The sequence below is a fragment of the Martes martes genome, assembly GCF_963455335.1.
Source record: "Martes martes genome assembly, chromosome: 16".
In the NCBI taxonomy this organism is placed as follows: domain Eukaryota; kingdom Metazoa; phylum Chordata; class Mammalia; order Carnivora; family Mustelidae; genus Martes; species Martes martes.
In genome coordinates, this window is record NC_137904.1 from 58,685,441 (window position 1) to 58,822,284 (window position 136,844).

A 136,844-nucleotide genomic window follows, 5' to 3' on the forward strand; every position below is an offset into this window, starting at 1 on the left:
GCATGGAAGAGCATGGGGACCATCCCCACGTGAACTGGGTCTGCATTCTGCGAGGGAAATAGTGATGAAGCAAAGACCCAGTTACAGGGAAATGTTAGTGCCTTTCCTTGGGCTGGAATCAGAAGTATCTGCTTTACTCCTCTTTGGCTCTAGGGCCTCTGTGAGACTCAAAAACACCTGGGAGACTTTTGTTTGGTGAAACTCTCATGAGTCTGAAGAAAAGAGGGATGTCAAAGTAGGGTTACAGACATTCTGGGCTATTTGAGAGTGGGAAGAGGTAAGTGCTTGACTTGGGTCCCAATGTTAGCTTGGAGGATGAAGAGTTCCCCGGCCTTCCTGCACCTGGAGCCTCAGGTGTCTCCGGTCTCTCACGGTGTCCCCACGGGCATAGGTTTATCTCTAGGACCCTGGGAGAGGTCCCCGTGCTGTGTACCCACAGCTCGTGAGCATGTATATAAGTCAACTTTTGGATATGCCAGTGGTCATAAGGCATAATTAATTGGCCTAGAAAAATAATTCCTGAATCACAAAGTTAATTCCCTTGTGGTTGGTTAGAATAAGACACATGTAGAAATAGTAGGATGAACATTTAAGTCAGGGCAGCCCTGTGATTGTATTGATAATTCAATTTAGACAATATGTTAAAGACGACAGTTGACGCTGCTAACGGGAGGCCAGGAGAGAGCCAAAGGGCAGGCTTCTCTCCTTGCACTGCAAGATGGACCCTCCCACCCCAACCTCCTGCCCATTTCTGCCCATCTTCTTGGTGCTGGCACCATGTCTCCTCGTTTCCCATCCCCTCAGCCACCTTTCCTTAGACCTTGCTGGCATGGATCCCAGGGAGTCCTTGAAAGAGCTGCTTTTCTCACTCCTGGGCAATAAGAGGAAGTATCGCCAGTTGTCACCATTCCAAGGTCCATGTCAGCTGGCCGTGGTCAGGAGGGGGCACTGGGTCTATCGACCTCTTCCAGGGAGTACGAATTCCAGAAGAGCCATGGGGCACTGCTTCTCAGTAAAGCTGAAGTGCTGGGCTAGAGTCCGAGGTGTCCTGTCTTTCTGCCTGGTTCTGTACCTTCCCCTGGGCACAGGTGGTGAGGGTCCTGACTTATTCTAGTCTGAACCACCCTTTGGGCTCCAGACCGCTCCTTGCATCTCGAGCTCTGGGCTGTAAATGTCTCGATCCACCTCTAGTTGAGCCCAGGGAGACACAGCTCAGGCTGATGGGCTGGATGGGGCTTGGGGAGGGAAGCAGGCTGGAGGAGGAAAGGTCATCAGGATGCAGTGGGTCTAGTTCTAACCCCTGGGGTGGCCAGGATCAGAGTATTTGAATCATCCCAGGGGACTCGGCAGCTGAGAAGCAATCCTGTTAGAGAATTATTTTTAAATCTTTGCAGAGGGAAGCCCAGAAGTTCTGCAAAGGGCCACTATCGCCATCTTTTGGTGGCGTGAAGAGCTGCCCCAAGTGTGCTCTGGGTGTTACCTTCAGGGTCATCCTGGAGGTTGGGAACTAGAAATGCCTTTTGTGCAAAATATAAGAGACTCTTGAGCAGAGGAAACAAACTGAGGTTTGCTGAAGGGAGTGGGTTGTGGGGATGGGGTAACTGGGTGATGGACATTACGGAGGGCACGTGATGTAATGAGCCCTGGGTGTGATGTAAGACTGACGACGACTCACTAACTCCTACCTCTGAAACTAGGAATACAATATATGTTAATTAATTGAATTTCAGTTAAAAAACTAAAAAAAAGAAATGTCTTTTGTAGTCGAGTATCAAGGCCTGTCATGATCCCTCCAGATCCCTCCAGACAGAGGGCCAGAGCTCATGGAAATTCTGGAGCCCCATGGAAGAAGGATATTTGGGTTTCAGTCAGATAGGTGAGAACTCAGGTATAGGGAAAATGGCCTTCTATTTATATAAATTTTTTTTTGATTTCCAACATCAGCATTTTGTCATTTTGGGCATCCATATCCAGGACATATTTGGTTATGCTTATACCTAAGCATCTCATTTTCTTTGGAGTAAGTGTAAATGGAATGCATTTTTAATCAGGTTTCCATATGTTCACTTGTTCGTATATGGACATGAGATTGACTGATGTGTGTTCATCTTATATCGCATGACCTGATGAACTCACCTCTTAGTTCTATGAGGTGTGGTAGATTGCTTGAGATTTTCTACATAGACAATTATGTCATCTGCAAACAGGGTCAGCTTTGTTCTTCTTCTGCATTCTCTATGCCCTCATTTCTTTACCTGACTTACGGCAATGGCCAGAATTTCCATGACTAAGATGACTACAGGGTGAGAGGGGGCATCTCGGCCTTGCTCAGGATCTTACAGGGAAAACTCAGTTTTTGATCACTAACTATAATGTTATCTGTATTTTCCGTTTAGGTGATCTTCATCAAGTCGAGGAAATTCCTTCTTATTCTTTCTTAAAACTAAGAAATTCCTTCTTAAAAATACTCTCATTTTCATGAGTTTCTTTTTGATCATGAGTGGGTATCGGAGTTTGTCCTATGCTTTCCCAGTGTCATTTGATATGATCCTATGTTTTTTCCTCCTTACTTTGGTATGGTGGACTACAGTGATTCACTTTTCGAAGCTGAACCAGCCTTCTCTACCTGGAACAAACCTCACTCCGTCAGGGTGCATAATTCTTTGCTGGGTTCCATCTGCTTGCCTTGCCTATCCATCTACCTGACCCCCAGATTCCTGCCCACTGGCCTCTCAGGACCCTCCCCTGGCCTGAGCTTTGCCTTTGTTCAGACCTTCTGCCGTCCCTCCCTCAACTGCCTGAGGCTCTCGCACAACAGGAGACAAATCGTGAGAGAATATGGACTCTGGGAAACAAACTGAGGGTTTTCGAGGGAATGTGGGTGGGGGAATGGAGTCGCCGGGTGATGGGTATTACCGAGGGCACGTGTTGTGATGAGCACTGGGTGCTCCATGCAACTAATGAACCACTGAGCACTACATCGAAAACTAATGATGTCCTCTACAGTGGTTAACTGAACATAATAATAATAACAATAATAATAATAAAAGAGTCGATTCCTGTCCTCTGTCACCCCATTCGTTGAACTCTCATCCATTCTTCTTCATGACACTTCTACTTATAAACCAATGTTCTTTATTTAGTTTTCAAAACCACCCCTTAGAATAGAAAGGCCTTGTTTTGTTGACTGCTTTCTTCCCAGCACCTAGAAACAAGCCTGGTGCTACACAGCTCTTGGTGAATATTTGGTGAGTGGTCGTAGAAAGGAAGGAATGTTGCGTTGAGAGCCTGCACTGGGGGTTCTCAGGAGGACAAGGTCGTTGCCAAGCAGGCCTTCCCTCAGCTCGGGCTCTCTGGTCACCTGGGCTGTGCTCGGTGCTCTCTGCTAGCAAGTTAGGAGTCCTAGGGCGTCCCTCCCCCATTCTCCCCAGCAAAAACCCACACACATCGACCCGTGGGTGTGATGGATCTCATTGCTTCATTCAAGTATTGAATGACTTGTTTGTTACCAGTTTTTGGCAATAAGGGGAGAGGAGACAGGTCTGGGGCCAGAAGTTCTTCCTCTCCTAGTCTGAGTGGTGGTGTCTCTGGGCAGGATATCGATGGGCAAGGAGGGCTGCAGGTTGTCTTCATCAGGCTGACACTGGTGCCCACAAATTGCCCACTGAGGCCTGTTGACCCAGAGCACGGCACTGAGCATCATCAGAAACAGGGGCACCTTCAGCAGAATGAGGAGCAGGAAGTGGACGCTGCCGAGCAGGGACCTGTGGGAGGGACACGGTGACTGGCAGGAGTTTCCTCCTGGACAGGAGCCCACGCTCTGCCCCCACCTGCCTTCATGCTCAGGTCCTGTGGCCTCAGAAATCAATCTCAGCCTCAAAGCTGGATGGCCCAGCACCGAGGGCCCCAGTCTCCTGTCCTCCAGTCAAGACTTGACCTTGAGCATCAGGACACAGCAGACACATGAGGATGTGGTGGTGAGGAATGGAGAGAAAGGGAGAAGAGGGGACCCAGGAGGCTCTGGCTCCCAGAAACAGCTCTCTGAACCCACAACCCTCAACACTCACTTGCTCCTGCGGGGGCAGATTTTGAGGGTGAAGTGCTCCCTTATGAAAGCTCTCCTCTCTCAACCTAGTCTGGACTCAGCTTCAGTATGATCGCTGGAGAAGCTCTTCTACTGAAACTGCTCAACAACATCCATCAGCGTCCAGGAGTGACCACCCCAAGCTCAGCTCATGGCCAGTCCCTCCCCTGGGGGCCCCAGTAACTGTCCCCACGCCAGCTCCTCACAAGTGCTGTGTCCCCTCCCCACACGGGGCCTTTCTAGAAGCTCTCCACCTCGCCATCTGTTCTCAGGTTGAGCTGTCCACTGTGTGAATTTCCCAACTTTTGTCAGAGCAGGACTGTATCTCGGTGGCCCAGGGCTGTATCCGTAGAAAGGCACCCAGCACATGGTAGGACTTCCACAGTTAGGTGTGGAATTGGTAAATAAGTGTGGGACTGAGGCCACGACAGTCACACACACATAGCTCTGTTCTCCATGTTCCCCAGAAATCACCCAGGTGTCAAAGGTCTCCAGCTGCTAATCCCTTACCCAGGATGTTGGCTGGAACTGGCGGACTCCTGTGGGGGTGTGGTGCTCCATGTGAGGGTGGGCAGGGTCACGTAAAATTCTGGAAAGTTGGTGAGCCACGAAAAGCTGAGGGTTGCAGTGCTGGCTGGGGGGGAAGCACATGTCAGTCCTGCTGTCCTCCCCCGGGCTCTCCCACTCTCTGTCAGCTGTGTGGCTCCGACTCACATAGTCCTGGTCACTCAGGCCGTCTGGACAGGTGTTTGGGCTCCACATCCTCCCATAGCCACACCCAGGCCTGCCTGGAACTCCGGCCTCCCCGGCCCCCTCTGCAGGTGCACCCTGGCCAGGTGGGCGATTTCAGAGGCAGAGCATCCTCCCAGCAGGGCATGGGACAGTGTGTGGAGGGAGCTCAGGGCTCTGGGCTCAGCCACCCCAAACCTGGTTTCCCCTGGCAGAGGATGGGCTGAGCTTTCCTCTGTAGAGATTGATCCAGAGCTGGGGCTGGGGGCCGGGTCCTCAGGCAGGGCTGATGTCTGGACTGAGGATCATGAAACAGGGCGCTCCGCAGAGTCCCCACTGAATGATGGATCCTGGCACTCAGTGCACTCAGCCCCCCAACTCTCAGCCAGAACTCTGAACCTGGGTGGCCTCGGGATGGAAGGATAGACGGAAAGAAAGATCTAGTGAGACAGACACACACCCAGGGCACGACACAGAAAGTTCCCTGTCCTGAGACCAACTGGACAATGGTCTTTCTCTTCCAGGCGGTGGTGTCCGAGGACACTCGGCTCCTCACTGTTAAATAGGAACCCACGAGGGGCCTGGGAGGGAAATGCCCCGTGTGAGAGAGACGACCTGCAGGAAGGAGGTCAGAGTACCCAGGGCCAACATCGGAATAAGAACACAAGACAAAAACCTGAACACTCAGAAGGATGAACTCCATGTGGTTCTCAGGAAACAAAAACAGGGTTCTAGTAAAGAATTCTTTGCAGCACATGGAAGTATATTTGGGGCTATAGGACCTAAGAACTCCTTTTTCTCATTTTTTCCCCTCCTTTGTCTGAGGGGAGCTTTCAGCGGTTTCTCTGGGTTCCCTCCTATGGGGACAAGATGATGGAAGGAATGGGGAGGGTCAAGCTGGAGGGGCAGGATGTTCCCCAAATGCTCACAGAAGCCCCACATTAGGGTCTGGGGCTCCCTCTTGGGCCCCTGTTGAGGCTGGTGCAGACCCCCAGGATCACAGCTGTGAGGCTGGTGCTCAGGAACCATCCAGGACACAGTGATGTCCTGTTAGAGCCCTGGGGTCCTGGGCAGCCAGTAAGAGAGAGGAGCCTGTGCCCTACGGTCGTTCCCCATTGGGAAGACAGAGAGAGGTCCAGGAAGAGGCTCAGGACACCTTCAGCGTGGTCAGGACCTTTGGCAGGACAGGGAGGCAGACAGTCGTCCCCAGACTAGGGCCATTCGCGCTGCCCACCCTGGGAGAGCTTTAGGTGTGAGAGTGTGTCTGGGCGGGGCACACTGAGGTCAGCCAGACCCGTGCATGTGCTTATGTGAGTGTACAGACAACACAACGCCTGCACACAGATCTAGACACACATGGACATATACGCAGACACAACACACATACGCACATCCATGGACACACACAGGCACACCCCTGGTGTCCTGCGTCACCCACTGCATCCTCCCCCCGCTCTTCTATCCCACGTCCCCCCGCTTTCCCGCTGGGGCCGGGGTAATGAGCCCATGTCTCAGGCAGCCCTGGTGCTGGTGTGGGGGGAGGGATGTGCATAGCTCACCTGGATCCACAGACACCAAAACTGGGAAGGTGCGGTCACGAAAATATCCTTGGAGGAGTGATGTATCAATCCCACACTGGTATGTTCCAGCATCATCCTCTTTAAGGTTCTCCAAGGTCACTGTGAAGGTGAGGTGTGCAGGATGGTCCCTGATGGACACACGGCCCTTCCTCACTTCTCTGTCTGCCCCTTTGGTCTTTACCATCTTCCTCACACATGGGTTCTTGCACCAGTATTTGGGAATCTCTTTGAATTCCTCCTCGTACTGACACTGCACTCTCACGGATCCCCCCACGGTGCCCGTCACAGAGGTGGGGCCATGCAGAGACCAACAACCTGGAAAACACAGCCGAGGGTGACCCCTTACCAGAGGGGCCTGGGACAAGGGGATCTGAGTTCAAGTTGACTGTTGAGTCCCTGAAGGGCCCTTGGGGTCTGGAGGAGGCCTTGGCAGGAGAGAGGCCTTTCCTGAGACCAGAGGGAACGGCTGTAGCTCCCTACTTACAGCGTGGCACATGGAGAGTGTGTCCTTGATGTGTGTGTGTGCGTGCGTGCGTGTGTGTGTGTGTGATACATGGAGACATCATTTCTGACTGTGACACTACAGTAGTGCTGGTCACTGGCCTCCCCTCTTGTCAGGGCCGCTCTTTCTGGCACAGTGGACATGACTCACCCGCTTATGCACTGAATCCTCCTGGTCACTGCTAGAGGAAGTGCTGGTCCATCTGAGAATCGTCTCTGCTCTCTGTCCTCCCTCCCACATCCTCCTCCTCCCCTGGGCTGCCTCACACCCCTCTCCCCCTGTCTCCCTCCCTCCCACCCAGGACAGACTTCCCTGCCCAGGCTCAGCCCCGCTCACCTGGGACCTGCAGAAGGAGCAGTGCTGCAGCCAGCCACGGCCTCCCGTCCCCTGGGGTCATGTCTGCAGCACAGACGCCACCCACAGCAATGCCAGGGTCCTGGCGGGGGGCAATTTCAAGCCTCCTCACAGAGGGTCCTCTCTGCAGGGCCCACTTCTGCTTTCTGAGACCTCTTTGCTTCCTCGTCCTGCCTGTGTTTGGTCTCACAATCTTCTTCCACACTGACTCAAGCTGGTTGGGGTGCAGGAAGCTACGGGACAGCAGCAGAAAGGGCTGAGGCAGAGTCCTGGACCTGGTGCACCGGATCTGCTCAATCCCAATGACAAGACAGCTCCTGGTCCAGGACTGGACTGGGATGGCCGTCCCCTTCCGCAGCCAATATCTGCTCCTCTCACTGTCCACACTCTCCCCACACAATGGAGCACCACTATGAGCATTTCCTCAGGGGAATGTCCCCACCCCCATGACATGTCACTTCCTATTGGTCAGGAGAGATCATGTCCGGGGTGGGGCCCCTAACAGCCCATCCTCTCAGCCATCAGCGGTGACCACAGTGATGTTAGGAACCCCCAGCCTACAGCTCCGAGCACCCACAGTCCCCATGGGACCCCTGCTCTCCTTGGCCACATGAGTTGGAACTATGACCTCTGATGCCTTCAAAGGTTCCATTTGGGTGCTGGGTTTCTAACCAGGGTACAAATCCCCAGACTTTCTTCCCTCCTGTGTGTTTCTCTGTTCTGAAAAATGGACATGGAATGGCCATCACCAACCCCGTGCACACCTCACTTTGCAAAGTCCACTCTACTGTGGCTCTCAGGGCAGAGGACTGACAATGGACAAGGGGGTCCAGAGACTGAAGGAGCTGATGGGACGTTGGGGCCGTGTGAAGCTGAGCCTGGGCTTCTCTCCATCCAGTGGCAAGAGGAGCCATTGTGTAAGAAGAGGGTGGTCTGCCAAAGCATTGGCTGCCGGTGTCCCTTTTGGGTTCACGTGGTGACCAGGGACCTCTACAAGGTGCAGAGTTGGGGCATAGTCCTTGCTAGGAGGTGGGGAGGTGGGTCTGTCCTAACTCAGAGTGGCTAATTCTCATGATGTGATGGATTTGGAGTGAGTTTATGCTGGAAATGGTAGGGAGGCAGGTCATGGTGCAGGACCCAACATCTTGCATGGGTTATGCCAACTCCTCAAACTTGTCATGCTCAATCAAGTCTATCGATTTCCCCCTAAACACTCTCTGCCCAGATCTGCTCCTCCTCCACACTATCTTACCCACTCAAAGGCCACAATATTCCCAGAGTTATTGCAATCAGATCCATTACCAAGGATTCCTCTCTCTGCCACTCCCCATTAATATTTCTTCTAGCATCTCCGTCTGCTCATATCCTCTCTTCCTCCTGGCATTACAGCAATCCTCTCTCCTCTCAGTACAATGGTGACATTCCTCTGGTTTGACTGCTCAAGTGCCTTTCCCTCAGACCATGATGCTGGCAGGCAGAGAGTGGCCAGCAACCAGCAAGAGGGAGAAGCACCATCTTCAGACCCAGGAGAGGGTCTGCAGAATGAGAGGGTTTGTCAGGCAGCTGGTGGCCATTGGAACACATATTGAGAAACGTGACAGGGACTCAGGGTTTCTTCAGTCTTCTCAGCCCACCACCTTCGCTTCCATCTCTCCTTCACTTCCCGGTGCATCTTCCTTTTCTCAAAACTTGAGTTTCTGCAGCTCGTGGCTGAGCGGAGAAGTTGGAAGACCCACCAGGTGCACAGAGCAATTACAACAGAGATTTGACTTCCGGTTTGAGTCCGCGGTGTGATGGTTCACATTATGGGTTCACTGTCCACGGGCTGCTCAGATGGAAGATGATCTTGGGTGTGTCTGGGAGCATGTTTCTGGAGGAGATGAGCATTTGAATCCGTGGACTCAGTGAGGTAGGTGCCCTCTCTGGGGTGGGTGGGCCTCATCCCATCCAGTCTGTTGAGGGTCTGAGTAGAAGTGGATGACCAGCAGAGGAGGGAGGAATTCCCCCCCTTGCTGCTGATGGCTGCAGCTGGGACGCCATCTTTTCCCACCCTCTGTACTCCGGGCTCTCAGGCCCTTGAACTCAGAATGGATTTCACCACCAGCTCTCTTGGGTACTCCTCATTTCCCATCACTGTGGGAGCCTATTCCGTTAATGAACTCTTCATAGGCATGCTTCTCCTACTGGTTCCATTTGTCCAGGGAAGCCTCATTGACACACGTGTGTATCTGACCCCGTGGCGACGGACTTCGTCAACCCCAAGCCTGCACACGAGGACCTCATTCAGGAAGATCCCTGTGAGGACTCAATACGAAGAGCCAAAACCTCATCACTTCCTCTCACCTGCAGCGTGGCCTCCCAGGACATCTCCTAGAGTTGTCGGAATGCAGGTGTTTCAAGGCGCTGCTACAGAGAAACACAGAGAAAACACCCAGGATGTCAGCATGCTGAGCATGGAAGAGCATGGGGACCATCCCCACGTGAACTGGGTCTGCATTCTGCGGGGGAAATAGTGATGAAGCAAAGACCCAGTTGGAGGCAAATGTTAGTGCCTTTCCTTGGGCTGGAATCAGAAGTATCTGCTTTACTCCTCTTTGGCTCTAGGGCCTCTGTGAGGCTCAGAGACGCCTGGGAGACTTTGGTTTTGTGAAACTCTCATGAGTCTGAAGAAAAGAGGGATGTCAAAGTAGGGTTACAGACATTCTGGGCTATTTGAGAGTGGGAAGAGGTAAGTGCTTGACTTGGGCCCCAATGTCAGCTTGGAGGATGAAGAGTTCCCCGGCCTGCCTGCACCTGGAGCCTCAGGTGTCCCTGCTCTCTGACAGTGTCCCCATGGGCACCATCTTATCTAGGACACTGGGAGAGACCCCTGCGCTGTGTGCCCACAGCTCATTGGCGTGCTCAGGAATCAACTTTTGGATAAGCAAGTGGTCGTAGGGCATAATTGGTTGGTCTAGGAAAATGATTGCTGAATCACAAAGTTAATTCACTTGTGGTTGGTTAGAATAAGACACACGTAGAAGTAGTAGGATGAACATTTAAGTCAGGGCAGCCCTGTGATTGTATTGATAATTCAATTTAGACAATATGTTAAAGACGACAGTTGACGCTGCTAACGGGAGGCCAGGAGAGAGCCAAAGGGCAGGCTTCTCTCCTTGCACTGCAAGATGGACCCTCCCACCCCAACCTCCTGCCCATTTCTGCCCATCTTCTTGGTCCTGGCACCATGTCTCCTCGTTTCCCATCCCCTCAGCCACCTTTCCTTAGACCTTGCTGGCACGGATCCCAGGGAGTCCTTGAAAGAGCTGCTTCCCTCACTCCTGGGCAATAAGAGGAAGTATCGCCAGTTGTCACCATACCAAGGTCCATGTCAGCTGGCCGTGGTCAGGAGGGGGCACTGGGTCTATCGACCTCTTCCAGGGAGTACGAATTCCAGAAGAGCCATGGGGCACTGCTTCTCAGTAAAGCTGAAGTGCTGGGCTAGAGTCCGAGGTGTCCTGTCTTTCTGCCTGGTTCTGTACCTTCCCCTGGGCACAGGTGGTGAGGGTCCTGACTTATTCTTAGCTGAACCACCCTTTGGGCTCCAGACCGCTGCTTGCATCTCGAGCTCTGGGCTGTAAATGTCTCGGTCCACCTCTAGTTGAGTCCAGGGAGACACAGCTCAGGCTGGTGAGCAGGATGGGGCTTGGGGAGGGAAGCAGGCTGGAGGAGGAAAGGTCATCAGGATGCAGTGGGTCTAGTTCTAACCCCTGGGGTGGCCAGGATCAGAGTATTTGAATCATCCCAGGGGACTCGGCAGCTGAGAAGCAATCCTGTTAGAGAATTATTTTTAAATCTTTGCAGAAGGGAAGCCCAGAAGTTCTGCAAAGGGCCACTATCGCCATCTTTTGGTGGCGTGAAGAGCTGCCCCAAGTGTGCTCTGGGTGTTACCTTCAGGGTCATCCTGGAGGTTGGGAACTAGAAATGCCTTTTGTGCAAAATATAAGAGACTCTTGAGCATAGGAAACAAACTGAGGTTTGCTGAAGGGAGTGGGTTGTGGGGATGGGGTAACTGGGTGATGGACATTACGGAGGGCACGTGATGTAATGAGCCCTGGGTGTGATGTAAGACTGACGACGACTCACTAACTCCTACCTCTGAATCTAAAATACAGTATATGTTAATTAACTGAATTCAAGTTCAAAAACTAAAAAAAAGAAATGTCTTTTGTAGTCGAGTATCAAGGCCTGTCATGATCCCTCCAGATCCCTCCAGACAGAGGGCCAGAGCTCATGGAAATTCTGGAGCCCCATGGAAGAAGGATATTTGGGTTTCAGTCAGATAGGTGAGAGCTCAGGTATAGGGAAAATGGCCTTCTATTTATATAAATTTTCTTTGATTTCCAACATCAGCATTTTGTCATTTGGGGCATCCATATCCAGGACATATTTGGTTATGCTTATACCTAAGCATCTCATTTTCTTTGGAGTAAGTGTAAATGGAATGCATTTTTAATCAGGTTTCCATATGTTCACTTGTTCGTATATGGACATGTGATTAACTGATGTGTGTTCATCTTGTATCGCATGACCTGATGAACTCACCTCTTAGTTCTATGAGGTGTGGTAGATTGCTTGAGATTTTCTACATAGACAATTATGTCATCTGCAAACAGGGTCAGCTTTGTTCTTCTTCTGCATTCTCTATGCCCTCATTTCTTTACCTGACTTACGGCAATGGCCAGAATTTCCATGACTAAGATGACTACATGGTGAGAGGGGGCATCTCGGCCTTGCTCAGGATCGTACAGGTGTTGGGTCCATTATCAAAGGAACGAGACTGAGACAGAGTGAAAGTTATGTAAAGCTGTATTCTATGCCAAGTATTAGAAGTCAGACTGACCGGCCAGGGCCGTCTCCAAAGAGAGCAACCCCTCCCAATCTTACAGGCTACCTTTTATTGGGTAAAACTGCAACCCATATCTTGGTATCTCAGCCCACCGGGTTTGTGTGTCTCTTGCTGATTGGCGAGTTTCTTCGGCCTGCTGACGTGTTATTCAAGATTACCCCATACCAGGAACCGTTACAAACAGTACTTTCTGGGAAGGCTTAGTCAGTTAACATCTTCATTGTGAATAATAAGATCATTGTCCTTCCCAAGACGGAGTCGTTTTGGTTTGGGCAAGACCTTCTCACTGTTACAAACAGTACTTCGTAGTGATTAGATGTCTCCATCTGGCCTGACTCGTCCTTGTATTCTGGGCTCTGTTACCAGGAACTAGCCGACTACATTTTACTGGTTTCTTGGACTTGCTTCTAAGTAACTTTCTCTGGGGAGGGGGGGGGGTCAATTTAAGTTTTACTGCACAAACAACAAAATGACTCTTAACCGAGATGGAGTCCCTCTGGCTAAAAAGGTCCTTAAACAGGGACAACTTCGTTTTTGATCGCTAACTACAATGTTAGCTGTATTTTTCATTTCGATGATCTTCATCAACTCGAGGAAATTCTTTCTTATTCCTTCTTAAAACTAAGAAATTCCTTCTTAAAAATACTCTTTTTTTTATGAGTTTCTCTTCGATCATGAGTGGGTATTAGAGTTTGTGATATGCTTCTCCAGTGTCTTTTGATATGATCCTATGATTTTTCTCCTCCTTACTTTGGTATGGTGGATTAAAATGAATCATTTTTCGAAGCTGAACCAGCCCTCTCTACCTGGAACAAACCTCACTCCTTCAGGGTGCATAATTCTTTGCTGGGTTCCATCTGCTTGCCTTGCCTATCCATCTACCTGACCCCCAGATTCCTGCCCACTGGCCTCTCAGGACCCTCCCCTGGCCTGAGCTTTGCCTTTGTTCAGACCTTCTACCTCCCCTCCCTCAACTGCCCGAGGCTCTCACCCAACAGGAGACAAATATGAGAGAATATGGACTCTGGGAAACAAACCGAGGGTTTTCGAGGGAATTGGGTGGGGGAATGGAGTAGCTGGATGGTGGGTATTACCGAGGGCACGCGTTGTGATGAGCACTGGGTGCTCCATGCAACTAATGAACCACTGAGCACTACATCGAAAACTAATGATGTCCTCTACAGTGGTTAACTGAACATAATAACAATAATAATAATAATCAAAGAGTCCACTCCTGTCCTCTGTCACCCCATTCGTTGAACTCTCATCCATTCTTCTTCATGACACTTCTACTTATAAACCAATGTTCTTTATTTAGTTTTCAAAACCACCCCTTAGAATAGAAAGGCCTTGTTTTGTTGACTGCTTTCTTCCCAGCACCTAGAAACAAGCCTGGTGCTACACAGGCTCTTGGTGAATATTTGGTGAGTGGTTGTAGAAAGGAAGGAATGTTGCGTTGAGAGCCTGCACTGGGGGTTCTCAGGAGGACAAGGTCATTGCCAAGCAGGCCTTCCCTCACCTCGGGCTCTCTGGTCACCTGGGCTGTGCTCGGTGCTCTCTGCTAGCAAGCTAGGAGTCCTAGGGCGTCCCTCCCCCATTCTCCCCAGCAAAAACCCACACACATCGACCCGTGGGTGTGATGGATCTCATTGCTTCATTCAAGTATTGAATGACTTGTTTGTTACCAGTTTTTGGCAATAAGGGGAGAGGAGACAGGTCTGGGGCCAGAAGTTCTTCCTCTCCTAGTCCGAGTGGTGGTGTCTCTGGGCAGGATATCGATGGGCAAGGAGGGCTGCAGGTTGTCTTCATCAGGCTGACGCTGGTGCCCACAAATTGCCCACTGAGGCCTGTTGACCCAGAGCACGGCACTGAGCATCATCAGAAACAGGGGCACCTTCAGCAGAATGAGGAGCAGGAAGTGGACGCTGCCGAGCAGGGACCTGTGGGAGGGACACGGTGACTGGCAGGAGTTTCCTCCTGGACAGGAGCCCACGCTCTGCCCCCACCTGCCTTCGTGCTCAGGTCCTGTGGCCTCAGAAATCAATCTCAGCCTCAAAGCTGGATGGCCCTGCACCGAGGGCCCCAGTCTCCTGTCCTCCAGTCAAGACTTGACCCTGAGCATCAGGACACAGCAGACACATGAGGATTTGGTGGTGAGGAATGGAGAGAACGGGAGAGAGGGGACCCAGGAGGCTCTGGCTCCCAGAAACAGCTCTCTGAACCCACAACCCTCAACACTCACTTGCTCCTGCGGGGGCAGATTTTGAGGGTGAAGTGCTCCCTTATGAAAGCTCTCCTCTCTCAACCTAGTCTGGACTCAGCTTCAATATGATCGCTTTAGAAGCTCTTCTGCTGAAACTGCTCAACAACATCCATCAGCGTCCAGGAGTGACCACCCCAAGCTCAGCTCATGGCCAGTCCCACCCCTGGGGGCCCCAGTAACTGTCCCCACGCCAGCTCCTCACAAGTGCTGTGTCCCCTCCCCACACGGGGCCTTTCTAGAAGCTCTCCACCTCGCCAGCCCCTCGCCTGGCTCTCAGCCTGTGGTTAGGCTGATGTCCTCTCCAAGGTCACACTGGGACCCTCTTGCACACCCGCTTGGCACCCCGGCTCATATCCTCTTTGCCCACTTGAACTCCAGGTGGCTGTGGACAGTCTTGGACCGGCCAGTGGGTCCCCCACTCCGGTTCCCTCACCTCTTTGCCTGAGGACTCTCTTTAGCTATAGGAGAGCTCGGCTCGCTGAGCAGAAGAGGCCAGAAATGGCACAGAATCCATGTCCCCAGGAGGGACCCTCTGCCTGCCATACTCTTTCTCCAGATGAGGGGCCTTCCCTCATCACTCTGTGAGAATATAGGAAGCCCCTCTGCCCGCAGTACTCTCGAGGTCAGGGGACTCCCCTCCCTTTCTGTGAGCAACAGGAAGCCCCAGCATCGTCCCCCCCGTGAGGACAGATGGATGTTGATCACTGCCTCAGCTTCCTCAGGGCTCGTGGCACAGCTCTGGGGTGCGTCCTACGCAGCACCTCCGAGGATACCCAGTGACGGAGCCCAGTTGCCCTGTGATAGCTCCTCCATCAAAGCACGCGTCGTTGGCTTTACCCACCTCCTTGTTCCCTCCCTGTGCTTCCTGGGATCATCATTCCGTAAACCAATTGCACCTAAGTCCTTGTCTCCCCATCTGATTTGAGGACATCCAAACCCAAACAGGCTCTTTGTCACTTGTTTTCAGTGAATCTGGATTCCTTTCGTCATGCCACCGTCTCCCTGTGCACCCCATCTTCCTATCCATTAATGGCCGTTGGTGTTACTGGCTCTAATGGGCTGATGCCACCTCCCCCCAGATCCCCTCTGAGGCCTGTTCCTTCAGAGGACGGCACTGAGCATGCTCAGGACCAGGGGCATCTCCAGGAAGACCAGGAAGGAGAGGAAAGTGGATGCTGCTCAGTAGGGACCTGTGGGGGACACGGTGACAGGCAGTGAGCCCCATCATCAGGGAAATGCCCTGGTACTCTCCACTTTCCTTCTGTCCTGTGCCCTTATCCTGAGGCCACAATAGTCCACACAGAGATCAGGCCAGGTGGGTCCATGGCTGGGACCTCCCCATCATCAGACCACTTCTGCGACCCTCAGGCTAACATTGCCCTTGAGACAGGATGTGGACATGGAGAGGGCCTGGCTATGGAGTGACTAGAAGGAGACCCCAGGTAGTAGGCAGGACCTTAGATAGAACACAGAAAAGAGTTCTGTCTAATACCTCCCCACGGGCAGTGACCCTGTCTATGGACTAGAAATCAGTGCTGGGTTGCTTGTCGAATGTCTGCCCTCCCATAACCAGTAGTTCCCATGAGGGACTGGAAGCGTTTGCTTTAGTCCCAGGGTCCATCTGGCACCTGTGTGGTCCCTCCAAACCTTAGCCTTGGGATTCAGTGGTTAATGATGGAGGGAATGAATGACCCCACTCACCTCTCCTCTCCCTCTGAGGCCTGGTCTTCAACAGGAAGACTCTTGGTCGGGAGCCTGGTGGGGTGGGGGAAGCAGGAGAGAGAGCACAGGGGCCCCCAGAGCACCCGATCTGGGCTTGGTCCTGAACGGCCCCTTTGCAAGCACATTTGCACTTGTCTTCCCTGTCCCCGGAGCCCGATTTCTACAGATACCTCAGTGCCAGCTCCCCCAATCCTACAGGTCTCTGGGGAAATGTCCTCTCAGGGTCAATAACTCCCTGATCATTGTGTATTGAAGAGCAGTCCCACCCCCATCGCTCTCCCGCACGTGCTCTCCCTGACCCATCTGGTCTCAGGTTGGGTTGTCCAATGTGTGAATTTCCCAGCTTTTGTCAGAGCAGGACTGTGTCTCGGTGGCTCAGGGCTGTATCCGTAGAAGAAGGCTTGGCACATGGTAGGACTTCCACAGTTAGGTGTGGAATTGGGAAATAAAGCAGGATGGAGGCCGAGACAGTCACACCCACACACCTCAGCCCTCCGTGTTCCCAGAAATCACCCAGGTGTCAAAGGTCTCCAGCTGCTCGCCCCTTACCCAGGACGCTGGCTGGAAGTGGAGGACTCCTTCCGCGTCACAGTGTCCCATGTGGGGGCTGGCAGGGTCCTGTGACAACCTGGAGCGCTGGGGGGCCTCACAGAGCTGGGGGTTGCAGTGCTGGCTGGGGGAGAAGCACATGTCAGTCCTGCAGTCCTCCCCTGGGCTCTCCCACTCTCTGTCAGCTGTGTGGCTCCGACTCACATAGTCCTGGTCACTCAGGCCGTCTGGACAGGTGTTTGGGCTCCACATCCTCCCACAGCCACACCCAGGCCTGCCTGGAACTCCGGCCTCCCCGGCCCCCTCTGCAGGTGCACCCTGGCCAGGTGGGCGATTTCAGAGGCAGAGCATCCTCCCAGCAGGGCATGGGACAGTGTGTGGAAGGAGCTCAGGGCTCTGGGCTCAGCCACCCTGCCCCTGGTTTCCCCTGGCAGAGGATGGGCTGAGCTTTCCTCTGTAGAGATTGATCCAGAGCTGGGGGTGGGGACCGGGTCCTCAGGCAGGACTGACGTCTGGAGTGAGGATCATGAAACAGGGCGCTCCGCAGAGTCCCCACTGAATGATGGATCCTGGCACTCAGTGCACTCAGCCCCCCAACTCTCAGCCAGAACTCTGAACCTGGGTGGCCTCGGGACGGAAGGATAGACAGAAAGAAAGATCTAGTGACACAGACACACACCCAGGGCACCACACAGAAAGTTCCCTGTCCTGAGACCAACTGGACAATGGTCTTTCTCTTCCAGGTGGTGGTGTCCGAGGACACTCGGCTCCTCACTGTTAAATAGGAACCCACGAGGGGCCTGGGAGGGAAATGCCCCGTGTGAGAGAGACGACCTGCAGGAAGGAGGTCAGAGCAGCCAGGGCCAACATCAGAATAAGAACACAAGACAAAAACCTGAACACTCAGAAGGATGAACTCCATGTGGTTCTCAGGAAACAAAAACAGGGTTCTAGTAAAGAATTCTTTGCAGCACATGGAAGTATATTTGGGGCCATAGGACCTGAGAACTCCTTTTTCTCATTTTTTTCCCCTCTTTTGTCTGAGGGGAGCTTTCAGCGGTTTCTCGGGGTCCCTCCTTTGGAAATGACGGAAGGAATGGGGAGGGTCAAGCCAGAGGGGCAGGGTGTTCCCCAAATGCTCACAGAAGCACCACATCAGGGTCTGGGGCTCCCTCTTGGGCCCCTGTTGAGGCTGGTGCAGACCCCCAGGATCATGGCTGTGAGGCTGGTGCTCAGGAACCATCCAGGACACAGTGTTGTCCTGTTAGAGCTCCGGGGTCCTGGGCAGCCAGTAAGAGAGAGGAGCCTGTGCCCTACGGTTGTTCCCCATTGGGAAGACAGAGAGAGGTCCAGGAAGAGGCTCAGGACACCTTCAGCGTGGTCAGGACCCTTGGCAGGACAGGGAGGCAGACAGTCGTCCCCAGACTAGGGTCATTCGCACTGCCCACCCTGGGAGACCTTTAGGTGTGAGAGTGTGTCGGGGGGGCACACTGAGGTCACCCAGAAGTGTGCATGTGCTTGTGTGAGTGTACAGACAACACAACGCCTGCACACAGACCTAGACACACATTAATATACACAGAGACACAATACGCATACACACACACATGGACACACACAGGCACATCCTTGGTGTCCTGTGTCACCCACTGCATCCTCCCCCCGCTTTCTACCCCACGTCCTCCCACATGTCTCAGGCAGCCCTGGTGATGGTGTCGGGGGAGGGGTGTGCACAGCTCACCTGGGGTCACAGACAGCACAACTTGGAAGGTGCGGTCGAACAAATATCCTGGGAGCCCTGAGAAATCGATCCCACACCGGTATGTCCCGGCATCATCCTCTGTGAGGCTCTCCAAGGTCACTGTGAAGATGAGGTTTGCAGGATGGTCCCTGATGGACACACGGCCCTTCCTCACTTCTCTGTCTGCCTCTCTGGTCTTTACAGTACTCCACACACATGGGCTCTTGCACCAGTACTTGGTATTCTCTCTGAATTCCTCCTCGTACTGACACTGCACTCTCACGGATCCCCCCACGGTGCCCGTCACGGAGGGGGGGCCACGCAGAGACCAACAACCTGGAAAACACAGCCGAGGGTAACCCTTCACCAGATGGGCTTGGTCAAGGGGATCTGAGGTCAAGTTGACTGTTGAGTCCCTGAAGGGCCCTCGGGGTCTGGAGGAGGCCTTGGCAGGAGAGAGGCCTTTCCTGAGACCAGAGGGAACGGCTGTAGCTCCCTACTTATGGCGTGGCACATGGAGAGTGTGTCCTTGATGTGTGTGTGTGTGTGTGTGTGTGTGTGTGTGATACATGGAGACATCATTTCTGACTGTGACACTACAGTAGTGCTGGTCACTGGCCTCCCCTCTTGTCAGGGCCGCTCTTTCTGGCACAGTGGACACGACTCACCCGCTTATGCACTGAATCCTCCTGGTCACTGCTAGAGGAAGTGCTGGTCCATCTGAGAATCGTCTCTGCTCTCTGTCCTCCCTCCCACATCCTCCTCCTCCCCTGGGCTGCCTCACACCCCTCTCCCCCTGTCTCCCTCCCTCCCACCCAGGACAGACTTCCCTGCCCAGGCTCAGCCCCGCTCACCTGGGACCTGCAGAAGGAGCAGTGCTGCAGCCAGCCACGGCCTCCCGTCCCCTGGGGTCATGTCTGCAGCACAGACGTCACCCACAGCAATGCCAGGCTCCTGAGGGGGGCAATTTCAAGTCTCTCACGGAGGGTCCTCTCTGCAGGGCCCACTTCTGCTTTCTGGGTCCTCTTTGCTTCCTCGTCCTGCCTGTGTTTGTTCTCAAAATCTTCTTCCACACTGACTCAAGCTGGTTGGGGTTCAGGAAGCTGGGGACAGAAGCAGAAAGGGCTGAGGCAGAGTCCTGGACCTGGTGCACCGGATCCACTCAATCCCGATGACAAGACAGCTCCTGGTCCAGGACTGGACTGGGATTGCCGTCCCCTTCCGCAGCCAACATCTGCTCCTCTCACTGGCCACACTCACCCCACACAATGGAGCAACGCTATGAGCATTTCCTCAGGGGAACATCCCCACCCCAATGACACGTCATTTTCTCGTGGTCAGGATGGACCATGTCCGGGGTGGAACCCCCAGCAGCCCATCCTCTCAGGCATCGGTGGTGAGCACAGTGGTGTTAGGACCGCCCAGCCTGCAGCTCCTAGCACCCACAGTCCCCATGGGACCCCTGCTCTCCTTGGCCACACGAGTTGGAACTATGACCTCTGATGCTTTCAAAGGTTCCATTTGGGTGCTGGGTTTCTAACCAGGGTACAAATCCACAGACTTTCTTCCCTCCTGTGTGTTTCCCTGTTCTGAAAAATGGACATGGAACAGCCATCACCAACCCCGTGCGCACCTCACTGTGACTCTTTCTTCTTTGCAAAGTCCACTCTACTGTGACTCTCAGGGCAGAGGACTGACAATGGACAAGGGGGTCCAGAGACTGAAGGAGCTGATGGGACGTTGGGGCCATGTGAAGCTGAGCCTGGGCTTCTCCTCTCCATCCAGTGGCACAAAGGGCCGTTGTGTAACAAGAGGGTGGTCTGCCAAAGCACTGGCTGTCGGTGTCCCTTTTGGGTTCACATGGTGACCAGGGGCCTCTACAAGGTGCAGAGTTGGGGCATAGTCCTTGCCAGGAGGTGGGGAGGTGGGTCTGTCCTAACTCAGAGTGGCTAATTCTCATGACGTGATGGATTTGGAGTGAGTTTATGCTGGAAATGGTAGGGAGGCAGGTCATGGTGCAGGACCCAACATCTTGCATGGGTTATGCCAACTCCTCAAACTTGTCATGCTCAATCAAGTCTATCAATTTCCCCCTAAACACTCTCTGCCCAGATCTGCTCCACCTCCACACTATCTTACCCAATCGAAGGCCACAATATTCCCAGAGTTATTGCAATCTAATCCATTATCAAGGATTCCTCTCTCTGCCCCTCCCCATTAATATTTCTTCTAGCATCTCCATCTGCTCATATCCTCTCTTCCTCCTGGCATTACAGCAATCCTCTCTCCTCTCAGTACAATGGTGACATTCCTCTGGTTTGACTGCTCAAGTGCCTTTCCCTCAGACCATGATGCTGGCGGGCAGAGAGTGGCCAGCAACCAGCAAGAGGGAGAAGCACCATCTTCAGACCCAGGAGAGGGCCTGCAGAATGAGAGGGTTTGTCAGGCGGCTGGTGGCCATTGGAACACATATTGAGAAACGTGACAGGGACTCAGGGTTTCTTCAGTCTTCTCAGCCCACCACCTTCGCTTCCATCTCTCCTTCACTTCCCGGTGCATCTTCCTTTTCTCAAAACTTGAGTTTCTGCAGCTCGTGGCTGAGCGGAGAAGTTGGAAGACCCACCAGGTGCACAGAGCAATTACAACAGAGATTTGACTTCCGGTTTGAGTCCGCGGTGTGATGGTTCACATTATGGGTTCACTGTCCACGGGCTGCTCAGATGGAAGATGATCTTGGGTGTGTCTGGGAGCACGTTTCTGGAGGAGATGAGCATTTGAATCCGTGGACTCAGTGAGGTAGGTGCCCTCTCTGGGGTGGGTGGGCCTCATCCCATCCAGTCTGTTGAGGGTCTGAGTAGAAGTGGATGACCAGCAGAGGAGGGAGGAATTCCCCCCTTGCTGCTGATGGCTGCAGCTGGGACGCCATCTTTTCCCACTCTCTGTACTCCGGGCTCTCAGGCCCTTGAACTCAGAATGGATTTCACCACCAGCTCTCTTGGGTACTCCTCAGTTCCCATCACCGTGGGAGCCTATTCCGTTAATGAACTCTTCATAGGCATGCTTCTCCTACTGGTTCCGTCTGTCCAGGGAAGCCTCACTGACACACGTGTATATCTGACCCTGTGGCGACGGACTTCGTCAACCCCAAGCCTGCACACGAGGACCTCATTCAGGAAGATCCCTGTGAGAGGACTCAATATGAAGAGCCAAAACCTCATCACTTCCTCTCACCTGCAGTGTGACCTGCCAGGACATCTCCTAGAGCTGACGGAATGCAGGTGTTTCAAGGCGCTGCTACAGAGAAACACAGAGAAAACACCCAGGATGTCAGCGTGCTGAGCATGGAAGAGCATGGGGACCATCCCCACGTGAACTGGGTCTGCATTCTGCGAGGGAAATAGTGATGAAGCAAAGACCCAGTTACAGGGAAATGTTAGTGCCTTTCCTTGGGCTGGAATCAGAAGTATCTGCTTTACTCCTCTTTGGCTCTAGGGCCTCTGTGAGACTCAAAAACACCTGGGAGACTTTTGTTTGGTGAAACTCTCATGAGTCTGAAGAAAAGAGGGATGTCAAAGTAGGGTTACAGACATTCTGGGCTATTTGAGAGTGGGAAGAGGTAAGTGCTTGACTTGGGTCCCAATGTTAGCTTGGAGGATGAAGAGTTCCCCGGCCTTCCTGCACCTGGAGCCTCAGGTGTCTCCGGTCTCTCACGGTGTCCCCACGGGCATAGGTTTATCTCTAGGACCCTGGGAGAGGTCCCCGTGCTGTGTACCCACAGCTCGTGAGCATGTATATAAGTCAACTTTTGGATATGCCAGTGGTCATAAGGCATAATTAATTGGCCTAGAAAAATGATTCCTGAATCACAAAGTTAATTCCCTTGTGGTTGGTTAGAATAAGACACATGTAGAAATAGTAGGATGAACATTTAAGTCAGGGCAGCCCTGTGATTGTATTGATAATTCAATTTAGACAATATGTTAAAGACGACAATTGACGCTGTTAACGGGAGGCCAGGCCAGAGCCAAAGGGCAGGCTTCTCTCCTTGTGCTGCAAGATGGACCCTCCCACCCCAACCTCCTGCCCATTTCTGCCCATCTTCTTGGTGCTGGCACCATGTCTCCTCGTTTCCCATCCCCTCAGCCACCTTTCCTTAGACCTTGCTGGCATGGATCCCAGGGAGTCCTTGAAAGAGCTGCTTTTCTCACTCCTGGGCAATAAGAGGAAGTATCGCCAGTTGTCACCATTCCAAGGTCCATGTCAGCTGGCCGTGGTCAGGAGGGGGCACTGGGTCTATCGACCTCTTCCAGGGAGTACGAATTCCAGAAGAGCCATGGGGCACTGCTTCTCAGTAAAGCTGAAGTGCTGGGCTAGAGTCCGTGGTGTCCTGTCTTTCTGCCTGGTTCTATACCTTCCCCTGGGCACAGGTGGTGAGGGTCCTGACTTATTCTAGTCTGAACCACCCTTTGGGCTCCAGACCGCTCCTTGCATCTCGAGCTCTGGGCTGTAAATGTCTCGATCCACCTCTAGTTGAGCCCAGGGAGACACAGCTCAGGCTGGTGAGCAGGATGGGGCTTGGGGAGGGAAGCAGGCTGTAGGACTGAGCTGGAGGAGGAAAGGTTATCAGGATGCAGTGGGTCTAGTTCTAACCCCTGGGGTGGCCAGGATCAGAGTATTTGAATCATCCCAGGGGACTCGGCAGCTGAGAAGCAATCCTGTTAGAGAATTATTTTTAAATCTTTGCAGAAGGGAAGCCCAGAAGTTCTGCAAAGGGCCACTATCGCCATCTTTTGGTGGCGTGAAGAGCTGCCCCAAGTGTGCTCTGGGTGTTACCTTCAGGGTCATCCTGGAGGTTGGGAACTAGAAATGCCTTTTGTGCAAAATATAAGAGACTCTTGAGCATAGGAAACAAACTGAGGTTTGCTGAAGGGAGTGGGTTGGGGGGATGGGGTAACTGGGTGATGGACATTACGGAGGGCACGTGATGTAATGAGCCCTGGGTGTGATGTAAGACTGACGACGACTCACTAACTCCTACCTCTGAAACTAGGAATACAATATATGTTAATTAATTGAATTTCAGTTAAAAAACTAAAAAAAAGAAATGTCTTTTGTAGTCGAGTATCAAGGCCTGTCATGATCCCTCCAGATCCCTCCAGACAGAGGGCCAGAGCTCATGGAAATTCTGGAGCCCCATGGAAGAAGGATATTTGGGTTTCTGTCAGATAGGTGAGAGCTCAGGTATAGGGAAAATGGCCTTCTATTTATATAAATTTTCTTTGATTTCCAACATCAGCATTTTGTCATTTTGGGCATCCATATCCAGGACATATTTGGTTATGCTTATACCTAAGCATCTCATTTTCTTTGGAGTAAGTGTAAATGGAATGCATTTTTAATCAGGTTTCCGTATGTTCACTTGTTCGTATATGGACATGAGATTGACTGATGTGTGTTCATCTTATATCGCATGACCTGATGAACTCACCTCTTAGTTCTATGAGGTGTGGTAGATTGCTTGAGATTGTCTACATAGACAAGTATGTCATCTGCAAACAGGGTCAGCTTTGTTCTTCTTCTGCATTCTCTATGCCCTCATTTCTTTACCTGACTTAACGGCAATGGCCAGAATTTCCATGACTAAGATGACTACAGGGTGAGAGGGGGCATCTCAGCCTTGCTCAGGATCGTACAGGGAAAACTCAGTTTTTGATCACTAACTATAATGTTAGCTGTATTTTCCGTTTAGGTGATCTTCATCAAGTCGAGGAAATTCCTTCTTATTCTTTCTTAAAACTAAGAAATTCCTTCTTAAAAATACTCTCATTTTCATGAGTTTCTTTTTGATCATGAGTGGGTATCGGAGTTTGTCCTATGCTTTCCCAGTGTCATTTGATATGATCCTATGATTTTTTCCTCCGTACTTTGGTATGGTGGACTACAGTGATTCACTTTTCGAAGCTGAACCAGCCTTCTCTACCTGGAACAAACCTCACTCCGTCAGGGTGCATAATTCTTTGCTGGGTTCCATCTGCTTGCCTTGCCTATCCATCTACCTGACCCCCAAATTCCTGCCCACTGGCCTCTCAGGACCCTCCCCTGGCCTGAGCTTTGCCTTTGTTCAGACCTTCTGCCGTCCCTCCCTCAACTGCCTGAGGCTCTCACCCAACAGGAGACGAATCGTGAGAGAATATGGACTCTGGGAAACAAACTGAGGGTTTTCGAGGGAATGTGGGTGGGGGAATGGAGTCGCCGGGTGATGGGTATTACCGAGGGCACGTGTTGTGATGAGCACTGGGTGCTCCATGCAACTAATGAACCACTGAGCACTACATCGAAAACTAATGATGTCCTCTACAGTGGTTAACTGAACATAATAATAATAACAATAATAATAATAAAAGAGTCTATTCCTGTCCTCTGTCACCCCATTCGTTGAACTCTCATCCATTCCTCTTCATGACACTTCTACTTATAAACCAATGTTCTTTATTTAGTTTTCAAAACCACCCCTTAGAATAGAAAGGCCTTGTTTTGTTGACTGCTTTCTTCCCAGCACCTAGAAACAAGCCTGGTGCTACACAGCTCTTGGTGAATATTTGGTGAGTGGTCGTAGAAAGGAAGGAATGTTGCGTTGAGAGCCTGCACTGGGGGTTCTCAGGAGGACAAGGTCATTGCCAAGCAGGCCTTCCCTCAGCTCGGGCTCTCTGGTCACCTGGGCTGTGCTCGGTGCTCTCTGCTAGCAAGTTAGGAGTCCTAGGGCGTCCCTCCCCCATTCTCCCCAGCAAAAACCCACACACAGCGACCTGTGGGTGTGATGGATCTCATTGCTTCATTCAAGTATTGAATGACTTGTTTGTTACCAGTTTTTGGCAATAAGGGAAGAGGAGACAGGTCTGGGGCCAGAAGTTCTTCCTCTCCTAGTCTGAGTGGTGGTGTTTCTGGGCAGGATATCGATGGGCAAGGAGGGCTGCAGGTTGTCTTCATCAGGCTGACGCTGGTGCCCACAAATTGCCCACTGAGGCCTGTTGACCCAGAGCACGGCACTGAGCATCATCAGAAACAGGGGCACCTTCAGCAGAATGAGGAGCAGGAAGTGGACGCTGCCGAGCAGGGACCTGTGGGAGGGACATGGTGACTGGCAGGAGTTTCCTCCTGGACAGGAGCCCACGCTCTGCCCCCACCTGCCTTCGTGCTCAGGTCCTGTGGCCTCAGAAATCAATCTCAGCCTCAAAGCTGGATGGCCCTGCACCGAGGGCCCCAGTCTCCTGTCCTCCAGTCAAGACTTGACCCTGAGCATCAGGACACAGCAGACACATGAGGATGTGGTGGTGAGGAATGGAGAGAACGGGAGAGAGGGGACCCAGGAGGCTCTGGCTCCCAGAAACAGCTCTCTGAACCCACAACCCTCAACACTCACTTGCTCCTGCGGGGGCAGATTTTGAGGGTGAAGTGCTCCCTTATGAAAGCTCTCCTCTCTCAACCTAGTCTGGACTCAGCTTCAGTATGATCGCTGGAGAAGCTCTTCTGCTGAAACTGCTCAACAACATCCATCAGCGTCCAGGAGTGACCACCCCAAGCTCAGCTCATGGCCAGTCCCTCCCCTGGGGGCCCCAGTAACTGTCCCCACGCCAGCTCCTCACAAGTGCTGTGTCCCCTCCCCACACGGGGCCTTTCTAGAAGCTCTCGACCTCGCCATCTGTTCTCAGGTTGAGTTGTCCACTGTGTGAATTTCCCAACTTTTGTCAGAGCAGGACTGTATCTCGGTGGCCCAGGGCTGTATCCGTAGAAAGGCACCCAGCACATGGTAGGACTTCCACAGTTAGGTGTGGAATTGGTAAATAAGTGTGGGACCGAGGCCACGACAGTCACACACACATAGCTCTGTTCTCCATGTTCCCCAGAAATCACCCAGGTGTCAAAGGTCTCCAGCTGCTAGTCCCTTACCCAGGATGTTGGCTGGAACTGGCGGACTCCTGTGGGGGTGTGGTGCTCCATGTGAGGGCGGGCAGGGTCACGTAAAATTCTGGAAAGTTGGTGAGCCACGAAAAGCTGAGGGTTGCAGTGCTGGCTTGGGGGGAAGCACATGTCAGTCCTGCTGTCCTCCCCTGGGCTCTCCCACTCTCTGTCAGCTGTGTGGCTCCGACTCACATAGTCCTGGTCACTCAGGCCGTCTGGACAGGTGTTTGGGCTCCACATCCTCCCACAGCCACACCCAGGCCTGCCTGGAACTCCGGCCTCCCCGGCCCCCTCTGCAGGTGCACCCTGGCCAGGTGGGCGATTTCAGAGGCAGAGCATCCTCCCAGCAGGGCATGGGACAGTGTGTGGAGGGAGCTCAGGGCTCTGGGCTCAGCCACCCCAAACCTGGTTTCTCCTGGCAGAGGATGGGCTGAGCTTTCCTCTGTAGAGATTGATCCAGAGCTGGGGGTGGGGGCCGTGTCCTCAGGCAGGGCTGATGTCTGGAGTGAGGATCATGAAACAGGGCACTCAGCAGAGTCCCCACTGAATGATGGATCCTGGCACTCAGTGCACTCAGCCCCCCAACTCTCAGCCAGAACTCTGAACCTGGGTGGCCTCGGGATGGAAGGATAGACGGAAAGAAAGATCTAGTGAGACAGACACACACCCAGGGCACCACACAGAAAGTTCCCTGTCCTGAGACCAACTGGAATATGGTCTTTCTCTTCCAGGCGGTGGTGTCCGAGGACACTCGGCTCCTCACTGTTAAATAGGAACCCACGAGGGGCCTGGGAGGGAAATGCCCCGTGTGAGAGAGACGACCTGCAGGAAGGAGGTCAGAGCAGCCAGGGCCAACATCAGAATAAGAACAGAAGACAAAAACCTGAACACTCAGAAGGATGAACTCCATGTGGTTCTCAGGAAACAAAAACAGGGTTCTAGTAAAGAATTCTTTGCAGCACATGGAAGTATATTTGGGGCTATAGGACCTAAGAACTCCTTTTTCTCATTTTTTCCCCTCCTTTGTCTGAGGGGAGCTTTCAGCGGTTTCTCTGGGTTCCCTCCTATGGGGACAAGATGATGGAAGGAATGGGGAGGGTCAAGCTGGAGGGGCAGGATATTCCCCAAATGCTCACAGAAGCCCCACATTAGGGTCTGGGGCTCCCTCTTGGGCCCCTGTTGAGGCTGGTGCAGACCCCCAGGATCACAGCTGTGAGGCTGGTGCTCAGGAACCATCCAGGACACAGTGATGTCCTGTTAGAGCCCTGGGGTCCTGGGCAGCCAGTAAGAGAGAGGAGCCTGTGCCCTACGGTCGTTCCCCATTGGGAAGACAGAGAGAGGTCCAGGAAGAGGCTCAGGACACCTTCAGCGTGGTCAGGACCTTTGGCAGGACAGGGAGGCAGACAGTCGTCCCCAGACTAGGGCCATTCGCACTGCCCACCCTGGGAGAGCTTTAGGTGTGAGAGTGTGTCTGGGCGGGGCACACTGAGGTCAGCCAGACCCGTGCATGTGCTTATGTGAGTGTACAGACAACACAACGCCTGCACACAGATCTAGACACACATGGACATATACACAGACACAACACACATACGCACATCCATGGACACACACAGGCACACCCCTGGTGTCCTGCGTCACCCACTGCATCCTCCCCCCGCTCTTCTATCCGACGTCCCCCCGCTTTCCCGCTGGGGCCGGGGTAATGAGCCCATGTTTCAGGCAGCCCTGGTGCTGGTGTGGGGGGAGGGATGTGCATAGCTCACCTGGATCCACAGACACCAAAACTGGGAAGGTGCGGTCACGAAAATATCCTTGGAGGAGTGATGTATCAATCCCACACTGGTATGTTCCAGCATCATCCTCTTTAAGGTTCTCCAAGGTCACTGTGAAGGTGAGGTGTGCAGGATGGTCCCTGATGGACACACGGCCCTTCCTCACTTCTCTGTCTGCCCCTTTGGTCTTTACCATCTTCCTCACACATGGGTTCTTGCACCAGTATTTGGGAATCTCTTTGAATTCCTCCTCGTACTGACACTGCACTCTCACGGATCCCCCCAAGGTGCCCGTCACAGAGGTGGGGCCACGCAGAGACCAACAACCTGGAAAACACAGCCGAGGGTGACCCCTTACCAGAGGAGCCTGGGACAAGGGGATCTGAGTTCAAGTTGACTGTTGAGTCCCTGAAGGGCCCTTGGGGTCTGGAGGAGGCCTTGGCAGGAGAGAGGCCTTTCCTGAGACCAGAGGGAACGGCTGTAGCTCCCTACTTACAGCGTGGCACATGGAGAGTGTGTCCTTGATGTGTGTGTGTGCGTGCGTGCGTGTGTGTGTGTGTGATACATGGAGACATCATTTCTGACTGTGACACTACAGTAGTGCTGGTCACTGGCCTCCCCTCTTGTCAGGGCTGCTCTTTCTGGCACAGTGGACACGACTCACCCGCTTATGCACTGAATCCTCCTGGTCACTGCTGAGGCAGTGCTGGTCCATCTGAGAATCGTCTCTGCTCCCCATCCTCCCTCCCACATCCTCCTCATCCCCTGGGATGCCTCACACCCCTCTCCCCCTGTCTTCCTCAGGACAGACTTCCCTGCCCAGGCTCAGCCCCGCTCACCTGGGACCTGCAGAAGGAGCAGTGCTGCAGCCAGCCACGGCCTCCCGTCCCCTGGGGTCATGTCTGCAGCACAGACGTCACCCACAGTAATGCCAGGCTCCTGAGGGGGGCAATTTCAAGTCTCTCACAGAGGGTCCTCTCTGCAGGGCCCACTTCTGCTTTCTGAGACCTCTTTGCTTCCTCGTCCTGCCTGTGTTTGGTCTCACAATCTTCTTCCACACCAACTCAAGCTGGTTGGGGTGCAGGAAGCTACGGGACAGCAGCAGAAAGGGCTGAGGCAGAGTCCTGGACCTGGTGCACCGGATCTGCTCAATCCCAATGACAAGACAGCTCCTGGTCCAGGACTGGACTGGGATGGCCGTCCCCTTCTGCAGCCAATATCTGCTCCTCTCACTGTCCACACTCTCCCCACACAATGGAGCACCACTATGAGCATTTCCTCAGGGGAATGTCCCCACCCCCATGACATGTCACTTCCTTTTGGTCAGGAGAGATCATGTCTGGGGTGGGGCCCCTAACAGCCCATCCTCTCAGCCATCAGCGGTGACCACAGTGATGTTAGGAACCCCCAGCCTGCAGCTCCAAGCACCCACAGTCCCCATGGGACCCCTGCTCTCCTTGGCCACACAAGTTGGAACTGTGCCCTCTGATGCCTTCAAAGGTTCCATTTGGGTGCTGGGTTTCTAACCAGCGTACAAATCCCCAGACTTTCTTCCCTCCTGTGTGTTTCCCTGTTCTGAAAAATGGACATGGAACGGCCATCACCAACCCCGTGCACACCTCACTTTGCAAAGTCCACTCTACTGTGGCTCTCAGGGCAGAGGACTGACAATGGACAAGGGGGTCCAGAGACTGAAGGAGCTGATGGGACGTTGGGGCCATGTGAAGCTGAGCCTGGGCTTCTCCTCTCCATCCAGTGGCAAGAGGAGCCATTGTGTAAGAAGAGGGTGGTCTGCCAAAGCACTGGCTGTCGGTGTCCCTTTTGGGTTCACATGGTGACCAGGGGCGTCTACAAGGTGCAGAGTTGGGGCATAGTCCTTGCCAGGAGGTGGGGAGGTGGGTCTGTCCTAACTCAGAGTGGCTAATTCTCATGACGTGATGGATTTGGAGTGAGTTTATGCTGGAAATGGTAGGGAGGCAGGTCATGATGCAGGACCCAACATCTTGCCTGGGTTATGCCAACTCCTCAAACTTGTCATGCTCAATCAAGTCTATCAATTTCCCCTTAAACACTCTCTGCCCAGACCTGCTCCTCCTCCACACTATCCCACTCAAAGGCCACAATATTCTCAGAGTTATTGCGATCAGATCCATTACCAAGGATTCCTCTCTCTGCCACTCCCCATTAATATTTCTTCTAGCATCTCCGTCTGCTCATATCCTCTCTTCCTCCTGGCATTACAGCAATCCTCTCTCCTCTCAGTACAATGGTGACATTCCTCTGGTTTGACTGCTCAAGTGCCTTTCCCTCAGACCATGATGCTGGCAGGCAGAGAGTGGCCAGCAACCAGCAAGAGGGAGAAGCACCATCTTCAGACCCAGGAGAGGGCCTGCAGAATGAGAGGGTTTGTCAGGCAGCTGGTGGCCATTGGAACACATATTGAGAAACGTGACAGGGACTCAGGGTTTCTTCAGTCTTCTCAGCCCACCACCTTCGCTTCCATCTCTCCTGCACTTCCCGGTGCATCTTCCTTTTCTCAAAACTTGAGTTTCTGCAGCTCGTGGCTGAGCGGAGGAGTTGGAAGACCCACCAGGTGCACAGAGCAATTACAACAGAAATTTGACTTCCGGTTTGAGTCCGCGGTGTGATGGTTCACATTATGGGTTCACTGTCCACGGGCTGCTCAGATGGAAGATGATCTTGGGTGTGTCTGGGAGCACGTTTCTGGAAGAGATGAGCATTTGAATCCGTGGACTCAGTGAGGTAGGTGCCCTCTCTGGGGTGGGTGGGCCTCATCCCATCCAGTCTGTTGAGGGTCTGAGTAGAAGTGGATGACCAGCAGAGGAGGGAGGAATTCCCCCCTTGCCGCTGATGGCTGCAGCTGGGACGCCATCTTTTCCCACCCTCTGTACTCCGGGCTCTCAGGCCCTTGAACTCAGAATGGATTTCACCACCAGCTCTCTTGGGTACTCCTCAGTTCCCATCACCGTGGGAGCCTATTCCGTTAATGCACTCTTCATAGGCATGCTTCTCCTACTGGTTCCGTTTGTCCAGGGAAGCCTCATTGACACACGTGTATATCTGACCCTGTGGCGACAGACTTCGTCAACCCCAAGCCTGCACACGAGGACCTCATTCAGGAAGATCCCTGTGAGGACTCAACACAAAGAGCCAAAACCTCATCACTTCCTCTCACCTGCAGCGTGGCCTCCCAGGACATCTCCTAGAGTTGTCGGAATGCAGGTGTTTCAAGGCGCTGCTACAGAGAAACACAGAGAAAACACCCAGGATGTCAGCGTGCTGAGCATGGAAGAGCATGGGGACCATCCCCACGTGAACTGGGTCTGTGTTCTGCGAGGGAAATAGTGATGAAGCAAAGACCCAGTTACAGGGAAATGTTAGTTCCTTTCCTTGGGCTGGAATCAGAAGTATCTGCTTTACTCCTCTTTGGCTCTAGGGCCTCTGTGAGGCTCAGAGACGCCTGGGAGACTTTTGTTTGGTGAAGCTCTCAGCATCTGAAGAAAAGAGGGATGTCAAAGTAGGGTTACAGACATTCTGGGCTATTTGAGAGTGGGAAGAGGTAAGTGCTTGGCTTGGGTCCCGATGTCAGCTTGGAGGATGAAGAGTTCCCCGGCCTGCCTGCACCTGGAGCCTCAGGTGTCCCTACTCTCTGACGGTGTCCCCACAGGCATAGGTTTATCTCTAGGACCCTGGGAGAGGTCCCTATGCTGTGTACCCACAGCTCATGAGCGTGTATATAAGTCAACTTTTGGATATGCCAGTGGTCATAAGGCATAATTAATTGGCCTAGAAAAATGATTCCTGAATCACAAAGTTAATTCCCTTGTGGTTGGTTAGAATAAGACACATGTAGAAATAGTAGGATGAACATTTAAGTCAGGGCAGCCCTGTGATTGTATTGATAATTCAATTTAGACAATATGTTAAAGACGACAATTGACGCTGTTAACGGGAGGCCAGGCCAGAGCCAAAGGGCAGGCTTCTCTCCTTGCACTGCAAGATGGACCCTCCCACCCCAACCTCCTGCCCATTTCTGCCCATCTTCTTGGTGCTGGCACCATGTCTCCTCGTTTCCCATCCCCTCAGCCACCCTTCCTTAGACCTTGCTGGCATGGATCCCAGGGAGTCCTTGAAAGAGCTGCTTTTCTCACTCCTGGGCAATAAGAGGAAGTATCGCCAGTTGTCACCATTCCAAGGTCCATGTCAGCTGGCCGTGGTCAGGAGGGGGCACTGGGTCTATCGACCTCTTCCAGGGAGTACGAATTCCAGGAGAGCCATGGGGCACTGCTTCTCAGTAAAGCTGAAGTGCTGGGCTAGAGTCTGTGGTGTCCTGTCTTTCTGCCTGGTTCTATACCTTCCCCTGGGCACAGGTGGTGAGGGTCCTGACTTATTCTAGTCTGAACCACCCTTTGGGCTCCAGACCGCTGCTTGCATCTCGAGCTCTGGGCTGTAAATGTCTCGATCCACCTCTAGTTGAGCCCAGGGAGACACAGCTCAGGCTGGTGAGAAGGATGGGGCTTAGGGAGGGAAGCAGGCTGTAGGGCTGAGCTGGAGGAGGAAAGGTCATCAGGATGCAGTGGGTCTAGTTCTAACCCCTGGGGTGGCCAGGATCAGAGTATTTGAATCATCCCAGGGGACTCGGCAGCTGAGAAGCAATCCTGTTAGAGAATTATTTTTAAATCTTTGCAGAGGGAAGCCCAGAAGTTCTGCAAAGGGCCACTATCGCCATCTTTTGGTGGCGTGAAGAGCTGCCCCAAGTGTGCTCTGGGTGTTACCTTCAGGGTCATCCTGGAGGTTGGGAACTAGAAATGCCTTTTGTGCAAAATATAAGAGACTCTTGAGCATAGGAAACAAACTGAGGTTTGCTGAAGGGAGTGGGTTGGGGGGATGGGGTAACTGGGTGATGGACATTACGGAGGGCACGTGATGTAATGAGCCCTGGGTGTGAGGTAAGACTGACGACGACTCACTAACTCCTACCTCTGAAACTAGGAATACAATATATGTTAATTAATTGAATTTCAGTTAAAAAACTAAAAAAAAGAAATGTCTTTTGTAGTCGAGTATCAAGGCCTGTCATGATCCCTCCAGATCCCTCCAGACAGAGGGCCAGAGCTCATGGAAATTCTGGAGCCCCATGGAAGAAGGATATTTGGGTTTCAGTCAGATAGGTGAGAGCTCAGGTATAGGGAAAATGGCCTTCTATTTATATAAATTTTTTTTTATTTCCAACATCAGCATTTTGTCATTTTGGGCATCCATATCCAGGACATATTTGGTTATGCTTATACCTAAGCATCTCATTTTCTTTGGAGTAAGTGTAAATGGAATGCATTTTTAATCAGGTTTCCATATGTTCACTTGTTCGTATATGGACATGAGATTGACTGATGTGTGTTCATCTTATATCGCATGACCTGATGAACTCACCTCTTAGTTCTATGAGGTGTGGTGGATTGCTTGAGATTTTCTACATAGACAATTATGTCATCTGCAAACAGGGTCAGCTTTGTTCTTCTTCTCCATTCTCTATGCCCTCATTTCTTTACCTGACTTACGGCAATGGCCAGAATTTCCATGACTAAGATGACTACAGGGTGAGAGGGGGCATCTCGGCCTTGCTCAGGATCTTACAGGGAAAACTCAGTTTTTGATCACTAACTATAATGTTATCTGTATTTTCCGTTTAGGTGATCTTCATCAAGTCGAGGAAATTCCTTCTTATTCTTTCTTAAAACTAAGAAATTCCTTCTTAAAAATACTCTCATTTTCATGAGTTTCTTTTTGATCATGAGTGGGTATCGGAGTTTGTCCTGTGCTTTCCCAGTGTCATTTGATATGATCCTATGATTTTTTCCTCCTTACTTTGGTATGGTGGACTACAGTGATTCACTTTTCGAAGCTGAACCAGCCTTCTCTACCTGGAACAAACCTCACTCCGTCAGGGTGCATAATTCTTTGCTGGGTTCCATCTGCTTGCCTTGCCTATCCATCTACCTGACCCCCAGATTCCTGCCCACTGGCCTCTCAGGACCCTCCCCTGGCCTGAGCTTTGCCTTTGTTCAGACCTTCTACCTCCCCTCCCTCAACTGCCTGAGGCTCTCACCCAACAGGAGACAAATATGAGAGAATATGGACTCTGGGAAACAAACCGAGGGTTTTCGAGGGAATTGGGTGGGGAATGGAGTAGCTGGATGGTGGGTATTACCGAGGGCACGCGTTGTGATGAGCACTGGGTGCTCCATGCAACTAATGAACCACTGAGCACTACATCGAAAACTAATGATGTCCTCTACAGTGGTTAACTGAACATAATAATAATAACAATAATAATAATAAAAGAGTCTATTCCTGTACTCTGTCACCCCATTCGTTGAACTCTCATCCATTCTTCTTCATGACACTTCTACTTATAAACCAATGTTCTTTATTTAGTTTTCAAAACCACCCCTTAGAATAGAAAGGCCTTGTTTTGTTGACTGCTTTCTTCCCAGCACCTAGAAACAAGCCTGGTGCTACACAGCTCTTGGTGAATATTTGGTGAGTGGTCGTAGAAAGGAAGGAATGTTGCGTTGAGAGCCTGCACTGGGGGTTCTCAGGAGGACAAGGTCATTGCCAAGCAGGCCTTCCCTCAGCTCGGGCTCTCTGGTCACCTGGGCTGTGCTCGGTGCTCTCTGCTAGCAAGTTAGGAGTCCTAGGGCGTCCCTCCCCCATTCTCCCCAGCAAAAACCCACACACATCGACCCGTGGGTGTGATGGATCTCATTGCTTCATTCAAGTATTGAATGACTTGTTTGTTACCAGTTTTTGGCAATAAGGGGAGAGGAGACAGGTCTGGGGCCAGAAGTTCTTCCTCTCTTAGTCTGAGTGGTGGTGTCTCTGGGCAGGATATCGATGGGCAAGGAGGGCTGCAGGTTGTCTTCATCAGGCTGACGCTGGTGCCCACAAATTGCCCACTGAGGCCTGTTGACCCAGAGCACGGCACTGAGCATCATCAGAAACAGGGGCACCTTCAGCAGAATGAGGAGCAGGAAGTGGACGCTGCCGAGCAGGGACCTGTGGGAGGGACACGGTGACTGGCAGGAGTTTCCTCCTGGACAGGAGCCCACGCTCTGCCCGCACCTGCCTTCATGCTCAGGTCCTGTGGCCTCAGAAATCAATCTCAGCCTCAAAGCTGGATGGCCCAGCACCGAGGGCCCCAGTCTCCTGTCCTCCAGTCAAGACTTGACCTTGAGCATCAGGACACAGCAGACACTTGAGGATGTGGTGGTGAGGAATGGAGAGAACGGGAGAAGAGGGGACCCAGGAGGCTCTGGCTCCCAGAAGCAGCTCTCTGAACCCACAACCCTCAACACTCACTTGCTCCTGCGGGGGCAGATTTTGAGGGTGAAGTGCTCCCTTATGAAAGCTCTGCTCTCTCAACCTAGTCTGGACTCAGCTTCAGTATGATCGCTGGAGAAGCTCTTCTACTGAAACTGCTCAACAACATCCATCAGCGTCCAGGAGTGACCACCCCAAGCTCAGCTCATGGCCAGTCCCTCCCCTGGGGGCCCCAGTAACTGTCCCCACGCCAGCTCCTCACAAGTGCTGTGTCCCCTCCCCACACGGGGCCTTTCTAGAAGCTCTCCACCTCGCCATCTGTTCTCAGGTTGAGCTGTCCACTGTGTGAATTTCCCAACTTTTGTCAGAGCAGGACTGTATCTCGGTGGCCCAGGGCTGTATCCGTAGAAAGGCACCCAGCACATGGTAGGACTTCCACAGTTAGGTGTGGAATTGGTAAATAAGTGTGGGACCGAGGCCACGACAGTCACACACACATAGCTCTGTTCTCCATGTTCCCCAGAAATCACCCAGGTGTCAAAGGTCTCCAGCTGCTAGTCCCTTACCCAGGATGTTGGCTGGAACTGGCGGACTCCTGTGGGGGTGTGGTGCTCCATGTGAGGGCGGGCAGGGTCACATAAAATTCTGGAAAGTTGGTGAGCCACGAAAAGCTGAGGGTTGCAGCGCTGGCTTGGGGGGAAGCACATGTCAGTCCTGCTGTCCTCCCCCGGGCTCTCCCACTCTCTGTCAGCTGTGTGGCTCCGACTCACATAGTCCTGGTCACTCAGGCCGTCTGGACAGGTGTTTGGGCTCCACATCCTCCCACAGCCACACCCAGGCCTGCCTGGAACTCCGGCCTCCCCGGCCCCCTCTGCAGGTGCACCCTGGCCAGGTGGGCGATTTCAGAGGCAGAGCATCCTCCCAGCAGGGCATGGGACAGTGTGTGGAGGGAGCTCAGGGCTCTGGGCTCAGCCACCCCAAACCTGGTTTCCCCTGGCAGAGGATGGGCTGAGCTTTCCTCTGTAGAGATTGATCCAGAGCTGGGGCTGGGGGCCGGGTCCTCAGGCAGGGCTGATGTCTGGAGTGAGGATCATGAAACAGGGCACTCAGCAGAGTCCCCACTGAATGATGGATCCTGGCACTCAGTGCACTCAGCCCCCCAACTCTCAGCCAGAACTCTGAACCTGGGTGGCCTCGGGACGGAAGGATAGACGGAAAGAAAGATCTAGTGACACAGACACACACCCAGGGCACCACACAGAAAGTTCCCTGTCCTGAGACCAACTGGACAATGGTCTTTCTCTTCCAGGCGGTGGTGTCCGAGGACACTCGGCTCCTCACTGTTAAATAGGAACCCACGAGGGGCCTGGGAGGGAAATGCCCCGTGTGAGAGAGACGACCTGCAGGAAGGAGGTCAGAGCAGCCAGGGCCAACATCGGAATAAGAACACAAGACAAAAACCTGAACACTCAGAAGGATGAACTCCATGTGGTTCTCAGGAAACAAAAACAGGGTTCTAGTAAAGAATTCTTTGCAGCACATGGAAGTATATTTGGGGCTATAGGACCTAAGAACTCCTTTTTCTCATTTTTTCCCCTCCTTTGTCTGAGGGGAGCTTTCAGTGGTTTCTCTGGGTTCCCTCCTATGGGGACAAGATGATGGAAGGAATGGGGAGGGTCAAGCTGGAGGGGCAGGATGTTCCCCAAATGCTCACAGAAGCCCCACATTAGGGTCTGGGGCTCCCTCTTGGGCCCCTGTTGAGGCTGGTGCAGACCCCCAGGATCACAGCTGTGAGGCTGGTGCTCAGGAACCATCCAGGACACAGTGATGTCCTGTTAGAGCCCTGGGGTCCTGGGCAGCCAGTAAGAGAGAGGAGCCTGTGCCCTATGGTCGTTCCCCATTGGGAAGACAGAGAGAGGTCCAGGAAGAGGCTCAGGACACCTTCAGCGTGGTCAGGACCTTTGGCAGGACAGGGAGGCAGACAGTCGTCCTCAGACTAGGGCCATTCGCGCTGCCCACCCTGGGAGAGCTTTAGGTGTGAGAGTGTGTCTGGGCGGGGCACACTGAGGTCAGCCAGACCCGTGCATGTGCTTATGTGAGTGTACAGACAACACAACGCCTGCACACAGATCTAGACACACATGGACATATACACAGACACAACACACATACGCACATCCATGGACACACACAGGCACACCCTTGGTGTCCTGCGTCACCCACTGCATCCTCCCCCCGCTCTTCTATCCCACGGCCCCCCCCGCTTTCCCGCTGGGGCCGGGGTAATGAGCCCATGTTTCAGGCAGCCCTGGTGCTGGTGTGGGGGGAGGGATGTGCACAGCTCACCTGGATCCACAGACAGCAAAACTGGGAAGGTGCGGTCACGAAAATATCCTTGGAGGACTGATGTATCAATCCCACACTGGTATGTTCCAGCATCATCCTCTTTAAGGTTCTCCAAGGTCACTGTGAAGGTGAGGTGTGCAAGATGGTCCCTGATGGACACACGGCCCTTCCTCTCTTCTCTGTCTGCCCCTTTGGTCTTTACCATCTTCCTCACACATGGGTTCTTGCACCAGTATTTGGGAATCTCTTTGAATTCCTCCTCGTACTGACACTGCACTCTCACGGATCCCCCCACGGTGCCCGTCACAGAGGTGGGGCCACGCAGAGACCAACAACCTGGAAAACACAGCCAAGGGTGACCCCTTACCAGAGGGCCCTGGGACAAGGGGATCTGAGTTCAAGTTGACTGTTGAGTCCCTGAAGGGCCCTTGGGGTCTGGAGGAGGCCTTGGCAGGAGAGAGGCCTTTCCTGAGACCAGAGGGAACGGCTGTAGCTCCCTACTTACAACGTGGCACATGGAGAGTGTGTCCTTGATGTGTGTGTGTGCGTGCGTGCGTGTGTGTGTGTGTGATACATGGAGACATCATTTCTGACTGTGACACTACAGTAGTGCTGGTCACTGGCCTCCCCTCTTGTCAGGGCCGCTCTTTCTGGCACAGTGGACACGACTCACCTGCTTATGCACTGAATCCTCCTGGTCACTGCTGAGGAAGTGCTGGTCCATCTGAGAATCTTCTCTGCTCTCCGTCCTCCCTCCCACATCCTCCTCCTCCCCTGGGCTGCCTCACACCCCTCTCCCCCTGTCTTCCTCAGGACAGACTTCCCTGCCCAGGCTCAGCCCCGCTCACCTGGGACCTGCAGAAGGAGCAGTGCTGCAGCCAGCCACGGCCTCCCGTCCCCTGGGGTCATGTCTGCAGCACAGACGTCACCCACAGCAATGCCAGGCTCCTGAGGGGGGCAATTTCAAGCCTCCTCACAGAGGGTCCTCTCTGCAGGGCCCACTTCTGCTTTTTGAGACCTCTTTGCTTCCTCGTCCTGCCTGTGTTTGGTCTCACAATCTTCTTCCACACCAACTCAAGCTGGTTGGGGTGCAGGAAGCTACGGGACAGCAGCAGAAAGGGCTGAGGCAGAGTCCTGGACCTGGTGCACCGGATCTGCTCAATCCCAATGACAAGACAGCTCCTGGTCCAGGACTGGACTGGGATGGCCGTCCCCTTCTGCAGCCAATATCTGCTCCTCTCACTGTCCACACTCTCCCCACACAATGGAGCACCACTATGAGCATTTCCTCAGGGGAATGTCCCCACCCCCATGACATGTCACTTCCTTTTGGTCAGGAGAGATCATGTCTGGGGTGGGGCCCCTAACAGCCCATCCTCTCAGCCATCAGCGGTGACCACAGTGATGTTAGGAACCCCCAGCCTGCAGCTCCAAGCACCCACAGTCCCCATGGGACCCCTGCTCTCCTTGGCCACACAAGTTGGAACTGTGCCCTCTGATGCCTTCAAAGGTTCCATTTGGGTGCTGGGTTTCTAACCAGCGTACAAATCCCCAGACTTTCTTCCCTCCTGTGTGTTTCCCTGTTCTGAAAAATGGACATGGAACGGCCATCACCAACCCCGTGCACACCTCACTTTGCAAAGTCCACTCTACTGTGGCTCTCAGGGCAGAGGACTGACAATGGACAAGGGGGTCCAGAGACTGAAGGAGCTGATGGGACGTTGGGGCCATGTGAAGCTGAGCCTGGGCTTCTCCTCTCCATCCAGTGGCAAGAGGAGCCATTGTGTAAGAAGAGGGTGGTCTGCCAAAGCATTGGCTGCCGGTGTCCATTTTGGGTTCACATGGTGACCAGGGGCGTCTACAAGGTGCAGAGTTGGGGCATAGTCCTTGCCAGGAGGTGGGGAGGTGGGTCTGTCCTAACTCAGAGTGGCTAATTCTCATGACGTGATGGATTTGGAGTGAGTTTATGCTGGAAATGGTAGGGAGGCAGGTCATGATGCAGGACCCAACATCTTGCCTGGGTTATGCCAACTCCTCAAACTTGTCATGCTCAATCAAGTCTATCAATTTCCCCTTAAACACTCTCTGCCCAGACCTGCTCCTCCTCCACACTATCCCACTCAAAGGCCACAATATTCTCAGAGTTATTGCGATCAGATCCATTACCAAGGATTCCTCTCTCTGCCACTCCCCATTAATATTTCTTCTAGCATCTCCGTCTGCTCATATCCTCTCTTCCTCCTGGCATTACAGCAATCCTCTCTCCTCTCAGTACAATGGTGACATTCCTCTGGTTTGACTGCTCAAGTGCCTTTCCCTCAGACCATGATGCTGGCAGGCAGAGAGTGGCCAGCAACCAGCAAGAGGGAGAAGCACCATCTTCAGACCCAGGAGAGGGCCTGCAGAATGAGAGGGTTTGTCAGGCAGCTGGTGGCCATTGGAACACATATTGAGAAACGTGACAGGGACTCAGGGTTTCTTCAGTCTTCTCAGCCCACCACCTTCGCTTCCATCTCTCCTTCACTTCCCGGTGCATCTTCCTTTTCTCAAAACTTGAGTTTCTGCAGCTCGTGGCTGAGCGGAGAAGTTGGAAGACCCACCAGGTGCACAGAGCAATTACAACAGAAATTTGACTTCCGGTTTGAGTCCGCGGTGTGATGGTTCACATTATGGGTTCACTGTCCACGGGCTGCTCAGATGGAAGATGATCTTGGGTGTGTCTGGGAGCACGTTTCTGGAGGAGATGAGCATTTGAATCCGTGGACTCAGTGAGGTAGGTGCCCTCTCTGGGGTGGGTGGGCCTCATCCCATCCAGTCTGTTGAGGGTCTGAGTAGAAGTGGATGACCAGCAGAGGAGGGAGGAATTCCCCCCTTGCCGCTGATGGCTGCAGCTGGGACGCCATCTTTTCCCACCCTCTGTACTCCGGGCTCTCAGGCCCTTGAACTCAGAATGGATTTCACCACCAGCTCTCTTGGGTACTCCTCAGTTCCCATCACCGTGGGAGCCTATTCCGTTAATGCACTCTTCATAGGCATGCTTCTCCTACTGGTTCCGTTTGTCCAGGGAAGCCTCATTGACACACGTGTATATCTGACCCTGTGGCGACAGACTTCGTCAACCCCAAGCCTGCACACGAGGACCTCATTCAGGAAGATCCCCGTGAGGACTCAATACGAAGAGCCAAAACCTCATCACTTCCTCTCACCTGCAGCGTGGCCTCCCAGGACATCTCCTAGAGTTGTCGGAATGCAGGTGTTTCAAGGCGCTGCTACAGAGAAACACAGAGAAAACACCCAGGATGTCAGCGTGCTGAGCATGGAAGAGCATGGGGACCATCCCCACGTGAACTGGGTCTGTGTTCTGCGAGGGAAATAGTGATGAAGCAAAGACCCAGTTACAGGGAAATGTTAGTTCCTTTCCTTGGGCTGGAATCAGAAGTATCTGCTTTACTCCTCTTTGGCTCTAGGGCCTCTGTGAGGCTCAGAGACGCCTGGGAGACTTTTGTTTGGTGAAGCTCTCAGCATCTGAAGAAAAGAGGGATGTCAAAGTAGGGTTACAGACATTCTGGGCTATTTGAGAGTGGGAAGAGGTAAGTGCTTGGCTTGGGTCCCGATGTCAGCTTGGAGGATGAAGAGTTCCCCGGCCTGCCTGCACCTGGAGCCTCAGGTGTCCCTACTCTCTGACGGTGTCCCCACAGGCATAGGTTTATCTCTAGGACCCTGGGAGAGGTCCCTATGCTGTGTACCCACAGCTCATGAGCGTGTATATAAGTCAACTTTTGGATATGCCAGTGGTCATAAGGCATAATTAATTGGCCTAGAAAAATGATTCCTGAATCACAAAGTTAATTCACTTGTGGTTGGTTAGAATAAGACACATGTAGAAATAGCAGGATGAACACGTAAGGCAGGGCAGCCCTGTGATTGTATTGATAATTCAGTTTAGACATAATGTTAAAGATGACTTTTGAGGTTGCTAATGGGAGGCCAGGCCAGAGCCAAAGGGCAGGCTTCTCTCCTTGCACTGCAAGATGGACCCTCCCACTCCAACCTCCTGCCCATTTCTGCCCATCTTCTTGGTCCTGGCACCATGTCTCCTCATTTCCCATCCCCTCAGCCACCTTTCCTTAGACCTTGCTGGCACGGATCCCAGGGAGTCCTTGAAAGAGCTGCTTCCCTCACTCCTGGGCAATAAGAGGAAGTATCGCCAGTTGTCACCATACCAAGGTCCATGTCAGCTGGCCGTGGTCAGGAGGGGGCACTGGGTCTATCAACCTCTTCCAGGGAGTACGAATTCCAGGAGAGCCATGGGGCACTGCTTCTCAGTAAAGCTGAAGTGCTGGGCTAGAGTCCGTGGAGTCCTGTCTTTCTGCCTGGTTCTGTACCTTCCCCTGGGCACAGGTGGTGAGGGTCCTGACTTATTCTAGTCTGAACCACCCTTTGGGCTCCAGACCGCTGCTTGCATCTCGAGCTCTGGGCTGTAAATGTCTCGATCCACCTCTAGTTGAGCCCAGGGAGACACAGCTCAGGCTGGTGAGAAGGATGGGGCTTGGGGAGGGAAGCAGGCTGTAGGACTGAGCTGGAGGAGGAAAGGTCATCAGGATGCAGTGGGTCTAGTTCTAACCCCTGGGGTGGCCAGGATCAGAGTATTTGAATCATCCCAGGGGACTCGGCAGCTGAGAAGCAATCCTGTTAGAGAATTATTTTTAAATCTTTGCAGAGGGAAGCCCAGAAGTTCTGCAAAGGGCCACTATCGCCATCTTTTGGTGGCGTGAAGAGCTGCCCCAAGTGTGCTCTGGGTGTTACCTTCAGGGTCATCCTGGAGGTTGGGAACTAGAAATGCCTTTTGTGCAAAATATAAGAGACTCTTGAGCATAGGAAACAAACTGAGGTTTGCTGAAGGGAGTGGGTTGTGGGGATGGGGTAACTGGGTGATGGACATTACGGAGGGCACGTGATGTAATGAGCCCTGGGTGTGATGTAAGACTGACGACGACTCACTAACTCCTACCTCTGAAACTAGGAATACAATATATGTTAATTAATTGAATTTCAGTTAAAAAACTAAAAAAAAGAAATGTCTTTTGTTTTCGAGTATCAAGGCCTGTCATGATCCCTCCAGATCCCTCCAGACAGAGGGCCAGAGCTCATGGAAATTCCGGAGCCCCATGGAAGAAGGATATTTGGGTTTCAGTCAGATAGGTGAGAGCTCAGGTATAGGGAAAATGGCCTTCTATTTATATAAATTTTCTTTGATTTCCAACATCAGCATTTTGTCATTTTGGGCATCCATATCCAGGACATATTTGGTTATGCTTATACCTAAGCATCTCATTTTCTTTGGAGTAAGTGTAAATGGAATGCATTTTTAATCAGGTTTCCATATGTTCACTTGTTCGTATATGGACATGTGATTAACTGATGTGTGTTCATCTTGTATCGCATGACCTGATGAACTCACCTCTTAGTTCTATGAGGTGTGGTAGATTGCTTGAGATTTTCTACATAGACAATTATGTCATCTGCAAACAGGGTCAGCTTTGTTCTTCTTCTCCATTCTCTATGCCCTCATTTCTTTACCTGACTTACGGCAATGGCCAGAATTTCCATGACTAAGATGACTACATGGTGAGAGGGGGCATCTCGGCCTTGCTCAGGATCATACAGGTGTTGGGTCCATTATCAAAGGAACGAGACTGAGACAGAGTGAAAGTTATGTAAAGCTGTATTCTATGCCAAGTATTAGAAGTCAGACTGACCGGCCAGGGCCGTCTCCAAAGAGAGCAACCCCTCTCAATCTTACAGGCTACCTTTTATTGGGTAAAACTGCAGCCCATATCTTGGTATCTCAACCCACCGGGTTTGTGTGTCTCTTGCTGATTGGCGAGTTTCTTCGGCCTGCTGACGTGTTATTCAAGATTACCCCATACCAGGAACCGTTACAAACAGTACTTTCTGGGAAGGCTTAGTCAGTTAACATCTTCATTGTGAATAATAAGATCATCGTCCTTCCCAAGACGGAGTCGTTTTGGTTTGGGCAAGACCTTCTCACTGTTACAAACAGTACTTCGTAGTGATTAGATGTCTCCATCTGGCCTGACTCGTCCTTGTATTCTGGGCTCTGTTACCAGGAACTAGCCGACTACATTTTACTGGTTTCTTGGACTTGCTTCTAAGTAACTTTCTCTGGGGAGGGGGGGGGGTCAATTTAAGTTTTACTGCACAAACAACAAAATGACTCTTAACCGAGATGGAGTCCCTCTGGCTAAAAAGGTCCTTAAACAGGGACAACTTCGTTTTTGATCGCTAACTACAATGTTAGCTGTATTTTTCATTTCGATGATCTTCATCAACTCGAGGAAATTCTTTCTTATTCCTTCTTAAAACTAAGAAATTCCTTCTTAAAAATACTCTTTTTTTTATGAGTTTCTTTTCGATCATGAGTGGGTATTAGAGTTTGTGATATGCTTCTCCAGTGTCTTTTGATATGATCCTATGATTTTTCTCCTCCTTACTTTGCTATGGTGGATTAAAATGAATCATTTTTCGAAGCTGAACCAGCCCTCTCTACCTGGAACAAACCTCACTCCGTCAGGGTGCATAATTCTTTGCTGGGTTCCATCTGCTTGCCTTGCCTATCCATCTACCTGACCCCCAGATTCCTGCCCACTGGCCTCTCAGGACCCTCCCCTGGCCTGAGCTTTGCCTTTGTTCAGACCTTCTACCTCCCCTCCCTCAACTGCCTGAGGCTCTCACCCAACAGGAGACAAATATGAGAGAATATGGACTCTGGGAAACAAACCGAGGGTTTTCGAGGGAATTGGGTGGGGGAATGGAGTAGCTGGATGGTGGGTATTACCGAGGGCACGCGTTGTGATGAGCACTGGGTGCTCCATGCAACTAATGAACCACTGAGCACTACATCGAAAACTAATGATGTCCTCTACAGTGGTTAACTGAACATAATAACAATAATAATAATAATCAAAGAGTCCACTCCTGTCCTCTGTCACCCCATTCGTTGAACTCTCATCCATTCCTCTTCATGACACTTCTACTTATAAACCAATGTTCTTTATTTAGTTTTCAAAACCACCCCTTAGAATAGAAAGGCCCTGTTTTGTTGACTGCTTTCTTCCCAGCACCTAGAAACAAGCCTGGTGCTACACAGCTCTTGGTGAATATTTGGTGAGTGGTTGTAGAAAGGAAGGAATGTTGCGTTGAGAGCCTGCACTGGGGGTTCTCAGGAGGACAAGGTCATTGCCAAGCAGGCCTTCCCTCAGCTCGGGCTCTCTGGTCACCTGGGCTGTGCTCGGTGCTCTCTGCTAGCAAGTTAGGAGTCCTAGGGCGTCCCTCCCCCATTCTCCCCAGCAAAAACCCACACACATCGACCTGTGGGTGTGGTGGATCTCATTGCTTCATTCAAGTATTGAATGATTTGTTTGTTACCAGTTTTTGGCAATAAGGGGAGAGGAGACAGGTCTGGGGCCAGAAGTTCTTCCTCTCCTAGTCTGAGTGGTGGTGTCTCTGGGCAGGATATCGATGGGCAAGGAGGGCTGCAGGTTGTCTTCATCAGGCTGACGCTGGTGCCCACAAATTGCCCACTGAGGCCTGTTGACCCAGAGCACGGCACTGAGCATCATCAGAAACAGGGGCACCTTCAGCAGAATGAGGAGCAGGAAGTGGACGCTGCCGAGCAGGGACCTGTAGGAGGGACACGGTGATTGGCCAGAGTTTCCTCCTGGACAGGAGCCCACGCTCTGCCCCCACCTGCCTTCGTGCTCAGGTCCTGTGGCCTCAGAAATCAATCTCAGCCTCAAAGCTGGATGGCCCAGCACCGAGGGCCCCAGTCTCCTGTCCTCCAGTCAAGACTTGACCCTGAGCATCAGGACACAGCAGACACATGAGGATGTGCTGGTGAGGAATGGAGAGAAAGGGAGAAGAGGGCACCCAGGAGGCTCTGGCTCCCAGAAACAGCTCTCTGAACCCACAACCCTCAACACTCACTTGCTCCTGCGGGGGCAGATTTTGAGGGTGAAGTGCTCCCTTATGAAAGCTCTCCTCTCTCAACCTAGTCTGGACTCAGCTTCAGTATGATCGCTGGAGAAGCTCTTCTACTGAAACTGCTCAACAACATCCATCAGCGTCCAGGAGTGACCACCCCAAGCTCAGCTCATGGCCAGTCCCACCCCTGGGGGCCCCAGTAACTGTCCCCACGCCAGCTCCTCACAAGTGCTGTGTCCCCTCCCCACACGGGGCCTTTCTAGAAGCTCTCCACCTCGCCAGCCCCTCGCCTGGCTCTCAGCCTGTGTTTAGGCTGATGTCCTCTCCAAGGTCACACTGGCACCCTCTTGCACACCCGCTTGGCACCCCGGCTCATATCCTCTTTGCCCACTTGAACTCCAGGTGGCTGTGGACAGTCTTGGACCGGCCAGTGGGTCCCCCCCTCTGGTTCCCTCACCTCTTTGCCTGAGGACTCTCTTTAGCTATAGGAGAGCTCGGCTCGCTGAGCAGAAGAGGCCAGAAATGGCACAGAATCCATGTCCCCAGGAGGGACCCTCTGCCTGCCATACTCTTTCTCCAGATGAGGGGCCTTCCCTCATCACTCTGTGAGAATATAGGAAGCCCCTCTGCCCGCAGTACTCTCGAGGTCAGGGGACTCCCCTCCCTTTCTGTGAGCAACAGGAAGCCCCAGCATCGTCCCCCCCGTGAGGACAGATGGATGTTGATCACTGCCTCAGCTTCCTCAGGGCTCGTGGCACAGCTCTGGGGTGCGTCCTACGCAGCACCTCCGAGGATACCCAGTGACGGAGCCCAGTTGCCCTGTGATAGCTCCTCCATCAAAGCACGCGTCGTTGGCTTTACCCACCTCCTTGTTCCCTCCCTGTGCTTCCTGGGATCATCATTCCGTAAACCAATTGCACCTAAGTCCTTGTCTCCCCATCTGATTTGAGGACATCCAAACCCACACATGTCTTTGTCATTTGTTTTCAGTGAATCTGGATTCCTTTCTTCGTGCCACCGTCTTCCCGTGCACCCCATCTTCCTATCCATTAATGGCCGTTGGTGTTACTGGCTCTAACGGGCTGATGCCACCTCCCCCCGGATCCCCTCTGAGGCCTGTTCCCTCAGAGGACAGCACTGAGCATGCTCAGGACCAGGGGCACCTCCTGGAAGACCAGGAAGGAGAGGAAAGTGGATGCTGCTAAGTAGGGACCTGTGGGGACACGGTGACAGGCAGTGAGCCCCATCATCAAGGAAATGCCCTGGTACCCTCCACTTTCCTTCTGTCCCTGTGCCCATGTCCTGACCACAACAGTCCAGAAGGAAATCAGGCCAAGTGGGTCCATGGCTGGGGCCACCCCATCATCAGACCACTTCTGTGACCCTCAGGCTAACAATTGCCCTTGAGACAGGATGTGGACATGGAGAGAGCCTGGCTATGGAGTGACATGAGGAGACCCCAGGAAGCAGGCAGGACCTGGCCTCGGAAAGAGTTCTATCTAACCCCTCCCTGTGGGCAGTGACCCTGTCTATAGACTAGAAATCAGTGCTGGGTTGCTTGTCTAGTGTCTGCTCTCCCATAACCAGTAGTTCCCAGGAGGGAATGGAGTGTTTGCCTTTGTCCCAGGGTCCATCTGGCACCTGTGTGGTCCCTCTAAACCTTAGCCTTGAGATTCAGTGGTTGATGATGGAGGGAATGAATGACCCCACTCACCTCTCCTCTCCCTCTGTGGCCTGGTCTTCAGTAGGATGACTCTCCAGTGAGGGCCTGGGAGGGAGCAGGGAAGAAAGCTCAGGGGCCCCCAGAGCACCTGACCTGGGCTATGCCCTGAAGTCCCCCTTTGCACAACACTGGCACTTGTCTTCCCTGTCCCCGGAGCCCGATTTCTACAGATGCCTCAGTGCCAGCTCCCCAGTCCTATAGGTCTCTGGGGAAATGTCCTCTCAGGGTCAATAACTCCCTGATCATTGTGTATTGAAGAGCAGTCCCACCCCCATCGCTCTCCCGCACGTGCTCTCCCTGACCCATCTGGTCTCAGGTTGAGCTGTCCACTGTGTGAATTTCCCAGCTTTTGTCAGAGCAGGACTGTGTCTCGGTGGCCCAGGGCTGTATCCGTAGAAGGGCGCCCAGCACATGGTAGGACTTTCACCGTTAGGTGTGGAATTGGTAAATAAGTGTGGGACCGAGGCCACGACAGTCACACCCGCACAGCTCTGTTCTCCATGTTCCCCAGAAATCACCCAGGTGTCAAAGGTCTCCAGCTGCTAGTCCCTTACCCAGGACGTTGGCTGGAAGTGGAGGACTCCTGCCGGGTCGCAGTGTCCCATGTGGGGGCTGGCAGTGTCCTGTGAAGACCTGGAGTGCTGGAGGGCATCACAGAGCTGGGGGTTGCAGTGCTGGCTGGGGTGGGGAAGCACATGTCAGGCCTGCAGTCCTCCCCTGGACTCTCCCACTCTCTGTCAGCTGTGTGGCTCCGACTCACATAGTCCTGGTCACTCAGGCCGTCTGGACAGGTGTTTGGGCTCCACATCCTCCCATAGCCACACCCAGGCCTGCCTGGAACTCCGGCCTCCCCGGCCCCCTCTGCAGGTGCACCCTGGCCAGGTGGGCGATTTCAGAGGCAGAGCATCCTCCCAGCAGGGCATGGGACAGTGTGTGGAGGGAGCTCAGGGCTCTGGGCTCAGCCACCCCAAACCTGGTTTCCCCTGGCAGAGGATGGGCTGAGCTTTCCTCTGTAGAGATTGATCCAGAGCTGGGGGTGGGGGCCGGGTCCTCAGGCAGGACTGATGTCTGGACTGAGGATCATGAAACAGGGCACTCAGCAGAGTCCCCACTGAATGATGGATCCTGGCACTCAGTGCACTCAGCCCCCCAACTCTCAGCCAGAACTCTGAACCTGGGTGGCCTCGGGACGGAAGGATAGACAGAAAGAAAGATCTAGTGACACAGACACACACCCAGGGCACCACACAGAAAGTTCCCTGTCCTGAGACCAACTGGACAATGGTCTTTCTCTTCCAGGCGGTGGTGTCCGAGGACACTCGGCTCCTCACTGTTAAATAGGAACCCACGAGGGGCCTGGGAGGGAAATGCCCCGTGTGAGAGAGACGACCTGCAGGAAGGAGGTCAGAGGAGCCAGGGCCAACATCGGAATAAGAACACAAGACAAAAACCTGAACACTCAGAAGGATGAACTCCATGTGGTTCTCAGGAAACAAAAACAGGGTTCTAGTAAAGAATTCTTTGCAGCACATGGAAGTATATTTGGGGCCATAGGACCTAAGAACTCCTTTTTCTCACTTTTTCCCCTCCTTTGTCTGAGGGGAGCTTTCAGAGGTTTCTCTGGGTTCCCTCCTGTGGAAATGACGGAAGGGAGGAGGGTCAAGCCAGAGGGAGGGGTGTTCCCCAAATGCTCACAGAAGCTCCACATCAGAGTACTAGGGCTCCTTCTTGGGCCCCTGTCAAGGCTGGTGCAGACTTCCAGGATCACAGCTGTGAGGCTGGCGCTCAGGAACCATCCAGGACACAGTGTTGTCCTGTTAGAGCCCTGGGGTCCTGGGCAGCCAGTAAGGGAGAGGAGTGAATGCCCTAGGGTCCTGTTCCCCGTTTGGGAGGACAGAGAGAAGTCCAGGAAGAGACTTGGGTCCCCTCCAACACGGACAGGGCTTTGTCAGGGTCGGAAGGCCGCCAGCCATCACCAGACCCGGGCCATTCCCGCTGCCAACTCTGGGAGAGTTTTAGACATGAGAGTGTGTCAGGGCACACAGAGACACCTAGGTCAGCCAGAGGTGTGCATGTGCTTATGTGAGTATGCAGACAACACAACCCCTGCACACAGAAATGTACACCCACCTAGACACACACAGACATATACACAAATGGACACACACACACACACACACACACAGGCTCATCCCCGGTGCCTTGTGTCACCCACCCAACCTCACCCCACTCTCTTCCCACATCCCACTGCTTTCTTGCCAGGGTTGGGGTGATCCACCCAAGTCTCAGCAACCCTGGTGCTGGTGTGGGCAGAGGGGTGTACACAGCTCACCTGGGGTCACAGACAACACAACTTGGAAGGTGCGGTCGAACAAATATCCTGGTTTCCCTGATGTATCGATCCCGCACCAGTATGTCCCGGCATCATCCTCTGTAAGGTTCTCCAAGGTCACTGTGAAGGTGAGGTTTACAGGATGGTCCCTGATGAACACACGGTCCTTCCTCCCTTCTCTGTCTGCCCCTTCAGTCTTTACTGTCCTCCTCACACATGGGCTCTTGCACCAGTATTTGGGAGTCTCTCTGAATTCCTCCTCGTACTGACACTGCACGCTCCGGGATCCCCCCACGGTGCCCGTCACAGAGGGGGGGCCATGCAGAGACCAACAACCTGGAAATCACAGCAGAGTGTGACCCTTCACCAGAGGGGCCTGGGTCAACGGGATCTTAGGCCAAGTTGACCGTTGAGTCCCTGAAGGGCCCTCAGGGTCTGGAGGAGGCCTTGGCAGGAGACAGGTTTTCCTGAGATCAGAAAGAGGGAATGTAGCTCCTTTTCTGGAGTGGCACAAGGTGAGTGTGTCCCTGATGTGTCTGTGTGTGTGTGATGCACGGAGACGTCATTTCCGACTGTGACACTACAGTAATGCTGGTCACAGGTCCCCCTCTTGCCAGGGCTGCTCTTTCTGGCACAGTGGACACGACTCACCTGCTTTATGCACTGAATTCTCCTGGTGGTTGCTGAGACAGTGCTGGTCGATCGGAGAATCTTCTCTGCTCTCCCTTGTCCTTCCCACGTCCTTCTCCCCTCCCCTGCCCCCCACCCCCATCCCCCTGTCTCCCTCCCTCCCACCCAGGACAGACTTCCCTGCCCAGGCTCAACCCCGCTCACCTGGGACCTGCAGAAGGAGCAGTGCTGCAGCCAGCCACGGCCTCCCGTCCCCTGGGGTCATGTCTGCAGCACAGACGTCACCCACAGAAATGCCAGGCTCGTGAGGGGGGCAATTTCAAGTCTCTCACAGAGGGTCCTCTCTGCAGGGCCCACTTCTGCTTTCTGGGTCCTCTTTGCTTCCTCGTCCTGCCTGTGTTTGGTCTCAAAATCTTCTTCCACGCTGACTCAAGCTGGTTGGGGTTCAGGAAGCTGGGGACAGAAGCAGAAAGGGCTGAAGCAGAGTCCTGGACCTGGTGCTCCGGATCCACTCAATCCCGATGACAAGACAGCTCCTGGTCCAGGACTGGATTGGGATTGCTGTCCCCTTCCACAGCCAACATCTGCTCCTCTCACTGTCCACACTCGCCCCACAAATAGAGCAACACGGGAGCATTTCCTGCTCAGTGGAATGTACGCAACCCTGTGACGTGTCACTTCCTTCTGGTCAGGATGGACCATGTCCGGGGTGGAGCCCCCAGCAGCCCATCTTCTCAGGCATCGGTGGTGACCACAGTGGCATTAGGACCCCCCAGCCTGCACCTCCAAGCACCCACAGTCCCCATGGGACCCCTGCTCTCCTCTGGCCACACAAGTTGGCTCTGTGACCTCTGATGCTTTCAAAGGTTCCATTTGGGTTCTGGGTTCTGAACCAGGGTATTAATCCCCCAGGCTTGCTTCCCTCCTGTGTGTTTGCCTGATCTCAAGAATGGAAAGGGAATAGCCATCACCGACTGCATGTGCACCTCACTTTGACTCCTTCATGTTTGGAATGTCTACCCTACTGTGACTCTCAGGGCAGAGGACTGCCAATGGACAAGAGGGTCCAGAGATTGAAGGAGCTGATGGGACGTTGGGGCCATGTGAAGCTGAGCCTGGGCTTCTCCTCTCCATCCAGTGGCAAGAGGAGCCATTGTGTAAGAAGAGGGTGGTCTGCCAAAGCACTGGCTGCCGGTGTCCCTTTTGGGTTCACATGGTGACCAGGTGCCTCTTCAAGGTGCAGAGTTGGGGCATGGTCCTTACCAGGAGGTGGGGAGGTTGGTCTGTCCTAACTCAGAGTGGCTTATTCTCATGACATGATGGATTTGGGGTGAGTTTATGCTGGAAATGGTAGGGAGCTGGGTCACAGTGCAGGGTCTGACACTTGCCTAGGTTATGCCAACTCTTCAAACTTGTCATGAACAACCAGGTCAATCAATTTCCCCCTAAACATGCTCTGCCCAGATCTGCTCCTCCTCCACACTCTCTCTTCCTGATCTAAGGCCGCAATATTCCCAGAGTTGTTGCAACCAGACCCTGCCATCCAGAATTCCTCTCTCTGCCCCTCCCCATTAATATTTCTTCTAGCATCTCCATCTGCCCATATCCTCTCTTCCTCTTGACATTACAGCAATCCTCTCTCCTCTCAGTACAATGGTGACATCCCTGTCCTTCCCCATCCCTTGCTTTGTCCTCCCTCTGTTCCACTCATCAGCAAAAGAGTTCTTCAACAAAACTCAGTAGTAGCCAGTACACCCTTGGTCCCATGCCCCTCAGATGAAACCCCCTCTCTGTGCTTGGCTTGCATGGTTTGAGTGGCCCAGCCACTGCTGGGTTCTGCATTTCTATGTTGCTCCCCTTCCCCTATCTGCCCAATACTCTAGCCATGGAGCCCATCCTTCCCCTTAGCATCTCTTTTCCCTCTCCTTGGATACTCTTCCCACCTTTTCTCACTGCTTCTTCCATCTTACTTTATAGACTTCACCTTGGATGTACTCCCTTAGAAAGGCCTCCCCGATCACTCTTCCTACGGTCACCCTGTTGTCTCAATCACCAACCCCTGTCTGTTTTCTGCATAGTTCACTGAATCTTGTCATATGTTTACTTTTGGTGGTCTCTATGCATCTCCACCACTGGGATAGAGCTCATATCATAGCAGCATTCTGGGTCTGCTTCATTCTTCACACAATGACTCAGTGGCCAGTTGCACCTTGTGACCAATGGTCGGCTTCTGATAACTGTTCACAGAATGAGTGAAAGAGTGATTGAGTGAATGAACACAGAATTGGCTGCAGACATGGCCCTAGACAACTGTGGTCCAACGAGATGCAATATCTATGGTGGTATAACAAATTCTCCGAGAACTTAGTGGCTGAAAACAGTATTTATTATCTCACACTTGCTGAGAACCACAAATCTGAGAGTGGCTTATCTGGGTGGCTGTGGCTCAGCGTGTCTCTTTCACAACATTGTGGTCAAGATGTTGACCAGGCTATACTCATTGGAAGGCTAGACTGGCCTGAAGGATCTGCTTCAGAGATGACACATTCACTTGGGAGTTAGCAGGAGTCCTTAGCTCCTCGCCCAATACAACTGCTTCAGTGTCTTCATGAGGTGACATCCAGCTTCTCCCGCGGAGAGTGACCCAAGAAGAGCAAGGCACAACATATTTATGATTTATCCTTGGAAGTTGTGTACCATTGCTTCTGCCATATCTGGGGACCACACACCCACCCTGACACAATATAGAGGACCCCTGCCAAGGGACGTGGAGATCTGGTCTGAGTAGAGGCTGTGAACGGATATCATTTCCTGAAACGCCAGTAAGCTGCGTATATAGGATATGTGCAATTTCCTGTTCTCGTGTAACACTGCATAAAAATTTAAAAAGAAGACTCCAAACCATGAAAGCAGACCTCTGAAACTTTGCTTGATTTCTGAGGGTAGGTTTTCTGTTGATTGGTCTCTTTTCACATAACGAAGATTTTATATAATCTCCCACACCCCAGTTACCTTGCCAACAGCTCAGTCCACAGAATGACCAGAAGCTTATCAGAAGTGATGATGGCAGGATTTGAACCCAGATTCCTCTGGCACAATTCCTCAAGTGTCTTTCACACAGACCATGACTCTGGCAGAGAGACACAGTGGCCAAGAGCCAGCAAGAGGGAGAAGCAGGAAGCAGAGTGAGAGGGTTTGTTAGGCAGCTGGTGTCCATTGTAACACATATTGAGAAACTTGTCAGGGATTCATTGTTTCTTCAGTCTTCTCAACCTGCCACCTTCTCTTCCTTCTCTTTCACTTCCCGGTGCATCTTCCTTTTCTCAAAACTTGAGTTTCTGCAGCTCGTGGCTGAGCGGAGAAGTTGGAAGACCCACCAGGTGCACAGAGCAATTACAACAGAAATTTGACTTCCGGTTTGAGTCCGCGGTGTGATGGTTCACATTATGGGTTCACTGTCCACGGGCTGCTCAGATGGAAGATGATCTTGGGTGTGTCTGGGAGCACGTTTCTGGAGGAGATGAGCATTTGAATCCGTGGACTCAGTGAGGTAGGTGCCCTCTCTGGGGTGGGTGGGCCTCATCCCATCCAGTCTGTTGAGGGTCTGAGTAGAAGTGGATGACCAGCAGAGGAGGGAGGAATTCCCCCCTTGCCGCTGATGGCTGCAGCTGGGACGCCATCTTTTCCCACCCTCTGTACTCCGGGCTCTCAGGCCCTTGAACTCAGAATGGATTTCACCACCAGCTCTCTTGGGTACTCCTCAGTTCCCATCACCGTGGGAGCCTATTCCGTTAATGCACTCTTCATAGGCATGCTTCTCCTACTGGTTCCGTTTGTCCAGGGAAGCCTCATTGACACACGTGTGTATCTGACCCTGTGGCGACGGACTTCGTCAACCCCAAGACTGCACACGAGGACCTCATTCAGGAAGATCCCTGTGAGGACTCAACACGAAGAGCCAAAACCTCATCACTTCCTCTCACCTGCAGCGTGGCCTCCCAGGACATCTCCTAGAGTTGACGGAATGCAGGTGTTTCAAGGGGCTGCTACAGAGAAACACAGAGAAAACACCCAGGATGTCAGCGTGCTGAGCATGGAAGAGCATGGGGACCATCCCCACGTGAACTGGGTCTGCATTCTGCGGGGGAAATAGTGATGAAGCAAAGACCCAGTTGGAGGCAAATGTTAGTGCCTTTCCTTGGGCTGGAATCAGAAGTATCTGCTTTACTCCTCTTTGGCTCTAGGGCCTCTGTGAGACTCAAAAACACCTGGGAGACTTTTGTTTGGTGAAACTCTCATGAGTCTGAAGAAAAGAGGGATGTCAAAGTAGGGTTACAGACATTCTGGGCTATTTGAGAGTGGGAAGATTTAAGTGCTTTACTGAGGCCCCAGAGTCAACCTGGAGGATCAAGAGTTCCATGACCTGCCTGCACCTGGAGCCTCAGGTGTCCCCAGTCTCTGACAGTATCCCCACAGGCACAGGCTTATCTCTAGGACCCCGGGAGAGGTCCTGGCGCTGTGTGCCCACGGCTCGTGGGCGTGCTCATGGATCAACTTTTGGATATGCAAGTGCTCATAGGCACAATTAATTGGCCTAGAAAAATGATTCCTGAACTACAAGTTAATTCACTTGTGGTTGTTGGAATAAGACACATGTACAAATAGTAGGATGAACACTTAAGTCAGGGCAGCCCTGTGATTGTATTGATAATTCAATTTAGACAATATGTTAAAGACGACAATTGACGCTGTTAACGGGAGGCCAGGCCAGAGCCAAAGGGCAGGCTTCTCTCCTTGCACTGCAAGATGGACCCTCCCACCCCAACCTCCTGCCCATTTCTGCCCATCTTCTTGGTGCTGGCACCATGTCTCCTCGTTTCCCATCCCCTCAGCCACCTTTCCTTAGACCTTGCTGGCACGGATCCCAGGGAGTCCTTGAAAGAGCTGCTTCCCTCACTCCTGGGCAATAAGAGGAAGTATCGCCAGTTGTCACCATACCAAGGTCCATGTCAGCTGGCCGTGGTCAGGAGGGGGCACTGGGTCTATCGACCTCTTCCAGGAAGTGTGAATTCCAGGAGAGCCATGGGGCACTGCTTCTCAGTAAAGCTGAAGTGCTGGGCTAGAGTCCGGGGTGTCCTGTCTTTCTGCCTGGTTCTGTACCCTCCCCTGGGCACAGGTGGTGAGGGTCCTGACTTATGCTCCCCTGAACTACCCTTTGGGCTCCAGACCCCTGCTTGCATCTCGAGCTCTGGACTGTGAATGTCTGGGTCCACCTCTAGTTGAGCGCAAGGGAGACAGAGCTCAGGCTGGTGAGCAGGATGGGGCTTGGGGAGGGAAGCAGGCTGTAGGACTTAGCCTGAGGAGGAAAGGTCATCAGGATACAGTGGATCTAGTTCTAACCCCTGGGGTGGCCAGGATCAGAGTATTTGAATCATCCCGGAGGACTCAGCAGCTGAGAAGCAATCCTCTTAGAAGAGAATTATTTTTTTTAATTTTTTAAAATTTCTTTTCAGTGTTCCAGAATTTTCCAGAATTCATTGTTTATGCACCACACCCAGTGCTTCATGCAATATGTGCCCTCTATTATACCCACCACCAGGCTCACCCAACCTCCCACTTCCCTCCCCTCCAAAACCCTCAGTTAGTTCCTCAAAGTCCACAGTGTCCCATGGTTCGTCTCCCCTTCCAATTTCTCCCAACTCCCTTCTCCTTATTTTTAAGTCCTTGAAGAAGAGTTGCCCGGATATGCACATGGCCACTATGGCCATCTTTTGGTGGCTTGAAGAACTGCCACAAGTGTGCTCTGAGTGTTACCTTCATCCTCATGCTGGAGGTTGGGAACTAGAAATGCCTTTTGTGCAAAACATAGGAGACTTTTAACCATAGGAAACAAACAGGGTTGCTGGAGGTGAGGCAGGAGAGATGGGGTAACTGGGTGATGGACATTACGGAAGGCACGTGATGTAATGAGCCCTGGGTGTGAGGTAAGACTGACGACTCACTAACTCCTACCTCTGAAACTACTAATACAATAATTGCCTTCTATTTATATAAATTTTCTTTGATTCCCAACATCAGCATTTTGTCATTTTGGGCATCCGTATCCAGGACATATTTTGTTACACTTATACCTAAGCATTTCATTTTCTTTGGTGTAAGTGTGTAAATGGAATGCATTTTTTAAAAAGATTTTATTTATTCATTTGACAGACAGAGATCACAAGTAGGCAGAGAGGCAGGCGGAGAGAGAGAGAGAGGGAAGGAAGCAGGCTCCCTGCTGAGCAGAGAGACCGATGCGGGTCTCGATCCCAGGACCCTGAGATCATGACCTGAGTGGAAGGCAGAGGCTTTAACCCACTGAGCAACCCAGGCACCCAATGGAATGCAGTTTTAATTTTGGTTTCCATATGTTCACTTGTTCGCATATGGACATGTGATTGACTGATGTGTGTTCATCTTGTATCGCATGACCTGATGAACTCACCTCTTAGTTCTATGAGGTGTGGTAGATTGCTTGAGATTTTCTACATAGACAATTATGTCATCTGCAAACAGGGTCAGCTTTATTCTTCTCCATTCTCTATGCCCTTATTTCTTTATCTGACTTACGGCAATGGCCAGAATTTCCATGGCTAAGTTGACTACATGGTGAGAGGGGGCATCTCGGCCTTGCTCAGGATCGTACAGGGAAAGCATTTAGTTTTTAATCACTAACTATAATGTTAGCTGTATTTTTCTTTTAGATGATCTTCATCAAGTTGAGGAAATTCCTTCTACTCTTATTTTTATGAGTTTCTTTTTGATCATGAGTGGGTACCACAATTTGGCATATGCTTTTTTGGTATCATTTGGTATGATCCTATGATTTTTCTTCCTCAGTTTGGTGTGGTGGGTTACAGTGATTCATTTTCAAAGTTGAACTAGTCGCATTGGTGGTTCAGTGGTAGAATTCTCGCCTGCCAAAGCTGAACTAGTCTTACCTACCTGGAACAAACCTCACTCCATCAGGGTACATAATTCTTTGCTGGATTCTTTTGCCTGCCCTACCTATCCACATCTACCTGACCCCCCAGAATCCTGATCCACTGACTTCTCAGGACCCTCTCTGCCCTGAGCTTTGCCTTTGTTCAGACCTTCCACCTTCCCTCCCTCACCTGCCTGAGGCTCTCACCCAAGAGGCTGTCCCTGTCCTCTGTCACCCCATCCTCTGAACTCTCATCCATTCTTCTTCATGACATTTCTCATAAACTAATATTTTTAATTTATTTTTTGAAACTACCCATTAGAATAGATGGCCCCTGGGGCACCTGGGTGGCTCAGTGGGTTAAAGCCTCTGCCTTCAGCTCAGGTCATGATCCCAGGAGGGTCCTGGGATCAAGCCCTGCATCGGGCTCTCTGCTCCTCGGGGAGCCTGCTTCCTCCTCTCTGCCTGAATCTCTGCCTACTTGTGATTTCTGTCTGTCAAACAAATAAATAAAATCTTTAAAAAAAAAAAAAAGAACAGATGGCCCGTGTTTTGCTGACAGCTGTATCCCCAGCACCTAGAAACAAGCCTGGTGCTCCAGAGGCTCTTGGTGAATATTTGGTGAATGAATGGAGAAAGGAAAGATGGTTGAATTGAAAGGCTACACTGGGGATTCTCATGAGGGCAAGGCCACCAAAAAGCACACTCACACCTTGGACTCCCTTGGCCAACCAGGCTGTCCTTGGTGCTCTCTACCTGCAAGTTAGGAGTCCTATGGAGTTCTTCCCCCATGCTCCCCAGCAAATCACCACACATATTACGTGTGTGTGTGTGTGTGATGGTTCATTGCATCCATTTAAGTATGTATGTATGTATGTATTTTTACCAGTTTTTGGCAATAAGGTGAGGAGACACAGGTCTGGGACCAGAAGTTCTTCCTCCTCTAGTCTGAGCAGCAGTGTGTCTGGACAGGATATCGATGGGCAAGGAGGGCTGCAGGTTGTCTTCCTCAGGTCGACTCCATGTCCTACAAATTGCCCACTGAGGCCTGTTGATCCCAAGGGACCATGCTTGCCCTGTAACCATCGAGCTGCTGATGCTTCCTATAGCTCTGACTTGTGAAGATGCTGCCTTTAATAATCTTAAAAAAATAATAATTTTAAAGGGACCTGGGTCCCCTGCCTATGAACGTAAGAGCAAGTAACTGGCTGGACTGATTTATCTCCTTTAGAAGCAAGAGGCTGGCTTAGCTTGAGGTCTCTTCTGGCCCCCCTGCTGGGCTGTGGTGACTTGTTCACAGCATCTCTGCTGCTGGAAGGTCACAGTCTAGAACCCGGGCTCCTGTGTTTTCCCTTTATCTGCTGTCAGTCTTCCTACTGGGCAACCAGCTCCTGTACATTTTCAGACTCAGGCTCACAGACCAATTGAATCGTAACTCTCCTTAATTACAGAAAGTCTCCTCGATATCATTGAGATAAAAAGTAGGACAAGAGAAGCTTGCGTTGCTGGAGGCTGCCTTCAAGAATGAGACTTTTTCCCTGAACTCTTCACTGTGTGTGGGCATTGTGTTGTCTGTACACTCACACAAGCACATGCAGACCTCTAGCTGACCTAGGCACCTCTGTGTGCCCCACCATGACACACTCTCACGACTAAAGCTCTCCCAGCGTGGGCAGTGGGAATGGCCCTGAGTCTGGAGATGGTTGCCTGCCTTCCCTGCCTGTCCCTGTGCCCATGTCAGATGGGCTGTGTTCCTGGGTAGGTTGTCAATGGGCAATTAGTGTTACTGATTTTCATTATCGGGCCCCTGTCGAGGCTGGTGCAGACCCCCGGGATCACAGCTGTGAGGCTGGTGCTCAGGAACCATCCAGGACACAGTGATGTCCTGTTAGAGCTCCGGGGTCCTGGGCAGCCAGTAAGGGAGAGGAGCCAGTGCCCTTAGGTCCCGTTCCCCATTGGGAGGACAGAGAGAGGTCCAGGAAGAGGCTCAGGACACCTTCAGCATGGTCAAGACCCTTGCCAGGACAGGAAAGCAGGCCATTCACAGGGAGGCTTATGCAATAAGTACAATAAGTGAACATTGTATTATAAAAAAAGGGTGATGACTTGGGAAAGAAGTATTATAAGAAGACCAATGACCTTGGAAATAAAAGTATTTTTTTTTAACTTTGGTGCCTTTTATGAACTGATCTAGAGTAAATAATTTGCAAATATGTGGCAAACCCATAAAGAAAACAAGGAGAACATGACTGTAAAATTCATAGTTGTTTTCCTCAGAGGGACTTCAGAAATATTCACGATATATCCAAGGGTTGAAGAGTACTTGGGCTTTAAGGAGTGTGCATTTATTGGGAACATTCTTTGTGTCTATGATACTTTGCAGGAAAATTTACAAAAAAGTTTACAGAGTATTCTGAATGAAATAAGGACGGGGACTGGTAGTGTTGGTCAGAAGGCCATTCCCATTCATCAGATGGGCTGTGTTCCTGGGCAGGTCGTCAATAGGCAATTGGTGGTACCAATACTCATTATCGGGCAGATACTTCCTCCCGCCAGATCCCCTCTGAGGCCTGTTCCCTCAGAAGACAGCACTGAGCATTCTCAGGACCAGAGGCACCTCCAGGAAGACCAGGAGAGGGAAGTAGATGCAGCTGAGCAGGGACCTGTGGGGGACACGGTGACAGGCAGTGAGCCACATCCTCAGGGAGATGCCCTGGTACCCTCCACTTTCCTTCTGTCCCTGTGTCAATGTTCTGAGGCCACAACAGTCCACAGGTGGGTCAGTCCCAGGTGGGTCCATGATGGGGGGCAGCCCCATCAACAGACCACTTCTGTGACCCTCAGGCTAACAATTGCCCTTAAGACAGGATGTGGACTTGGAGAGACCCTGGCTATTGGAGTGACATGAGGGAGACCCCAGGGAGCAGGCAGGACCTGTTCTATCTAAGCCCTCCCCATTGGGAGTTACCTGTCCGTGGACTAGCAATCACTCCTGGGGTTTTTTGTCTGATGTCTGCTCTCCCACAAACAGTATTTCCCATTTGGTATCAGAAATATTTGCTTTAGTCCCAGGGAGGGTCTGGCAGCTTCCAAACCTTAGCCTTAAAACTCAGTAGTTAATGCTGGAGGTAATCAATGACCCCACTCACCTCTCATCTCTCTTAGAGGCCTGGTCTTCAACAGGATGACTCTCCAATGAGGGCGTGGTGAGGAGGGGGAAGCAGAGAAGAGAACCCAGGGGCCCCCAGAGCACCTGGCCTGGGCTGGGACATGAAGGCCCCCTTTGCACAACACTGGCACTTGTCTTCCCTGTCCCCAGAGCCCAATTTCTGCAGATACCTGAGTGCCGGCTCCCCCAATCCTATAGGTCTCCAGGGAAATGTCCTCTCACTGGCCAGGACTCCCTGATCATTGTGTATTGAAGAGCAATTCCCCACCCCCCCGCCGCCCCGTCGCTCTCCTGCACATGGTCTTCCCCACCCATCTGTCCTAGTTCCCCCAAGCACTCATCATGAACTGGCATTTCCTCTATTGATGAATGTGTTGACTTCTTCAACGTGTGAATTTCCCAACTTTTGTCAGAGCCAGACTGTGTCTTAGTGGCTCAGGGCTATATCCCTAGAAGAGGGTCTGGCACGTGGTAGGACTTCCACAGTTAGGTGAGGAATTGGTACATAAGTGTGGGACCGAGGCCACGACAGTCACACCCACACACCTCAGCCCCCCGTGTTCCCCAGAAATCACCCAGCTGTCAAAGGTCTCCCACTGCTAGCCCCTTACCCAGAATGTAGGCTGGAGGTGTAGTAGTCGTCCGAGGTTTCGGTATTCAGTGTGGGGTCTAGCAGGACCGTGTGAAGACCTGTTGTTGATGAGGGAGGAGAAGGCAGGCTGAGGACAAGCCAAAGCTGACACCCACAACCCCACCCCCCATACTCCTGGGTGGGACAGGTGACACTCCTCCAGGAACTCCCCAGCTGTCTTCATGGCAACGCCTTCCTAGAGGGAAAAAGAACCCTAACACCGACAATGGCAAGGCCTCCAGTATCCTGTGAGTCTTCTTTAACACAGGAAAAGCCTTCTGAAACCTCCCTTTTCCTCACCTCCCCAAACTTCCAAGTATACAATCAGCCATCCCTCACAAGCCCAGGCAACAGCACTTTCTGCCCTGGGGTCCCGTCCCTGAGCTTTAATGAAACCACCATTTTGCACCAAAGATGTCTCAAGGATTCTTTCTTGGTTGTAAGCTCTGGACCCCACCCCACCAAACCTCACCCATATTCCAAAACCACATCAAGGGTGCTGGAGGGCCTCACAGAGCCGGGGGTTGCAGTGCTGGCTGGGGGAGAAGCACATGTCAGTCCTGCTGTCCTCCCCTGGGCTCTCCCACTCTCTGTCAGTTGTGTGGCTCCGACTCACATAGTCTTGGTCACTCAGGCCATCTGGACAGGTGTCCGGGCTCCACAACCTCCCACAGCCACACGCAGGCCTGCCTGGAACTCAGCCTCCCCAGCCCCCTCTGCAGGTGCACCCTGGCCAGGTGGGCGATTTCAGAGGCAGAGCATCCTCCCAGCAGGGCATGGGACAGTGTGTGGAGGGAGCTCAGGGCTCTGGGCTCAGCCACCCTGCCCCTGGTTTCCCCTGGCAGAGGATGGGCTGAGCTTTCCTCTGTAGAGATTGATCCAGAGCTGGGGCTGGGGGTCGGGTCCTCAAAAAGGACTGACGTCTGGAGTGAGGATCATGAAACAGGGCGCTCAGCAGAGTCCCCACTGAATGATGGATCCTGGCACTCAGTGCACTCAGCCCCCCAACTCTCAGCCAGAACTCTGAACCTGGGTGGCCTCGGGACGGAAGGATAGACAGAAAGAAAGATCTAGTGACACAGACACACACCCAGGGCACCACACAGAAAGTTCCCTGTCCTGAGACCAACTGGACAATGGTCTTTCTCTTCCAGGCGGTGGTGTCCGAGGACACTCGGCTCCTCACTGTTAAATAGGAACCCACGAGGGGCCTGGGAGGGAAATGCCCCGTGTGAGAGAGACGACCTGCAGGAAGGAGGTCAGAGCAGCCAGGGCCAACATCGGAATAAGAACACAAGACAAAAACCTGAACACTCAGAAGGATGAACTCCATGTGGTTCTCAGGAAACAAAAACAGGGTTCTAGTAAAGAATTCTTTGCAGCACATGGAAGTATATTTGGGGCCATAGGACCTAAGAACTCCTTTTTCTCATTTTTTCCCCTCCTTTGTCTGAGGGGAGCTTTCAGAGGTTTCTCTGGGTTCCCTCCTGTGGAAATGATGGAAGGAATGGGGAGGGTCAAGGCAGAGGGGCAGGGTGTTCCCCAAATGCTCACAGAAGCCCCACATCAGGGTCTGGGGCTCCTTCTTGGGCCCCTGTTGAGGCTGGTGCAGACCTCCAGGATCACAGCTATGAGGCTGGTGCTCAGGAACCAACCAGGACACAGTGTTGTCCTGTTAGAGCCCCGGGGTCCTGGGCAGCCAGTAAGGGAGAGGAGCCAGTGCCCTAAGGTCCCGTTCCCCATTGGGAGGACAGAGAGAGGTCCAGGAAGAGGCTCGGGTCCCCTCCAACGTGGGCAGGACCTTGTCAGGACAGAAAGGTAGACAGCCGTCCCCAGACTTAGGGCCATTCGCACTGCCCACCCTGGGAGAGCTTTAGGCATGAAGGTGTGCCAGAGAGGGGCACACTGAGATGCTTAGGTCAGCCAGAGGTGTGCATGTGATTGTGTGAGTGTGCAGACAACACAACTCCCACACACACACACTCACACACCTAGATACACACAGACACAACACAAGTGCACACACACATAGGCACACCCTTGGTGTCCTGTGTCACCCACCCCATGCTCACCCCGCTCTTCTGTCCTATGTCCCACCACTTTCCTGCCAGAGTCGGGGTGACCAGCCCCAGTCTCAGGCAGCCCTGGTGCTGGTATCGGGGGAGGGGTGCGCACAGCTCACCTGGGGTCACAGACACCACAACTGGGTAGGTGAGGTCGAACACATATCCTGGAACCTCTGATGTATCAATCCCACAGCGGTATGTTCCTGCGTCATCCTCTCTGAGGTTCCTCATGGTCACTCTGAAGGAGAGGGTTGCAGAAACGTCCCTGATAGACACACGGCCATTCCACACTTCTACGTCTCGGACTGTGGTCTCCACAATCTTCCACAGACATGGGCTTTTGCACCAGTATTTGGTATTGTTTTCATATATCTTCTCATATGGACATATCACACTCACGGATTTCCCCACGGTGCCCACCAGGGAGATGGGACTACTCAGAAATTGGGAAACACAGCCTGGAAAACACAGCCAAGTGTGACCCCTCACCAGAGGGGCCTGGATCAAGGGGATCTGAGGTCAAGGTGACCCCTGAGTCCCTCAAGGGTCCTCAGGGTCAGGAGAAGGCCTTGGCAGAAGTCAGGGCTTTCCTGAGATCATAAAGAGGGGATGTAACTCCCTCCTCACAGAGTGGCACAATGAGAGTGTGTTCCTGGTGTGTGTGTGTGTGTGTGTGTGTGTGTGTGTGTGTGTGTGAGCGATGCAACAAGACCTTGTTTCTGACTGTGACACTACAGTAATGGTGGTCACAGGAGCCCCTCCACTCAGGGCTGTTCTGTCTACTATAATGGACATGACTCACCTGCTTTATACACTGAATCCTCCTGGTCACTGCTGAGGCAGTGCTGGCCAATCCAAGAATCTTCTCTGTTCTCTATTTTCCCTCCCATGTCCTCCCTCCTTCCCCTTGGGCTGCCTCACACCCTCGTCCCCCTGTCTCCCTCCCTCCCACTCAGGACAGACTTCCCTGCCCAGGCTCAGCCCTGCTCACCTGGGACCTGCAGAAGGAGCAGCGCTGCAGCCAGCCACGGCCTCCCGTCCCCTGGGGTCATGTCTGCAGCACAGATGCCACCCACAGCAATGCTATGCTCGTGAGGGGGACAATTTCAAGCCTCCTCACAGAGGGTCCTCTCTGCAGGGCCCACTTCTGCTTTCTGGGGTCTCTTTGTTTCCTCGTCCTGCCTGTGTTTGGTCTCACAATCTTCTTCCACACTGACTCAAGCTGGTTGGGGTGCAGGAAGCTTGGGGACAGAAGCAGCACGAGCTGAGGCAGAGTCCTGGACCCGGTGCACCGGATCTGCTCAATCCCGATGACAAGACAGCTCCTGGTCCAGGACTGGATTGGGATTGCCGTCCCCTTAAACAATCAACATCTGCTCCTCTCACTGTCCACACTCGCCCCACACAATGGAGCCACACTAGAGCATTTCCTCCTCAGTGGGACTTCCTCACCCCTGTGACATGTCACTTCCTTGTGGTCAGGATGGACCATGTCCGGGGTGGAGCCCCCAGCAGCCCATCATCTCAGGCATCCGTGGTGACCACAGTGGTGTTAGGACCCCCTAGCCTGCAGCTCCAAGCACCCGCAGTCCCCATGGGACCCCTGCTCTTCTCAGGCCACACAAGTTGGCTCTGTGACCTCAGAGGCTTTCAAAGGTTCCATTTAGGTTCTGGGTTCTGAACCAGGGTACAAATCCCCCAGGCTTGCGTCCCTCCTGTATGTTTCCCTGTTCTCAAGACACGGACATGGAACAGCTATCACCAACCCCATGAACACCTCAGTTTGGATTCTTTCTTCTTTGCAAAGTTCACTCTACTGTGACTCGTAGGGCAGAGGACTGACGACGGACAAGAAGGTCCAGAGATTGAAGGAGCTGATAGGGCGTTGGGGCCATGTGAAGCTGAAACCTGGCTTCTCCTCTCCATCCAGTGGTACAAGGGGCCGTTGTGTAACAAGAGGGTGGTCTGCCAAAGCACTGGCTGCTGGTGTGCCTTTTGGGTTTGCATGATGACCAGGGGCTTCTTCAAGGTGCAGAGATATGGGATGATCCTTACCAAGAGGTGGGGAGGTGGGTCTGTCCTAACTCACAGTGGCTTGTTCTCATGACATGGTGGGTTGGGGTTGAGTTTATGCTGGAATTGGTAGGGAGCCAGGTCACTAGTCATTAGGAAAATGCAAATTAAAGCCACAAGGAGATAACACCTCACACCTGTTAGAATGGCCAAACTCAAAAAGGCAAGAGATAACCAATGCTGAAAATGGATGTGGAGAAAAAGGAACCCTACTGTGGTGGTTGGTGGAAATGTAAATTGGTGCAGCCACTACAAAAAACAGTGCAGATGATCCTCAAAAAATCAAAAATAGGAGCACCTGTGTGGCTGAGTCGGTTAAGTAATTGCCTTCAACTCTGGTCATGGTCATGGGGTCCTGAATTGAGCCCCACATTGGGATTCTTGCTCAGCCAAGAGTCTGCTTCTCCCTCTACCTCTGCTCTTTGTCCCACACTGGCCCATGCTCGCTCTCTCTTTCTTCTAAAAAAAAAAAAAAAAGTAAAATCTTTTTAAAAAAAAGCAATACAAGTTTTAAAAAATTAAAAATAGAAATACAATATGATCCTGCAATTCCACTTTTAGGAATATACTTAAACAAAATAAAAATAGCTCCAGGGCCTGGAGATTATGACCTGAGCCGAAGGCAGATGTCCAACCACCTGAGCCATCCAGGTGCCCCTGTGCAGAAGCTTTTTGGTTTCATGTAGTCCCACCTATTTCTTTTTTTATTTTGTTGCTTGTGCTCTGTCTGTCCAAAACATCATTACCAAGACCCATTTCAAGGAGCTTTGTTCCTATGTTTTCTTTTTTTTTTATTATTATGTTAGTCACCATACAGTATGTCATTAGTTTTTGATGTAGTGTTCCAAGATTCATTGTTTACATATAACACCCAGTGCTCCATGCAATACATGCCCTCCTTAATACCCATCACCAGGCCAACCCATCCCCCCAGCCCCCTTCCCTTCTAAAACCCTCAGTTTGTTTCTTGGAGTCCACAGTCTTTCATGGTTTGTCTCCACCTCTGATTTCCCCCCCTTCCTTTTTCCTTTCCTTCTCCTAATGTCCTCCATGCTATTCCTCGTTTTCCACAAGTAAGTGAAACTATATGATAATTCTTCTAGGAGTTTTGTGGTTTCAGGGCTTACATTTCAGTCTTTAATTCTTAGAGTGATGTAAAAAAAGGAGTCCTGTTTCATTCTTTTACATGGGAATATCCAGTTATCTCTGCACAATTTGCACATTCTTGGTTCCCTCGTCAAATATTAGCTGACCATATAGGTTTGGGTTTATTTTTGTTCTATTCCATTGGTCTATTTGTCTGTTTTTATGTCAGTACCATACTGTCTTGATGACTATCACTTTATAATATGGCTTCATAGATAATCATATATCGAGCCATATATATAAGTATGACTAGATATATGACTATTGCTGTATAATATAGCTTAAAATCAGGAAGTGTGATGCCTCCTGCTTTGTTCTTCTTTCTCACAATTGTTTTGGCTATTTGGGGTCTCTTTTACAACTCTACAAAAATTTTAAGAGTTTTTTTTGTTTTACCACTATAAAAAATGCCATTGGAATCTTGATAGGGATTGCATTGAATCTATAGATGGCTGGTTCTTGGTAAAGTAAGTGATTTCTATTAGATCCTGGACATTTTGGATATTATATTATGAGTCTCTCAGTTCTATTAGTCTTTCTTTTTATTTTTCTTTTTATCTTTCTTCTAGTGTTTTCTAAGAAAAGGTAAATGTGGAGGGGCTTTATATGGCTATCATGGTTAGGACAATATGGTAACAAACACAGATAGGTAAGGAGCTTGATTAAACAGGATGGAGCACCCATAAACAGACCCGTTTTTACATCGACACTGGATATAACTCATGTAAATGAGGAAAGAAGAACAATAAATACATTGGAGTATATGATTATTCATGCGGGAAAAAAGGAAAGTGGCTCCAACCTCACAACATGTAAGGGGAAAAAAAATTCAATCCCAGATGGATCCAGGACTTAAATGTGAACCACAAAATTTTAAAGTATTTAGAAAAAACATAGGAGGATATTTTTATAACTTTGCGATAAGAAAGGCTTCTTGAGTATGGTACCAAAAGTACAAACCATAATATTCTGATGCATTCAAATACACTAAAGTTGTGGTGTATTTGTGAGGCATCAATGATAAAACTTGACCAGTGAGAGTGTGAGTCCTATAATTCAGGAAGGAAGAAGAGAAACCCGAGAAAGATGGGCCAAATCTGAACAGAAGAGGGAACGCAACATAAGTGAAAAGGTGCTCAGGACGACAAGTGGAATGCGTTCAGCCACACCGCCCACACTGGCCGCTGAGGGGATGCACCCGCCATGGCGGAAGGATGTACCACCTGATCCCTCTCCCTCTCCTTCTGCTGTAAGGCAACTCTGCACACCCTGAGCCTGTGTGCATGTTGTCTGTTCTCACCGACCTCAAAACCTGCACTGGCCTGCCCACACTTACCTACCTTTTGACCGTGGGCTGCACAGCCTGGCCACCCTGTAGATGGTGAAACAAAGAACTATTTCAAACTGTCAAAAGTTAACAATTAAAACATCTGACATTCCAGGAAGTCACACAGAGAGCCAGGGCAATAGCAGCGCTCAGTCATAGTTGATGGGAGCTAAGTGGGGCCATGAATTTCGGGTTTGGAAAATCACTTGGCATTATCTAGTGCGGTTGAGTGTGCACAAACCCTGAACCCCAGCAATTCCATCCCTAAGTATGTACCCTAGTGAAATCATGTCACACATAGACTAGGTGACCTGTACAAGAAAGTTCATGGCAGCACTGGCTGTGGAATAGCCCCAGCGGGCAACAACCCAAAGCCATCAACAGAAAAATGGGTAAATCAGATGTGGTGAATCTTCTCTTCTCTCCGCTGAAGGGCTGTGTGTCTGGGCAGCATCTCCAAAGGCACGAAGGGCTGAAGCTTCTCTTGGTTGGGGTCCCCACAAGGAGAGAGGACACACCGAGGCGAGGCCATCAGTGAGCATGGTCAGGAGCAGGGACACCTTCAGGATGACCAGGAGCAGGAAGTGGACCCTGCTAAGCAGGGACCTGGGAGGGACACAGGGACAGACACTGAGCTGTCACCTTAAGAGGAAGGCCCGGGTCCCTCCTTTCTGCCCCCACATGTGTCTGATCCAAGACCCTGGACACCTAATAACCACATTTGGGCCAGACTTGGATATCTGGATATACACTGCCCCCCAACCCCTCAGCTCAGCAGTTGACTTTGGACATTCGATGGCCCGATACTGAGAAGAGAGAGGGTTTGCCTGGGCAGGACCTGGCTCCACACACAGCTGCTTTATCCTAAGCCCTGCCCCTCCTCCTGCCATCCATGCTCCCAAGAGCCCAGCTCAGGCTGGGACTGTTTTTGGTGATTTCTCATAGGTCAATGTCTGTATAGCTGGCGCTAGGTTCTTGGTGAATATTTGGTGAGTGGATGGAGAAAGGAAGGAATTTGAGTTGGGAGGCTGTGCTGGGGGTTCTCAGGGGGGGCAGCGTCATTGAAAAGCAGGCCCTACCTTGGGCTTCTCTGGCCAACCAGGCTGTGCTTGGCACTCTCTGCTGGCATTTAGGGGTCCTATGGAATGCTTTCCCCCTTCTCCCAGCCAAGCACTATGCACATCTACGTTATACACACAATTGTGTGTGTGTGCGTGTGGCATATTTTATTGCATTTTTCAAGCTTTTCTTAAATTTACCAGTTTGGGGGAACAAGGTGAGAAGAGATAGAAGGTTTGGGGCCAGAAGTCCTTCCTCTTCTAGTGTGAGTGGCAGTGTCTCTGGACAGGATAGCGATGGACAAGGAGGGCTGCAGGTTGTCTTCTTCAGGCCGACTCTGTGTTCCACAAATTGCCCATTGAGGTCTGTTGACCCAGAGCACGGCACTGAGCATCATCAGAAACAGGGGCACCTTCAGGAGTATGAGAAGCAGGAAGTGGATGCTGACAACCTGGGACCTATAGGAAGACACAGTGACTGGCAGGAGTTTCCTCCTGAACAGGAGGCCCAGGCTCTGTCTTTCACCCCTGTCTTTGAGCTCAGGTCCTGTGGCCCCAAAAGTCCATATCAGCATCAAATCTGGTTGGTACCAGCGCCAGACGGCCCCTGCTGAGGGCTCCAGACTCCTGTCCTTCAGTTCAAGACCTGACCTTGAGTATCTGGACAAAGCAGACACATGAGGATGTGGTGGTGAGGAATGGAGAGAACGGGAGAAGAGGGGACCCAGAAGGCTCTGGCTCCCAGAAACTCTCGGAGAGTTCACAAAGCAGAGGGAACTCAGGGAAGGAGCTGCACAGAGCTTCTGGGGCCATCATCTCCCGCTAGCCAGACCCAGGCCTGTGGCCAGATTGTGGCATAGCCCCATTCAACACCATCCCAATCTGCTCAGCAATGGACGTATCATAAACCAGGACCAGAGAATCATCACCTTCCCCATTAAGCATTACAGCGTCCCTCATCTCACTGGAAACGAGAGTGTTTGAAAGTTGGCACCGGAGCCAGACCTCAGGTCCCACCCCAGACAGTGCATCCCCCTGCCTTGTCCACCCTGCCAGAAGACTGCAGGGGTCAATTCAGGAAGTTTGATAACAGGGACACACAACCCTGGAGGACAGGAGGGTAGACAAGCTGCCTGGATTCTAATAGAGATGCAGAGCCCAGAACTCCCCTTGTGGACACCACCCTCAGAGTCCCCGAGGCCCAAGGCTCTTGTCAGGAGACTGGGCTCATGGAAGGGACCTTGGATGTCACAGTCCCGCCATCCTTCATTCTCGTGGGCTTGCACACATACTCTCTCATGCACACATGCACACACATGTTCTTTCACACTCGTGCACACTCCCACCACTCACGTTTCTCTCACACTCACACCCACACAACCCACTTGGTCCCCAGTCTCTGAGGCACAAACACCAGGCCTGGTTCTGCACTCCTGAGTTTAGAGTTCCTCAGATGCTCTGCAGGGATTAGCTCAGATCCCTTCCTTTGTGGCAGCAGAGAAAAGCAGGCTCTTACCTGGGAGAAACAAACACTTGAACCTGGATAAAGAGGTCAGGCAGGAAACCATAGAGTCCTTCTTCTTGCAGTATTGTTGCAATCCCACACCTGTATTTTCCTGCATCATCTGCAGTGAGGTTCTCCAGGGTCACTGTGAAGGTGAGGTCTTCAGCGTGGTCCACGATGGACACGCGGCCACTCCTCATCTTTTCCTCAGACCTTCTGGTGGCCACCGTCTGGTTCCAAAGTGGCAAGCATGGTTGTCGGCACCAGTATTTGGTAAATGTCTTGTATTTCTCCTTGTACTGACACTGCACACTCAGGGATCCCCCCACGGTGCCCATCACAGTGCTGGGGCCACTCAGAGACAAAGGGCCTGAAAGACACCATCAGTATTTTCTTCACCTGGAGACCTAGGCTGGAGGAGCATTGTGGGGTTGGGTCCCCTGGAAGCCCAGACGTCACCCTGAGGTTGGAGGAGGAAGGGTTAGGAACCAGGGAGGCATGGGTTGTTAGCCTGAGGTCCTCCAGACACAGGCTTGGGGCTGGGGGAGTGGGGGCATCAACACTCAACCTTCTCTGTGCAGTTGTTGCCAACGGGGGCTCAGGCTATAGGGGTGCCTGGATGGGGGTGAGTGGACCCTTCAGAGCAAGCTTCCCACTTTGCCTCCTCTTTCAGTTGCTTAAGTCCCAGCCTTGAAGATGTGGGGCTGCTTCCTCAGGGCTGGATGAGAAAACGTTATCAGGATGCTCTGTTACACCCAGACATGGCCCTGAGCCAGCACGGTGTTCCCCTCACCCACACTCCACTCCTCTACCCCCACAGCAGGCTTCCTGCCCACCAGGGCCTGGAAAAGAAACTCCCAGCTCCCCAGTGCACTGTAAGACATTCAACAAAACCCTTGGCCCCTCCACACTAAATACCAGTAGCACCCTTCCCCCAGTGGCAAGAGCCAAAATTGTCAACTGGCATTGCCTAACGTCCCCTGGGAGTAAGTCATCCCTGCTGAGAGCCTCGGCTTTAGAAGAAGAGGGTTTATCCAGGAGAACCTGGGGTAGAAATTCCCAGGCAAGAGGGCAGACTGTGGGCTCCTGTCCTGGGCATGTCCTCTGTCCTGGTGAGCATGCTGTATTTTGCAGCTGTTCTTTCCTGGCATCTCTTCCCCACCAGCTCAGTTCCGAAGGGTCATGAGTCATGGTGCTCTCTAACCTGTGTCTCAGCTGCCTCTCAGGGGCTGTTTGCTCCTCTCCTGCCCCAAGTTCTTTCTAAGATCCCAAGGGACCGTGTTTGCTCTCTAACCATCAAGCCCCTGATGTTTCCTACAACTTGTAAAGATGCTGCCTTTATAATCTTAAAATATTATTATAAGGTTAAATAGACCTCGGGTTCTGTGCCTGTGAGTGTAAGGGCAAATAATTGGCTAGACAGAGAGGTTTGTCTCCTTGAGAAGCAGGAGTCTGGCTTAGCTTGAGGTTTCTTCTGGCCCCCCTGCTGGGCTGTGGTGACTCGTCCACAGCATCTCTGTTACTGGAAGGTCACAGTCTAGAACCCGGGCTCCTGTGTTTTCCTTTTGTCTGCCACCACTCTTCCTACTGGGCAACCAGCTCCTATACATTTTCAGACTCAGGCTCACAGACCAATTGAATCATAACTCTCCTTGATTACAGAAAGTCTCCTCGATATCATTGAGATAAAAAGTAGGAAAAGAGAAGCTTGTGCTGCTGGAGGCTGCCTTCAAGAATGAGACTTCTTCCCTGAACTCTTCACAGTCCCGATGCCAGAGCGATAAACCAAAAGGATCCTATTCAACATGGACGGGACTGGAGGGGATTATGCTGAATGAAATAAGTAAAGCAGAGAGAGTCAATTATCATATGGTTTCACTTACTCATGGAGCATAAGGAATAACATGGAGGACATTAGGAGAAGGAAAGGGAATTGGGGGAAGTTGGAGTGGGAGATGAACCATGAGAGCCTGTGGCCTCAGAGAAACAAACTGAGGGTTTTGGAGGGGAGGGCGGTGGGGAGATGGGTGGGCCTGGTGATGGGTATTAAGGAGGGCATGTATTGCAGGGAGCACTGGGTGTGGTGCATAAACAATGAATCTTGGAACAGTGAAGGAATAAAATTAAATAATTAAAAAAAAAAAAAAAACAGAAAGAACCCAAAAGGATCCTATTCAGTATGACCTAGTTGAGAGTTTAATTTTTTTTTCATCTTGCTGATCTTATCCCTAAAGGGCAGTGGGACTGTGTCTTTTCATGCCCAAGAAGCCCCGTGTCACTCTGCAGGACACACCTGTTGGCTGTAGGCCAACTCAGATTTATCTTTGGAAATGTAACCAATGCCTTCTTAGATACTCAAATTTATAATAAAATTATATCGCCTATCCCAGTCACCAAAACGTGGTGTTTTAAAGGTGCTTTATTTTTTAAATTTATTTTTTAATTTAATCACCTTCCTAAAGTATTATTATTATTGTTGTTGTTGTTGTTGTCATTAATTTGAGAGACAGAGAGAGAAGAGAGCATGAGCAGAGGGAGGGGCAGAGGTAGAATGAGAGGGAGAAGCAGAATCCCCATTGAGCAGGGAGCCTGATGTGGGGCTCTATGCCAGGACCCCAGGATCCTGACCTGAGCTGAAGGCAGACATTCAACTGACTGAGCCACCCAGGGGACCCCCTAAAGCATTATTATTTAAAAGTCAGTCAAAGTTTAAAATTCTATGATGTTTGTCTGTCCAGTCAGCTTTATCATGCCGAGTTTCTTTACGTTCTGAGTTTTAGCGTCCTGTTTTCGGAGTGATATTTTTAAGGGTTTTGGTGCACCTTGATTAATATAGTTAGAGGTGGGGAAAACGGGATTAAGGTAATAAAGATTCTTTCCTGCTTGGGTTCTGAAGGTTGGCTCTGACGTCGGATTACTTTGTATTCTAATTCCTACATTTGCGTTTGCATAGGATCAGAGCAAACTGGTGGGTTGTCTTAATTTTTTCTCCCATTTATAATAAAATATTTTCCTTCCAGTGTTTAAACACAAGAAAGAGAGAAACGATGCTTATGGGAACTCTCAGAACCCACCATTGTTGATGGGAACTCTCAGAGTAGGACTGCCCACAAGTGCCCAACACTTTCACCTTCGAGCAGCTCCTAGTGCAGGGCCCCTGCGGCCAGCCCAGGCCTGTCAGAGGTACAGGGACGCTATCAGCACCTGGAATACATAACTGCCATTCACAAGGAGGCTTACACATTAAGTGACCATTGTATTATTTTTTTAAAAAAGGGTGATAACTTGGGAAAGAAGTATTATAAGAAGACGGAGGACCTTGGAAATGAAAGTATTTTTTTTTAACCTTGGTGCCTTTTATGAACTGATCTAGAGTAAATAATTTGCAAATATATGGCAAACCCATGAAGAAAATAAGGAGAAAATGAATGTAAAATTCATAGTTGGTTTCCTCAGAGGGCAGCTTGAAAAAATATTAATGATGTTTATTACTTAAGCTGTGAGGTGGGCACCCAAGGGTTGAATAGTATTTGGGCTTTAAGGAGTGTGCATTTATTGGGAACATTCTTTGTGTCTATGATACTTTGCAGGAAATTTTACAAAAAATGTTTACAGAGTATTCTGAATGAAGTAAGGATGGTGGCTGGATGTGTTGGTCAGAAAGCCATTCCCATCCATCAGATGGGCTGTGTTCCTGGGTGGATCATGAATGGGCAGTTGGTGTTACTGGTTTTAACTATTGGGCTGATGCCACCTCCCCACCCCAGATCCCCTCTGAGGCCTGTTCCCTCAGAGGACAGCACTGAGCATGCTCAGGACCAGGGGCACCTCCAGGAAGACCAGGAGTCAGAAGTAGATGTTGCTGAGCAGGGACCTGTGGGGGACAGTGACAGGCAGTGAGCCACGTCCTCAGGGAGATGCCCTGGTACCCTCCACTTTCCTTCTGTCCCTGTGCCCGTGTCAGATGGGCTGTGTTCCTGGGTAGGTTGTCAATGGGCAATTAGTGTTACTGATTTTCATTATCGGGCCCCTGTCGAGGCTGCTGCAGACCCCCAGGATCACAGCTGTGAGGCTGGTGCTCAGCAACCATCCAGGACACAGTGATGTCCTGTCAGAGCTCCGGGGTCCTGGGCAGCCAGTAAGGGAGAGGAGCCAGTGCCCTAAGGTCCCGTTCCCCATTGGGAGGACAGAGAGAGGTCCAGGAAGAGGCTCAGGACACCTTCAGCATGGTCAGGACCTTGTCGGGACAGGGGGGCAGCCAGCCATCTCCAGACTCAGGGCCATTCCCACTGCCCATGCTGGGAGAGCTTTAGTCGTGAGAGTGTGTCAGGGCAGGGCACACAGAGGCGCCTAGGTCAGCTAGAGGTGTGCATGTGCTTGTGTGAGTGTACAGACAACACAATGCCTGCACATACACTTACACACACATGGACATATGCACGGACACCCATTCAGACATATACACAGATACAAAACATACACACACACAAACACACGGACACATACACACACATCTGCCGTGCCCTGCATCACCCAACCCATCCTCACCCCGCTCTTCTATCCCATGTCCCACCACTTTCCTGACAGGGTCGGAGTGACCAGCCCCAGTCTCAGGCAGCCCTAGTGCTGGTGTCAGGGAAGGGGTGTGCACAGCTCACCTGGGGTCACAGACAACACAACTCGGAAGTTGAGGTCCAGCAAATATTCTGGGAGCAATGATGTATCGATCCCACACCGGTATGTTCCTGCATCACTTTCTGTGAGGTTCTCCAAGGTCACTGTGAAGGTGAGGTTTGCAGGTTGGTCCTTGATGGACACATGGCCACTCCTCACTTCTTTGTCTGCCTCTTCAGTCTTCACAATATCCCCCAAACATGGGGTCTTGCACCAGTACTTGACATTCTCTTTGAATTTCTCCTCATACTGACACTGCACGCTCAGGGATCCCCCCACGGTGCCCGTCACGGAGGTGGGGCCACGCAGAGACCAACAACCTGGAAAACACAGCCAAGTGTGACCCCTCACCAGAGGGGCCTGGGTCAAGGGGATCTGGGGTCATGGTGATCCTGGTGTCCATGAAGGACCCTTGGGGTCTGGAGGAGACCTTGGCAGGACTGGCTTTTCCTGAAACCAGAGGGAAGGGATGTAGCTCCCTCCTCCCAGAGTGGCACAAGGAGAGTGTGTTCCTGGTGTTTGTGTGTGTGTGTGTGTATGTGTCTGTCTGTCTGTACGCGTGCACGTGTGCACGCATGTGTGTGATGCACTAAGAACTTGTTTCTGACTATAACACTACAGTAATGGAAGTCACAGAAGCCTGTCCACCCAGGGCTGCTGTGTCCACTATAATGGACACGACTCATCTGCTTTATACACTGAATCCTCCTGGTCACTGCTGAGGCAGAGCCAGCCGATCCGAGAATCCTCTGCTCTCCGTCCTCCCTCTCATGTCCTCCCTCCCTCCTCTTTGGTCGCCCTGTACCCCCATCCCCCTGCCTCCCTCCCCCCCATTCAGGGCAGACTTCCCTGCCCAGGCTCAGCCCCGCTCACCTGGGACCTGCAGAAGGAGGAGCGCTGCAGCCAGCCACGGCCTCCCGACCCCTGGGGTCATGTCTGCAGCACAGATGCAGCCCACAGCAATGCCAGGCTCATGAGGGTGGACAGTTTCAAGCCTCCTCACGGAGGGTCCAGTCTCCAGGGCCCACTTCTGCTTTCTGAGGCCTCTTTGCTTCCTCGTCCTGCCTGTGTTTGGTCTCACAATCTTCTTCCACGTTGACTCAAGCTGGTTGGGGTGCAGGAAGCTACGGGACAGCAGCAACAAGGGCGGAGGCAGAGTCCTGGACCTGGTGCCCGAATCCATTCAATCCCGATGACAGGACGGCAACTGGTCCAGGACTGGACTGGGATGGCCGTCCCCTTAAACAATCAACATCTGCTCCTCTCACTGACCACACTCGCCCCACACAATGGAGCAACACTAGAGCATTTCTTCCTCAGTGGGACTTCCTCAACCCTGTGACATGTCACTTCCTTGTGGTCAGGAGGGACCATGTCCGGGGTGGAGCCCCCAGCAGCCCATCATCTCAGGCATCAGCGGTGACCACAGTGGTGTTAGGGCCCCCCAGCCTGCAGCTCCAAGCACCCGCAGTCCCCATGGGACCCCTGCTCTCCTCTGGCCACACAAGTTGAAACTGTGACCTCAGATATTTCACAAGTTCCATTTGGCTCTGGGTTCCCGACCAGGATATTAATCCCCCCGGCTTGCTTCCCTCCAGTGTGTTTCCCTGTTCTAAAGACATGGACATGGAACAGCCATCATCAACCCCATGTGCACCTCACTTTGACTCTTTCTTCTTTGGAATGTCCATTCTACTGTGACTTGCAGGGCAGAGGACTGCCAATGGACAAGATGGTCCAGAGATTGAAGGATCTGGTGGGACGTTGGGGACATGTGAAACTGAGACTGGGCTTCTCCTCTCCATCCAGTGGCAAGAGGAGCCATTGAGTAACAAGAGGGTGGTCTGCCAAAGCACTGGCTCCTGGTTTCCCTTTTGGGTTCACATGGTGACCGGGAGCCTCTTCAAGGTGCAGAGATGAGGGATGGTCCTTGACAGGTGGTGGGGAGGTGGGTCTGTCCTAACTCAAACTGAGTGAATGACTAAACACTGCATTGGCTGCAGACATGGTCCTAGGCAACCGTGGTCCAACAAGATGCAATATCTATGGTGATATAACAAATTCCCCCAGAACTGCGTGGCTGAAAACAATTAATATTTATTATCTCACACTTGCTGAGAGTCACAAATCTGAGCGTGGCTTATCTGGGTGGTTGTGGTTCAGCGTGTCTCTTTCACAAAGTTGTCGTCAAGATATTTACCAGGCTCTACTCATTGGAAGGCTGCACTGGACTGGAGGATGATTTTTGTGTGTTCATCTTGTATCCCATGATGAACTCACCTCTTAGTTTTACGAGGTTTTGTAGGTTGCTTGAGATTTTCTACATAGACAATTATGCCATCTGCAAACAGGGTCAGCTTTATTCTTCTTTTCCTTTATCCATGCCTTTATTTCTTTCTCTGGCCTACTGTAATGGCCATAATTTCCAGTGCTAAAGTGAATAACAGTGGTGAGAGTGGGCATCTCTGCCTTGCTCAGGACCTTAGAGGGAAAGCATCTAGTTTTTCATAGTTAATGTATGTTAGCTGTATTTCATTTTTAGATGATCTTCATCAAGTTGAAATTCCTTCTATTCTGCTTTTTATAAGTTTCTTTTTTATCATGAGTGGGTGTTGGAATTTATCCTATGCTTTTTCAGTGTCATTTGATATGATCCTATGATTTTTCTTGGTATTGTGGATTACAATGATTGATTTTTCCATGTTGAACCAGTCTTGCACACCTGGAATTAACCTCACTCCATCATGATGTATAATTCCTTGCTGGATTATATTGGCTAATATTTTGTGGAGGATTTTTGTGTCTATGTTCATGAGACATACTGGCATTTTTTTATACTGTTTTGGTCATGTTTGGTGTCAGAATAATTCTAGCTTTATAACATGAATTGAGAGTGTTCATTCTGATTCTAACTTCTGGGAGAGATTGTGCAAAATTGGAGTTAATTTGTCTTTAAATGTTTAGCAGAATTCTTTAGTAAATATGGGCTTGGATATTACCTTTTTCTATGTTTTAAAATCACATACTTCATTTCTTTAATGGTTATTTGACTTACTGAGGGTGTTTATTTCATCTTCGTTGAGTTGGTAGTTTGCGGCCTTTAAGGCATTTGTCCATTTCTTCTAAGTTGTTAAATTTATGTGTATAAAGTTGTTTGCACCATTTTCTTACTACCACTTAATGGTTTCAGGATCTTAGTGATAATCCCAATATTATTTGACAGTGGTGATTGTACATTCTCTCTTCATTCTTCGTCAGCTTTGCTAGAGTTTGATCATTTTTATTGTTTTTTTTTTAAAGAACTGCATTTTTGTTTCACTGATTTTCTCTCCTGTTTTCCTATTTTCAATCTCATTGATTTCTTTTTATATTTTTAAAATTTACTTATTAATTTAAACTCAATTAATTAATGTAGAATGTATTATTAGTTTCAGAGGTAGAGATCAGTGATTCATCAGTCTTGTATAATATTCAGAGCTCATTACATCACATGACCTCCATGATGTCCATCACCCAGTAACCACATCCTCTTAATTCCCTCCCCTTCAGCAACTCTGTTTGTTTCCCATGATTGGGAGTCTTTTATGGTTTGTCTCTATCTCTGATTTCATCTTGTTTTGGTTTTTTTCCCACTCTTCCCCTATGATCCTCTGGGTTTTTTTTTTCTTTTTTTTGAAGATTTTATTTATTTATTTGACAGAGAGAGAGAAATCACAAGTAGGCAGAGAGGCAGGCAGAGAGAGGAGGAAGCAGGCTCCCCACTGAGCAGAGAGCCCAATGCGGGACTCGATCCCAGGACCCTGGGATCATGACCCGAGCCAAAGGCAGAGGCTGTAACCCACTGAGCCACCCAGGTGCCCATGTTGGAAGATTTTTTATTACTGCTTCCATTTCCTTGCTGGTTATGGGTCTGTTCAGGTTTTCTATTTCTTCCTGTTTCAGTTTTGGTAGTTTATGTGTCTCTAGGAATGCATCCGTTTTTTCCAGATTGCTTAATTTGCTGGCATAGAGTTGCTCATAATATGTTCTTAAAATTGTGTTTCTTCAGAGTTGGTTGTGATCTCTCCTTTCATTCATGATTTTATTTATTTGGGTCCTTCCTGTTTTCTTTTTGATAAGTCTGGCCATAGGTTACCAAACTCATTCTTTCCAAGAACCAGCTCCTAGTTTCATTGGTCTGTTCTACTCTTCTTTTGGATTCCATTTATTGATTTCTTTTCTAACCTTAACTATTTCTCTTCTCCTGCTGGGTTTAGGCTTTATTTGCTGTTCTTTCTCCAGCTTCTTTAGGTGTAAAGTTAGGATGTGTATTTGAGACCTTTCTTCTTTCTTGAGAAAGGCTCGTATTGCTACATAATTTCAGCTTAGGACCACCTTTACTACATCCCAGAGGTTTTGAATCTTTTTGTTTTCATTTTCCTTTGTTTCCATGAATTTTTAGAATTCTTCTTTAAGATTATTTATTTATTTATTTGATAGAGATCATAAGTAGGCAGAGAAGCAGGCAAAGAGAGAGGAGGAAGCAGGCTCCCCGCCGAGCAGAGAGCCTGATGTGGCACTCGATTCCAGGACCCTGGGATCATGACCTGAGCCAAAGGCAGAGTCTTTAACCCACTGAGCCACCCAGGCACCCCAAAATTCTTCTTTAATTTCCTGGTTGACACATTCATTCTTTACTAGCATGCTCTTTAGCCTCCATGTATTTTAGTTTTTTCCAAATCTCCTGTTGTGTTTGAGTTTCAGTTTCAAAGCATTGTGGTCTGAAAATATGCAGAGAATGATCCCAATCTTTTGATACCTGTTCAGACCTGACTTGTGGCCCAGTATGTGATCTATTCTGGAGACTGTTCCATGTGCACTCAAGGAGAATGTGTATCTTTTGCTTTAGGGTGGAATGCTTTGAATATATCTGTGAAGTCATTCTGGTCCAGTATATTATTCAAAGCCCTTGTTCCCTTGTTGATTTTCTGCTTTCATGATCTGTCCATTGCAGTGAGGGGTGTTGAAGTTCCCTATAATTATTGTATTATTATCAATGTGTTTCTTTGATTTTGTTTTCAATAGGCTAATATAATTGCCTGCTCCCATGTTAGGGGCATAAATATTTACAATTGTTAGATCTTGTTGGATAGGCCCTTTAATTATGATATAGTGTCCTTCCTCATCTCCTATTTCAGTCTTTGAGTTAAACTCTAATTTGTCTGATATAAGGATTGCCACCCCAGCTTTCTTTTGATGTCCATTAGCATGATAAATTGTTTTGACCCCCTCACTTTAAATCTGGAGGTGGATTTCGGTCTCAAATGAGTCTCTTGCAGACAGCATATCAATGGGTCTTGCTTTTCTATCCATTCAGACACCTTGTGTCTTTTGATCGGGTCATTTAGCCCATTTATATTCAGAGTAACTATTGAAAGATAGTAATTTAGTGACATTGTATTACCTGTAAAGTTCCTGTTTCTGTATATTGTTTCTATTCCTTTTTGGTTTATGTTACTTTTGGGCACTCTCTTTGCTTAACGGATCCCTTTTAATATTTCTTGCTGGCCTGGTTTAGTGATCACAAATTCTTTTAGTTTCTGTTTGCCTTGGAAGCTTTTGTTCTCTCCTTCTATTTTGAATTACATCTCGCTGGATAAAGTATTCTTGGCTGCCTATTTTTCTCATTTAGCACCCTGAATATATCATGCCAGTGCTCTCTGGCCTGCCAGGTCTTGAGGTCCTGTGGATAGTTCTGCTGCCAGTCTAAAGTTTCTACCTTGTTGGTTACAGACCTCTTATGCCAAGCTGCTTTCAGGGTTTTCCTTTGTCTCTGAGATTTGCAGGTTTCACTGTTGTATGTTGGGGTGACCTATTTTATTTATTTTGAGGGGCATTCTCTGTTACTCCTGGACTTGAATGCCTGTTTCCCTCCCATATTAGGAAGGTTTTCTGCTATTATTTGCTCCAATATACCTTCTGCTGTCCTCTCTCTCTTTTACTTCTGGGATTGTAATTATTCTAATATTGCTTTGTTTTATGGTATCACTTATCTCTTGAGTTCTCCCCTCGTCATTCAGTGGTTGTTTGTTTTTCTCAGTTTCTTTATTCTCCACCATTTTGTCTTCAATATCACTAATTCTCTCTTCTGTTTCATTTATCCTAGCAGTTAGAGCCTCCATTTTTTATTGCATCTCATTGAAAGCTTTTTTATTTCAACTTGATTAGATTTTAGTTCTTTTATGTCCCCACAAAGGGATTCTCTAGTGTCTCCTATGCTTTTCTCAAGCCCAGCTACTGTCTTTATAATCATTATTCTGAACTCTAGTTCTGACATTTTACTTATATCCATACTGATTATGTCCCCAGCAGTCAGTACTGCCCTTTATTCTCTCTTTTGAGGTGAGTTTTTTCATCTTATCATTTTGTCCAGAGAAGAATAGATGAATAAGAGAACAGAATACTAAAATGACAACAATGACCCCAGAGAAATATTCACTAAGCAAATCAGAAGAGACCTGAACCAAATAACTAATTAATTAATTAATTAATTAAAAATAAAGAGAGAGAAATGTTCATCAGAAAAGTGAACAGGACAGAGAAATACACTGGGTCTTGTCTGTATGCTGGTCTGTTTGTCAGAAAACTCGATCCCTAGATTTCAAAGAAAGAATACATTATATATGTACAAAAATAAAATTAAATACACTGAAATGACAGAATGTCACTGTAAAAATGAAAAGTAAAAGACAAAAAAAGAAAAAAGAATGCATATCAATAGACAGGTGAACATAACAGAGCAATATATGATATCCTGAGTGTATTTTGCTTGGTTTGTTAGAAGAAATTACATTTCAAAAATTGTAAAGAAAGAAAAACATATATGTATACAAAAATAAAATTAAATATATTGAAAGGATAGAATGTAACTGCAAAGATGAAAATTTAAAAAGACTTTAGCAACAAAAAAGAGAGAAAGGATATGATCAGACACGTGAAGAGAACATAGCCATACACTACATTCTGGGGGTATTTTGGTCTGTTAGTTAGAAGAAGCTACATCCCAAAGTTGTAAAGAAAGAAAAAACTATACACACACACACACACACACACACACGAATAAAATTAAATACAATGAAAGGATATAATGTAACTGTAAAAATAGAAATTTAAAAATATTTTTTTTAAAAAGGAGTTGATACTATAAGAAAGTCATTGAAAAAGGAAAGAGGAAAAACATTAAAATTAAAAGAAAATACTCATGGGGGAAAACCCATGAATTACATCTATTATTTTCCAAGCTCTGGAGTTTTGCAATTCTCTGTGATTGGTAAACTTGGTCTTAGCTAATGTTTGCTGATCTTCTGCGGAGGGGGCCTGTTGCACTGATTTTCAGGTGTCTTTGCCCCAGGGGGAATTGCACCATCCTTGCCAGGGGGGCATGCTAATTACTCTGCTTCAGATTGCTCTATGTGGCTTTTGTTCCCTGAAGGAATTCTGCAGGGCATTAGAGGCTGAGAATGAAAATGCCTGCTCCCAATCTCCAGTCCTCCAGCCGAGAATTAGGGGCCCCACTACTCAGTGCATCCTCAGGGAAATGCAGTCAATCACTCCTGTCTCCCTGGCCTGTGTCTGCCTTCTGTGCTCAAACAGTCTGTAACTGAGCATTTGTATCTCAGGCATACAACCCAGTTTTGAGTCTCCAAATCCTGCAGACTCCTGCAGCTCACGCTGGGCTGCTCATCTGGGGGTGGGTGCGGGTGGAAAGGGAGGGGGATCTCGCTGGTTCTGCCACTTGCTGGGCCCCTTGCTTGGAGAGCAGTCCCCTAACCATGATGTGGTTTGTGGTTTATGAAAACCCCAAACTGAGAGCCAATGCCTGGGCTTGCTCATTGCAGCCAGCTTCCCCACTGATGCCTGGGAACTAGGTGACACTGAGGCACTTCTGGTCTTCTATGATCCTGGGGATCCTGAGACCACACTCTCCCAGTTAGGATTCTATTCTTCTTCACCACCTGAGCACCTTCAAAGCATGGATGTCCCTCACTGGAGCAGACTTCTAAAATCTCTAATTTTGTGTTCTGCTGCTGTATCACTTTCTGGTGCTGGCTGATGGAGTCTCTCTCTCCCTGTGGTTTATATTCTAATATATCACATCAGATTCACTTCTCCGCACCTCTGCCTTGCAGAAAAGAAAAAGCCACCAATTATGGAAGCACATATTTGAAAGGCATCATTGATAAAATTTCACCAACCAGAGTAGGAGTCCTATGCTTCAGTAAGGAAAGGAGAAACCCAGGAAAGATGGGTAAGACTTGAACAGAAGAGGGAATGCAATAGAAGTGAAAAGGTACCATGATGCAGCCAGAAAACTCAAATTAAAACACAAGAAGATTGGGAAAGGCAGCCTCCTCCTTGATTCCTGCTTGGCAACATGGAATGTGCCTGGGGCCAGAACACTTCCTCACAGAGAGATAAACAGCTCACAAGGACTGTGCTGGGCTTATTGTCTGTTGTGGGAATACTTTTCAGGCTCCTTGAAGGGCTCCTCTGTTCTGCTTAAATGCATGAGCCAGGGACCCTCAGGTGCACCTCATTAGGGCCAGGATTCTACCACAGGACAAGTGGAATGCGTTCAGCCACACCGCCCACACTGGCCGCTGAGGGGATGCACCCGCCATGGCGGAAGGATGTACCACCTGATCCCTCTCCCTCTCCTTCTGCTGTAAGGCAACTCTGCACACCCTGAGCCTGTGTGCATGTTGTCTGTTCTCACCGACCTCAAAACCTGCACTGGCCTGCCCACACTTACCTACCTTTTGACCGTGGGCTGCACAGCCTGGCCACCCTGTAGATGGTGAAACAAAGAACTATTTCAAACTGTCAAAAGTTAACAATTAAAACATCTGACATTCCAGGAAGTCACACAGAGAGCCAGGGCAATAGCAGCGCTCAGTCATAGGTGATGGGAGCTAAGTGGGGCCATGAATTTCGGGTTTGGAAAATCACTTGGCATTATCTAGTGCGGTTGAGTGTGCACAAACCCTGAACCCCAGCAATTCCATCCCTAAGTATGTACCCTAGTGAAATCATGTCACACATAGACTAGGTGACCTGTACAAGAAAGTTCATGGCAGCACTGGCTGTGGAATAGCCCCAGCGGGCAACAACCCAAAGCCATCAACAGAAAAATGGGTAAATCAGATGTGGTGAATCTTCTCTTCTCTCCGCTGAAGGGCTGTGTGTCTGGGCAGCATCTCCAAAGGCACGAAGGGCTGAAGCTTCTCTTGGTTGGGGTCCCCACAAGGAGAGAGGACACACCGAGGCGAGGCCATCAGTGAGCATGGTCAGGAGCAGGGACACCTTCAGGATGACCAGGAGCAGGAAGTGGACCCTGCTAAGCAGGGACCTGGGAGGGACACAGGGACAGACACTGAGCTGCCACTTCAAGAGGAAGGCCCGGGTCCCTCCTTTCTGCCCCCAGATGTCTCTGATCCAAGACCCTGGACACCTGATAACCACATTTGGGCCAGACTTGGATATCTGGATATATACTCGCCCCCAACCCCTCAGCTCAGCAGTTGACTTTGGACATTCGATGGCCCGATACTGAGAAGAGAGAGGGTTTGCCTGGGCAGGACCTGGCTCCACACACAGCTGCTTTATCCTAAGCCCTGCCCCTCCTCCTGCCATCCATGCTCCCAAGAGCCCAGCTCAGGCTGGGATTGTTTTTGGTGATTTCTCATAGGTCAATGTCTATATAGCTGGCGCTAGGTTCTTGGTGAATACTTGGTGAGTGGATGGAGAAAGGAAGGAATTTGAGTTGGGAGGCTGTGCTGGGGGTTCTCAGGGGGGCAGCGTCATTGAAAAGCAGGCCCTACCTTGGGCTTCTCTGGCCAACCAGGCTGTGCTTGGCACTCTCTGCTGGCATTTAGGGGTCCTATGGAATGCTTTCCCCCTTCTCCCAGCCAAGCACTATGCACATCTACGTTATACACACAATTGTGTGTGTGTGCGTGTGGCATATTTTATTGCATTTTTCAAGCTTTTCTTAAATTTACCAGTTTTGGGGAACAAGGTGAGAAGAGATAGAAGGTTTGGGGCCAGAAGTCCTTCCTCTTCTAGTGTGAGTGGCGGTGTCTCTGGACAGGATAGCGATGGACAAGGAGGGCTGCAGGTTGTCTTCATCAGGCCGACTCTGTGTCCCACAAATTGCCCATTGAGGTCTGTTGACCCAGAGCACGGCACTGAGCATCATCAGAAACAGGGGCACCTTCAGGAGTATGAGAAGCAGGAAGTGGATGCTGACAACCTGGGACCTATAGGAAGACACAGTGACTGGCAGGAGTTTCCTCCTGAACAGGAGGCCCAGGCTCTGTCTTTCACCCCTGTCTTTGAGCTCAGGTCCTGTGGCCCCAAAAGTCCATATCAGCGTCAAATCTGGTTGGTACCAGCACCAGACGGCCCCTGCTGAGGGCTCCAGACTCCTGTCCTTCAGTTCAAGACCTGACCTTGAGTATCTGGACAAAGCAGACACATGAGGATGTGGTGGTGAGGAATGGAGAGAACGGGAGAAGAGGGGACCCAGAAGGCTCTGGCTCCCAGAAACTCTCGGAGAGTTCACAAAGCAGAGGGAACTCAGGGAAGGAGCTGCACAGAGCTTCTGGGGCCATCATCTCCCGCTAGCCAGACCCAGGCCTGTGGCCAGATTGTGGCATAGCCCCATTCAACACCATCCCAATCTGCTCAGCAATGGACGTATCATAAACCAGGACCAGAGAATCATCACCTTCCCCATTAAGCATTACAGCGTCCCTCATCTCACTGGAAACGAGAGTGTTTGAAAGTTGGCACCGGAGCCAGACCTCAGGTCCCACCCCAGACAGTGCATCCCCCTGCCTTGTCCACCCTGCCAGAAGACTGCAGGGGTCAATTCAGGAAGTTTGATAACAGGGACACACAACCCTGGAGGACAGGAGGGTAGACAAGCTGCCTGGATTCTAATAGAGATGCAGAGCCCAGAACTCCCCTTGTGGACACCACCCTCAGAGTCCCCGAGGCCCAAGGCTCTTGTCAGGAGACTGGGCTCATGGAAGGGACCTTGGATGTCACAGTCCCGCCATCCTTCATTCTCGTGGGCTTGCACACATACTCTCTCATGCACACATGCACACACATGTTCTTTCACACTCGTGCACACTCCCACCACTCACGTTTCTCTCACACTCACACCCACACAACCCACTTGGTCCCCAGTCTCTGAGGCACAAACACCAGGCCTGGTTCTGCACTCCTGAGTTTAGAGTTCCTCAGATGCTCTGCAGGAATTAGCTCCGATCCCTTCCTCTTGGCAGCAGAGAAAAGCAGGCTCTTACCTGGGAGAAACAAACACTTGAACCTGGATAAAGAGGTCAGGCAGGAAACCATAGAGTCCTTCTTCTTGCAGTATTGTTGCGATCCCACACCTGTATTTTCCTGCATCATCTGCAGTGAGGTTCTCCAGGGTCACTGTGAAGGTGAGGTCTTCAGCATGGTCCACGATGGACATGCGGCCACTCCTCATCTTTTCCTCAGACCTTCCGGTAGCCACAGTCGGGTTCCAAAGTGGCAAGCATGGTTGTCGGCACCAGTATTTGGTAAATGTCTTGTATTTCTCCTTGTACTGACACTGCACACTCAGGGATCCCCCCACGGTGCCCATCACAGTGCTGGGGCCACTCAGAGACAAAGAGCCTGAAAGACACCATCAGTATTTTCTTCACCTGGAGACCTGGGCTGGAGAGGCCTTGTGGGGTCGGGTCCCCTGGAAGCCCAGATGTCACCCTGAGGCTGGAGGAGGATCGGGCAGGAACCAGGAAGGTTATGGGCTGTTGGCAGACACATGTGGGGAGACCTGAGGAGATTTTGGTGTGGGATTCTGGAATTCAAGAGGCCACGTCCAGCCTTCATGTGCTCAGCCAACTTGGAATGCGGGGGAAGAATGATTTTGGGTGGCCCCAGACAGGTTCTGGGTCCCCAGACATGTCAGTAGTGAGAGGAGATAGCTATGCTCATCAATCACCAAGACCTGAATGACACTACAGAACATACTCTGAATAAATGGATGGATGGATGCATGCATGGATGCGTGGACACATGGCTGTGGCATGGATGGATGCATGGTTGGATGGACAGACGGACAGTTGAAATAGGAAACAGGAAACAAGAATGGGAACCAAGGAAGTCCAGTTGAAGCACAGCATTGAGAGCTAGAAGGAAACCTTCAGGTTCTGACTACATCCCCTTCCCAAATGATCGTCTGTAGGCCCCAAGCTTATAGCCCCCACTTGTATAGGTGGAACCTCCTGCTCACAGTCTGGGTCACTCAAGAGAAGCGTATTGGCCAAAGGGTATAAAGAGGCAATCAGGAAGGGGTTCCTTTTGGCTATGATTTAAGGACAACTTCATCTTTATTTCTCTCCCGCAACAGAATCCTGTGACAACACTTGCCATCACCTAACATTCTTAGGGACTCCTTGCCCCATGCTGCTCCTTCCCCCACCCCTCAGCAGCCTCCTACCAACTTTGGCATGTCCTGGCCTCATCTCTAACTCTTCTGCCACCTCCAAGGTTTTTTGTGGGGTTTTTTTGTTTGTTTTTTAATTTATCTATTCGACACAGAGAGAGAGAGAGAGATCACAAGTAGGCAGAGAGGCAGGCAGAGAGAGAGGGGAAAGCAGGCTCCCTGCTGAGCAGAGAGCCCTATGTGGGGCTTGATCCTAGGACCCTGAGACCACGACTGAGCCTAAGGCAGAGGCTTAACCCACTGAGCCACAGGCTCCCTGTGCCACCTCCAGGGTTTTGACATTGTCTTCCCTCGTCTAGTCACCCTGGAGGCTCCAGTTTCAAATAATCAGGATGCAGCCCCCTAAACTCTAGCTTTCTGCCTTGAGAGCCATGCCCGCCCCAGACACCTGAGGGGTCCTCATTACTGCAACGCATGGCTCTTGTCTGACCTTCTCTTAACAAGGAAGGGTGGTAACCCAGGGCAAAGGGACACTGAGAAATAATTTGGGCAAAATACCAAACTTCTGAAAAGAACTGTGCATGTCCTCTACTTACCTATCATCCATCTGTCTGTCTGTCTATCCATCTTTCCACCCATCCATCCATTCTTCCCTCCCTCTGTTCACCTATCCAGGCTATATATTGTCATCCACAGAATGTGAGGCTTTCCTATTTTTTACACTAAAATTAGAAGAAAAATTGTATTTTTTGTTTCTTCCTTTTAAATACCTTACATTTTCTCAATGCATTTCCCAGCAAGTAAGTTCGAGTGACCCACTGACAGATATCCTCCATCACAAGGCTATCTGCCTCTCCCACCAATAATCTGCAAAGCAGTGGCTCTCAACCAGGGGTGACAGTGCTCCCCTGGGGGATATCTGACAATGTTTGAAGACATTTTTGGTTGTCACAGCTTGAGGGGTGGGAGTGGTTACTGGCATCCAGGGGGTAGAGGCCAGGGATGCTGCTAAACATCCCACAGGGCACAAGACAGCCCCTCAACACAGAATGATCCAGTGTCATTGTCAACAGTTGGGAGGCTGAGGAACCATGCTCAAGGGGACAAAATGCCCCAGCCTGAGGCCCTCTAGATGCAGGTTTGGGGCTGGGGGCGTGGGGGCATCAACACTGAACCTTCTTTGTTTAGTTGTTGCCAATGGGGGCTCAGGCTATAGGGGTGCCTGGGTGAGGTGAGTGGACCCTTCAGAGCAAGCTTCCCACTTTGCCTCCTCTTTCAGTTGCTTAAGTCCCAGCCTTGAAGATGTGGGGCTGCTTCCTCAGGGCTGGATGAGAAAACGTTATCAGGGATGCTCTGTTACACCCAGACATGACCCTGAGCCAGCACGGTGTTCCCCTCACCCACACTCCACTCCTCTACCCCCACAGCAGGCTTCCTGCCCACCAGGGCCTGGAAAAGAAACTCCCAGCTCCCAAGTGCACTGTAAGACATTCAACAAAACCCTTGGCCCCTCCACACTAAATACCAGTAGCACCCTTCCCCCAGTGGCAAGAGCCAAAATTGTCAACTGGCATTGCCTAATGTCCCCTGGGAGTAAGTCATCCCTGCTAAGAGCCACCACTTTAGAAGAAGAGGGTTTATCCAGGAGAACCTGGGGTAGAAATTCCCAGGCAAGAGGGCAGACTGTGGGCTCCTGTCCTGGGCATGTCCTCTGTCCTGGTGAGCATGCTGTATTTTGCAGCTGTTCCTTCGTGGTGTCTCCTGCTTACCTGTCAGTCGTGGAGCACGAGGGTGCTCTCCTCTGTGTCTCAGCTGCCTCTCAGGTGCTGCTCAGTCTTCTCCCACTCTGGGTTCTTTCCAGGATCCCACAGACGGTGCTTGCTCTAGACCCATCAAACCCCTGATGCTTCCTACAGCTCTGACTTGTAAAAATACTGCTTTTAGTAATCTTAAAAAAGTAAATATAAAATAAAAGAGACCTCGGGTTCTCTGCCTATGAGTGTAAGGGCAAATAGTGGCTAGACAGATTTATCTCCTTTAGAAGCAGGAGGCTGGCTTAGCTTGAGGTTTCTTCTGGCTCTTGTGTGTATGGCCCCCCTGCTGGGCTGTAGTGACTTGCCCACAGCATCTCTGTTGCTGGAGGGTCACGGTCTAGAACCCGGGCTCGTGTGTTTTCCCTTTGCCATCCATCATCCTACTGGGCAACAAGCTCCTGTGCATTTTCAGACTCAGACTTACAGACCAATAGAATCATAACTCTCATTAATTACAGAAAGTCTCCTACATATCATTGAGATAAAAAGTAGGAAAAGAGAAGCTTGCACTGCTGGAGGCTGCCTTCAAGAATGTGATTCTTCTCTGAACTCTTCATCATCCCCGTGCCAGAGTGATAAATCAAAAGTATCCTCATCAGTATGACCTAGTCGAGAGTCAGTTTAATTTTTTTTTCATCTAGATGATTCTATCCCTAAAGGGCTGTGGGGCTGTGTCTTTTCATGCCTGAGATGCCCAGTGTCACTCTGTAGGACACATGTGCTTGATGTGGGCCATCTCAGGTTTGTCTTAGTAAATATAAGATATTACTTTTTAGATCCTCAAATTTATAATAAAATTACTTTACCTATCCTGATCACCAAAACTTGGTGTTTTAAATGTGCTTTATATTTTTAATGTAGGTTTTTAATTTAATCACTTCACTAAAGCATTATTATTTAAGCTTTGGTCAAGGTTTAAAAGTCTAAGATGTGTTTGTTCAGTCAGCTTTATCATGCAGAGTATCTTTATGTTCTTAATCTTAGTGTCCTGTTTTAGGAATAATATTCTTAAGGGTCTTAGTACACCTTGATTAATACCGCTAGAGGTGGAAGGAAATGGGATTAATGTAATAAAGATTTTTTTCCTACTTGGGTTCTGAAGGTTGGCTCTGACGTTGGATTACTTTGTATTCTAATTCCTACATTTGTGTTTGCATGGGATCAGAGCAAACTGGTGAGTTGTCTTGATTATTTTCTCCCATTTATAATAAAATATTTTCCTTCCAGTGTTCAAACACAAAAAAGAGAGAAAATTGTGCTCATGGGAACTCTCAGAACCCACCACATTGTGGGACCTCTCAAGGTAGGACTGCCCACAAGTCCCCAACAGTTTCACCTTCAGGGGGCTCATAGTGCAAGATTCCTGGGGCCAGCCCAGGCCTGTCAGAGTCACAGGGACCCCATCAGCACACAGCATGCATGAACACCATTCACAAGGAGGCTTATGTAGTAAGTAACCAATGTATTATTTTTTTTAAAAAGGTGATGACCTTGGAAAGAAGTATTATAAGAAAAGAAATGACCTTGGAAATAAAATTATTTTACTTTGAACCTTAGCTGCTTTTTATGAATGGATCTAGAGTAAATAAGTTGCATCTCTCTGCATCTTGGTCTTCGGTTTTCAAGGCTTGTGATAAGAATTGGATTCGATTACAGGGAAAGCCAGGTAGTACAGGATTAGTCAATTCCTATTAGTTTTCTGCTCCCCTCCCCCGGGCTGGTGCCTAAGACAATATTCCCGCTTCTCAAAATGGTGGCAATGATGATTCAAGGGCCCAATTTCTTTAGCGCTCAGTATGCGCTCTCCCGTGGGAATCATCTCACCATCCATAACTCCTCCTCTTTGCCGGGGTGAGGTTTCTCCCTGCTCCCCTCCTCCCCGCTTTGCTTGTCTCCTCATCTCTTCCCTTCACCATCGCCAGCCTTGCCCCACACCATTGTCACCCCAACCTGCCCGGCCCCGCTCACCTGGGACACAGAGGAAGAGAAGAGCTAATGGCAGCCTCATAGTCTTGTCCCACTGCTGTGTCTCCAGCTGGAGCTGAAGCCTCCTCATCTGGGGCCCTCTCACCCCATCTCCCTCTTCTGCTTTTCTTGGCATTTCTCTGCTTCCTTCTTTAGCCTCTTAGTTCTTTTCTCAGAGCTGCTCAGAAGATGGAGGAAGCAAGGAGCTCAGGGCATTGGGAAGTCAGCTGATGGCCTGCCGAATTTCATCCTCAGGAACACATTTGAATGCACAGTTCTTGTTTCTGTTCCCTCTGAGGGTGACGCCCTTACCATAACTTCACCCGCAGCTGACACACCCTCGAGCCTTTCGGCCAGGCTGTCACACTGACTTCTATCTAGATTTTCTGAGCCAGCTCCCACCCCTCCCCAACCCCCATCTATGAATAGTAAATGTCCTGTGGCCGGTGTGGCTGGCATGAGCAGTCCTGAGAAGAAAAGGCATGACCAAGACTTCTCTGGACAAGACCCTCTATTTGCAGGGCCCAGTGCAAAATGAGAATGCCTTTGTCCCATTTACCAATAATATCAAGATAGCAACAGTGGAGCATTAACTCAAGCCCTTCCGAGTGGGGGCCTGGTACGCCTGCAAAGGCACACCCCCATGGGCCGGACCTGTCTCTAACTCTTGCTGGAGCAGAGTGTGAGGCTGGGTCCCCTCTAGGGGTATGCTCTGCTCTTCTCAGCCCCCAGCCCTCAGTCTGGCCTTCCCCCAGAGGCCTTGAATGGTTTCCTGTCTTGGTCACGTGCTCTTGACCAGGGCCCAGCACTCTGGCACCAAGCCATCCTCAAACCTCACCTTTACTCTTAAAGGTGAAGTAAAACCTTTATTTCGGGTTAAATGAGCCCGAAGATTCTCATGGCTACAAGAGTTTCAGTATATCAAATGGTAACTCAGGTGCACTTGGCCAGAAATGTGCCCAATGACATGAAATAGCAGGGGATACTTATAGAGGTAAGGACAAATTTGGGATGCCTTAACCAAGAACCCAGATTCACATAAATAGAAAAGTCTAAAATTCTGGGATCCTTTTGCCAAACATTCTTAGCTGGATGTTTCAGTAAATAACTTGCCTGCTTGCTTTTGCCATACTGGTAGACCTCATCTATTCTGATGTTTTGTGTACGTGTGCATGGGTGTGTGTGTGTGTGTGTGTGTGTGCACCTCCCCCTTCATGGTGGAAAGTTATTTCCTGCACCATGTGTTCAGCAATGACACAGAACTGACAGAGCTAGGGAGGAGGAAGTTTGCTAGAAGCTGAAGGATTTTCCATTTCATTAGCTTCCATTTACTTGGGTTCCATCACTCCCTCGTTGACCCTTAGGGGTTGGGTACCTGAAGAGGTACAAAGATTCATATTCATCCTTTATACCCTTATTTCACTAGTCCTTGTGACATTTTGCCTGAGAATTATTATTTTCTTTTCAACATGACCTTGAATGAAAATCATTCCCCAATGCAATCTGTGACATGCCCAGAAAGTTCCATCTTGCTATTTATTAGCTGGGGGATCTTAGGCAAGTCCCATGATGGCTCTCAGGGCAGGATTCAAACTCACACCCTCCTTCTCAGCTCGCCCCACCTGGATGCAGCTGGCAGTAGGTGAGGGTGTGTGTGCATGGGTGTGTGTCCCTCTTTGAGCCCCAAAGATGGTTCCATCTGCAATAGGCCCAGACAGTTCAGGCAGGCTTCTTAGGGACATATCTCTCCTTTCTGTGACTGTCGTCTGCCAGTGAGAGGCCACTCTGCCTCCACTACCCATCTTACACCACCAGCCCTATAAGGGCAGAGCCCCCAAGAGCTGCTCATGGCCCTGGAAACAAGGACAGGGTCACCTGTTCCTTAATCTCCTTGGAGGAGCCCCATTGGGGCAAGGCAGGTGCAGGGAGCACTGCTTAACTTTCCTTCCTTGGAAGGTAGTGTCTGAGTCTGTGAAAGGGATAATTCATAGCCACAGACTTTCCCAGAAAGGCACTCTCACCATCCACATTCTGAGCAAACATAGGACTGTTGAGCCCACGGCTGTATCAGTCAGCTTTTTCTAAGTGATGCTGCTATAACAAAACTCCCAACCCTTAGAATGTTGGAATCACACAGGTTGCTCTCTCACTCATGTTACATGTCTGCAGTGGGCCACCTTTACTTAGGAACCCACCCTAAAGAAGCAGCCCCTGTCTGCAACAGGGAGAGGGAAACCACACAGCAGCTCCCAGAGCTTCGGCTCGAAGGGGCACATGTCTCTTGGGCTCTTCGTTCATTGGCCAACCCTGATGTCAACAGGACAAAGTAGAATAATCCCCTCATAGGGACAGGTGGAAGGAATTGCAAACCTACAACTAGAGGTTTCTATTAGCTTAGCTGGAAGTTCACTCCATGGCATGCTGGCATCATGGCTTCCTCTAGGTCTCAGGTCAAGGCAGGAAGAGGTTGCAGGGTCTACTTAGCCAACCCAGGTTCATTTCCTCAGCCACAGATAGGACACTTGGCCGTATGCAAAGGACACGGCAATAGGACAGGAACCAAATTTATTTTTTAAATTTTGTGTGTGTGTTAACAACCTCTTAGATTGTCTTACGAGATATTAATACACAGCTAATGAACATAATATTATATAATAGAAGTCATGACAAAGTGTATATTAAACCTAAAACAGCAACTAAATTATAATTATAACCTTTTAAATTTCCCTTAGAGTTACCTTGTCTATTTTTAAAATTTATTAATATAAAGGATTAATTAACATATAGTGTATTATGAGTTCTAGAGGTAGAGGCCAGTGATTCATCAGTCTTATATAATACACAGTGCTCATTACATCACATTCTCTCCTTAATGTCCATCACCCAGTTACCCCATCCTCCTGCCCCAACCCCTTCAGCAACCCTCAGATTGTTTCCCAAAATTAAGGGTCTCTTATGATTTGTCTAGCTCTCTGACTTCATCTTGTTTTATTTTTCCCTCTCTTCCCCTATGATGCCCTGTTTTGTTTCTTAAATTCCACACATGAGTGAGATCACATGATAATTGTCTTTCTCTGATTGACTTATTTAGCTTAGCATAAAACCCTCTAGTTCCATCTATGTCATTGCAAATGGCAAGATTTCATTTTTTTTTAAGATTTCATTTTTTGATGGCTGAGTAGTATCCCATTGTATATACACATATACACCACATCTTCTTTATCCATTGATCTCTTGATGGACATCTAGGCTCTTTCCATAGTTTGGCTGTTGTACATTGGGGTGCACTTGTCCCTTTGGATGCCTACATTTGTATCTGTGGGGTAGGTACCCAATAGTGCAATTGCTGGGTCATAGAATAGCTCTATTTTCAACTTTTTGAGGAACATCCATACTGTTTTCCAGAGTGGCTGCACAAGCTTGCATTCCCACCAACAGTGTAAGAGGGTTCCCCTTTCCAGAAACTAATTTTAAACCAGATGCACAATGTGCCTTCAAGAGAGATGAGCCCTGGTGATGGCACAAAGGAGGAACTTGCCAGAGAAAATCAAGAGTCACTTTCACAGTAGGAGAGGTCTCATTTTAATCTCAAATTTTCACTGCCTACATTATCTTCAGGGAGGTTCTCCATGGTATTGTGAAGGTCGGGTCCCAGAGATGGTAGTAGATGGAAACTCGACACATTTAAACTATCTACTGATTCCATGCCTTAAAAAGATGAAGACTTTCGCATCTCACCCTTTGTCCACTCTCCTCTTCCCAGTGCTGGTTTTGCTAGCACAGTGTTCTTTGCACCTATGATATTTATACTCTCTTCTGTAATACTTCCCGCCATTGCTTAGGGGTTTTCTCTTTTTAAACACATTCACCGCTGACCACAGTTTCTCTTTTTTTTTACATATAACTTACCCCTTTGTTGGCAAAATTTTATCATGATATAAATTTTCTATTTTTAAAGGGCTCACAGGTGCTGTATTTCATAAGGCCTTGATGCACGAGACTGTCTGTTGTCAGAATATTCCCAGGATATTCTCTCATTTGCACAGAGCATGTAAATTTTCCTTCACTGTCTCTGGAAAGGGGTGCTGTTATCACGTCTGAGGCTAGCCTATTTGTGTCACATACAACGAGCTCCTTCTGGTATGATCTTCTAATTCGATCACCGTTGCTGATACCAGCCCATATGATTCTGTCTTTATCCTCTGTAACTTTATAATATTCCAGGTGTGGGCCATCTGAAGAGTCCTTTCCTGGGTCACCGTGTGGGCTCTCAGTTACAGCCTGAAAGATCTTATTTCTGGTTAGTTTGTAATTCGATCGTTTACTTTGGCTTCTCTCTTCTCCAAGAACACAGCCAGTGTACATTCGTGGAATCACCTCCCGGTCTCCTGTTCCTAGTTCTCTGCCTCTCCACATTTTTTATATTGTGCTCACTTAAAGATTTTATTTATTTATTTGAGAGGAAGAGAATGAGAGAGTGAGGGAGAGAGAGAGAGCACAAGAGGGGGAAAGTCCCAGGGAGAAGCAGACTCCCTGCCAAGTAGGAAGTGCGATCTGGGACTCGATCCTGGAACTCCAGGATCATGACCTGAGCCAAAGGCAGTTGGTTAACCAACTGAGCCACCCAGGCGCCCTATTGTGTTCACTTAAATGTCCCTTCATGAACTTTCCAAAAGAAACCACATCTGTGTGTGCAGGCATGCTTAATCACTGAGTTCTGTGGTTCCTTCCCCTCGCTGTTTCTTCCCGGCAACGCCCTGTCTTGCTCTTCTGCTCCTTCTCTATCCCGAGGTCTGCCTGCCTGCTTCTCACCGCCCTATTTTTACTGCAGTCTCTCTTTACATTTCTAGATTCATTCCATTCTCTGTCATTTCCTTGAGACTGAATAGAGCTGTTTATGAGCAGTTTGCCTATGTCTCTTTGGGCATTTCCGCTCAGGATATAGGCTCTGTAGTAGCTTCGTGCTAGTATTCTTCTCTTTCCTTGCCACCTATAAGCTTTTGAAGGTCCTACTCCCCTTTTGGATAAAAATTGGTACTTGCCAAAGACAGTGTGGGGAGGGAGGTGGCTGGGAGGGTCTGCAACCTGGAACCTCCCCTACCCTGAGGGCAGGTGTCCTGTTGGCTCTCAGCCCACCCAGCATCACCTACCTGGTGGCTCTCTGCTTGGTGCCTATCGCTACTCCTTCTCCCCCCTCTCCTTCACCCCCATCCCCTACAGCGCTCTCCTCTGCCTGGGAGCCCGGGTCGCGTGCAGTCAACATGCCAAGTCTGCCAATCAGAGTGTAAAGACAAAAACTTGACGGCACCCAATGTTGGGGGTGGGGGCTGACTGTCCATGAACAGATTCCGACAAGGGTAGAAATGTTTACAACCTTTTTGAAAATATCCATGAAAATTGGAAAAACGCACCAATGAATAATACAGCTATCTTTTTTGGTAGGAAGATACCCAACAGGCATAGCCATAAATGGATATCAAGCCACATACACAAGAGATTTATTCCACAATTGCATGTGGTTGCAAAAAACCCACAACAAAGGAAATGCCCATCAGGAGTGAAAAAAATTAAACAAATCATGATATGTAGATAGCATGGAATGCAGTGAAGCCATTAAAAACAAAAATCTGTAGATACTGTTAAGGAATGATTTTCAAAATACATTGAGTGAAAACAGGTAAACTGCAGAACAAAATGTGATATTTTTCTTTGAGGGAGGGAAAAATAAATACACTATATAGAGTTTAAATGCATAGAATTTCTCCACATCATACACATGCGCGCGCGCACACACACACACACACACACACACACACACTGTGGTTCCAGACCTTACCTTTGGGTAGGGGACGAGGGTAGAAGACAGACTATACCATTTTATTTCACATTCCGTGTACTTTTTAAATTTCCTTTTCTAAAAAAGGCACCTATTGCCTGAAGCACTGGATGTGCTGCATAAACAATGAGTCTTGGAACACTGAACAAATAAAATAAAATTTAAAAATATATAAAATAAAAACAAAAACAAGAATCCACAGGGGCGTCTGGGTGGCTCCGTGGGTTAAAGCCTCTGCCTTCGGCTCAGGTCATGATCTCAGGGTCCTGGGATCGAGCCCCGCATCGGGCTCTCTGCTCAGCAGGGACCCTGCTTCCCCCCCCCCCCGCCTGCCTCTCTGCCTACTTGTGATCTCTCTCTCTGTGCGTGAAATAAATTTTTTAAAAATCTTTTTAAAAAGCCACAAATAAATATAAAAGTTGGTGAATCTGCTCAGTATTTCACTAACTCCCTCTTGCCAAGGAGACGGCAAGTGGCGCGTGAAAGAAGAATGTTTCCCTGGGTCAACGGTCAGGTTCACTTGGACACACAGTCAGCTCTGGTCTCCTGATCCCACACCGGGACGTGTCTGCATCCAACGCCTGAGCTCCCCCATGGTGTGTGTTGAAGATGGAGCTGGTGTGCTGAAGTAAGAATGAGCTGAACGGCCTGCTGAATGGGAGGCAAATGCCAGCCACAAGGGTGGGCAGGGAGCTCCCTCCACAGCCGGCCTCCCACTTTGGGGACATGAAATACCCAGGGTCGTTTGAATGGAAGGCACAGTTTCAATACCTCCATGCAAAGGAAGGAGAGTCACAGAGTTTATTGCTTGCAGCTGTAGGGGAGAGGCACCCAGTGAGCCTGGGAAGGGCAGTCCTCCATCCCAGACCATGAGCAAGCAGGAGCCCCAGAGCAGGGTGGCAGGTCCTCTTACTCACACCGTGGTCAGGACAGAGGTCGCTGATTTTTCCTGGGCTCAACTCCAAGTGGTTATTTCGAAATGTGCCTCAAGAAAAGCAAAGCAGGAACTTATGGAGGAATTCTAAGATTAGAGCCTTATCTAAATCCTAGATTTCGGGGCTGAGCAGGGTTGCCCTACTATAAAATGCCTGGGCAGCAGCTCGTCAGAACAACAACGGATTGTTCTCAAAACTTGTTTCACTCGCCCCAAATGGTCATGGAGAATGTGCGCTTCTTCTTATCGATGGACAGCTGGTTCTTCCTCAGCTCAGGTCCGGTGGTTTGAACAAGGATGCGGCAGCTATTCAAATCCGTGTCCGGACACCATGACTTCACGAAGGTCTCCCAACCCGGGCTGTAGTTACACAGCACGGTCACTTGCAGATGGAAGTAGAAGGAAGGAAACGATGAAGAAAAGAAAAAGTTAATGAATTAGAGAGCAAATATAAAATAGAGAAGATCAAAAACGCAACAATGGGCTTTTAAACAAAGCAAAACCCTCGCAGGATATTTGTGATGAAAGGAGAGGTCTGAATAATCAATAATCAAAACAGGTACATCACACAATATCCCAGGCGTAGTAAAAAGAAGGAAAGACAATAAGGGGATAGGATAATGAAAGGATATCTAAACAACTGTATGCCAATAAATTTGAAACTTTAGGGGGAGTAAACCAATTTTTGGCAAAAATAATGTGATATCCTTAAAGATATTCACAAAAAGAAACAGAATAACTGAATCATCTTGCAGCTATTTCAAAGAATCAAACCCATTATTAAAAACCTCTCCAAGGAGCCCCTGGCTGACTCAGCGGGTAGAGCGAGTGACTCTTAATCTCGAGGTTGGGAGTTCAAGCCCCACCTTGGGTGCGGAGCTTACTTTAAGTGAACGAACGAACGAATGAATGAATGAAATAAAACATCTCCAAAAGAAACTCCAGGCCCAGGGCACCTGGGTGGCTCAGTGGGTTAAAGCCTCTGCCTTCAGCTCAGGTCATGTTCCCAGGGTCCTGGGATCGAGCCCTGCATGGGGCTCTCTGCTCGGCAGGGAGCCTGCTTCCTCCTCTCTCTCTCTTTCTGACTGCCTCTCTGCCTACTTGTGATCTCTCTCTCTGTCAAATACATAAATAAAATCTTAAAAAAAAAAAAAAGAAAGAAACTCCAGGCCCATAGAGCTTCAAGGGAGATATCCTCTAATCATTTAAGGAAGAAAGAATGTTTGTCCTAAACAAAAAATTCCAGGACATAGGAGAAGGAGATGCAGTCCTAAATCCACTGAATGAGACTAGCACACTCTTGATGACAAAATCTGACAAGGGCAGTACAAAAAAGAAATATTATAGGCAAAAATCACCCATAAACATAAACGTCAAACTCTACATCAAAAAATCAGCAAACTGAATCCTGGGATATAAAAGCAAGATAATACATCATCACTAAGCTGGGCTTATCCAAAGAATGCAAAATTGTTTGAACATGAGAAAATCAGTAAGTATAATACGCCACGTTAATAGAGTCAAGGAGAAAAATCATGTGATCATTTCACAGATGCAGACAAAAGTCTTTGATAGATTTTAAATAGTCCTTTGACTAGGAAGGCCTTTCCAGACCTTAGGACTCAACCGCAGCACCCCGACTGTGCTGGGCCTCTTCCCTCTGAGACCAGAATATGGAACAGGGGGTGGGAAGAGCCATTGTGAAGTCTGGCCCCAAACTCCAGAATGAGCAGGGACACGGGGGCACCAGAGGTCCAGGAAAGCATTGACAAGAATTGGAGTCTCTGGGTCCTGGGGAACAAGGTCCCTTTGGCCCAAGGACTGAAACGGGGACCATCACTTCGATCTCCATGGACAATAGACTCAGGCCCTGGGCTGTGCAGAGAAGCACCTGCCTAGAAAGGCTGGATCCCGTCCTGGAGGAGGTGGCAAGAGCCATGAGAGCATCAAAGAGAAGCCCTCTCCCTCCCAACTCAAGGAGTACTTTGGGGTCCTAGAAGAATTCAGGACTCAACCACTTTGTGCGACAGTTCACTCCAAGTGACACAAGTCACTGGAGAGGAACTTCAGGGAACATCACAGAGCAGGTCCTGAAGACACATCTATACACACGCACACACTCTTACCTGGGTCAATGGTCACTTTAACTGTGACCCCAAGATCAGTTCCAGCTCTCTCAATCCCACACCAGTAAGTGTCTGCACTGTTCCACCTGAGGTCCTCCATGGTCACGGTGAATGTGCGAGATTCCCAGTTGTCCTTGATGGACACTCGGTCACGCTTCGCTTCCCGCTCCGATCCGTCAGTTTGAACGAGGATATGGCAGTCACTCCACTCGGCTCCTTGACACCACCACTTATAGTAGGTCTCCCACCCATGTCCATAGCGACACTGCACGGTCAGTGAGCCCCGCAGTGGGCCACTCACTGCATTGGACACTGCTGTGAGGGCAGATGAGCCTGGAAACACAAGCCAGTGTGCTTGTCACACCACACCCTACGCCCTGAGGGCAAAGCCACAGCCTCCTGCATCACAAGTAGACCCAAGAAACCCAAGTGCCTGATGAGTTGAGTGACAGTCAAAGAGGGAACACACCTTCCACAAGACACATCTTTGTCCTTCAAAACTCCACTGGGTCAAAGCCACCACGGAAATCACCTAAGAGCACAATTCTACGCCTCAGAGAAACAAGAATGTCCCCACGGAGCAATGACAGCTTTTGATAATCCACCCCTCCCCCTCCCTGTGGTCAATGTCATCTGGAAGCAAATGACCCAAGCGAAGGCATGGGCCCAGTCCACTTCAGCCCGTTGTCCTCGTGTGAGATGTGGGCTCTGTAGATTCAGACCTTTTCATTTTTCTAGAGTAGCCAGGAATCTGGATTTTGTGTGAAACCTCTCAACTTGAAAATACTCGTTTCATTAGAAAACTTTTTTTCCCCCTAAGTTATTAATTTCTCAGGAGAGACTGACTACAGAAACCTTGCCTGCTAGCTGACCCTGGCTGTCAGTACTCAGCTCCAACTCTATAGTCCTAAAGAAGGCTCTTTTCTGGAGTTATCTGTGCTGTCTGCTGAGGTCTGATATCAGTGATGTTCCTTTCGCACAATTAATCTAGAAGATTTCCATCTATTTCACGTGTTGAGATCAGGACGAGATCAAAGAGAACAAAGAAATTCCTGTGTCTTTAGACTCCTAAGAAATTATCGAAACTGGAAAATTCATTATTGGGACAAATTTTTTGGTTTCTGGAAATTGTTTTCTGCTAAATATTGACTGTTCAAGTTCTTTGATGGTTCCTGATCTGTTCTATTGTTTTATTTTGGGTTTTTTTTTTCCAGAAAGTCCTGCATTATGTATTAGCATAAAGTCCTGCAATTAGAAAGTATCCTTTGTAATTAAAATGTTCACATATGTTTTAATTACATGTTCTGACCATAGGCACTGTGTGATTTTTGTGGATCACACCTGCTGCAGGATGTCCTCCTCCTTGTTTCTACTCTCCTCCTCCACATTTTTAACTCATTAAACCACTTTTGAAATTAGCTTGTTTTATTCCCAAAGTTATTAATTTCTCATCTGGATAATTTTATTCCTCTTCTTTACTCCAGATTTCCACATGGGCTCTTTTTCCAATTTGTTAAGTTAAAGGCAGAGATCATTTTCTTCCTTTCTAAAATGAATTAAAGTGTGTGAAAGGCAAAGAACTTACTTTTGTTGACCGTACAAATTCAGATATAATGCACTTATCATGAATTTGAAGTGTATACCTCAGTGGTTTTTAGGGTATTCACAAAGTTGTGCCAAGAAACCATGTACCTCTTGTTGTCCCCCATTCCCTCTTCCCTGAAGCCTTGGACGACCACTAATCTACTTTCTGTCTATTGATTTCTCTAATCTGGACACTGCCTACGAACAGAATCCTACAATCTTACCTTCTTCTCTGGCTTCAGTCACTTAGTAGAATGTGTGTTAAGGCTCAATCTATGGGAGGGAAGGGCACGTTTATCTTATCCATTCATCAGCTGATGATATGTGGGTTGTTTTGACTTTTTGTCGCAGTGAATAATGTTGCTATGAGCAGTTACGTACTAGTGTCTGTATTGATTCATGGTGAGGGAAGCTGACACTGTGTTCACAGCAGAAGTTCCAGGATGGGTTTTCTCAAGAGCCCGTAAGAAGCTGCTGTGATTCTGAAAATTCTGTGGGAAACTCCCACCGGTTATCTTCAGCCTCCACCAGCAGAATAAGGGTTCCCGAGAGCAAGACAGGAAGCCACCCTGAATCTCTCCTCTGACCATGCACACTTCAGCTGCCTGTGACAGTAAGGCTGCTCTCCCACCTTCCAAATCTCTGGCCGGTGCTTCCAGGGACAAACTCCAGCCCATACAAGGAAGGTGACTGGAGGGAAGGCGATTCCCAGGTTTTGCTCAGAGATGCAGAAGAGGACTTAGGAGGGGCGGTAGTGATGTCACCGTCAACAGATGAGCTTAGGCTCTCCGCCCCTTGATCAATTCTGCTCCTATGTTGTCGAGGACTGGATGTTTGTGTTGCCCCACAATTCCTGTGTTGAAGCCCTAAGCTCTAACGGGATGGTATGTGAAGCTGGGGCTTTGGGAGGGCATTAGGGCTAGAGGAGGTCATGATGGGGATCTCAGGGTGGGACCAGTGCTCTCATGGGAAAAGACACCAGAGAGCCTCTCTGTCTTTCTTTCTCTGTATCTCTGTCTCTGTCTCTCACTCTCTCTGTCTCGCCTTCCCTAAACATAAGGTGGGGTCACCGTGAGAAGGTGGCTGCTTGAAAACCAGAAAGAGCACTTTCATCACGAACTGAAATCAGCCTGCACCTTGATCTTGGACTCTCCAGCCTTCAAACTGTGAGAAAAGAAATTTCTCTAGTTCAAGCCCCTCGGTCTCTGGTATTTTGCTCTTATGACTGATATGCATTTGTTATTCTTTTATGAACTTCCAAATTAAGAAAATAGTAGCATATAGGGCACCTAAGTGGCTCAGTCGGTTCTGCATCCAACTCTTGATTTTTGACGCAGGTCATATTTTCGGAGTCCTGAAGTCAAGCCTCATGTCGGGTTTCATACTCAGTGTGGAATCTGTTTGAGATCTCCCCCTCTGCCCCTCATCCCACTCACCCTCTCTCTATTTCTCTCTGTCTTTCTCTGTCTCTAAAATTTTTTAACAAATTGCTATATATATATATATATATATAGTAACACGAATGCTTTCCCAATAAATATTCTGCGTGCGAATCTCTCATTCAAACTGTTTTACCTCTGCACATAGGATGAAGTCAGTAGATGAGTAAATGGGGTCTTTTTATTTCCCATGATGTCTTCCTTCCCAGAGGGACACTGTCTGCCTCCTGCCCAAGCAGCCATGGTTCTGGAGGATGAGAAACAACAGAGCTGCTGCAGCCAAATTGTCCTGTCTTACTAGCTCTTGTCTTCTCCAAGCATCAAGAACCAGCTGCCTCCAAAGATTTGCCATCCAGCCCAGAAACAGAAAACTTCTTATCTCTGGTCTTCCCTCCTGGTGATACCACTCAGTAAGTCTCAGTGATCGTGCTAATGACATGGACAACGGTCTGGTGCTTGTCATCCAGAGCAGAGACTCGGGCAGCCTGGTGTGCGGGACTAAACAAGGGTTCAGAGAGCCTGTCACACCCTGCTTTTCTGCTGGTCTTCCTCCCTCTACTCTGAGCTCTTCAGCAGAGAGGGTCTTGGCTCTAGCTACAAGTCAAGATCACTGTGCAGGCTTTTAAATGATACAGATGTCTGAACCCCACTTTGACTGAATGGGTCTCAGCTGGAGACTGAGCTTATGGGCCCCTTCAAAGTTCCTCCGGAATTCATGCATTTATATATGTGTGTGTATATATGTGTGCATATGCTTTTATCATCTATCCATCCATCCATCCATCCATCCATCCTTCCATCCATCCATCTATCATCTATCTAGCTAACCATCTGCCAGGACTGGCAAACAGTGCCTGAAAAAACAGACACTGTGTTATTTACTTTTGTTTCTCCAACACCTTACTTAGTACCTGTCAAGTAGCAAAAACTTTGAAGATTTTTTTAAAATAAGTCAGTCTCTGGATGAGTGAAAGGCCCTGCCGTTTCCCCTGGGACACACACTGTCTGTGTCCTACCCCAGCCCTGCAGGTGGTCTGGCCTGGATCCCCCACCCCACTCACCTTGGACGACGGGAAGGAAGAGAACCAGAAGCAGCCACATGTCCTGCCTGCCTGGGTTTTCTCCCTGATGCTCAGCTGATGCCCGCTGCCCTCCAGGGACTGGAACTGAGCTCAGAAGCAAACTGCTTTCTATTTCTCTAAATCGTTCTTTTATAGTTTCTCTCATCTACTTCCCATAATTTTTTATTCAGTTACTTCCTAATTTGTTTAATTGGGAGGAAAGCAGTGCCATCCTTTGGGAACCTATGGCTGACACGGTTTTTCTCAATGATTTGGGGAAGCGAAGTGTGGTTAGGGTGCCACTTGCCAGTATGTGTGAGGAACTGGGAAGCTGGCAGACAGCAAACTAGATGACACAGTGCAACAGAGCCCAGACACCTGACCCTCAGAGTGTGGGTCCAGGGAAGTGATAGAGACACATTGGGTTTGCATGTGGGGAAACCCAATGCAGTGTTCAGGCCTCACACCCAGCCTTGCTGGACACACAGCCCCATCCTAATCCTTCTTCTGGGTAACCAACCTCAGTGCATCCCAGATGACCCCTCTTTCCCTGGGTTCTGGTCCAGCCCTGAGCCTGACCCTTGAGCCTCTCCTTCTCAGGCTTCCCGCTGTGGTCCAGAGTCCCTCTGAGACAGAGGTGTCATGGGGAGATTTTAAGGAAGGAGAAGTAGCCTCTTCCCATCAGCCTCATTGTGGCCTAGATGCTTCTGCCATCTTTTGGTGTATTTCCCCTGACTGTGGACTGTGGTCACTTCCCAGCCCCAAACTGTTTATGCTAATGCCCCCCTAAGGGACTTTCCCACAAGGCTCCCCTCTTCCTTCACATGTCCTCACCTATCCTCTGTTCTCTGTCCCCTTTCACTCTCCTCTCTGAAGCAATTCTTTTGTATTCTTTTTTCTTTTGTGTTTTCAACATTTTTGAGCTTGGTTGTATCTTAGGAGGATTTTGTTTTGTTTCGTGTTTTCAGTGTCTCTTTCAGGCTTTGGATGAAATGTTTAGTTTAAGAATTATGTTTTTTAAAAGATTTTATTTATTTATTTAAGAGAGAAAGGGAGAGGGAGAAACAGACTCCCCACTGAACAGAAAGCCTGGTGTGGGATTGCATCCCAGGACGCTGGGATCATGACCTGAGCCGAAGGCAAACACTTAACCGACTGAGCCACCCAGGCACCCTAGGAGATATTTTCATTTCAAAAGCTTCTTTTTTTGTTCTCTGCTTGCTGTAGTTTTCAAAACTTTCCTCACTCTGTGGTCATGTGTTGGTTTGGTCTATTTTGGTTTGGTCCTTCTCTTTTATATCCCAAACATGCCTCCAAGACTGATCGTTGTTCGTTGTCTGACTATAATGGAGAATGAGCCAGAGCATAGCTGATCAGGGCTCTGAGTAAGTGGGGGCAACACAGCATGAGAAACATGGGTGTCGTAGCACGCCAAATCCTTTGAGCTTCCGTCCCTTCTTGAACGACAGGCTATGCTCTCACACAAGCGGGCAGAGGGGTCTTCTAAATTCCAGAATGAAGAGGACTGAAGGTGGCCCCCAGCATCCTCTCTAGCTGCCTTGGTTTCCCCACACATTTTATGAAGTTAAAGAACCTCCCGGGGGATGGGAGTGTTTGTTTCTTGATCTAACTGCTGGTCGCATAGGTGTAGGGTTTTTTTGTGCAAATGTATTGAGTTGTCCGCTCCAGAAGTCTGCACTTTCTGTGTATATTTTATACTCCGATGAAAAAATTTTAAATTTTACCATGAAATCTCTCCAAGCCTGTGCCTACTTAACCCTTTAAATAGCAGCCTCAGTTTCCATTATGTGGCTGTAGCATAATTACCTATTCCTGTTTTGTTGGCATTGACCCTGTTTCCATCTTCCCTCTTGCAAATCTATGCTATGGGATTCCAGATCGGGTGAGATGACATCATCGCATGCCACAGACCTCTCCCCCCGACTCCAGCTAAGAATCCAGACATATTATGTGGACCACCTACCTAAGCATTCTGATAAAGGAACCCTAGCAGGAGATTGGGGAAGGAAACCAGACCAAGCATAGGACCAATCCAGGTGTGAGTTTTTTGGTTATGTTTCCTTCTCTAACCTCCTGCCTGAGCATGAACCCTGCGGCTCACAGCCTGAAAATGCACACTCAGCAGGGACCCTAAGAGCCCAGGATGAGCAGAGAAAATAAGCCCTAAGGAAGAGGGGTCAGATTCCAGGAGTGTTCTTGGGGTTTATGTTTTCTTTCCCTCCCACCAGGACCCCAGCAAGCCTCAGGACAGAAGCTGCAATCCCACCCGCAGCCGCTGGGGGCCGATCGCTGGAACGCGGAAGGAGGAGAGTCCTGGCTGCCTAGAACAGCTGGGGTCCCAGCACCGTGGGCGGGGACAATACACTGCATCTTCTCTCTCTTTGGCCTTCCCTCTGCTTGGCTCTGGAAGAAACCCCAATCGCAGGAAGTACGCAGCCGACTGGGGTGAGAAAAGCCTGAGCTTGCTAAGCTTCCCGGCCAAACGACTAGAAAGAGAGGAGGTGGAGGCTCTGACAGCTAGCAAGGGTGGTGGGGCGGGGGGGATGGAGAAGAAGGGGACCCTCGACTTCGAGGCTTGCGCCCCAGCTGTGCACACCTGATCAGTCCCTGGCAGGAACACCCACTTTAAGAGCTTGGGGAAGACCGTCCCCGGTCACAGACTGGCCACCGGAGGGCGCACGTGAGGACACATCCCGGGAGCACCTGCAGGGCTCCAGAAAGCTGAACCCGAGCACGTGGGAAACAGAGTCCACAGAAGCCACATCAGCACTTGAAGTCCTAACCTCCCCAGCCGGTCTGCCTGCCATTAGAGAAACGGAAGTCTTTTTAAAGACCATTCCGGCGAGGGGCTAGCATTGCTTTGTATGTGGTGGTGGTTTCCTGAAATGACGTGTGTGTGAAACCCATAGAACTGACCACCCCCCCAAAACTGTACCATATGAAAAGTTTGAGAAGTAGTAAAAACAAGAAGAAAAACGTTTCAAACTGTGCACTTTAAGTGGGTGCTGTTTATCGAAAACCTTGGTAAAACTTGAGAAAGACAGAGTGGGAGGGAAAAGTTTGAGGGGAGGTCAATGTTCCTGCCCCCCACCCCTTCCTAAATTCCTGGCTTCATAAGTTCTTCATAAATTTAAGGCCCAGGATTCATTGAGACCCCCAATCACAGGAGAAGGCTCAGCTCTCACACATGAACACAGAGTCTAGGGCCTGAAGGCAGTCCCCCCACCCCCACCCCGCAGAAGATGGGCCAATTTGTCATGAAGATTATTCGGAGCTAAAGGTCGTCAAGACACTGCAGGCTCCAGAGAAACGTTTGCCCCTCATTTAACTACATAGAGGAATCTCATTGGCAGAGTCTTTGCAGAATAAGGGTTACTCCCAGGGATAAATTTTATGTGAGTAACCCAACTACATGGCAGGGCAAACATTTGTTTACCAAACATGTACCGGTTTTCCTCTTCCTGTGAGCAACTTTCTTCCCTTTAAAGCCCCAACCCCCTACCCTTTCCTTTAACTCAGAATGACATATGCACCCCATTATGCCTGACTGCCTTGTCTGTGTGGATTCCCCACACTTATACTATTAAATTTGATTTTCTCCTGTTGATCTGTCTCATGACGATTTGATTCTTGATCCAGCCAGGACCTTGAGGGGACGGGTGTTCTTGCCCCCAAAGAGTGGGATGGGGCATTCTTGCCCCTTGATGCTATGCATAGTCAGCAGGACACCGCTCACCCCCACCACTAGTGCAGCTGGGACATTCTTGGGACATCTGGAAGAGAGAAAGCAGAAGGTAAGATTTCTCGCCATGTCGGACTCCTGGAATTGCTGTATGCACAGGCTGGCAGAACGAGAGACATCAGGGTCCGTTGTCTCCTTCCCAGTTTAGATCAGCAAGTCGTGGAACTAGATCCTTGGGCTTAGTGACCCTTTGGTTCAATTTGGTTGAGTACTCTTTGGTTACTGAAGCATTTCATTCCAGACATGGTCTCTGTTTTCCTTGGTCTATGTCATGTATATTGTTTGTCATCTGTTGGTAAGGGACATCTTGGAAGGCAATGTTGCTAAATTAGGGGACACAAGCAGATCACTTAAAACCTGTTAGATCACTCACCACCTCAAGAAGATTCCCATGATAGGATGAGATGGTCATGGAATGGGATAGACAGACACTAGCCACCCACCAGCTTCAAGAACCTCCAAGCAACAAGGTACATTGTATGAACCCACAGTCCCCAACCCCATGGCACATTCTTCCTTGGTGTTATTTTGGCTCCAAGACACCGAAGGTTTAGAGAAACCTGGTAGATGTTTCCTTTGGTTTTCTTCTATGTACTAGAGATTGGCTTTATGACCCGTGAGGATATTCTCGTTGGTCTCCACCATTCAGAGGATGCACTCACTGGGGTACACTTTGGAGGCCAGTGGAACACTCTGGGCATCCAAGTCTCTTTCTCTCTGTCAGGCTGTGCCATTCTCAAGGTGTTTGTCATGAGAGGTTCCAGAACCGTGAGAACCTTTGTGGTCTCGACCCTCATTGCTTGTTGGTGCTGGAAAGTCTCATTCCAGAAGCACCTAGGGGTTGTCACAGGGGAGAGGTCTGTGAGTGGAGACATCTCACATTTTCATGGGAGACTGAAGACACCATTGCCACTGTACACCCTCACTGCCTGTGCACTGAAGGGCTTTGCCTTTTTAGTAAAGAAGGAGTAAGGGGAGTAAATAAAGGAGTAAAGGGGAGGAAGCTTCTGGATCATGGAGGCTGCATTACGTATGCCCCCTCTGGACACCTCTTGTTTCCTGGGCTCAGTCCCTGAAAGGCTTATTGGTTTGTTGCTGATAAGTGATCCTCCTCATCAATGGCCAGATGATGGATCCTTTAAACTACCAAACTACATCTTGAAAAACTGTGTATTTTCTAAAGGGCTCTCAATTGTCCTATTAGTATCATTGCTAGCCTTAAGGACTCCCTTGACAAGATAGAAGAAGTTCAACTTTAAGACAAAAATAAGAATTCCCAGCAATGTAAATTCCCCTTCCTCTCTTCCTTGTTTCTTTTAGTTTTGTTGAGTTTTTCACTGACATTATAGTAGCTCTTTTTGTTTTGTTTTGTTTTACTTCTATACATCACTCAGTTTCATCGCAGTCTCATCACATCATGCCCTTCCCCTGCCCCACACGGCCCCCACCCACCTCCCCTCTGGGAAGCATTCACTTCTTCACTGGAAGTAAGAGTCTGTTTCTGGTTCCTCTCTCTCTCTCTCTCTTTTTTTCTTTATTCATTTGTTGTGTTTCCCCTTTTTAAACTCTGGCCTCATGTGCCTGTCTTCACTTCCCTTTCCCTACAAGATTTACAGAAATCACTCTGGATTGATCTCTAGGTTCAAAGCATCCCGGTTGCTCCTATCAATGCTGAAAGCCAGAAAGCAAATTTCACAAGAGCATCGGGGACCGGCAACAAGGTTTACTTTGCTCCTACCTTCCAAGGCTTGGTATTCCGGCCCTGCCAGCCTCAGGAATTCTTATAGAATATGTTTGCAGGTGTATCCTTGACCCCCGCCTCAAAAAATTCATGTTCCCTGAACAGCAGCAGGGCTTTCAGATTATAAAACCTTTTACTTCCACTTTGAGAAGGTCCCACCTTTGTAGTTCAGATGTCTCTGGTGATCTGAGTGGCCCAGTGAACAACCAGAACAAAGACTGTCTACTTGTGAGCTATTGTGCTGATTTCTCTGAAGTGCACATTTAGTTGTTCAGGAAAAGGGGCAGTTTTCATTCTCAATGATTCCAAGTCAGAAAGGTGTGAGAAAACTCAAAACGTTAGTGTGGAGACCAACTGTTTTCGGGTGTTAACTAACTAGTTAACTAACTAATTAACTAACGAGACTGTTAGGGTGGTGGAAGACACTAGAAGAAACCAGGACCTAGTCCTGTTTATAATGATTAGTATTAAAATCTAGTAGGTACCACGATGTGTTACCGAAACATCTTTTGTCTCTAGTCACCCTCATTGTTACCAGAGATAAACAAGTTAACGTTAATTTCTTTGCGAAATAAATCTAGTTTCCAAAAATGTGGCTTGATCATTTACGTAAGTGCAGCAAGAATTGTGCTGTATCTTAAAACTGCTTTTTTTCTAAGAGTATCTCTACATAAGAGGTGTCTGGGTGACTCAGGCAGTTGAGTGACCGGCTCTTGATTTTGGCTCAGGTCGAGATATCAGGATTGTGGGATCAAGACCTGCGTTGGGCTCTGTACTCAGGCGGTCTGCTTCTCTCTCTCCCTCTGCTTGTACCCCCTCCCCAAATAAATAAGTAAATAGATAGATAGATAAATAGATAGATAAAATATTTTTTAAAAATCTCTACATGAAATTTAACAGGGTAGAAGATAGAGCGTACCATTTTATTTCACATTCTGTGTACTTTCTAAATTCCCTTTTCTAAAAATCCACAAATGAATATAAAAGTTCGCAAATCTGCTCAGTATTTCACTAACTCCCTCTTGCCAAGGAGACGGCAAGTGGCGCGTGAAAGAAGAATGTTTCCCTGGGTCAACGGTCAGGTTCACTTGGACACACAGTCAGCTCTGGTCTCCTGATCCCACACCGGGACGTGTCTGCATCCAACGCCTGAGCTCCCCCATGGTGTGTGTTGAAGATGGAGCTGGTGTGCTGAAGTAAGAATGAGCTGAACAGCCTGCTGAATGGGAGGCAAACACCAGCCACAAGGGTGGGCAGGGAGCTCCCGCCACAGCCGGCCTCCCACTTTGGGGACATGAAATACCCAGGGTCGTTTGAATGGAAGGCACAGTTTCAATACCTCCACGCAAAGGAAGGAGAGTCACAGAGTTTATTGCTTGCAGCTGTAGGGGAGAGGCACCCAGTGAGCCTGGGAAGGGCAGTCCTCCATCCCAGACCATGAGCAAGCAGGAGCCCCAGAGCAGGGTGGCAGGTCCTCTTACTCACACCGTGGTCAGGACAGAGGTCGCTGATTTTTCCTGGGCTCAACTCCAAGTGGTTATTTCGAAATGTGCCTCAAGAAAAGCAAAGCAGGAACTTATGGAGGAATTCTAAGATTAGAGCCTTATCTAAATTCTAGATTTCGGGGCTGAGCAGGGTTGCCCTACTATAAAATGCCTGGGCAGCAGCTCGTCAGAACAACAACGGATTGTTCTCAAAACTTGTTTCACTCGCCCCAAATGGTCATGGAGAATGTGCGCTTCTTCTTATCGATGGACAGCTGGTTCTTCCTCAGCTCAGGTCCGGTGGTTTGAACAAGGATGCGGCAGCTATTCAAATCCGTGTCCGGACACCATGACTTCACGAAGGTCTCCCAACCCGGGCTGTAGTTACACTGCACGGTCACTTGCAGATGGAAGTAGAAGGAAGGAAACGATGAAGAAAAGAAAAAGTTAATGAATTAGAGAGCAAATATAAAATAGAGAAGATCAAAAAACACAACAATGGGCTTTTAAACAAAGCAAAACCCTCGCAGGATATTTGTGATGAAAGGAGAGGTCTGAATAATCAATAATCAAAACAGGTACATCACACAATATCCCAGACATATTACAAAGAAGGAAAGACAATAAGGGGATAAGATAATGAAAGGATATCTAAACAACTGTATGCCAATAAATTTGAAACTTTAGGGGGAGTAAACCAATTTTTGGCAAAAATAATGTGATATCCATAAAGATATTCACAAAAAGAAATAGAGAACCTGAATCATCTTGCAGCTATTTCAAAGAATCAAATCCATTATTTAAAACCTCTCTAAGGAGCCCCTGGCTGACTCAGTGGGCAGAGAGAGTGACTCTTAATCTCGAGGTCCGGAGTTCAAGCCCCACACTGGGTGTGGAGCTTACTTAAAACAAATAAGTGAATAAATGAGTGAATGAATGAATGAATGAAACATCTCCAAAAGAAACCTCCAGACCCTTCGAGCTTCCTCTTGGGAATCTGCTAAATATTTAAGGAAGTAACAGTGTCTGTCCTAAACAAAAAATTCCAGGACATAGGAAAGGAAGAAGCAGTCCCAAATCCATTTAATGAGACTAGCACACTCTTGATGACAAAATCTGACAAGGGCACTGCAAAAAGAAAAGTTAGAGACAACAAAATCAGTCTCCAAGGTAAATCTCAAAGTTCGCAACACAAAATCAGCAAACTGAATCCAGAGACTTAAGCAAGATAATACACCATTACCAAGTTGGGTATATCCCAAGAATGCAAAATTGTTTGAATGAGAGAAAATCAGTAAGCATAATACGCCACATTAATAGAGTCAAGGAGAAAAATCATGTGATCATTTCACAGATGCAGACAAAAGTCTTTGATAGATTTTAAATAGTCCTTTGACTAGGAAGGCCTTTCCAGACCTTAGGACTCAACCGCAGCACCCCGACTGTGCTGGGCCTCTTCCCTCTGAGACCAGAATATGGAACAGGGGGTGGGAAGAGCCATTGTGAAGTCTGGCCCCAAACTCCAGAATGAGCAGGGACATGGGGGCACCAGAGGTCCAGGAAAGCATTGACAAGAATTGGGGTCTCTGGGTCCTGGGGAACAAGGTCCCTTTGGCCCAAGGACTGAAACAGGGACCATCACTTCAATCTCCATGGACAATAGACTCAGGCCCTGGGCTGTGCAGAGAAGCACCTGCCCAGAAAGGCTGGATCCCGTCCTGGAGGAGGTGGCAGGAGCCATGAGAGCATCAAAGAGAAGCCCTCTCCCTCCCAACTCAAGGAGTACTTTGGGGTCCTAGAAGAATTCAGGACTCAACCACTTTGTGTGACAGTTCACTCCAAGTGACACAAGTCACTGGAGAGGAACCTCAGGGAACATCACAGAGCAGGTCCTGAAGACACATCTACACACACGCACACACTCTTACCTGGGTCAATGGTCACTTTAACATCGACCCCAAGGTCCGTTCCAGACTTCGCAATCCCACACCAGTAAGTGTCTGCACTGTTCCACCTGAGGTCCTCCATGGTCACGGTGAATGTGCGTGATTTCCAGTTGTCCTTGATGGACACTCGGTCACCCTTCACTTCCTGCTCCGATCCGTCGGTTTGAACGAGGATATGGCAGTCACTCCACTCGGCTCCTTGACACCACCACTTATGGTAGGTCTCCCACCCGGGTTCATAGCGACACTGCACCGTCAGTGAGCCATGCAGTGGGCCACTCACTGCACGGGACACTGCTCTGAGAGCAGATGAGCCTGGAAACACAAGCCAGTGTGCTTGTCACACCACACCCTACCCCCTGAGGGCAGAGCCACAGCCTCCTGCATCACAAGTAGCCCCAAGAAACCCAAGTGCCTGATGAGTTGAGTGACAGTCAAAGAGGGAACACACCTTCCACAAGACACATCTTTGTCCTTCAAAACTCCACTGGGTCAAAGCCACCACGGAAATCACCTAAGGGCACAACTGAAGCACTACACCTCAGAGAAACAAGAATGTCCCCACAGAGCAATGACAGCTTTTGATAATCCACCCCTCCCCCTCCCTGTGGTCAATGTCATCTGGAAGCAAATGACCCAAGCGGAGGCGTGGCCCCAGTCCACTTCAGCCCATTGTCCTCGTGTGAAATATGGGCTCTGTGGATTCAGATCTTTTCATTTTTCTAGAGTAGCCAGGAATCTGGATTTTGTGTGAAACCTCTCAACTTGAAAACACTGGTGACCAGCACATAAACAGAGCAAAGGAATTTCTGTATCTTTAGAATCCTAAGAAAGACCTACAAAACTCTCTGGCCATTCATGATTGAGACAAATACGTTGATTACTGGGAATTGTTTTCCCCTAATATTGACTATTCAAGGACTTTGATAATTCTTGAAATTCTTCTATTGTTTTGGTTCTTTTTTCCCAGAGAGTTTATCTATTTCACGGAGTATGTGTTAGCCTAAAGTCCTCCAGTTAGAAAGTATCCTTTATAATTAAAATGGTCATATCTGTTTTAATTACATGTTCTGACAACATGTGCTGTGTGATTTTTGTGGATCACACCTGCTGCAGGATGTCCTCCTTCTGTTTCTACTCTTCCTGCACATTTTTAACATTAAACCAGTTTGGAGATTAATTTGTGTTACTGTTTTTATTTCCTAAATCATTATTTTCTCATGTGGATAATTTTTTTCCTCTTCTTTCCTCCAGATGACCACTTGGGCTCTTTTTCCAACTTGCTGAGTGAAAGACAGAGACAATTTTCTTCCTTTCTAAAAAGAACTAAAGTGCGTGAAAGGCAAAGAACTTACTTTTGTTGACCGTACAAATTCAGATATAACGCACTTTTCATGAATTTGAAGTGTATACCTCAGTGGTTTGAGGGTATTCACAAAGTTGTGCCAAGAAACCCTGTACCCCTTGTTGTTCCCCATTCCCTCTTCCCTGAAGCCTTGCACGACCACTAATCTACATTGTGTCTATAGATTTCTCATTTCACACTTCAGCTGCCCGTGACAGTAAGGCTGCTCTCCCACCTTCCAAATCTCTGGCAGGTGCTTCCAGGGACAAACTCCAGCCCATACAAGGAAGGTGACTGGAGGGAAGGCGATTCCCAGGTTTTGCTCAGGGATGCAGAAGAGGACTTAGGAGGGGCGGTAGTGATGTCACCGTCAACAGATGAGCTTAGGCTCTCCGCCCCTTGATCAATTCTGCCCCTATGTTGTCGAGGACTGGATGTTTGTGTTGCCCCACAATTCCTGTGTTGAAGCCCTAAGCGCTAACGGGATGGTATGTGAAGCTGGGGCTTTGGGAGGGCATTAGGGCTAGAGGAGGTCATGATGGGGATCTCAGGGTGGGACCAGTGCTCTCATGGGAAAAGACACCAGAGAGCCTCCCTGTCTTTCTTTCTCTGTGCCTCTGTCTCTGTCTCTCACTCTCTCTGTCTCTCCTTCCCTAAACACAAGGTGGGGTCACCGTGAGAAGGTGGCTGCCTGAAAACCAGAAACAGCACTTTCATCACGAACTGAAATCAGCCTGCACCTTGATCTCGGACTCTCCAGCCTTCAAATTGTGAGAAAAGAAATTTCTCTAGTTCAAGCCCCTCGGTCTCTGGTATTTTGCTCTTATGACTCATATGCATTTGTTACTCTTTTATGAACTTCCAAGTCAAGAAAGTAATAACATGCAAGTTTTCCCAATAAGTGTTGTACATGCGTATCTCTCCCTCAGAGTGTTTTCCTTTTACAATTATCGTGAAGAAGACAATGGATGAGTCAATGGGGTCATTTTATGTCCCATGATGTCCTCCTTCCCAGAGGAGACACTGCCTGCACCCTGCCCCAAGCTATGTGATTCTGAAGAATGAGAAGGAACAGAGTTGAGGGGTCACATGGTCCTACCTTACTAACTCCTGTCTTCTCGGAGCCTCAGGAAACTGCCTCCAAGGATTTGACATCCAGCCCAGAAATAGACACCTTCTAACCTCTGGTCTTCCCTCCTGGTTACAACACTCAGTAAGTCTCAGAGGTTGTGCTTAGGACACTAGACAACCACCTGGTCATTGTCATCCAGGGCAGAGACTCAGGGAGCCTGACGTGCGGGACTGAACAAGTGTTCAGAGAGCCTGTCACACCCTGCTTTTCTGCTGCTCCTCCTCCCTCTCCCCTGAGCTCTTCAGAAGAGAAGGTCTCAACTCTAGCTACAAGTCAAGATCACTGCACAGGCTTTTAAATGATCCAGATGCCTGAACCCCACCTTGAAGGAGTGGGTCTCAGCTGGAGCCTGAGCTTCTGAGCTCCTTCAAAGTGCCTCAGGAATTGACGTCATATATGTACATATATATTTGTGCACATTTACCTCTGTCTCTCATCTACCCATCCATCCATCCATCCATCCATCCATCCATCATCCAGCATCTGTCTACCCATCTGTCTGCCAGGGATGGCAAACAGTACCCTAAAAACAAATACCATATTACTTATTTTTACTTTCTTTCCCCAACACCTAACTTAGAACCTATCAGGAAATTTTTTTTTAATTTTTTTAATGAGAAAAGGTCTCGGTGAGTTAAAGTCCCTGCCATTTCCCCCAGGACAGACCCGGTCTGTTTCCCGCCCAGCTCTGCAAGTGCTATGTCCTGAAGCACCCAGCCCACTCACCTTGGACGACGGGAAGGAAGAGAACCAGGAGCAGCCACATATCCTGCTGCCTGGACTGTCTACCTGGTGCTCAGCTGATGCCTGCTGCCGTCCAGGGACTGGAACTGAGCTCAGAGGCAAAATGCCTTCTATTTCTCTAAATAGTTCTTTGAGAGTTCTCTCCTCTACTTCCCTAATTTTTTATTCAGTTCCTTCCTAATTTATTTAATTAGGAGAAAGACAGTGTCCTCCTTTAGGAGCCTATGGTGATATGATTTGTCTCAATGATTTGGGGAAGCAAAGTGTCCCACTGCCCAGAATGCCATTTGCCAGGATGTGTGAAGAGCTGGGTAGCCCGCTGCCAGCAACTAGGACACACAGTGCAACAGGGACCAGACACCTGACCCTCAGAGTGTGGGTCCAGGGAAGTGATGGAGACACGTTGGGTTTGCACGTGGGGAAGAACGCAGTGCTCGGGGCTTACACCCAGCCTTGCTGGACACACAGCCCCATCTTTAGTCTCTTTCTGGGCAGCCCACCTGGGTGCATCCCAGACCACCCCTCTCTCCCTGGGCCCTGGTCCAACCCTGAGCCTGACCCTCAGACCCCTCCCTCTTAGGCTTCCCCCCAAGGTCCTGATTACCTCTGAGAGAGGTGCCATGGGGAGATTTTAAGGAAAGAGAAGTGAGGCCTTTTCCCATCAGCCTCATTCTGCCCTAGACACTTCCTCCGCCACCTGTTGGCGTATGTCCCCTAACTGCGGACTAAGACCTCTTCCCAGCCCCACACTGCTTATGCTAATGCCCTCCTAAGGGATTTTCCCCACAAGGGACTCCTCATCCTTCACATGTCCTCTCCTCCCTCTGTCCTCTGTCACCTTTCCTAACCTCCCTGAGACAATTGTTCTGTCTCCTTTTTTCTTTGACGTTTCCCACATTTGTGAGGGAGTTCTACCTCTTGGGAGGATTTGGTTTGGTTTTGTGTTTTTACTCTCTCTTCCAATCTTTGGGTGAAATGTTTAGTTTAGGAATTATATTTTCTTTTCAAGAGTTCCTTTTTGCTTTCTGCTTGCTGATGTTTTCAAAACTCTCCTCACTCTGTGGTCATGTGTTGGTTTGGTCTGGTCTGGTTTGGTCCTTCTCTTTTATATCCCAAACATGCCTCAAGGACAGATCGCTGTTGGTTATCTGACTATAATGGAGAATGAGTCAGAACTTAGCTGATCAGGGCTCTGAGTATGTGGGGACAACACAGCATGTGAAACAGGGGTATCAGGGTGTACCAAATTCTTTAAGCTTCCGTTCCTTCTTGAACTATAAGCAATGCTTTCATGGGACTAGGCAGAGGGATCTTCTAAATTCCAGAATGAGGAAGACTGAAGGTGGCCTCCAGCATCCTCTCTAGCTGCCTTGGATTCCCCAGATATTTCATGAAGTTAAAGAACCTCCTGGGAGATGGGAGTGTTTGTTTCCTGATCTGGTGCTGATTGCAATATTCTGAGCTGTGCACTTCTGATGTGTGCACTTTCTGTGTGAATTTGATACCTCCAATGAAAAGGTTTTAAATTTTAGCACGAGTCTCTCCAAGCTATTACACCTGTGCTTATTTAAGCCCTTAAATAGCTTCCTTAATGGGGTCCCTTGGTGACTCAGTCAGCCGATCGGCAACTCTTGATCTAGGCTGAGTTCATGATCTCAGGGTCCTGGGATGGAGCAGGAGTCTGGCTCTGATCTCAGTCCACAATCTCCTTGAGGATTCTCTCTCCCTTTCCCTCTGGCTCTCCCGCAGCTCTCCCCTCACCATCAAACAAATATCTTCTTTTAAAAAAAAATAGCTACCTGAATGGTCCTTTGTGTGGTTGTAGCATAATTAACTATTCCGGTATCGGTGGCCATTCACCATGTTTCCCGTATTTGCTGTCGCAAATCTACGCCGCAGGATTGCAAATCCGGTCAAACGATGTCATCACACGCCACAGACCTCTTTCCCGGACTTCAGGTAAGAACCCAGACAGAGCACTTTCGGCAGCTATCCGAGCATTCTGCGAAATGAACCCTAGCAGGAGATTGGGGAAGGAAACCAGACCAAGAATAAGAGCAACACAGCTGGGAGGTTTCTCCTTATGCTTCCTTCTCGAACCTCCTGCCTGAGCATGAACCCTGCGGCTCAAAGCCTGAAAGTGCACACTCAGCAGGAACCCTAAGAGCTCAGGAGGAGCAGAGAAAATAAGCCCTAGGGAAGAGGGGTCAGATTCCAGGAGTGTTCTTGGGGTTTATGTTTTCTTTCCCTCCCACCAGGTCCCCAGCAAGCCTCGGGACAGAAGCTGCAATCCCACCCGCAGCCGCTGGGGGCCGATCGCTGGAACGCGGAAGGAGGAGAGTCCTGGCTGCCCAGAACAGTTAGGGTCCCAGAACCGTGGGGGAGGGAGAGGGGAGGGAGACTACCACTACCTCTTCTCTCTCTTTGGCCTCCCTCTGCTTGGTCCTGGAAGCAACCCTAATCTCGGGAAGTGAGCAGCAGACTGGGGAGAGAAAAACCGCAGCTCGCCAAACTTCCCAGCCAAACCACCAGGAAGGGGAGGGGTGGAGGTTCTGAAAGCTGGGAGGGGTGTTGAGAGGAGAGAAGAGGAAGCCCCTGAAAAAAGGGACCCTAGACCTCCAAAGCCCGCGCCCCAGCTGTGCACACCTGACCGGGCCCTGGCAGGAACACCCACTTTAAGAGCTTGGGGAAGACCGTCCCCGGTCACAGACTGGCCACCGGAGGGCGCACGTGAGGACACATCCCGGGAGCACCTGCAGGGCTCCAGAAAGCTGAACCCGAGCACGTGGGAACCAGTCCACGGAAGCCACATCAGCACTTGAAGTCCTAACCTCCCCAGCCGGTCTGCCTGCCATTAGAGAAACGGAAGTCCTCGTTAAAGACCATTCCGGCGAGGGGCTAGCATTGCTTTGTATGTGGTGGTGGTTTCCTGAAATGATGTGTGCGTGAAACCCATAGAACTGACCACCCCCCCAGAAGTGTACCATATGTAAAGTTTGAGAAGTAGTAGAAACAAGAAGAAAAACGTTTCAGACTGTGAACGATCAGCGGTTGCGGTTTATTCTACCAAGTTACACCTCAGTGAAACTTGAGAAAGACAGGGTGGGAGGGAAAAGTTTGAGGGGAGACCAGAGTTCCTGCCCCCCGCCCCTTCATAAATTATTTGTCTCAGACAGAAACCCCATGTTTCACTGGGACCCCTGATGGCAGGAGAAGGCTCAGCCTTCACAAGTGAACTCAGGGGTCTAGGGCCTGAAGACACACACCACCACCCCTCCTCCGCCCCAGAAGATGGGCGACTTTGGCATGAAGAGAAAATCTTGCCCCTCCTTTAACTACATAGAGGAATCTCAATGGCAGACTGTTTGCAGAATAATAGTTACTTCCAGGGATACATTTTATCTGAGTAACCCAACTACATGGCAGGGCAAACATTTGTTTACCAAACATTTACTTGTTTTCTTCTTCCTGTGAATTGTTTTCCTCTTTGGAGTCCCAAGCCCCTTCCCTTTTCTCTTAACTCTAGATGACTTTTGTACCCCATTATGCCTGACTACCATGTCTGCGTGGATTCCCCACCCTTATGCTATTAAATTTGATTTTCTCCTGTTGATCTGTCTCATGAGGATCTGATTCTAGATCCAGCTAGAAGGACTTTGAATGGGACAGGAACTCAGACTACCCAAGAATGTGATGGGACATTTTTGCTTCCTGACACTGGGTGTAGTCAGCAGAATAATTTAACTAGCAGAACACGGCTCACCCCCACCACTAGTGCAGCTGGGACATTCTTGGGACATCTGGCAGAGAGAAAGCAGAAGGTAAGATTTCTCGCCATGTCAGACTCCTGGAATTGCTGTATGCACAGGCTGGCAGAACGAGAGACATCAAGGTCCTTTGTCTCCCTCCCAGTTTAGATCAGCAAGTCGTGGAACTAGTTCCTTGGGCTTAGTGACCCTTTGGTTCAATTTGGTTGAGTATTCATTGGTTACTGAAGCATTTCATTCCAGACATGGTCTCTGTTTTCCTTGGTCTATGTCATGTATATTGTTTGTCATCTGTTGGTAAGGGACATCTTGGAAGACAATGTTGCTAAATTAGGGGACACAAGCAGATCACTTAAAACCTGTTAGATCGGGGCGCCTGGGTGGCTCAGTGGGTTAAGCCTCTGCCTTCGGCTCAGGTCATGATCCCAGGGTCCTGGGATCGAGCCCCGCATCGGGCTCTCTGCTCAGCAGCGAGCCTGCTTCCCCCTCCCTCTGCCTACCTCTCTGCCTACTTGTAATCTCTGTCAAGTAAATAAATAAAATCTTAAAAAAAAAAAAACCTGTTAGATCACTCAAGAAGTGATCTCAAGAAGATCCCCACCACCACCTCAAGAAGATTCCCATGATAGGATGAGATGGTCATGGAATGGGATAGATGGACACTAGTCACCCACCAGCCTTAAGAAAACCTCCAATGTTCATAGCAGCAGTGGCCACAGTCGCCAAACCATGGAGAGAACCAAGATGCCCTTCAATGGATGAATGGATAAAGAAGATATGGTCCATATATACAATGGAGTATTATGCCTCCACAGAAAGGATGAATACCCAACTTTTGTATCAACATGGACAGTACTGGAAGAGATTATGCTGAGTGAAATAAGTCAAGCAGAGAAAGACAATGTTCATATGGTTTCACTTACTTGTGGAGCATAAGGAATAACATGGAGGATATGGGGAGATGGAGAGAAGTGAGTTGGGGGAAATCAGAGGGGGAGACAAACCATGAGAGACTGTGGACTGAGGGATAAACTGAGTGTTTCTGGAGGGGGGAGGTGAGGAGTGGGGTGAGCGTGGTTGTGGGTATTGGGGAGGACATGTATCACATGGAGCACTAGGAGTGGTGCACAAACAATGAATTTTGGAACACTGGAAAAAAGTAATGAAATTCAAAAAAGAAAACCTCCATTCAGCAAGGTATATTCTATACAACCCACAGTCCCCAACCCCATGGCACATTCTTCCTTGGTGTTATTTTGGCTCCAAGACACCGAAGGTTTAGAGAAACCTGGTAGATGTTTCCTTTGGTTTTCTTCTATGTACTAAGAGATTGGCTTTATGACCTGTGAGGATATTCTCGTTGGTCTCCACCATTCAGAGGATGCACTCACTGGGGTACACTTTGGAGGCCAGTGGAACACTCTGGGCATCCAAGTCTCTTTCTCTCTGTCAGGCTGTGCCATTCTCAAGGTGTTTGTCATGAGAGGTTCCAGAACCATGAGAACCTTTGTGGTCTCGACCCTCATTGCTTGTTGGTGCTGGAAAGGCTCATTCCAGAAGTACCTAGGGGATGTCACAGGGGAGAGGTCTGTGAGTGGAGACATCTCACATTTTCACGGGAGGCTGAAGACACCATTGCCACTATACACCCTCACTGCCTGTGCACTGAAGGGCTTTGCTTTTTTAGAAAAAAGGAGTAAGGGGAGTAAGTAAAGGAGTAAAGGGGAGGAAGCTTCTGGATCATGGAGGCTGTATTACGTATGCCCCCTCTGGACACCTCTTGTTTCCTGGGCTCAGTCCCTAAAAGGCTTATTGGTTTGTTGCTAATAAGTGATCCTCCTCATCAATGCCAGATGATGGATCCTTTAAACTACCAAACTACATCTTGAAAAACTGTGTATTTTCTAAAGGGCTCTCAATTGTCCTCTTAGTATCATTGCTAGCCTTAAGGACTCCCTTGACAAGATAGAAGAAGTTCAACTTTAAGACAAAAATAAGGCTTCCCAAGCAATGTAAATTCCCCTTCCTCTCTTCCTTGTTTCTTTTTTTTTTTTTTAAGATTTTTATTTACTTACTTGACAGAGAGAGAAAGATCACAAGTAGGCAGAGAGTCAGGTAGAGAGAGGGGGAAAGCAGGCTCCCCGCTGAGCAGGGAGCCCGATGCGGGGCTCGATCCCAGGACCCTGAAATCATGACTTGAGTTGAAGGCAGAGACTTAACCCACTGAACCACCCACACGCCCCGTTCCTTGTTTCTCTTGGTTTCATTGAGTTTTTCACTGGCATTATAGTAGATTTTTGTTTTGCTTTGTTTTGTTTTACTTCTATATGTCACACAGTCTCATCACACCATGCCCTTCCCCTCCCCCACACAGCCCCCACTCACCTCCCCTCTGGGAAGCATTCACTTCTTCACTGAAGTAAGAGTCTGTTTCTGGTTTCTCTCTCTCTCTCTCTCTCTCTCTCTCTCTCTCTCTCTCTCTTCTTTATTCATTTGTTGTTTTCCCCCTTTTTAAACTCTGTGCCTGTCTTCACTTCCCGTTCCCTACAAGATTTACAGAGATCACTCTGGATTGATCTCTAGGTTCAAAGCATCCAGGTTGCTCCTATCAATGCTGAAAGCCAGAAAGCAAATTTCACAAGAGCATCGGGGACCGGCAACAAGGTTTACTTTGCTCCTACCTTCCAGGGCTTGGTACTCTGGCCCTGCCAGCCTCAGGAATTCTTATACAATATGTTCACAGGTGTATCCTCGACCCCCTGCCACAAAAAATTCATGTCCCCTGGACAGCAGCAGGGCTTTTAAGTTATAAAGCCTTTTTACTTCCACTTTGAGAAGGTCCAACCAAATTTAGAGAGGGATTACAAAGATTGTTTGACTAGATTTACAACGCCCTCTTCACAGAGGAAACAAATGACCAAAATTTCTTCGGTGTCCTCTCACAAATGATCAGTTGAAGGCCAATATTCAGGTGTAATAGAGCCAAACTTACATTGCGTATCCAGAAAAAAGGCATTTGTTAAAATGTTTTAGACAGACTTCACAAAGGCATAAATCTTTTGGTTTCCATTTTAGGTAAATTCTCCCTGGTATAAAGAAGCCAATTTAGTTAACAAGATGGGCAGTGACTAGATATGCGGGCTATAATCAGGTCTTTGAGAACAACTGTCCTTCTTGTAGAAAACTCTACAAAAGGATGACTACAGCTCTAGAAACAAGTTAAAGCTCCCTTCTAGCTCTCTCAACTTCCAAACCTTGCCTAGTACCCTCAAAATGTTTCTGAATACTATAAAAGGTCAGGGAAGGGGTACCTGGGTGGCCCATCAGTTAAGCGTCTGCCTTCGGCTGAGGTCATGATCCTGGTGTCCTGGGATGGAGCCCGGTGTGGGACTCCCTGCTCAGTGGGAGTCTGGTTTTCCCTCTCCCTCTGCCTCACCCTACTCCTACTCCTGCTCTCTCTCCTGCTTGCTCTCTCTCAAAGATACAAATAAAATCCTTAGTAGTGACTAACTAAATAAATAATCAGGATATTGGAGGAAAATGTTCTGAATTTTCTTAATGGAAATTTTATACACCAATAATCCTGAAACTCAAGAAAAACAATTTTTTTCATCCCCGGTCCCATGAAATCATAAATCTCATCATATCTTTGAAATGTAAACACAGCCCACAATCTCCTGAGACTGAAAAGAAAGGAAAAAAGAGGGAAAAGAGATTAAGGTAAACTTAGAACAAAGTTTTTAGTGAAAATAAATAAATAAATAATCGAGGAAAGTATTTAAAAATTGTGCCTATAATGCCCTCTTCACAAATATAGATATAAACAAAATTAAGATTTTATGTGCATCTTGTCTGTGTATTTTGTGTGTGTGTATGTGTGTCTGTGTGTGTGTGTGTCTCCGTGTATGTTGTAAATGTGAGATATTTTCTCTACCAATGGCAGGTATTGTTAAAAATAATTTTCAAGGAGCGCCTGGGTGGCTCAGTGGGTTAAGCCTCTGCCTTTGGCTCAGGTCATGATCTCAGGGTCCTGGGATCGAGCCCCTCATCGGGCTCTCCGCTCAGCGGAGAGCCTGCTTCCCCCCCTCTCTCTGCCTGCCTCTCTGCCTACTTGTGATCTGTCTGTCAAATAAATAAGTAAAATCTTTTTTAAAAAAATTTTTTTTCAAAAGAGCTCCATTTAGTTAGTTTGAGGGCAAGCACTCCTCAGCATTGTGCATTCTATACTCAGAAAGGTAAAAACTCACCCAAATGTTTTTCAGGTTCACACAGCCTGGGAAAATATTCAGTAAAGCTGATTTAAGTTTGTTGGTTTACTTAAAATGAATATGTCTTTAGAGTTATCACCATTAAATATAAAACTCTTATTCTGCTTCTGTCTACTAAAAGCCAAATAAGTTCATGGAATCTCTGTTGCAAACTGGCCAAGAGAAAAAGAAACCTTAGAATCGTTGTTGATTTTAACCAAATGCCTCGTGAAGTTTTAGGGGCAGTCTGAGCCTAATTGTTAAAAACAAGTAAATTAAACAGGTGTAAATAAGATAAAATGATGAACAGAAGTTTATCTACTTTTGTCTTATTATAGAGAGACCAAAGGTAAATTTGGGTCTATTAATAAACAGATTTCAGGCTTTATTGAAAGACTGTATTATGAAAACAGCACATTTCTAAATTATAAAATATATTCATCAATTTGCCCATCTAAAGAATTCTGTTGTGACTGAGCTCACAGTTGCTTACGACTTCGTTTTCATGGGACATTAAAGTTTTTGAAGCATTGGGAATTCTGAGAAACGTAATTAAGACTACTAGAAATAACAACTCGGTACATGAAGTAAGTGAAATATGTGTTGTTGGTAAGAAAAAGCATGAAGAAGAAAAAAACATAAATTTTGTTGGGGGAAAAGAAAATAAGTTTGTCCTTACGTGAGGCCGGTTATTTCAAGAGGAAGCATTTAGGACAAAATCTAAATGTAAAAAAAGCTCTAGAAGGTTTACAAAGAAAGGATCTTTGGGAAGAAATTTTATGTGTGGCCAATACTGGTTAAGATTATGATACGTTTAAATAAGGAAATGAGTTTTAACATCAAAAGTGCAATGGTGCAAAGTTTTTGTTTTGTCTTTGTTAAAAGTACGATTTTCTTGGGGTGCCTGGGTGGCTCAGTGGGTTAAGCCTCTGCCTTCAGCTCAGATCATGATCTCAGGGTCCTGGGATTGAGCCCCATGTTGGGCTCTTTGCTCAGCGAGGAGCCTGCTTCCTCCTCTCTCTCTGCCTGCCTCTCTGCCTACTTGTGATCTCTCTCTCCCTCTCTCTCTGTAAAATAAATAAATAAAATCTTTAAAAAAAAAAAAAGTACAGTTTTCTTGAACTATTGGTCTGCTCTCCATAAGAAATTGTAAGCAAAACTTTTTCTTGGGGCGCCTGGGTGGCTCAGTTGTTAAGCATCTACCTTTGGCTCAGGTCATGATCCCGGGGTCCTGGGATCGAGCCCCACTTCGGGCTCCCTGCTTCTCCCTCTCCTATTCCCCCTGCTTGTGTTTCCTCTCTCGGTGTGTCTCTCTCTGTCAAATAAATAAATAAAATCTTTTTTTAAAAAACTTTTTCTTTATCACTTAAGTTATCTGCCTAAAAAACCATGATTCTAGTTGACAAAATAATTTCCTCTGTTTATCACATCTTTGATTACTTAAGAAAACTGAGTCTTAGTATGAAGGGAGTTACATTTCGCTCACAATGATGTCACTTTCTGTGTTTGCCTTGAGTATCTTGTATTGTCACTTCAGTTAAAAGGATGATTAAACATTGTTTCATAATGATTCGTGATCCTATTCAAACATTCAAACAATTTTGATATTTTGTGACATACTTCCCAAAATCAAATTCTAAAATAAAGTCTTTTGACCCCAGTCTGGGTGTTCCAAAGAGCCCGTGGAACATTTCAGAGATTTTGTGACTTTAAACTAATGAGTCTTATTTGGTACCTTACCTTCTATGGGAAGCATTGCCAAAGAAGTGATACAAATTTATGTAGATAAAGTATTAAAATACATGTCCTAAAAATTATATGAAACTCTTAGAAATCTGATGTCTTGGCGTGATATTATCTCAAAATTGAGGAGGGTTGGGGGTTAGGTGAGCCTGGTGGTGGATATTAAGGAGGGCACGTATTGCATGGAGCACTGGGTGTGGTGCCTAAACAATGAATCTTGGAACACTGCAAAAATAAGAAATAAAGCAATAAATGTTGTGTGTCACAGAAATAACCAGGTTTCCTTGTTGGCTGCACTGGAAGGAACTCTAAGCAGATCTCCAACCTTGGCCATTTCTAAGTCTTTCCTCATTTACGGACAGTTACACTCACACGCAGATGCCTCGATAAATGTGCAGATGTGCTTCCTGTTTCATGAGATTCATGGAAGAAACTCTGAGAACAAGTTTCTGATAACCTTAGGACCATAAATCTGAACTAAGTGAAAATATCCAGAAGTAGCACAAAAACTGGATTCAAGCAGCATAAGAATTAATAACACGACCCTGAACAACTTGAGAATAGTTATACTCTTTATGACTTTTTGTCTGAAACTCTGTTACTTTTTTAATGTTTTGTTTTTGCAGATGTAAGGAAACTTTGTCTCCTAAGCTGACTTAGAGCAATTTGATAAGATACACCTTTGTGAACAAATGGAAACATTTCCCTTTTCTCTTCACCTGAACCCTCCAAATTTCCGGAACTGTCAGTGAGTATCCTTTAATTTTTATGGCAATCTTTTTATTTACCTCAGTTCAATAAATCTGTATATTCTCGTGACAGGACACATTAGAAGTATGGAAGTCTGCTCTACTGCCTGCCTTTAGAACTCAGAACCTGGCTTAACATTTCCTCCCATCATTATTCATGGTCTTCCTTTTGTTTTCCATAGAAACGCCTCTTATTTAACACCTGATGACTTACTCCGTAGGCCTGCTGTTGTGAATCCAGCAGCATCACTGTCTTCTGAAATAAGTCTGCCTAAACCGACCTATTGTCGGGACTAATACACTGGTTCAATGAGAAGAAACATCCTACCGGTGCAACTTTTAATGTGTGAAACTTCAGAGAGGTTTAAATTTAAATTTAACCTGAGCAACTCATCTATCTGGCAGAGGAAACGAAACATTTGCCTACCAAAGATTTACTTGTTTTCGTCTTCCTGTGAATTTAGTTCCTTCCTTTTGAAGTCCCAAACCCCGACCCCCTTCTCTTAATTCAGGATGACATTCAAACCCATTGTGCCTGACTATCATGTTTCTGTGCATTCCCCATTCATATGCTATTAACTTGGTTTTCTCCTATTAATTTGTCTCATTTCAAGTTGATTCTTAGTCCAGCTAGAAGGACCTTGAAGGGGACAGAAACTCTTATTCCCCTTCCCTCCCTGCACCTGGCCCACTATACCTTCTCTTACTTCTGCTGGTAAGCCGTTGGCTGCTACATCTCCAAGAACCCCTTCCCAGCAAGGCCTTTTGAGGGTGACTGGTGCCAGGAAGGAGACCCCCATGGGCTTTGTCTTAGGAAGGTTAGTCTGTGGGGTCAGGTGGTAAGGGACATGCTGGACCCTAAACAGACTTTAGGAATAAAGATGACAAGAAATTGCATTTTGAGCACCTTGGGGTGGTTAACATAGTAGACAGCTCTACAAAGACACCAGGAGCTATTGGAAGTCCAGACCTGGGCTGGGGCTAGGGGTGGCAGGAAGTAGGTGTGCACAGACTGGAGGTGGTGCTAGAGACTGGGGCAGAGACTCTCCTGAGAAGGTCACCAGGGAGAGACTCCAGGGGCTGCTAGGCAAGGGGCCAGAGGAAGGAGAGGGTACACCTCATCACGTCAACAACACCATCCAAAGACTGGCACTGCCTTTCTCCTAATAAGGAAATTAGGAAGTAACCGAAGAAAAAAAGAATTAAGGGAAATAGATGACAGAAACTGAAAAGGATTAATTTAGAGAGAACAAAGGCCGGTGGCCTCTGAGCTCAGTTCCAGTTCCCAGAGACCAGTGGACATCAGCTGAGCGCCAGGGAGACAACCCAGGGAGGCAGGACATGTGGCCGCTCCCGGTTCTGTTCCTTCTCATCATCCAAGGTGAGTGGGGCTGGGGCTTCAGGAGGGAGCACCTGCACGGCTGGGGCAGGACACAGTCAGGGTCCATCCCAGGGTAAATGCCAGGCAGGGCCTTTCCCTCATCTGGACACTCAATCTTTAAAAAAACATTTTTTTTTAAGTTTTGTTACCTGACAGCTACTAAGTTGGTGTTGGGGGAAATAAGAAAGCAAACAACATAAACAGCATCTGTTTTCTAGGACAGTGCTTGTCAGCCTTTTCAGATAGAGATAGCTAGACAGGTGATGGATGGATGCATGGTAGATGATAGAGGGCGCATACATGCACACATATGCACACACACACGTAAATGCATGAATTCCTGACCAACTTTGAAGGAGCACAAGAACGCAGTTTCCAGTTGAAATCCACCCACTCAAAATGGGGTTCAGGTATCTGGATCATTTAAAAGCCTGCACAACTGACCTTGACTTATTCCTAGAGCCTGGATCTTCTCTTCTGAAGAGCTCAGATACAGGGAGGAGGACAGGCAGCCAAACCAGGGTGACAGGCTCTCTGAAGACTTGCTCAGTCCCACACTTCAGGCTGCACGAGTCTTGCTCTGGATGAGCCAAAGACCAGACCACCCTCCCGTGTCGTAAACGCAACAACGGAGACGGGGGCAAATGCTCTGATGGCACCAGGAGCCACCCAGTTGGCTGCAGAATCGTAGACCCCATAAAAGAGACCATGTTTGAGCCGAGCCTTGAAGGATGAATATAAGGGGTTGATTGCCTTCAAGCAGAGAAGAGAGAATATTTCAGGCAGAGGGAACCGCTTGTGCAAAACTATGGAGACTCAGAAGAGCAAGGTGTGAGGTAACATAACAAGCAATCGTGTGCGCGTGCGCGGTGGTGTGTGTGAATGTGTGAGTGCGTCTGCCTAGTCCAATGCCATGTGTCCATTCAAAGGGTGAGGTGAGGGTTTTGAGTTGTTTAGGGGTTAGAGTGTCAGGCGGTGCGTGGGGAGGGACCCTCTGTCTCAGCATCTCTGGGATTCGGAAGTACACCACGGGCCGCTGCGTGGGCGCTGCTGGGGAGAGGTGTTGGCAGTGTACGCAAGAGGGGTCGGTGGTCAGTAGGTGTCAGCTGAGCAGAGGCCCCTGTATTGGCCAAAGGGGACATCCGAGGGAGGGGACAGCACAAGTTATACTGCAGGGGATAAAGGGACAAGTTGGGATGTGGCGATTAGACAGAGAGCAGAGGCTCCTGGCCCATCTTCAGGGCAGCGCCAGATGCCCCAGAAGCATCCAGACCAGCCCAGGGCTCAAGAGAAGACGAGATGAATGTCGGGTATCTGTCTTCTAGGCTACTTCTCCAAATGCCAGGACGAGGTGGTGAGAGGCCCAGCAACGGGCACACTGACCACGCACTGTGTGTATGGCTCAGGATGGGAATCTTACAAAAAGTGGTGGTGCCGTGGAGAAAACTGGATTTCCTGCAAGATCCTTGTAAAAACCACCGGGTCAGAGCAACTGGTGAAGAAGGGCCGAGCATCCATCCAGGACAATCACAGCCGACGTACATTCACCATGACTTTGGAGGATCTCCGGTACGACGATGCAGGCACCTACTGGTGTGGGATTGAGAGAACCGGCTCAGACCTGGGGTCCAAATTTCCTGTGGTTATTGACCCAGGTATGCATTACCCCGCTCTGATCTGGGCCCTGGTACCCCCCAACAGACATTCCAGGACTGTTCCTCTGTCTTCTCTATGGATGGAGCAGAGTCTCTTAACATGCCCGAGAATACACATGTGTGTGTGTTTGTGCAACTGTGTGCATGTGCAAGCAAGTATGGGCCGGCACCAAGAGTCTGGGAAAGACTGGAAGAAAGGGCGAGCCCCACGTCTCTGCATGTCTCCACCGGCTCTCCCCAGAGGCAGCAGAGAAGCAGAGACTTGGCTGGGACAGACTCGTCCGGGGAAGGCAGCTCCTCTTTCCCTAGTCACATCATGCCCTTGGCAGCCCCAGGCTGCAGGGAGAAGTGGGTGCTAGAAAGCTGTGATCCTGATGGTCTCAGCTGCAGGACGAGAGACCCTCTCCCTGCCCCCTCCTTCTCCCCCTCTCTCCTCTGGCAACGAAAGCACAAAGGAGCGAGGGACCCTGAACCCATTTCTGGGAGAAGGAAAGGCAGACTCCAGCAGAGTGCAGGGGCCCCCTCTCTGGCGGCCTCTGAGCCTTGGAGGGGATCTGGGCTCCCTTGCAGCTGCCCCAGGGGCACTAGGGCCTCCCTGAAGACAGGCCTGGAAAGGGTGTCAGGCTGTAGCCCCCCCCCAAACACAGCCCCACTTCTGGACCCCTCAGTCTTGTCCCCAACATACAGATACACAGACTAAATGGGAAATAAGTCTGCTACTCGTTAGTCTCCTCACACTTAGCATATGCAAATCTGGTGTGTGAATGTGGGCAGTGGACAGCTATGCTGGTGTAGAATGTTCCGGAGATTAACTGAAAAAGACAACAAAGATGGGTGGATGTGTACAGCAGTGCAGGAGGAACTGGGGCCAGAGACATGGGGTCTGGACCCTCCAACCAGACAAGCCTTCGCTGGCAGGCCTGGTGCAGGAAGAAAGGCCCCAGAGAGGTGGGCAGGACCGAGGGACAACAGGGGCTCCGGGCTCTGGACAGCTGCGGGAGACGGGGGACCCTGGGCCAGTCAGCTCATGGGTCACAGTGCTTCGGGCAAGGCTGAGACTCAGAGAACAGCTGATTGAAAGCTCCGGGGGTGGGAACGTGGCTCTGATATCCTCAGCTGTGCCAAACAGGACACGGAGATTGAGCTGAATGTAATTGCTACAGAGCTCCCCACCTCCACACACCTCCCACGCTGGTGAACTGGTGTTTCTCTGCAAATGACATAATGACAGGTTTGGGATGAGAAACCAAAAAGATGCAAGAGCAGACCAATGTGCCTGAGCGATGTCCCTGAGACAGAAGCTTCTCCACCCTGGGGGTGGGGAGTGGAGAAGGCCATGGGAGCCACCTGCATCCCTTTCACAATCTTGCTCTGCTCTGTGCGTTTAGAACCGGTTCCAACAGACTCTCCCAAGCCTGTGCCAAGAACCACACCAGCCAGTTGGGACCCCTCACCTCCGTTTACCCAAGGCACCAACAGCAGCCAGCCCGTGACTCCGATCAACCCCATCAGCAGGTGAGCAGGGCATGAAAGGATGGGGTTTTCCGAGGCTGCTCTGTGACCACTCCCCTCGGGACAATCTATCAGGGAACCCCCCTTGGCCCCACTGATGTTTCCTTGGAGGGGAGAATCAGCAAGGTCTGCACTGACCCCCATCCTTTATACCTCTGAGCACGTAAAGAACTCACCACTCCCCACGAGGAAACTAACAAAGTGCTTCAGCTGGGCTGCAGGAGAGAAGGCTCTGGTCTCCTTCTGATCTGCCTCCCAACCCACAAGAACCTCAAAGAGGGGCAGGTGGGTCCAGCCTCGAGTATGCCAGAAGGGAAATGCTCTGTATTCTTTTCCTGTGGCTTCTAGAACAAATCACCACCAAGCTGGTGGCTTAGGACAAATAGTTTTGTGACCTTATGGTCCTGGAGATCCGAGGTCTGTAATGAGTCTCCCTGGGGTAAAGTCAAGGTGCTGGCAGGGCTGGTTCCTTCTGGACACTCTAAGGGTGAAGACTTTCCTTGTCTTTTCCAGCATCTAGAGACCCAGCACCCCCAGGCTTGGGGTCCCTCCATCCTCACAGCTACCAGTGGTGGTTGAGTCCTCCTCACACCACATTATCAGGACACTGGCTCTCCCCTGTCCTTATACTTATAAACATGCTGGTGATGACATAAGGTCCACCCGGTAACCCAGGATAATCTCCCCATGTCAAGGTCAGCTGGTTAGCAATCAACTCCATCTGCACCATGAAATTCCCCCTTGCTATGCTATGTAACCTAACACATTCACAGATCTGGGGGTTAGGACATCTCTGAGGGGTTGTGTCATTCTGCCTACAGCTGGACACAGGTAGACACCTGTTCCATGGATCCAGCCCTGCCCTCCCCAAGTGCTAGGAAAATGCTGGGATTTTGAGGGGGAAGCTGGGATTCCTGCTTTCTCACATTCTCAACATGGCAGAGAGGCTGGTCCATCAACCTGAAACTCCCGCTCGAAGACACAGCCGAAGACAGCCAATTCGCTCTTTCATCGGAGGGCAAACACACTGTCTCAGTTTCACCCCATCAGAGACCAGGCTGAAGATGCACTCCCTCCCTGGGTCCTGCCTCCCAGAAACACCCTCCACCAGCTCCTTTCCAGCTCCAGTCCAAGTTCTTTTCCTTCTCCAGGACCCTATTCCTTGGAATCTGGCCCCTATAGACAGTTTGTTCAGTCAATCCTCTGAATGAAGAAAGCACTTGGCTCATGCTTAATGATGAGCTTCTGTCCTCCTGGTGACTGTTGCAGACCAGTTGTTCCGTTGAGTGGGGAGTAGAGGATGTAGGACTTTTAGGAGACCAAGAGACCAAGGAGCATGGGAGGAACCCTGCAAGGTGGAGAGACGGGATAGCATCCCCATAGGGAGTGGCAAAAGAGTACAGTGTCTTAAAAGACATTTTGAGGAAGGGCAAAGCAATGCTTTTGCCCCTCTCTCCAGAATACCACCTGTGAAATCCACATGATTCATCATGCTCAAGGCAGGACGAAGGACAGAGCAAGTCTGGCCTGCAAGGGGTCCTGGCCCTGCTTGGGGAGGAAGACTTGAGGTCAAGGGTGAGGGGTCCAGACTCTTGGATACTGAGAGGGACCACCAGAGGGACACATGTAAGCAAGGGACATCATCCATCTAGAACCCCATCCACTATACAGGATGTATGAGTGTACACCCCATATGTGCTACCGTGGTGGGGGACAAAGCTGGGAGACACCCCTCCCAGGAGAACCTTGAAGGTAAATACCCAAGTTGAACAGGGATGGGTATCCTCCTTGCTTCAAAGATGTAATATTAGATCAGAGATGGAAATTTGGGCAGAATTGACACAAGGTAGGACACAAGTAGAATGAGAAAGACAGGCAAAGGCAAACCCTTCAGCTCGGCTGACCTGCAGGTGAGGTGGAGGGGAATTGTGGGAGAGGAGCCAAAAAGCAGGATGAGATCAGGGGCAGAGGTGCTGACCCCAGGCTAAGCCTGCAAGGAGGCCCTAAAGGCTTACCCTTGGTTGGGCAGCATGGCTGTGCCCTCAGAGGGGCTTCTGAGCAGGGACCAAGGCTTGCTTGTCCTGCAGGTCTGGGCTCAGGCGTCAGGTCAGGGAGGAAGGGGCTGGGGTTGTCCCTGAAGAGGGAGCTCACTGCTGTCACCCTGTTCCCTGCAAAGGGCTCTGCTGTGCAACTTTCACTTTGTGCTCTTGACCTTTGTGAAGGTGCCCAGGCTTGGGGTCCTGCTGTGGACTGTGGTGGGGCTGAGCCAGAGTCAGGGGGACCCAGGGAGAGAATAGAGTCAGCCTGAACAGGAGAACCACAGCTTCCATGACACTGACACTCCTGTACCCTCTGACCTCGGAGCAGGGATCGGGCAGTGTTGCAGCTCCAAGACAGATCTGATCCCTGTTAGGTGGGGACTCCTCTCGTCCGGACCTCAGGCATAAGCTCTGACTGCCTCCCTGCTCCGCACAGGTCGGGGAAGATGGCCTCCTCTGTAGCAGCCAAGAAGCCTCCTGTGTGGACCCTCCTGCTGCCTCTTTTCCTTGTGACCCTGGAGGGGCTCTGCCAAAGATGATGGACCATTGCAGCCTTCAGGACTCTGGCCAATGATGGGTTTTAAAATTCCCAACCAACCAGTAACTATAAAAACCAGAATTAAACCAAAAAGCTTGAGAGGGTTGCACATGGCCAGAGACCCCTGAAGGGCCAGGTGTACGCAGTCCTGCCGATCCCACCTACTGCCGCTTCGGTGCCTCCTGGAGTTAGAGTCGCCCGAACATCAGATGGAAGACAAGGTTGGACCATCTCCGACCCACATCCCATCTGTTCGCTCCATACCTTTGCTATTAAATCTATGGCTTTTCCTGGGCTCCTTTGAGATTATTTCACTGGGACACTATTTCAGTCTTTTATATGTGAGAGTAAGACCCGTCCATAGTAGAGGGTCTGAAGTGAGTCTAAATTCAACACTAGAGTCACAATGTGTCCAACAACTAGGAGGTGGGAGAAGGGAAGAAGGGAGAGACCTGTACGATGTCTTTTTTTTTCAAGATTTTATTTATTTATTTGAGAGAGAGAGAGACAGAGTGAGAAAGCATGAGAGGGGAGGTCAGAGGGAGAAGCAGACTCCTCATGGAGCTGGGAGCCTGATGTGGGACTCGATCCCAGGACCCCGGGATCATGACCTGAGCCGAAAGCAGTTGCTTAACCAACTGAGCCGCCCAGGCATCCCTGGATGATGCCTCCAAGAATTCCCAATGAGGGCTCCCCTCCTATAGGTGGGAAATTTCATTGATGGCCAGGAGTGAACAAAGAAAAGTATAAGGACTTGGGTTTGGAAGGTATTTTCTGTGTTTGTGTTTCTTTTTTCTTTTTTTTTTTTTTTTTCAATAAGAGAGAGAGAGAGAGAGCATGCGAGCTGGAGGGGGAAGGGCAGAAGGAGGGTGAGAATCCCAAGCAGACTCCATGCTCAGCGTGGAGCCTGATGCAGGTCCCAATCTCACAACTTTGAGACCGTGACCTGAACTGAAATGAGGCGTCCAATGCTTAACTGTCTGAGCCACCCAGGTGCCCCTGTTTTCTGTATTTTCAAAAAGAAAATCATGGTATATATGTACCTCACATATTCAAAGTCTTCACAAGCTAGGTGTGCAGTGAATGAGCCTTTTTTTAAGCAGCAATACTTGGTTTACTGTCATTGCAGTCAAGATCTTAATAGGGATGCGGATATATGACTATAAATCGGTCAAAACTAAATGAAGTTACTCTTTTTTTCCTGTGTAAACAATAAGTGTTTTGTGGGGAGGGACTTTGAAGCAATGTAAATATCCACATGTCCCCATATCTATATCAGTGGCCTCCAAGGACACCCGGTGGTCACAAGAACAGTTTCATTTCTGTCCCTCCCTTTGTCCCTTAGCCTCTCTGGTCCTTCAGGTACAGGGCTCCAGGGACAGTCTGGACTTCTCCATCCAGACGGGACAAATGAGGGCTCAGATCTGTCCCCTTCATGCCTGTGATGCTGTCCATCCCCAGTCAGCTCAGACCACCATCACTTCTTCCTGGGTTTCACCTGAGCTTTGCCCTGCCCACCCTCCCCCGCGCCCCAGCAGAGCAAGGGCAGGACAGAACGCGGGTCCCTTCCTGTTTAACTTCCTCCCACTCACATCAAAAATAACGCAAGTCTTTTCCTCTTTTAATTTTCAAAGGCAAACATATTTTTTCTCAGCAAAGGTTTTGTTCTTTGGTGGTGGTTGTTTTTTTTCTCCTGTCTTCCACTTAATATTTTTCCTGGGCTCTGGCTACTCTTTTTTGTGTCCATATTTTTTTTTTTTTTTACCATTTTTGGGAAACTATATCTCTTGTCTGAGCTCCTTTTCAGCAAGGTCGTTGTCTGTAATTTCTCTGAGAACAAGGGGACCTGTGTGATCTCTTGCTCTGTGTCCTGGAGCATTTCCTTTCTGAAGCAAATTTCTGCTGGCACTCTGTTCCTCTCCTTGAGCCCCTTAGAAAAGGCGCTGGTTTTTGTTTTTGTCTGGAGCTGTCCTTTGAAGGAGGTCAGGGCATCACCGAAGCTGGTGTGTCAGGTTGGGGGTGGGGCGTTCTGCCGCAGCGGGCGTCTTCTGGGGGGGAACACCTCCTCCGCAAGCCAACACCTGCAGCCACACTGTCCTGGGTCCCCTTCAGGAAAGGGCGAGACCTCAAGGCCCAGCAGCCTGTGTCTTACCATGTGGGAGCTCCTGGCTGCCGTCCCCTTTGCAGGGCTGAGTCCCAGAGGGGCCCTTGGCAGCAGGCAGCAGCCTCCCCACAGCCCTCCATGCCCACGGCAGAGGCAGCACCTTCCACCTTATCCGTCTTGCCCAACCCTAGAATGGACAGAGACTGAGTGGTCCCGTGATCCATACTTCAATTTTCTTTGTGGCATAATACAGCGATCACTTTGTCATGTCACAGATTCCACAGTCAGGAATTCAAACGGGTTGAGAGGGGACAGCCTGTCTCTGCTCCATCGTGTCTGGGGCCTCAACTGGGATGACATAATGCTGGCGGGGTGACTCACATGGCCAGGTGCCACTGTCATCCAGAAGCTTCTTTGTCTGTGTGTCTGGAACAGGAGCCAGGGTGACCCAACACAGAGCCCAGTCCTGACTGTGGACCCAAGACCCTACAGGTAGTCTCTCCACGTGGCCGCTGGGTTCTGAGTGGGACAGTCCCCAGAGCCAGCATTTCTAGAGACTGAGCAAGGAACTGCGGGA

At 49.5% G+C, this 136,844-nt stretch overlaps 4 protein-coding genes across 4 annotated transcripts; all 4 read right to left on the minus strand.

Moving 5' to 3' along the window:
- Positions 1-69,102: 69,102 nt before the first annotated feature.
- On the minus strand, positions 69,103-75,448 carry CD300H (CD300H molecule). The gene is made up of 3 exons (XM_080826186.1): positions 75,119-75,448; positions 70,473-70,830; positions 69,103-69,415 (listed from the first exon to the last, which is right to left on the minus strand). Exons 2-3 carry the CDS (start codon positions 70,796-70,798, stop codon positions 69,154-69,156), a joined length of 588 nt encoding a protein of 195 aa, XP_080682312.1. The 5' UTR covers positions 70,799-70,830; positions 75,119-75,448; the 3' UTR covers positions 69,103-69,153.
- On the minus strand, positions 75,093-76,068 carry LOC308357216 (CMRF-35-like molecule 4; the record flags this gene model as incomplete). The annotated part of the gene is made up of 2 exons (XM_080826681.1): positions 75,093-75,454; positions 76,008-76,068. 2 exons carry the CDS (start codon positions 76,066-76,068, stop codon positions 75,093-75,095), a joined length of 423 nt encoding a protein of 140 aa, XP_080682807.1.
- Positions 76,069-85,101: 9,033 nt separating this feature from the next.
- Positions 85,102-91,577, minus strand: LOC308356858 (protein CD300H-like). The gene is made up of 3 exons (XM_080826182.1): positions 91,401-91,577; positions 86,489-86,846; positions 85,102-85,432 (listed from the first exon to the last, which is right to left on the minus strand). The coding sequence occupies exons 1-3, from the start codon at positions 91,531-91,533 to the stop codon at positions 85,171-85,173; spliced, it is 753 nt and encodes a 250-aa protein (XP_080682308.1). The 5' UTR covers positions 91,534-91,577; the 3' UTR covers positions 85,102-85,170.
- Positions 91,578-98,370: 6,793 nt separating this feature from the next.
- Positions 98,371-113,393, minus strand: CD300LF (CD300 molecule like family member f; the record flags this gene model as incomplete). Its single annotated transcript, XM_080826682.1, has 3 exons — positions 98,371-98,549; positions 100,294-100,626; positions 113,294-113,393. 3 exons carry the CDS (start codon positions 113,391-113,393, stop codon positions 98,371-98,373), a joined length of 612 nt encoding a protein of 203 aa, XP_080682808.1.
- Between the last annotated feature and the right edge of the window lie 23,451 nt (positions 113,394-136,844).

Coding starts and splice junctions, on each gene's coding strand:
- CD300H (XM_080826186.1), bottom strand. CDS start 70,798: ATGGGCACCGTGGGGGGATCCCTGAGTGTGCAGTGTCAGTACAAGGAG. Junction 69,416..70,472: donor CAAGTGTTTGTTTCTCCCAG/GTAAGAGCCTGC, acceptor GTCTTCCTATAG/GTCCCAGGTTGTCAGCATCC.
- LOC308356858 (XM_080826182.1), bottom strand. CDS start 91,533: ATGCCAAGAAAAGCAGAAGAGGGAGATGGGGTGAGAGGGCCCCAGATG. Junction 86,847..91,400: donor TCTCTTCCTCTGTGTCCCAG/GTGAGCGGGGCC, acceptor GGTGTCTTTCAG/GCTCTTTGTCTCTGAGTGGC. Junction 85,433..86,488: donor CAAGTGTTTGTTTCTCCCAG/GTAAGAGCCTGC, acceptor GTCTTCCTATAG/GTCCCAGGTTGTCAGCATCC.